Below are 142227 nucleotides of genomic sequence, written 5' to 3' on the forward strand. Positions count from 1 at the left end.
TCTAGAGGGGGGGTCCACCCTGGACAGGTCTCCAGTCTATCCCAGCTGTCATTGGTCTAGAGGGGGGGTCCACCCTGGACAGGTCTCCAGTCTATCCCAGCTGTCATTGGTCTAGAGGGGGGGTCCACCCTGGACAGGTCTCCAGTCTATCCCAGCTGTCATTGGTCTAGAGGGGGGGTCCACCCTGGACAGGTCTCCAGTCTATCCCAGCTGTCACTGGTCTAGAGGGGGGGTCCACCCTGGACAGGTCTCCAGTCTATCCCAGCTGTCACTGGTCTAGAGGGGGGGTCCACCCTGGACAGGTCTCCAGTCTATCCCAGCTGTCACTGGTCTAGAGGGGGGGTCCACCCTGGACAGGTCTCCAGTCTATCCCAGCTGTCATTGGTCTAGAGGGGGGGTCCACCCTGGACAGGTCTCCAGTCTATCCCAGCTGTCATTGGTCTAGAGGGGGGGTCCACCCTGGACAGGTCTCCAGTCTATCCCAGGGCTAACACAGAGAGACACTCACACCTACGGCCAATTTAGAATCACCAATGAACCTGATTTTTTATTTATTAAACCAAATCTTTTATCTTTTTATCGTATCTTTTAGTGTCTTCTACTTGTAGTTTGTTAATTGCTTTTGATGTCTGTTTTGTATTTTAAACCCTGTTTGACTTGTACGGTGACCTTGTGTGCTTTGAAAGGCGCCTAGAAATAAAATGTATTAAGAGCAAGTTTCTTTTCTCAGAGTTTCTCTCCTTTGTGTTTTCTCTACATCTCAGAAGATCCCAACAGATAACGTTACGTTCATCCTACATTGTTCTCCACACCGGCACATCGACCCAAAGGAGGAATGGTTTCATGATATGATTGGTCCAGCCCCGTGTCAGTCAAGAAAATAACCAATGGGCCACAGACCAGCGTGGGTGGTAATGCTGAATGTATGACACAGGCAGGACCAAAGAGAAAGGGCTTGGTGTTTAACAATGTCATTGGTCCAGACCAGTGTCAATGGGGCTGTGATCTACTGGTTTAATGGGCTGGTCAGACCAATATGGAAATTTAAAAAAAAGTGTTGGGACTGTCGGAAAATGCCCGGTATGAAAGATGAGCGGTCCGTCCCTGGGTCTCTGTAAAGTAAACGGCTCTAAACGTTGATGACAGCTGTAAAGTCTCCCTTAAAATTCACAACGAACTGATGAGACATTTTGAAGTCTCTCACACGTTTGACAGCTGTTTAGTCTCTGATGTGATGTTCTGCGTTCCTTCTGTACCTGAAATAGATGATGAGCTGAAGTCCTTCTCACGCTGCCGACAGCTGTAAAGTGTTTCTGATGAGCTTGAATGTTTCACAAAGTGATGACAGCTGTGCGGTCTCTTTCTAACTGATGACGACTCTTTGATGTCTTGTGCTGCATGTAGTCAAGGCAACAGAGACAGACATCACCACAGAACAAGCCCACAGCTCCACGACCTCACTGCTTCCACTCAGAGCGAGAGAGAGAGGACACCTTTGACCTTTGACCTTTGCTTTATTGGTTCAAGTTTTCATTCACAATAAAAACAAGAAGACAATCTTGATCAGTACAACACAAAACGCCTTCAACTCTAAATCAGAAACCGTTTTATAATAAGTAAGCAGCCACCAGACCTTTAAACATCAGTTCAACATTTCCTGAGCCTTTCATTTTATTCCTCCTAGTGAGTCAGATGCTCATCTCGGCCTGTCCTGACAAAAAAAAAACTGCAGAATATCTTGGACCATCAATAAAAAACAATGAACCAGTGCTGGAGTGAAGACAAGAGTGGTCCTATGATCTATATGAGCCACATATCAGCCCCATGCTTCTCTCTCCTCTGCAGGAGGATTTGTTCACACTGCATGTTGAAATAGGATAACTAACCATTCTGTGATGTTAGAGACGATGCTATTCAGCTGATTTATCTAGCTTGTTACTTGGTCTCATTTGAAACACATGACTGTCTCATTAACACATCCTGGCTGTCGTCATGTGGGAGGAGAAAGGCCTCTTTGTTCAGTGTCTGAAAGAAAGGCTCCTTTGTGAGATGCTGTGAACAGAATTAACCATTAATAATCTGACACAAAACGCTGAGCGCACACATGAATAGAAGAACACAAGATAAACCAGTTGATGTACAGCAGGTCAGCCAGCGTCGCTCCTAACGGACGCCAACGCACGAGGAAGTAGGGCTAGAGGTCTGGACGCCGTCACAAATCCAGCAGAGATCACTTACCCCGGGTCTTTATTCATGATGTTCAGGATGTCATTACGTACATTCAGACTTTTGTTGAGCTACTTAACCCTGGAACACTAACGTTAGAGTTAGTCCCACCATCAGTACTTCTCATCTGAATACAGTAAAGTGGTACACTGAAGTACTTTTACTTTCAAGGTCTCATAAAACACATAAAGGTATCGGAGGGGGGTAAAATGTTTAAAGAATAGCTCCTTAAACCAAATAAATAATGGAGCTAGGAACTTTAAACTGGGTCCACCTGGTCCTCGGACATGGGAGACGTGTCCAGTGTAGACACAGTGACAACCGTGGGAGACATAGTCAAAAACTGATGAGAGGACTATAAGGATGCTTCTGGGCCGTGATGACGACCGCTGAACGATATTTATTCAGGAGCATTAGCTTCATTAGCTTCATTAGCTTCATTAGCTTCAAGCCTGCGGCAGGATGATAGCTGAGCACGGGACGTTGCCATGGAAACCCGGTTTATCCAACTCACCACCATCAAATGGTTTAATACACAAACACTAAGGAACAACAGGGACTGGAACCAGAAACAGACTGAAGGTTGTTGAAGTCTGGAAGTCGTTTCTTTCCTTGCGAGCATACCGCGCTTCCTCACTGACTTCTGACCCTGTAGGGTCAACATCTGGTCAACTCCCGGCTCAGCAGATTCTTTTCATCCAGAACACCCACACCGAAAGAACCTATATAAACATATAGGTTCTAACATAGGTTTTGAATGTATGTGACATACATAAAAAATTGGCCGTTTTCATATATACGCATATGTGCCATATATATATATATGCAGCATATATGCACAGATAAACTGCATATAGGTTTCATATATGCGCATATATCCTCATATAGGTTCTTTCTGTGTGGGTAATCACATCCATTGTTCCTGGAGGGGTCCCAGCGCCGGATGTTGAAATGTGAAAGCCGCCTTGTTTCCTGTTAGCGGACAGATGAACTACAGTGTGTGAGTCTTCTGTACAGATCTGGATAGAAACTGGTCTGTGCACAACCCAACATGTTCTGTTTGACCTTTGGGGTTAGAGGGGTTAGGGGGGTTAGGGGGGTTAGAGGTGATCATCCACATTCAGACATTAACCCCTTCATTAGCGCTGCTGCACAAAGAGCTGAAGGTCTGACAGACTCCATGGATAGAAGACTTCTGGTGGCTACATTGGTCACTGATTTATTGAATCATCAGAATCTAAAAAGACTTCACTGACAAGTATGTTTGGACACACAAGGACTTTGAACAGGAACATCTAGAGTGGGATGGGGGTGGGGGTGATGTGATGTGGAACCACAGTGGTGACGAGAAGAAGACATTCAATAGTTAATCATACTCGTCTGTGCTATCAGCTGTCCTGGTCCAAACACAAGTCTTTTTTTTTTGTTGTTGTTAGAAAAGACATTTCAAATCTGTGTCTTGATGAAGAAAAGGAAACAGCAGAAACAGTTTGGTTTAATGAAAGTACGTTAGGTCATATTCAAAGCAGACAGGTTTAAAATGAGAGAAACAACATCTATTAATTAATGACCAAGTAAAACCAGTCAGACTTAAGGCTTGCTAAGATGTTCTCTCATTAGACTCTCCAAGGAGACATGAGACACTCTCATCTGTCTCATCAGGTCCTCGTGTCTCATCTGTCTCATCAGGTCCTCGTGTCTCATCTGTCTCATCAGGTCCTCGCGTCTCATCAGGTCCTCGTGTCTCATCTGTCTCATCAGGTCCTCGTGTTTCATCAGGTCCTCGTGTCTCATCTGTCTCATCAGGTCCTCGCGTCTCATCAGGTCCTCGTGTCTCATCTGTCTCATCAGGTCCTCGTGTCTCATGTGTCTCATCAGGTCCTTGTGTCTCATCAGGTCCTCGTGTCTCATCAGGTCATCGTGTCTTATCTGTCTCATCAGGTCCTCGTGTCTCATCAGGTCCTCGTGTCTCATGTGTCTCATCAGGTCCTCGTGTCTCATGTGTCTCATCAGGTCCTTGTGTCTCATCAGGTCCTCGTGTCTCATCTGTCTCATCAGGTCCTCGTGTCTCATCTGTCTCATCAGGTCCTCGCGTCTCATCAGGTCCTCGTGTCTCATCTGTCTCATCAGGTCCTCCTGTCTCATCTGTCTCATCAGGTCCTCGTGTCTCATCTGTCTCATCAGGTCCTCGCGTCTCATCAGGTCCTCGTGTCTCATCTGTCTCATCAGGTCCTCGTGTCTCATCAGGTCCTCGTGTCTCATCAGGTCCTCGTGTCTCATCTGTCTCATCAGGTCCTCGTGTCTCATCTGTCTCATCAGGTCCTCGTGTCTCATCAGGTCCTCGTGTCTCATGTGTCTCATCAGGTCCTCGTGTCTCATGTGTCTCATCAGGTCCTCGTGTTTCATCAGGTCCTCGTGTCTCATCTGTCTCATCAGGTCCTCGCGTCTCATCAGGTCCTCGTGTCTCATGTGTCTCATCAGGTCCTCGCGTTTCATCAGGTCCTCGTGTCTCATCTGTCTCATCAGGTCCTCGTGTCTCATCAGGTCCTCGTGTCTCATCTGTCTCATCAGGTCCTCGTGTCTCATCAGGTCCTCGTGTCTCATGTGTCTCATCAGGTCCTCGTGTCTCATGTGTCTCATCAGGTCCTTGTGTCTCATCAGGTCCTCGTGTCTCATCAGGTCCTCGTGTCTCATCTGTCTCATCAGGTCCTCGTGTCTCATCAGGTCCTCGTGTCTTATCTGTCTCATCAGGTCCTCGTGTCTCATCAGGTCCTCGTGTCTCATGTGTCTCATCAGGTCCTCGCGTTTCATCAGGTCCTCGTGTCTCATCTGTCTCATCAGGTCCTCGTGTCTCATCAGGTCCTCGTGTCTCATCTGTCTCATCAGGTCCTCGTGTCTCATCAGGTCCTCGTGTCTCATCTGTCTCATCAGGTCCTCGTGTCTCATCAGGTCCTCGTGTCTCATGTGTCTCATCAGGTCCTCGTGTCTCATCAGGTCCTCGTGTCTCATCTGTCTCATCAGGTCCTCGTGTCTCATCAGGTCCTCGTGTCTCATGTGTCTCATCAGGTCCTCGTGTCTCATGTGTCTCATCAGGTCCTTGTGTCTCATCAGGTCCTCGTGTCTCATCAGGTCCTCGTGTCTCATCTGTCTCATCAGGTCCTCGTGTCTCATCAGGTCCTCGTGTCTTATCTGTCTCATCAGGTCCTCGTGTCTCATCAGGTCCTCGTGTCTCATCTGTCTCATCAGGTCCTCGTGTCTCATCAGGTCCTCGTGTCTCATCTGTCTCATCAGGTCCTCGTGTCTCATCAGGTCCTCGTGTCTCATCTGTCTCATCAGGTCCTCGTGTCTCATCAGGTCCTCGTGTCTCATGTGTCTCATCAGGTCCTCGTGTCTCATGTGTCTCATCAGGTCCTTGTGTCTCATCAGGTCCTCGTGTCTCATCAGGTCCTCGTGTCTTATCTGTCTCATCAGGTTCTCGTGTCCCGGTGGACTTGCAGCCTCTGCCTCTTGTAGTGCTGCTCCCTGTGACGTCCTGAGGACATGGGCTGGACTGACTGGCTGTAACTACCTGTGCTCCTTCATTAACTTCTTCATGTCTCTGATGTTCCTACAGAACTCAACACTGAACAAGATCCATCGTAGAATCTGAAACGCATCGTTCCCCTGGCTGTGCTACGGTTGTAATCTTTATTTTTTTATAGTGTATTCCACTTTCTGTTGTCTACCGTATCCCTCCACTTTTGTTTTTTGGACGATTTATCTTTCTGGGTTCTATTAGTCAGTTCTGCCAGACTTTGCAGAGGTTCCCTCTCAGCTGCTTCAAGGTGTCGCCTCATTAAATCAGTTCAGGTAAAGCCAGTGAATCTCTGATGCACTAGAGGAACTGCTGGAAGCCTCTTCCTCCATGTCCTCTGTGCTGTCATCTGTCCCTCTCTCTGTCAGGAAAGCAGAGTGTGGTGAGTTTCTGTCTGAACCAACACATGCAGCTCCATCTTGTCTTTCTACTACGACTAGAACGTTGACAAGTATGAAGACTGGTCCGGTGATAACTGACCTGGAAGAAAAACTAGTGACTGTCAAACCAGTCGGCCTACACTGTGGTTCGACACTATGTCTGTAGTAAATGGAATATTTTAGACACGACATTCACCCAAAATACTGCAGATACCGGCAGACGTTCATTGTTCACTTCATCTATTAACTTCATGCAGAGACGTTACAGAGACACGTCCTCACGTTGTGTAATGTGATGATATGTAGTACGAATGCATTCTCTAGTCTGTTAATCATGTTTTAACATTCACATGTGCATCTCCACGAGCGCCACCATTGTTCTGTGACGTCAGGCTGCTGCATCTCGAGTCGGGGGAGATGGATCTGCCCCGGCTTCACTGGCAGGACGTCCGGTTTCAAGTTGCATTCCAGAGCCCCTTTCCTAGTAGGAGGTTCAAAGTTCAGACCTCCCAGTTTTCTGGGACGCAGCATTTGTCCTGCAGTCCTCGGTGAGCCGCATCAGTCCCACCAGAGTCCCGCAGAGATCGGAATGGAGGAGAACCAGGACCCGGAGCCAGACCAGCACAAGTCGAACCCCGTCGGCAGCAGAAGGGAGGAGACCGGCTCCCCTTCTGGTCCCACCGAGTCCGGGGACCATGCGGTCAGTGATTTTTTTCAGAAAGACTCAGACACGAGGAAATAACTTTTAATTATTCATTCATTCATCGTCTGTACACGCGTATAACTTTTAATTACATTTAGAAAATCGTTTTCCACATGAAGTTAGAGTGAGCGCTTTACCGCGGCCCCCAGGGGCCCATGAGTGGTTGATATTAGGCTGTGGGGCCCATGAGTGGGAGAGGGCCTGAGGAATGTTATCAGTGGGAGGTTGTGCTCCTGTCCAGCCTTCCTCCTGAGGACCAGCTTGAGTGTTACACCAGTGGAGTGAGGACATTTTGGGTCCTCTCTTCTTTCTCAGGCTGTTTGAGGGTTAAGCTAATAATCAGGTTATGGTTAGGGGATGCATCATGTCCTCACTAGGTAGTGTTAATTTTGTCACCTATTTTTAATTTAGTCTTAGTCTTGTGCCAAATGTCCTTGTTAGTTTTAGTCATATTTAGTCATTCACATATCTTTTTTTCTTAGTCAAGTTTTAGTCGACTAAAAGTCTCGTCATTTTTAGTCTAGTTTTAGTCAAAACATTTTAGTCTTTTTTTATATAACAAATTACTTCTGAGATTATTTCTGATAACCATTTCAGTCAAATATTGAGCCTCTTCCTTCTACCTAGCATGTCGACGTCTGCACCCACTCTGGCAGAAATCTGGTGTTTGCTACTGTCTATCTATGGGTGTTCTTGCTCCATGTAGTTTCATGTTGCAGCCACAGGTTGGCAGCAACAGCGCGAACTCATTCGGAATATTTTGAAGGCCTAACATATTCTATCTCACGATGAAAAAGTAGAGACAATTGTAGACGAAACTGAAGAGAGATTATATCTTAGTTTTTATTTTATGCAAAACATTTTAGTCTCGTCTTTTTTCGTCGACAATAATGGATGTTAATTTAGTCTTATTCAGCGTTTTTGGACAATGGTGCAGTCTCATCATCGTCTCGTCTTAGTCATGGAAAAAAAGGTCGTTGACGAACATATTTAGTCTCGTCTGCTCTGACGAAATTAACACTATCACTAGGATAGTTGTACAAACGTTTGTGTCTGTGTGTGTTGGACAAAGTGGTCTCAGGTTGCAGACATGTGGTCTGGACACTGTCCTGCATGTGTGAAGACAAAGAGCGTCTCAGATGAAGATGGCTCCAGGCTGTTCTAGTTCTCTGGTTCAGTTCCTCTGTGTTGCAGCTTCTGTTTAAAACTTTCAGAAGTAAACTTTAGAAGCTTAGTGTTCCAAAGAAAGGAAATGAAAAACAGCTGTGTGATTGACCCTTTGCAGTCAAAACACTGTCCCCTCACCAGCGTCTGCATTACTCTCCCCAGGCATCCTAAATCACTTCTCACTGAGCCAAGAAAGGAGGAGCAACCAGCAATAAACCAAATGATCAGTCCATAATGCATATGCTACAAGACCAACAGAATGAAACTATCAGAAACCAATTCATTTAAACGTCTGTTCAGTAAAGTTATAAATAAATGAATCATAGGACCAGGACGTTAACATAAAAAACCTGAGGACTGGGACTGACCTGGTCTCAGTCCACATGTGGAGGTGGTCCAGGACACATGTGACCTCCTTCCTCTGCTAGTGTGAACACACAATGATCTTACAGTTTTTCTCAGTTGCTAAAACACTAAAATCCATTGGCTGAAGAAAGTTCTCAGTTGCTTGAACTCATTAAGCTAACTGTTCAGTCTGTTGTCAATACCTTAAACCATTTCACATGGTTTAGCAAAACTCTAAACACATTCTCATTCTTAAAACACATTCTGCATTCTAATGCACATGTCATCCATACTGGTAAACACAAGTGGCAACAATTACATATAAAGAGAGCAGAAATGTCATTGATTGAACACAATCAGTCAAAATTGATTTCACTTGTTTCAAATGATGTGACAACCAATATAAGTCAGTTCAGAGAGCAAACAGGTTGTTGAAGGTGGGAATGAGAAAGTGTGAGAATGGACAGAAGAATTTATGTGAGAGGACGAGGACGAGTGCGTATGCGAGGTGGGGGACGAGGAGAAAGAGGAGGAGGGCAAGAAAGAGAAAGAGGAGGACGAAGAGGAAGAGGAAGAGGAAGACAAAGAGTGGAAATATCCGATGGAATTCGAGCAACAATCATAGACCATGTTGTTGGCTGTATATGGTACAATAAACAAATTGTATGGCCCTGAACATTGTGCTTTCCATTTGTTTTCAGTACTGACTGCTCAATAGATTTCGACTGGTTACAGGTTCATATCATCAAAGAACAAGAATTACAGTATCACAGAGATGAAGTTTTTGAGATGCAGGGTACAGCACTGTAAAAATAAGGGTACAAGAAGGAGGAAGAACAAATAAAAATATGCAAAGAGCAAAACACAGTAATTTCTGATCAATTTTGAGCTTTTTGTATAATGACAGAAACATATGAAATTTGTTTTGAGATTAAAAATGTACTTCTCCCTGAGAACTATATGTTTTGAACTATGTGTTTTCTATTTTTTGGTGTATTGTTTACTGACTGCTTGATAGTGTATGTCATTTTGAGCAATTTGTTTATTATATGAGAGCAGTGTTTCATTTTGGGCACACGTAAAACTGTTTTGAGGCCAAAGTTTCATTTTGCAAGAGGAGTCAGAGGATTTGTAAATCGTGTTTGAAGCTGAGGTTTTGTGTTTAAGGTTTTGAGAAAATGGAGCAAGGTTTCAGAAATTGTGTTTTAGCAATTGAGAAAAACTGTAACATGTGAGAGTCTTTCTGCGTGACCCCTATGGACCCCAGCAGAAGACCTCTGCCCCCCAATAGATTTCTGGTTATTTACACAAACAAGCAAGCTTCAGTAGGAGTTCCTATTTACAGTTTTTCTCAATTGCTAAAACACAATTTCTGAAAGTCCAGTGGCCTTTTTGAACATTTCTTTTGATATACCATGACCTGGATGACTGAGAACCTTCACAGACATATAGCTGAAACCAAACTTGGCTTCCCTAGCATCGTCGCTACCCGTGCACACGGAAGGAGGAGGAAGCTGTGTCTAGACCATTGGTCGAGCTAGTTACAAATCACAAATGAGTCAAATTTAAAATCTCACACCACGCATAACACACTGCATGACTTTTTTAGTCTTATTCTTATCAGCTTTTCTGAGCTGGCAGACATGCCACACGCCGTACTAAATGTCTAAATGTAGAAAAAGATTGATTTTCATCCTGTGTCCCCAGCAGATTCATCTGAGAGTTCACACTGGAGAGAAACCATACAGCTGTGACGAGTGCGGAGCAACGTTCAGCTCCAGCAACACACTGAAAGTCCACCAGGGCATTCATACCGGAGAGAGCCCGTACAGCTGTGATGTGTGTGGAGCGGTGTTCACCACTGGAATTTCTCTGAAAAAACACCAGTGTATTCCCAAGGAAGAGAAACCATACAAGTGTGAAGAATGTGGGAAAAGGTATAAAAATTTCAGTTACCTAAAACACCATCAACGCTTCCATACCGGGGAAAAACTGCACAGCTGTAATCAGTGTGGCCAAACTTTCTTGTTCTTACAAACGTTGAAACAACATTATCGTACTCACACTGGAGAAAAACCATACTGGTGTGAAACGTGCGGGAAAGTTTTTACTATTAAGGCTAGTCTGAAGGTACACCTGCGCAGTCACTCTGGTGAGAGACCGTACAGCTGTGATGACTGTGGGAAAACTTATACGTCGCACAGTGCCCTCAGAATCCATAAAAAATCTCACAGTGTGCCTACCTGTGACCGCTGTGGAGAGACGTTTGCCGTGCGCGCCGACTTGACTCTGCACAAACGTGGTCGCAAGTGGAAAGACGCCATGGGGCTGACGCAGTGTCCCAAACGTTCACCGGAGAAGCAGCGTCAAGAAGCAGCTTCCTGAATGTTGATTCATCAAGAGGTGGAAAATCTCCCGTTCTAACTTGGAGACACTTTTAAAATGCTAGCTGTTGTCTGGCTGAGCAGCCAGGTGTGTTCAGGTGTGATTATGTGGGTTAAGGTGAGTTCAGGTGTGATTAGGTGAGTTCAGGTGAGTTCAGGTGTGATTATGCGGGTTAAGGTGAGTTCAGGTGTGATAATGTGAGTTCAGGTGTGATTAGGTGAGTTCAGGTGAGTTCAGGTGTGATTATGTGGGTTAAGGTGAGTTCAGGTGTGATTATGTGAGTTCAGGTGTGATTAGGTGAGTTCAGGTGAGTTCAGGTGTGATTATGTGGGTTAAGGTGAGTTCAGGTGTGATAATGTGAGTTCAGGTGTGATTAGGTGAGTTCAGGTGAGTTCAGGTGTGATTATGTGGGTTAAGGTGTAATTATGTGAGTTCAGGTGAGTTCAAGTGGGTTCAGGTGTGATTATGTGAGTTCAGGTGAGTTAAGGTGAGTTCAGGTGAGTTTAGGTGAGTTAAGGTGAGTTCAGGTGAGTTAAGGTGAGTTCAGGTGTGATAATGTGAGTTCAGGTGAGTTCAGGTGAGTTCAGGTGAGTTCAGGTGTGATTAGGTGAGTTCAGGTGTGATTAGGTGAGTTCAGGTGAGTTCAGGTGAGTTCAGGTGTGATTAGGTGAGTTCAGGTGAGTACAGGTGAGTTTAGGTGTGATTAGGTGAGTTCAGGTGAGTTTAGGTGAGTTCAGGTGTCATTAGGTGAGTTCAGGTGAGTTCAGGTGAGTTCAGGTGTGATTAGGTGAGTTCAGGTGAGTTCAGGTGAGTTCAGGTGAGTTCAGGTGTGATTAGGTGAGTTCAGGTGTCATTAGGTGAGTTCAGGTGAGTTTAGGTGAGTTCAGGTGTGATTAGGTGAGTTCATGTGAGTTCAGGTGAGTTCAGGTGTGATTAGGTGAGTTCAGGTGTGATTAGGTGAGTTCAGGTGAGTTTAGGTGAGTTCAGGTGTGATTAGGTGAGTTCAGGTGAGTTTAGGTGAGTTCAGGTGTCATTAGGTGAGTTCAGGTGAGTTCAGGTGTGATTAGGTGAGTTCAGGTGTGATTAGGTGAGTTCAGGTGAGTTCAGGTGTGATTAGGTGAGTTCAGGTGAGTTCAGGTGAGTTCAGGTGTGATTAGGTGAGTTCAGGTGAGTTCAGGTGTGATTAGGTGAGTTCAGGTGTCATTAGGTGAGTTCAGGTGTGATTAGGTGAGTTCAGGTGAGTTCAGGTGAGTTCAGGTGAGTTCAGGTGTGATTAGGTGAGTTCATGTGACTTCAGGTGTGATTAGGTGAGTTAAGGTGGGTTTAGGTGAGTTAAGGTGAGTTCAGGTGAGTTCAGGTGAGTTCAGGTGTGATTCGGTGAGTTCAGGTGAGTTCAGGTGAGTTAAGGTGAGTTCAGGTGAGTTCAGGGTAGTTCAGGTGTGATCAGAGTGTCACCTGATGACCCCAGGTGATCACTTGATCTCTGTCCCGTCAGTCCGAGTCCAGGAGGAGCAGGAGAGTCCGTGGCCGGATGTCGGCCAACAGCAGCAGCAGCAGCAGCGACGAGTTGGAGGACGACCGCGTGCCTCAGAGAGCCAAGATGCATCGGCACAGTCACTCACTGAAGAAGCAGCGTCAGGAAGATTCCTCCGTATGCATCAGTCTGGAGAGCTGCACCACCGCTGGGACACAAAACACAAATAAATAGTCAGCCTTCAGCAGAACGAATACACCATGTTGCTTTGTGGAGTTTCTCTTCTGACTCAGCTCAGGGAATGAGAAGCTCAGACGCTTCACAGTGTCCCAACAGAAAGACTGACCTGTCACATTCATACCTCCTCTCAGTTGGAGCGCAGACACTGTAACCAGGGTCACTTATGTGCCTTTGGCTTCGATCGTTTGTGTGGTTAGTGTGTTATTTTCCATGTTTTGCTGAATTCTCTGTCTTTGTCTTTTTCCCGTGCTTGTGTGATTGTTCTCGTCCGTGTGTCATTAGTCCGAGATGATCCATCAGACCTGTCGGCCCAAGGGCTTGGGCCTTAACACTAAAGTACACTTCAAATATATATTTTTAGATAGTTAAACAGGATATAAGCAACATAAGCAATCACGTTGGAAAAAATAAGTCCAGTGTATAATCCAACATTTCTTTGTAACTGGTGGAGGTAGAGCAGAGCGTAGTATTAACCAATCACCAGGGAGTCTAGAAGGAGGATGGGCGGGGCATCAATAACGTGGCTCCACCCTCGGACCATTTACCTGATATATCCACCATGATAACCAAGATAAGCTGTGGTCATAATGTTATGGCTCTGAAGCCAAACACTTGGTCAACACACTGCTCTTGTTGTATTGAACTGTGACACACGTTGTATAACAGTAATAAAGAGATGTCACTTGTCTTTTTGTGTCTGAAACACTGAGGGCAGAGCAAGCGGCGCCGTCTGACAGCAGCTGAGTACAATATGACAACGATCGAGTCTCAGCGGCTTGGAGAGGTTTGGTAGCAGAGAGGAAGACGAGATGAAGCAGGTTAAACTCTTTAGGTCCAAATAAAGGGACAAAGACAAGTCAAGTCAAGTCACGTTTATTTATATAGCACACTTAAACGCAATGTAACTGACCCAAGGTGCTCACAGAAATAAAATATATACAGTAATAAAAACAAAAATATAAATGACAAAAATAAAATATATAAAACATAAAATCAATGAAAATAATAATAATAATAATAATAAACAGATTATGATTGTAGATAAAAGAACATATGGTTACTGAAACTACTACTACTAGAGAAAGATGTACAGTAAAGTTAAAGATGCCAGTTAATATAATACTGAAAAGAAATAGAAATAAGATAAATAAACAAACAAGGAGAGAAATTAATGGACATTATAGGCCAAAGAAAATAGATGGGTCTTTAAATTTGATTTAAAACTAGTGATGGTGGGACAGGACTTAATTTCTATAGGGACATTATTCCAGAGTCTAGGGGCAGCAACAGAAAAAGCCCTATCACCTTTAGTTTTTAGGATGAAAAACTAAAGGTGATAGTTAACGGCTTTAACAGGCAGCCAGGTACGGGACGCTGTGGCGACCAGAAGAAGAGATGAGCAAATGTTCCTTATTTAGTCCTGTAGTCTGGAGGAAGCTGCACATCAACACAACAACAGCTCATATTATTCAGGAGGTCATACTGTAGCCTATATTTCAGAAATGCAGCAGAGAACAACATTGACCATAAAATGTTTGTTTTAGGTTTTAGGTTTTATTCTTTGTGCCCTGTTTGTAAATGACAACATGCTGACTTGAACCCGATATAAGAATATAATAACGGGGAGATTCCCGCTTCAGGGCGCTGTCGTGTTTGTCGCACAGGAAGCTTTCTGGCAGAAGTAGCTTGAGAATTATTTCATTTTAGATTTTTTATTCAGTGTGGCGGTCACTCATGGGCAGTACTCGCTCTTTCTCGGTTCCACTGAACGTAGGAGCCGTTGACAATGAATTCGGCTTAAATGCGAGCACGTTAACAAACACATATGTCTTTTTAAATGCTCAGCGTCTTCTAAGACAGAAACAGCAGCTTCCGGGCTCGGTGGAATGAGACTACCCATGGTGCCCCGCGCGGCCCGTTGCCAGGATACGGTGCGTTTCCATGGTTGTCCTCCTGTTAGCGGCTCTCCGGACTCAGACAAAGCAGGTGAACAGCTGCCGTTAAAGCCGTTTATTCGACTCTGTTTAGATATAAACAGCGCGTGTTTACGGAATAAACCGTTTAAACTCTCCCGCGTGTGTCCGTTTGTCGGTGGCGGGGTTTTACCATGTGGCTAATGTTAGCTTAGCATCGTGTTTTTCCAGTAAATTCGCTTTAGCCGGACATTGCACGGGTCACGTTGACCGGAAGTTGGTTTAAAGGGGCTGGTTCGGTGGGGACCGGGTCAGATACATGTCCGGTGTCCTATGGAGCGGGCCGAGCGGGGGAAAGCCGCCCTGCTGCTGAGGAACCAGCCGTACGACGAGAGCCTGGAGGTGGCCGACGCCGAGGAGATAGCGAGCGTCTCCAGCCAGACCCCCCGCAACCAGCGTCAGGTAACTCCCACCTGTCCCCCACCTGTCCCCCACCTGTCCCCCACCTGTCCCCCACCTCACCTGGCACGAGCCACGGCCGTGTCCTAGATTATTTACGTCCTAATCTGTTTAAACGTGAACTGATTGGTGCTCGTTCTGGACTGGCTGAGCGGCCAGGTGGGTGTCACCTGATGACCCCAGGTGATCACTTGATCTCTGTCCCGTCAGTCCGAGTCCAGGAGGAGCAGGAGAGTCCGCGGCCGGATGTCGGCCAACAGCAGCAGCAGCAGCAGCGACGAGTTGGAGGACAGCCGCGTGCCTCAGAGAGCCAAGGAGCCGGCGGTGGTGATGGCGGGGGGACAGGATGGGGTCAGTCCCAATGAGGAGGAAGACGAAGAGGAGGAGGAGGAGGAGGAGGAGGAGGAGGACTCTGAGGAAGACGATACAGACGACGACGAAGACCCGGCAGAGGTCCTGGAGGGAGCGTACGACCCCGCCGACTACGCCAACCTACCGGTCAGCACCGAGGTCAGGGAGCTGTTCCAGTACATCACACGGTGAGAAGCCGCCTTAAAACACTATGTTTCCCAATGGGACTTTTGTATTGAATTGCTAGCATTAGCCACGCCTCCGCTAAGGGTCTGAGGACAGGAGGAAAGACGGCTACCTGAGGACAGACCTGAGGACGTAGAGCAGATGGAAGTGAAGCAGAAATAAGGTGATCGTCACAGAGAGGATACTGAAACACTGTCCCCTGTCTCCTCCTGTCCCCTGTCTCCTCCTGTCCCCCGTCCCCTCTGTCTCCCCCTGTCTCCTCCTGTCCCCCTGTCCGCTCTGTCTCCTCCTGTCCCCTGTCTCCTCCTGTCCCCCCGTCCCCTCTGTCTCCTCCTGTCTCCTCCTGTCCCCCGTCCCCCTGTCTCCTCCTGTCCCCCGTCCCCCTGTCTCCTCCTGTCTCCTCCTGTCCTCCTGTCCCCCCGTCCCCTCTGTCGCCTCCTGTCTCCTCCTGTCCCCCGTCCCCTCTGTCTCCTCCTGTCTCCTCCTGTCCTCCTGTCTCCTCCTGTCCTCTGTCTCCTCCTGTCTCCTCCTGTCTCCTCCTGTCCTCTGTCTCCTCCTGTCCCCCCGTCCCCTCTGTCGCCTCCTGTCTCCTCCTGTCCCCCGTCCCCTCTGTCTCCTCCTGTCTCCTCCTGTCCTCCTGTCTCCTCCTGTCCTCTGTCTCCTCCTGTCTCCTCCTGTCTCCTCCTGTCCTCTGTCTCCTCCTGTCCCCCCGTCCCCTCTGTCGCCTCCTGTCTCCTCCTGTCCCCCGTCCCCTCTGTCTCCTCCTGTCCCCCTGTCCGCTCTGTCTCCTCCTGTCCCCTGTCTCCTCCTGTCCCCCCGTCCCCTCTGTCTCCTCCTGTCTCCTCCTGTCCCCCGTCCCCTCTGTCTCCTCCTGTCTCCTCCTGTCCCCCCGTCCCCCTGTCTCCTCCTGTCCCCCGTCCCCTCTGTCTCCTCCTGTCCTCTGTCTCCTCCTGTCCCCCGTCCCCTCTGTCTCCTCCTGTCCTCCTGTCTCCTCCTGTCCCCCCGTCCCCTCTGTCTCCTCCTGTCCCCCGTCCCCTCTCTCTCCTCCTGTCCCCCGTCCCCTCTGTCTCCTCCTGTCCTCCTGTCTCCTCCTGTCCCCCCGTCCCCTCTGTCGCCTCCTGTCTCCTCCTGTCTCCTCCTGTCCTCTGTCTCCTCCTGTCCCCCCGTCCCCTCTGTCGCCTCCTGTCTCCTCCTGTCCCCCTGTCCGCTCTGTCTCCTCCTGTCCCCCCGTCCCCTCTGTCTCCTCCTGTCTCCTCCTGTCCCCCGTCCCCTCTGTCTCCTCCTGTCTCCTCCTGTCCCCCGTCCCCTCTGTCTCCTCCTGTCCTCTGTCTCCTCCTGTCCCCCGTCTCCTCTGTCTCCTCCTGTCCTCCTGTCTCCTCCTGTCCCCCGTCCCCCCTGTCTCATCCTGTCCCCTGTCTCCTCCTGTCTCCTCCTGTCCCCCGTCCCCCCTGTCTCATCCTGTCCCCTGTCTCCTCCTGTCTCCTCCTGTCCTCTGTCTCCTCCTGTCTCCCCCCGTCCCCTCTGTCGCCTCCTGTCTCCTCCTGTCCCCCCATCCCCCCTGTCTCCTCCTGTCCCCCCATCCCCTCTGTCGCCTCCTGTCTCCTCCTGTCCCCTGTCTCCTCCTGTCCCTCCGTCCCCTCTGTCTCCTCCTGTCCCCCTGTCTCCTCCTGTCCCTCCGTCCCCTCTGTCTCCTCCTGTCCCCCTGTCTCCTCCTGTCCCTCCGTCCCCCCTGTCTCCTCCTGTCCCTCCGTCCCCTCTGTCTCCTCCTGTCCCCCCGTCCCCCCTGTCTTCTCCTGTCCCCTGTCTCCTCCTGTCCCCCCGTCCCCTCTGTTTCCTCCTGTCCCCTGTCTCCTCCTGTCCCCCCGTCCCCTCTGTTTCCTCCTGTCCCCTGTCTCCTCCTGTCCCCCCGTCCCCTCTGTCTCCTCCTGTCTCCTCCTGTCCTCCTGTCTCCTCCTGTACCCCCGTCCCCTCTGTCTCCTCCTGTCTCCTCCTGTCCCCCCGTCCCCTCTGTCTCCTCCTGTCCCCCGTCCCCTCTGTCTCCTCCTGTCTCCTCCTGTCCTCCTGTCTCCTCCTGTACCCCCATCCCCCCTGTCTCCTCCTGTCCCCCGTCCCCTCTGTCTCCTCCTGTCTCCTCCCGTCCCCCGTCCCCTCTGTTTCCTCCTGTCCCCTGTCTCCTCCTGTCCCCCCATCCCCCCTGTCTCCTCCTGTCCCCCCGTCCCCCTGTCTCCTCCTGTCCCCCCATCCCCCTCTGTCTCCTCCTGTCCCGGGTCCCCTATGTCTCCTCCTGTCCCCCCGTCCCCTCTGTTTCCTCCTGTCCCCTGTCTCCTCCTGTCCCCCCGTCCCCCCTGTCTCCTCCTGTCCCCCCATCCCCCCTGTCTCCTCCTGTCCCCCCGTCCCCCTGTCTCCTCCTGTCCCCCCATCCCCCCTGTCTCCTCCTGTCTCCTCCTGTACCCCCGTCCCCTCTGTCTCCTCCTGTCCCCCCATCCCCCCTGTCTCCTCCTGTCCCCCGTCCCCTCTGTCTCCTCCTGTCCCCTGTCTCCTCCTGTCCCTCCGTCCCCTCTGTCTCCTCCTGTCCCCCTGTCTCCTCCTGTCCCTCCGTCCCCTCTGTCTCCTCCTGTCCCCCTGTCTCCTCCTGTCCCTCCGTCCCCCCTGTCTCCTCCTGTCCCTCCGTCCCCTCTGTCTCCTCCTGTCCCCCCGTCCCCCCTGTCTTCTCCTGTCCCCTGTCTCCTCCTGTCCCCCCGTCCCCTCTGTTTCCTCCTGTCCCCTGTCTCCTCCTGTCCCCCCGTCCCCTCTGTTTCCTCCTGTCCCCTGTCTCCTCCTGTCCCCCCGTCCCCTCTGTCTCCTCCTGTCTCCTCCTGTCCTCCTGTCTCCTCCTGTACCCCCGTCCCCTCTGTCTCCTCCTGTCCTCCTGTCTCCTCCTGTACCCCCGTCCCCTCTGTCTCCTCCTGTCTCCTCCTGTCCCCCCGTCCCCTCTGTCTCCTCCTGTCCCCCGTCCCCTCTGTCTCCTCCTGTCTCCTCCTGTCCTCCTGTCTCCTCCTGTACCCCCATCCCCCCTGTCTCCTCCTGTCCCCCGTCCCCTCTGTCTCCTCCTGTCTCCTCCCGTCCCCCGTCCCCTCTGTTTCCTCCTGTCCCCTGTCTCCTCCTGTCCCCCCATCCCCCCTGTCTCCTCCTGTCCCCCCGTCCCCCTGTCTCCTCCTGTCCCCCCATCCCCCTCTGTCTCCTCCTGTCCCCCGTCCCCTCTGTCTCCTCCTGTCCCCCCGTCCCCTCTGTCTCCTCCTGTCCCCCCATCCCCCCTGTCTCCTCCTGTCCCCCCGTCCCCCTGTCTCCTCCTGTCCCCCCATCCCCCCTGTCTCCTCCTGTCTCCTCCTGTACCCCCGTCCCCTCTGTCTCCTCCTGTCCCCCCATCCCCCCTGTCTCCTCCTGTCCCCCGTCCCCTCTGTCTCCTCCTGTCCCCTCTGTCCCCTTTCAGCTACAGTCCTCAGTCCATAGAGCTGGATCACAGCCTGAAGCCGTTCATCCCAGACTTCATCCCAGCCGTGGGGGACATTGACGCCTTCCTGAAGGTACAGTCAGTCAGACAATACACCTGGATCTGTACGACCTCTGACCTCACAGTGACCTCTCTGCACGTGGCGTTCAGGTGCCGAGGCCGGACGGTAAATCAGACTCTCTGGGACTGTTGGTTCTGGACGAGCCCAGCGTCAAACAGTCGGACCCCACAGTGCTGTCTCTGTGGCTGTCAGAGGAGACGAAGCAGCATGGAGCTACCGAGGTACACACACCTGAGATACACACACACCTGGTATACACACACACCTGAGATACACACACACCTGAGATATACACACACCTGGTATACACACACCTGGTATACACACACACCTGGTATACACACACACCTGAGATACACACACACCTGAGATACACACACACCTGGTATACACACACACCTGAGATACACACACACCTGAGATACACACACACCTGAGATATACACACACCTGAGATATACACACACCTGGTATACACACACACCTGAGATACACACACCTGGTATACACACACACCTGAGATATACACACACCTGAGATATACACACACCTGAGATACACACACACCTGAGATATACACACACCTGAGATATACACACACCTGAGATATACACACACCTGGTATACACACACACCTGAGATATACACACACCTGGTATACACACACACCTGGTATACACACACACCTGGTATACACACACCTGGTATACACACACCTGGTATACACACACACCTGAGATACACACACCTGGTATACACACACACCTGAGATATACACACACCTGGTATACACACACACCTGAGATACACACACACCTGAGATATACACACACCTGAGATATACACACACCTGGTATACACACACACCTGGTATACACACACCTGGTATACACACACACCTGAGATATACACACACCTGAGATATACACACACCTGGTATACACACACACCTGGTATACACACACACCTGAGATACACCTGAGATACACACACACCTGGTATACACACACACCTGGTATACACACACACCTGAGATATACACACACACCTGGTATACACACACACCTGAGATACACACACACCTGGTATACACACACCTGGTATACACACACCTGGTATATACACACCTGAGATACACACACACACCTGGTATACACACACCTGGTATATACACACCTGGTATACACACACCTGGTATATACACACCTGAGATACACACACACCTGATATTCCCTCTGTTCTGTCCGTCTGTCTTGTCCCTCTGTCCATCCTCTGTCCTGTCCCGACCTGTCCCTCTGTCCTGTCCTCTGTCCTGTCCCTCTGTCCGTCCTCTGTCCTGTCCCTCTGTCCTGTCCCTCTGTCCATCCTCTGTCCTGTCCCTCTGTCCATCCTCTGTCTGTCCTCTGTCCATCCTCTGTCCTGTCCCTCTGTCCTGTCCCTCTGTCCTCCAGCTGAAGAAGGTGACTAGCGTGGCCTGTCCTCAGTCCAACCCCCGGGCCGTGGACAGCTGGGTGGACAGCATCAGCGCTCTGCACCGCTCCAAACCTCCCGCCAGCGTCCAGTACAGCCGTCCCATGCCCGACATCGATGTCCTGATGCAGGAGTGGCCGTTGGAGCTGGAGGAGCTGCTGGGACGTCTCCAGCTGCCCCCTGCCCGCCTCCGCTGCAGCCTGTCCCAGTACGTGGACGTGGTCTGCAGCCTGCTGGACGTCCCCGTCTACAGCAGCAGGGTCCAGTCTCTGCACCTGCTCTTCAACCTCTACCTGGAGTTCAGAGACTCGCAGCACTTCACCCGTAGAGCGTAGGGACGGCCGAGGACAAACTCTTCATACCTCTGTCTCTGTCTCTGTCTCTCTGTCCTCTAATAAAGGCAGCAGTCTGAAAGCCTCAATGTGTCAAATGTCCCTTTAACAGGAAGCAGAGGACACCCTACCACTTCACCCTGAACAGCACACACGGCACGGTACTCTGCAGAAAGACCAGTGTCCCTCTGGACAAAATAAGACAAAACCAGAGAGGACAGAATGAGACAAGACGGGACAAAATCAGAGAGGACAGAATAAGACAAGACGGGACAAAATCAGAGAGGACAGAATAAGACAAGACGGGACAAAATCAGAGAGGACAGAATAAGACAAAATCAGATAGTACAAAGGGAGACAAGACAAGACAAAATCAGAGAGGACAAAACCAGATAAGACAGAATGAGACAAAATCAGAGAGGACAGAATGAGACAAGACAGGACAAAATCAGAGAGGACAGAATGAGACAAGACGAGACAAAATCAGAGCGGACAGAACCAAATGAGACAGGATGAGACAAAATCAGAGAGGACAGGATGAGACAAAATCAGATAGTACAAAGGGAGACAAGACAAGACAAAATCAGAGAGGACAAAACCAGATAAGACAGAATGAGACAAAATCAGAGAGGACAGAATGAGACAAGACAGGACAAAATCAGAGAGGACAGAATGAGACAAGACGAGACAAAATCAGAGAGGACAGAATGAGACAAGACGGGACAAAATCAGAGAGGACAGAATAAGACAAAATCAGAGCGGACAGAACCAAATGAGACAGGATGAGACAAAATCAGAGAGGACAGGATGAGACAAAATCAGATAGTACAAAGGGAGACAAGACAAGACAAAATCAGAGAGGACAAAACCAGATAAGACAGAATAAGACAAAATCAGATAGTACAAAGGGAGACAAGACAAGACAAAATCAGAGAGGACAAAACCAGATAAGACAGAATGAGACAAAATCAGAGAGGACAGAATGAGACAAGACAGGACAAAATCAGAGAGGACAGAATGAGACAAGACGGGACAAAATCAGAGAGGACAGAATAAGACAAAATCAGATAGTACAAAGGGAGACAAGACAAGATGGGACAAAACCAGAGAAGAGAATGAGACAAAAACAGAGGACAAACTGAGACAAGACAGGACAGATGAGACAGGACCAAACCAGAAAAGACAGGATGAGTCAAAATCAGAGAGGACAGAATGAGACAAGACGACAGAACGCAACAGGAGAAAGTGAGACAGGACAAGACGGGACCTGACTGATAAGGAGGGCCGTCTCCGTGGTGGGACAGAGACAGACTCTGGACAAACCTCAGTCCATCATGAACCACGTCCACCATCACACAGAGCTGATTATTCTAATACAGTTCCTAATGTCAGAGCTTGTGTAGTATACGGTTCTATATCTATAAGATAAGACGTTACACAGTTATACGTAGTATAAATACACAGTGAAAGTATTTTAGTACCTGCAGCCAGTAGTACTATATAAGTACTACAGTAAAACAAAAGTAATCGCACATAACACACAAGGTAAACAATATAAGTGTAAATGTAAACCGAGAAAAATTAAATAATATATACATATATATAAATAGTTGTACTGTAGTATTATATATATATTTATATATATATATATATATATATAAATATACACACACACACACACACACACACACACATATATATATATATATATAAATATACATATATATATAGTTGTACTGTAGGATTATCTTTACACATATAAACATGAATGAAAGTAAATATTGAATTCATTCTCCCACAATGCACCGCGCTGTTATTGTTTGGGCTCTCCCTGTCCAAGATGGCGGCTGCTGACTGCGTCCTCCACAGAACCCTGACCCGGTCCAGACCCGGTCCGAACAAGGTTTGATCAGTCCCGCAGTCTCTATCTATGTCTCTGTCTCTTTGTTTGTCTTCCTTCATCGGTCTTCTGTCCTGCAGGTGTCCTCTCCCGTCACCTGCAGGGACGTCCTGTATGTGTTGGACTTGCAGCGTTACAGCAGAGACCAGGGGTCCCCCGTCTACTTCCCCCAGGCCGTCCTCAACGGTGAGACACCGCAGACGGGACAACATTAAGATAGGACAGGAGACAAAACGAGACGAAACGGGACAATGAGACAGAACATGTCCCTTGACTCTGTCCATGTGATGTCTCCAGGAGACGACCTGTACGACATTACGCTGACCGATGGAGACTGCAGACTTCAGGTGACTCTGGATCCTGGTCTGAACCGGCTGGTGGACAGGAGCATCCTCCGACCCGGGGCGGCGGTACGTAACACCGCCTTCAGCCCCGCGATGACAGCCTCGGGACAGAGACACAGGTGAGCGAGGACAGGTGGGTTAGGACAGGTGTGAGAAGACAGGTGACCGAGGACAGACGGGTTAGGACAGGTGTGAGAAGACAGGTGGGCAGGGACAGATGAGTGAGGACAGGTCAGCGAGGACAGATGAGTGAGGACAGGTCAGCGAGGACAGGTGAGCGAGGACAGGTGGGTTAGGACAGGTGTGAGAAGACAGGTGACCGAGGACAGACGGGTTAGGACAGGTTTGTGAAGATAGGTGGGCAGGGACATTTGATTTAAGACAGATGGAAGAGGACAGGTGGGCAAGGACAGATGAGTGAGGACAGGTGAGCGAGGACCGCTGGGTTAGGACAGGTGTGTGAAGACAGATGGGCAGGGACATTTGATTTAAGACAGGTGGACGAGGACAGGTGGGCAAGGACAGATGAGTGAGGACAGGTGAGCGAGGACAGATGAGTGAGGACAGGTGAGCGAGGACCGCTGGGTTAGGACAGGTGAGCGAGGACCGCTGGGTTAGGACAGGTGTGTGAAGACACATGGGCAGGGACAATTGATTTAAGACAGGCGGACGAGGACAGGTGGGCAAGGACAGGTGAGTGAAGACAGGTGACCGAGGACAGGTGAGTGAGGACAGGTGGGCGAGGACATTTGATCTAAGACAGGTGGGCGAGGACAGGTGGGCGAGGACATTTGATCTAAGACAGGTGTGAGAAGACAGGTGGGCAGGGACATTGATTTAAGACAGGTGGACGAGGACAGGTGGGCAAGGACAGATGAGTGAGGACAGGTGAGCGAGGACCGATGGGTTAGGACAGGTGTGTGAAGACAGGTTACCGAGGACAGGTGAGTGAGGACAGGTGGGCGAGGACATTTGAGCTAAGACAGGTGGGCGAGGACATTTGAGCTAAGACAGGTGACCGAGGACAGGTGAGTGAGGACAGGTGGGCGAGGACATTTGATCTAAGACAGGTGGGCGAGGACATTTGATCTAAGACAGGTGGGCAAGGACAGATGAGTGAGGACAGGTGAGCGAGGACAGGTGGGCGAGGACATTTGAGCTAAGACAGGTGAGCGAGGACAGGTGAGCGAGGACAGATGGGTTAGGACAGGTGTGAGAAGACAGGTGACGAGGACAGGTGAGTGAGGACAGGTGGGCGAGGACATTTGAGCTAAGACAGGTGACCGAGGACAGGTGGGTTAGGACAGGGGTGAGAAGACAGATGGGCAGGGACATTTGATTTAAGACAGGCGGACGAGGACAGGTGGGCAAGGACACATGAGTGAGGACAGGTGAGTGAAGACAGGTGGGCGAGGACATTTGATCTAAGACAGGTGGGCGAGGACAGGTGAGTGAGGACAGGTGGGCGAGGACATTTGATCTAAGACAGGTGGGCGAGGACAGGTGAGTGAGGACAGGTGGGCGAGGACATTTGATCTAAGACAGGTGGGCGAGGACAGGTGGGTGAGGACATTTGATCTAAGACAGGTGGGCGAGGACATTTGATCTAAGACAGGTGAGACTGAACGTCTGCTTCTGCAGCTACCGGCTGGTGGGCATGGAGATTGTGGAGGACGTTCACGTGTGGACGTCTGATGTGGATGTGGACTCTTTGCCGTGGTTCGGATCGCCGTCCCCCGCAGGTGAGAGGACGTCCTCGTCTTCACATTTGTAGCTTTTGGTTGTGATGACGAGAGGAAGGTGTTTCCTTCGTCAGGTCGTCTGGTTCCTCTGAGAGCCAACAGGAGCGTCTTCCTTCCTCTGTGGAACAACGTGGACTACAGCGGGGAGCTGTGGAGGGAGGCTCCACCCACTGAAGCAGGAGTGGAGGACGAGGACGAGGAGGTGGAGGACGAGGACGAGGACGAGGAGGAAGGTAGACTTTCACTGTTCACATCTGACACATGGATGAATATTGACTTTTAAAATAAGCGCGTGTCGACAGGACGTCGTCCGGCCGTGACCGTGTCTGAGCTGCGGGACTCCTTCCTGTCTGGACGCCGGGGCGTTGCCACAGGCGTCGTCCAGCATCAGCTGATCGTACGCATCATCAACAAGTCGCACCTGATGTATTATGGGAGAACAGACCGCAACTGTGAGTGTCCATATAAGGTCAGTGAGGAGAGAGCTCACGTTAACTCTCTGGAACGTCCCAGCAGTGACGGTCCTCTGACACCCCTGGTGGGATCAGGTGTGTTCAGGGATATCCCAGATAGCCTATCCCTATTTAGTGGTGTTTCTCTGCAGAGTAGGTTGGTTTGTTGCTGTTGTTGGTGTTAGTTGCTTTGAGAGTTAGTAGTGTTGTATCAGATTGCATATTTTGTGGAGAATCATTGTAGATACAGAGAGAAATAGATCAATAGATAACACTAGACTGGTAGATAGACAATGGGTGCATCCGAATACCCATACTAACGTACTGTTCAGTAGGCGAGACGCAGTACGTCACAGTAGTAGTACGTCCGAATTCTTAGTAGACATCGACTAGTAGGTGAAAAATCCCCGGATGGCCTACTACCTCCACAGTGTACAACGGTAGCTCACTACGCTATCCCACAATTCAGCGGGAGCCCGCTAAGCGTAGAAGAAGATGAGACCGTTGTGACAGCTACAGCTACGACAACCCAAGTTTATAAATGTAAGTATATTAGGATAAATGTTGAGTTTAAAATGTTGGTTGTTTCAAAAATACTTCTCCGAGGTGGCTTTAAAATTTCGCGTCATATGTGTCGGCGTCACATGTAAACATCCGGGGTCAAAGGATAGGCAAGATGGCTGCCCAGTACGTCCCAATTGTAGCCTACTAATCGCTCGCATACATAAATAACGTACTGGATTGACGGTTGAGTAGAACGTTCTAACCGACGTTAGTTATATATTATTTTATCCACTTGAAACCACACAGTAGTCTAGAACTCTCACTCAGACTCTCATGTATAGTTTTGGTTCAGACGAATCACGTGTTTCACTGCTTCATCCAGAAACCCTGTCACTGGTTTGGTTGTCTCGGCTCTTCAGGAGAGATGAGATGAGTCTTAGAAGCAAATAATGACTGAGAGAGATTTGGTTTGACAGAGTTGTATTCAGTATCTCTAACACTACTAAACCATGATACCAAGAGCAAATGAAAATAGTTGATGTAAGAGCTGAAACATAAACATTAGTGTAAATTAGTGAAGGTTCATAGAGTGTATTAGTGACGTAAATCAATACGGTCCAATGACAGCAGAGCAATACAAAGAGGGTTAGTGGTACGTTGAGAAAACAACGGTCTTACGTTAGTGAAGCAAGGGTTCGATTCCCATTCATTGCTTTTTATGTATTTTATTTTTATATGTATATAATTTATTTATTATTAGCTTTAAACCACATGTCCATGTAATGTAGTCAAACAGGAATGTGCATGGCAAATCAAGTCCCATACAAGAACGAACCAGTAAGACACGTCTCCATTGTACTACATTGTATTGTCCACTAGATGTCCTACTAGAGCACTGTGTCACTGAAGCTTCCAGTGAAGAACCTTTTATTGAATCACGTGTCGAGGCTTTGATTGGCCATCACTACCTCCCACGATGAAGACCAGATAGTGAAAGGATCCGGTTTATGATTAGAAGAAGCACTGTAGCGTTCCCGCAGGTGGTGGTGAAACCAGACCACTGTGAAGATGATGCGTCTACTAGCGGCCTCTAGTATTAATATTTCTTTTTATGCAGATGACACACAACGCAGTCAAGTCATGACTTGATAACCTGGAACCTTTTACCTTTTAGATGGCGGTTGCAGGCGCTGTGTTAATGTTTAGATCTATGTCAGATTTCAGGCGTTTCGTGGACAGACAAGCTGTAAAATATGAGGCGGCACTTGAGAACGATCTGTCCTCGGTGGTTTATCTCCTGCTTCACGAGAGGACCCCTCAGTCTAAACGTATTGGTTGAACACATGAACGGAGCTCCAGTCTCTGCCATCTTAAAGTTATTGGTCATCCGTCAGGTTTCTCTGCTCTCAAAAATGTGAGAAATGTCCTTCAGGGTTGACTCTGATGAATTCAACTTGCACATTTGGTGGACACTGAAGCAGCGTATTTTAGTTTGTGCTTCAAACAGGTGGGTGTAAATGACGAGGACCTAAGACTGGCCCCTGAGGAACCCCAGACTTCACTGACTTCCTGTCTCTTCCTTCCTGTCCAGGCAGTGCTGGAGGTGTGCGACCGGACAGGAAGTGTGTGCGTGGTGTTGTGGAACAGCGTATGTCTCAGCTGGTACCGTTGTCTCAAACCTGGGGACGTCATCAGCCTAAGACGCTATCGAGTCAAACGGCGTTACCAGGCCGGGACACATGACGTAGGTACGATCGCGCTGATCAGAGTCTTTAGAGATGGAACCGTTTTAAAGTTTATTATATTTCAGTTTCTTGGGTTCTTAACCTAAAACGTTTGTGGTTACAGTTACTATTACTACTCTAGCTGCTCTAAATTATTTATGCTTCTGGTTTGATCCTTTACTACTTTCAGCTTTAGCTAACGCTTCTTCTAATGCTAGACATGGGGCGGGTTTCTCCGTCTCACCTGTAACACCTGTTTGTTTGTACACCAAAGATAGGTGTGTGACAGCAGAGGTATCACTCTGCTTCTGTTGCTGTGTCCAGAGATCAGTGTGAACAGCAGAAATCCAGCTGCACGGATGTCTGTTCTCCCAGAATCCTCTGTCTCACCTGAGTATGTCCCACCTGCTCCCACCTACAGGTTCCACAGCAGGTAGAAATGTTTGTCCTCACACAGATAGCAACACACACACACACACACACACACACACTCTAACTCTGTTTGTCAGTAAGGAGCTCGTGGACGGTCCTCGCGACGCCGTGTGCGACGTCATCGGCCTGCTGACGTTTTCAGGACGACCGGAGCGAATCAGGAGCAAGGGTGAGGGTTTCCATGGAGACGGCAGGACATGTTGCTAATAAACCTGTAACACCTTAGACTCTGCAGTGAAGCCATAGGTGGTAGAGCTCCACCTGGTGGCTGGAGGCTGCAGTATAGGTCATAAGCCCCGCCCCCTGCATTGTTCACGTCATATACATTTTAGGTAGTTAATACAATGCTGATGTGTGTTAAAAAAAAGAAAAAAAAAAGAATTACATAAATAAATAAGTGCAGTGTAAAAACCAGCATTTATTAGTTACTGGTGGAGGTAGAGCAGAGCGCTAACCAATCACCAGAGAGTCTAGACCAGGGGTGGGCAAACTTTTTGACTCGTGGGCCACAGTGGGTTCTAAAATTTAACAGAGGGGCCGTGCCAGGAGCAGATGGATGTAGTGTTTGTGTGAAGTAATATCAATGACATGTAAAGGCCATTGCATAAAAGGTTTTGGCCTTTAATAGGTAGTAAAGCATGGATATGCAAGGCTTTTTGAAAAAGAAATGCATTTATTAACAACAGTAAAAAAAAAAAAAAAAATCACAACAAAAAACTACTATCAAGCTTTGGCATCTGCCTACCTAACCATACACTTCTTCAACGCTTTGAGCTCTGAGTCTGTAAATTAGCCGTCAACCTCTCAGCAGTAGCCGCCCGTTCTTGCGTTGACAGCTTGCTAGCGTAGTTAGCATGCTTCGTAGCAAAGTGACGGCTGATATTGTATCTTTGAATACTGCGACCGTTTCTTGGCATATCAGACAAACAGCCGTTGATCGGACTTCAGTGAAAAAATATTTTGTTGTCCACTCCTTATTAAACACTCGGCACTCACTGTCCACCTTTCTTTTCTTCATTTACTCAGTAAATACACTCAGCAAAGACCAGTGCACATGGGGTGTGCCATCTACTGGGGAAACGCAGGCATTGCAGGGAAAATGCCAAATAAATAAGGTTTAATAATATTATTTAATATAATAAAGACAGGTTCGGCGGGCCAGATTAAAAAGCCCAACGGGCCGTAGTTTGCCCATGCCTGGTCTAGACGATCCAAACTCACAAGATGGCGCCGTCCGTATCCCCTGGAAACGTGCGTCAGTTTGACCAACGGGAGGAAGTCATGATTCATCTACATAAACGATCATGTGGTCTGGTCTACAGAGGGCAGAGGGGCGGGGCTTCTGCAGTACCGCTGGCTGCGTTTGGAGGACGGAGCGAGCGACCAGCCAGTCATGGTGAAGCTCTTCTCCACATCTCAACCTGAGACCCACCTGAAGCTCCACCCACGTGAGACACATTGACGTCCTCGTGAGTTTGTTGGTGTTGCCGTCGTGATGCTGAAGTTAATTTTCTCCCTCCAGTGTCTGTGGTGGTTTGTACCCGACTAAAGCTGATCAGATCTGCAGAGCAACGTCCCGCCTGCTTCTACCTGACCAACACCACGTACACACAGGTGTACTGCACAGGTAACTCTGAGACTGCATGTGGTCGACGCCCACGGCGCCTGGTCCTCAGACTGTTTCTGGTTGATTGACAGGACTGGGCCACCACTCACAGATGAGCTACCGTAAGCTCCCGCCAGTGCGACAGTTCCTCTGCTGGCTGAGGAACCAGGACGACGGAGCGGTGCTGAGCCGGGCTCTGATTGGAGGATTCTTCATCTTCCCGCCCCCTCCCGTCTCCTTGGAAACATACATGAAGGACAGGAGAGGTTAGTCATGCTGCGGCTGATTCATTGGTCTGCACACAGTAGGACAGAAATGTCCTCCTATGTTATTACGTCTAAGTGAAGCTAAGCTAACTGCTCCACCAACCAGAGGGCTCCTACCACGGTTACTTCCTGGTAGCTAACAGGACGATGGTTAACGGTGTGCGTTGGGACAAACTGGAAGTAAATCCTGAGAAATGTCTCCAGTGGACTCGTCTGTGAGCGACCAGTCCAACGCTGCCACTGTCACTAGAAATACCAACACATGACCCACCATGAAAGAAAACAACATCATACTGAATATGCTAAATGTTCCAGTAACGATGGCTACCTAGACTGAGTAGGAGCTTCTCTGTGGCTAAGCTAAGTAGCGCCAACAGGTTAGTGCTAGCCTACAAACCCAGATACACGTCAGGAACACATGTTAGCTTGTTTGTTGAGCTGATGATATCCTGATCCAGAAAGGGTAGCGCTAGCATGTAGCATGTATGCTGGCAAGCTAATCTTAGCTAACATGCTAACGAGCTTTAATGTTAGCTGAGGCTACAGCTGTTAAACGTCTTTCTATGGGAACGGAGCCTGAACCAATCATGACCATTGTCTGTGTAACCTAGCAACAGAAACATGGGGGGCGGGGCCTAATAAAGGCGTCGGGTTTCTTCTCTTTATTGGAGACAAACCTTTGAAGACGAGACATCATCGTCACCCGCCGCTCATTTTTCTTTACTTTGCGCTGATTCCACAGGCGAGCCGGGTTTCCTGCGAGGGGCGGAGCTTCAGAGGGAGCTGGAGAGCCTCTGTTACCGGGAGCGACGCACCTTCTGTATACAGGCAACCGTTACCATGGTTACATACAGCCGCAGAGGAGAGGTGTCTGCATCTTTATTATACTGTTGATTATGTGTTCGAAGAGGAACCAGTCATGTGACCAGTCCCGTCTCCTTCAGGAGGACCGCCCTCTGTTTTGGATGGACCGAGCATCATCTCTCTCCCCTTCCTCTTCCTCCTCCCCCCCTTGCCCCTTTCACTCAACCCCTCGCCCATCTCCCTCCTCCCCCTCTCTCTCCCCTCTCCCCTCCACCCCGTCATCGCTCAGACACTCCCCGTCCTCCTCCTTCTCGCCGTCCTCCTCTGTCAGGAAGTCGAGGAAGAGGAAGCGGCTGCAGACAGAAGCCTCCGAGAAAAGGTCAGTGTTGAGGCTGAAACAAGGAAATAAAAATATAAAACGTTGTCCCTTTAAACGAGACGCCTCCTCTGCCTCCAGACGTCCTTGGCTCACGCTGCAGCCAGAACACCACAACAGGACAGGTGAGATCTGCAACTACATCTCCCATCAGCCCCCGGGAGGAGTTTAATAGAGCTCTGTCTGCAGTGATTCTTTTCAACGCCTCCATGGAGTTTGTTGAGGACGCTGACGACGGCGACGATGATGATGATGATGATGAAGCCTCGTCCTTCATCACCGCCCCCCTCCTGCCCACTTTCCCGCCTGTTGCCATGGAGACTTTACCGATGCGCTACAGCCACGCCCACAGGGAGGAGCAGGCGGTCGCCGTGGCGATGGGAGGAAAGATGACACCCGGGAAGTTTGAGTTGGCCCTGGACGATTACTACACACTGAGACTGAGAGGTACACACACATGAACACACACACATTAACACACACACACACATTAACACACACTCTGCTTTCCTTTAGCTCTGTCAGACGGTGTGACGGTCAATGTCGTCTTCCTCCCCCACTCCTCCTCTGCTTCCCCCTCTCCTCTCCTCCTCCCCCACTCTAACACCTGGACCTCCATCCTATCACACGGAGCCTTCTCCTCACACACGCCTCCACCCTCACCAGGTCAGTACAACCACAGCTTTGTGGTCCTCATAATTCAGAATGTCCTTATACATAGAAATGTCCTCATAGTTTAGAATGTCCTTATACATAGAAATGTCCTCATAATTCAGAATGTCCTCATAATATAGGAATGTCCTCACAATTCAGAATGTCCTCATAATTCAGAATGTCCTCATAATTTAGAATGTCCTCATAATTCAGAATGTCCTTATACATAGAAATGTCCTCATAATTCAGAATGTCCTTATACATAGAAATGTCCTCATAATTCAGAATGTCCTCATAATATAGGAATGTCCTCACAATTCAGAATGTCCTCATAATGTACAAATGTCCTAATAATTCAGAATGTCCTTATACATAGAAATGTCCTCATAATTCAGAATGTCCTTATACATAGAAATGTCCTCATAATTCAGAATGTCCTCATAATATAGGAATGTCCTCACAATTCAGAATGTCCTCATAATTCAGAATGTCCTCATAATATACAAATGTCCTCACAATTCAGAATGTCCTCATAATATACAAATGTCCTCATAATTCATAATGTCCTCATAATATACAAATGTCCTCATAATTCATAATGTCCTCATAATTCATGTCCTCATAATTCAACAATTGTTGAAGAGAGCTCAGGAAGATCTACTGGAGAGAAGGATTCCAGATGTTGATAAGGTCTTCCAGAAGTTTCTAATGTCACTGTACTTACATGTTTGACAGCTGGAGGAAGGATGCCTTGAATGTTTTCTCTAATGCCAACAATTTAATTAGTAAAGAAGCTGATGAAGTCATTACTACTGAGGACTAAAGGAATAGATGGCTCAACAGAGCTGTGGCTCTTTGTCAGCCTGGCTACAGAGCTGGAAAGAAATCTGGGCTTGTTCTTGTTTTCTTCTATTAATGATGAATAATATGCTGTTCTAATACTACTGAGAGCTTTTTAGAAGTTGTTAAACTATCTTTCCAGGCTATGTGAGCTTCTGGTGTGTAACAGTACTGTCTACGTAGATGAGTACTAGCAGAGAAGATGTACAGCCCATAGTAAAAGTATTCAGGTACAGAATGATCCCTTTCAGAGTGTTCAGTTATTCCAAACAATGATTAGTTTGATCAAACGTCAGCTACTTTTTTTACTTGGTCCTGAAAACACAGCATGTTTGTTTCAGATCCACCAACACCTGGATATGTATTTTAGAGATTTTAATTTGACACTTGTGACTGTGACCTGTTTTCAGCTGTGACATAAAAGAACTTACACAATGTGTCAGGCTCAATATGCAAATCTAAAGAATGGAGCTTAAACATACTAATGACAGTATACAGCATGTACCTGAGGCGCCTCACCCTGCATCTGTGGTGGAATGTAACCTAACTACAACTTCTCTGGTTCAAGGCTTCATCACTCATGTGACTGTTGACATTTAAAGCATCTGCAGCTCTGATATAACTCTGTAAAAGCTGTAAATGAAAGGAGCATCTATGATCTCTAATCCATATCTATGATATTGTCCATATGAACAATGGGTTGAACGATGGAACGTGGAGGGTGCAGCTTTCACTGATGAACCTTTTTGATTTAGCTGTTTCCAACAGTGATGCAGATCTCTGAGTGTCTTTCAGACTGTTGTTGGCTTTAAATAATGTCTGCATGGGTTATAAACAAAGCTTTTTAAGTGTTATTGATACATTCAGGTCAGTGTCAGGGTTAGGGTTAGGCACTTTGTGTTGACATGGTCACACCTTTAACAGTAATATGTTATTACCTTGTACAACACATTAAAGAGGTCACGTGAAAAATGTAAAGATATTCAGACAAGCAAACAACCGATCCTTGATAAAGATATATCCCCACATATGGAAAATCTTTGACTATTGTAAAACATGAAGATAGTCAAACATCTCAAAGTGTAAAAGTGACTTGAAACTTGACAAAACATTCAACTTGGCTGCAGAGCAGCAGACTGGAGCACTGAGATATGGACAAAGCTAAAGGCACAGTATGTCCTCATGAAGAATGGATGAATCTGAGTATGTGAAGGTAGATATTAAAGAATGGATGAATCTGAGTATGTGAAGGTAGATATTAAAGAATGGATGAATCTGAATATGTGAAGGTAGATATTAAAGAATGGATGAATCTGAATATGTGAAGGTAGATATTAAAGAATGGATGAATCTGAATGTGTGAAGGTAGATATTAAAGAATGGATGAATCTGAATATGTGAAGGTAGATATTAAAGAATGGATGAATCTGAATGTGTGAAGGTAGATATTAAAGAATGGATGAATCTGAGTGTGTGAAGGTAGATATTAAAGAATGGATGAATCTGAGTGTGTGAAGGTAGATATTAAAGAATGGATGAATCTGAGTATGTGAAGGTAGATATTAAAGAATGCATGAATCTGAATGTGTGAAGGTAGATATTAAAGAATGGATGAATCTGAATGTGTGAAGGTAGATATTAAAGAATGGATGAATCTGAGTATGTGAAGGTAGATATTAAAGAATGGATGAATCTGAGTATGTGAAGGTAGATATTAAAGAATGGATGAATCTGAGTGTGTGAAGGTAGATATGAGTGTGACCCTGGATCAGAAACTGAGGTGGAAATCATGTATTCTAAACTAATAACCTCTGTGTGTTTGAAACGTCCCCACTTGTGTGTCATATCTACATTAAACTCTGCTTAAAGATTAATTTATAAGATGCAGCAACACTTCAGCTTTGTCAATTCTAACAATAATATCTGGTGGGTCACTTGGGGGCTGGAGTCTATCCCAGCTGTGATTGGGTGAGAGGCGGGGTCCACCCTGGACAGGTCTCCAGTCTATCCCAGGACTGATGTATAGATATGTGATGGATGATGATTGATGTATAGATATGTGATGGATGATTGACATCATGGATGGATGATGGATGATGACTGATGGACAGATGATGAATGGATGATGGATCCAGGAACAACAGATTTGTGAAGCTTGTCGTCATTTCCAAACATTTTCTTTTCCTAATTGCGTCTCATAGGTGTACAGCAACACCTTCGTTGTCTGGCTCTGCTCAGTTGATGGTTTAGATCACAGGTGTCAAACATACGGCCCACGGCCCAAAAGCGGCCCGCCAGAGGGTCTAATCTGGCCACCGAGATGAATTTTGTGAAGTGCAAAAATTTCACTGAAGTCATTAAGTGTAATTTTTCCAATAAAAGAAACCGCTATTCCTATTATTGAGAGTTGTGGACATAACACAACACTGAGGCCTAGGACTATACAGAAATTGCACTTCTCTTTTTTTAAGAAATGTCCAGTTGTTCATTACATGTTTCGTAGTAGAGCGGCTCATTAAGTATAAACACTTTCATAATGTACTTCTTCGCACTTAAACAAAGGGAAACATTTGTCGTTATTTATAGGTTAATACTATTGTGTAACTGATCCGGCCCCCTTGAGATCAAATTGAGGCTGTGTGTGGCCCCTGAACTAAAATGAGTTTGACACCCCTGGTTTAGATGCTGTAATTGTTGAAGAGAGCTCAGGAAGATCTACTGGAGAGAAGGATTCCAGATGTTGATTAGGTCTTCCAGAAGTTTCTAATGTTACATGTTTGACAGCTGGAGGAAGGATGCCTTGAATGTTTTCTCTAATGCCAACAATTTAATTAGTAAAGAAGCTGATGAAGTCATTACTACTGAGGGCTAAAGGAATAGATGGCTCAACAGAGCTGTGGCTCTTTGTCAGCCTGGCTACAGAGCTGAAAAGAAATCTGGGCTTGTTCTTGTTTTCTTCTATTAATGATGAATAATATGCTGTTCTAATACTACTGAGAGCTTTTTTATAAGTTGTTAAACTATCTTTCCAGGCTATGTGAGCTTCTGGTATGTAACAGTACTGTCTACGTAGATGAGTACTAGCAGAGAAGATGTACAGCCCATAGTAAAAGTATTCAGGTACAGAATGATCCCTTTCAGAGTGTTCAGTTATTCCAAACAATGATTAGTTTGATCAAACGTCAGCTACTTTTTCTACTTGGTCCTGAAAACACAGCATGTTTGTTTCAGATTCACCAACACCTGGATATGTATTTTAGAGATTTTAATTTGACACTTGTGACTGTGACCTGTTTTCAGCTGTGACATAAAAGAACTTACACAATGTGTCAGGCTCAATATGCAAATCTAAAGAATGGAGCTTAAACATACTAATGACAGTATACAGCATGTACCTGAGGCGCCTCACCCTGCATCTGTGGTGGAATGTAACCTAACTACAACTTCTCTGGTTCAAGGCTTCATCACTCATGTGACTGTTGACATTTAAAGCATCTGCAGCTCTGATATAACTCTGTAAAAGCTGTAAATGAAAGGAGCATCTATGATCTCTAATCCATATCTATGATATTGTCCATATGAACAATGGGTTGAACGATGGAACGTGGAGGGTGCAGCTTTCACTGATGAACCTTTTTGATTTAGCTGTTTCCAACAGTGATGCAGATCTCTGAGTGTCTTTCAGACTGTTGTTGGCTTTAAATAATGTCTGCATGGGTTATAAACAAAGCTTTTTAAGTGTTATTGATACATTCAGGTCAGTGTCAGGGTTAGGGTTAGGCACTTTGTGTTGACATGGTCACACCTTTAACAGTAATATGTTATTACCTTGTACAACACATTAAAGAGGTCACGTGAAAAATGTAAAGATATTCAGACAAGCAAACAACTGATCCTTGATAAAGATATATCCCCACATATGGAAAATCTTTGACTATTGTAAAACATGAAGATAGTCAAACATCTCAAAGTGTAAAAGTGACTTGAAACTTGACAAAACATTCAACTTGGCTGCAGAGCAGCAGACTGGAGCACTGAGATATGGACAAAGCTAAAGGCACAGTATGTCCTCATGAAGAATGGATGAATCTGAGTATGTGAAGGTAGATATTAAAGAATGGATGAATCTGAGTATGTGAAGGTAGATATTAAAGAATGGATGAATCTGAGTGTGTGAAGGTAGATATTAAAGAATGGATGAATCTGAGTATGTGAAGGTAGATATTAAAGAATGGATGAATCTGAATATGTGAAGGTAGATATTAAAGAATGGATGAATCTGAGTGTGTGAAGGTAGATATTAAAGAATGGATGAATCTGAGTGTGTGAAGGTAGATATTAAAGAATGGATGAATCTGAGTGTGTGAAGGTAGATATTAAAGAATGGATGAATCTGAATGTGTGAAGGTAGATATTAAAGAATGGATGAATCTGAGTGTGTGAAGGTAGATATTAAAGAATGGATGAATCTGAGTGTGTGAAGGTAGATATTAAAGAATGGATGAATCTGAGTGTGTGAAGGTAGATATTAAAGAATGGATGAATCTGAGTATGTGAAGGTAGATATTAAAGAATGGATGAATCTGAGTGTGTGAAGGTAGATATGAGTGTGACCCTGGATCAGAAACTGAGCTGGAAATCATGTATTCTAAACTAATAACCTCTGTGTGTTTGAAACGTCCCCACTTGTGTGTCATATCTACATTAAACTCTGCTTAAAGATTAATTTATAAGATGCAGCAACATTTCAGCTTTGTCAATTCTAACAATAATATCTGGTGGGTCACTTGGGGGCTGGAGTCTATCCCAGCTGTGATTGGGTGAGAGGCGGGGTCCACCCTGGACAGGTCTCCAGTCTATCCCAGGACTGATGTATAGATATGTGATGGATGATGATTGATGTATAGATATGTGATGGATGATTGACATCATGGATGGATAATGGATGATGACTGATGGACAGATGATGAATGGATGATGGATCCAGGAACAACAGATTTGGGAAGCTTGTCGTCATTGCCAAACATTTTCTTTTCCTAATTGCGTCTCATAGGTGTACAGCAACACCTTCGTTGTCTGGCTCTGCTCAGTTGATGGTTTAGATCACAGGTGTCAAACATACGGCCCACGGCCCAAACGCGGCCCGCCAAAGGGTCTAATCTGGCCACCCAGATGAATTTTGTGAAGTGCAAAAATTACACTGAAGACATTAAGTGTAATTTTTCCAATAAAAGAAACCGCTATTCCTGTTATTGAGAGTTGTGGACATAACACAACACTGAGGCCTAGGACTATACAGAAATTGCACTTCTCTTTTTTTAAGAGATTGATACTGCACTATAGACTGTGTATACAGATGGACAGGGGAACAGCTCCTCTACAGTGAAGCCAGAAATGTCCTCATAATTCAGAATGTCCTCACAATTCAGAATGTCCTCATAATATAGAAATGTCCTCACAATTCAGAATGTCCTCATAATATAGAAATGTCCTCACAATTCAGAATGTCCTCATAATATGCAAATGTCCTCACAATTCGGAATGTCCTCATAATATAGAAATGTCCTCATAATTTAGAATGTCCTTATAATATAGAAATGTCCTCATAATTCAGAATGTCCTTATAATATAGAAATGTCCTCATAATTCAGAACGTCCTCATAATATAGAAATGTCTTCATAATTCAGAAAGTCCTCATAATATAGAAATGTCCTCATAGTTTAGAATGTCCTTATAATATAGAAATGTCCTCATAATTCAGAATGTCCTTATAATATAGAAATGTCCTCATAATTCAGAATGTCCTCACAATTCAGAATGTCCTCATAATATAGAAATGTCCTCACAATTCAGAATGTCCTCACAATTCAGAATGTCCTCATAATATAGAAATGTCCTCACAATTCAGAATGTCCTCATAATATGCAAATGTCCTCACAATTCGGAATGTCCTCATAATATAGAAATGTCCTCATAATTCAGAATGTCCTCATAATATAGAAATGTCCTCATAATTTAGAATGTCCTTATAATATAGAAATGTCCTCATAATTCAGAATGTCCTTATAATATAGAAATGTCCTCATAATTCAGAACGTCCTCATAATATAGAAATGTCTTCATAATTCAGTAAGTCCTCATAATATAGAAATGTCCTCATAGTTTAGAATGTCCTTATAATATAGAAATGTCCTCATAATTCAGAATGTCCTTATAATATAGAAATGTCCTCATAATTCAGAATGTCCTCATAATATAGAAATGTCCTCACAATTCAGAATGTCCTCACAATTCAGAATGTCCTCATAATATAGAAATGTCCTCACAATTCAGAATGTCCTCATAATATACAAATGTCCTCATAATTCAGAATGTCCTTATAATGTAGAAATGTCCTCATAAAGCGGGAACATAACAGAAATGGAACTGGTCCCAATAAAAGTCCCCCCTCCCACGAAGAATGATGATGATGAAGGTTCATTTGTCTTCCTTCCTGTCTCCATCAGCTGACCTCATCGCCATGGCGGCTCAGCTGACCAACCAGAGGCTGGTGTGCATCCTGGAGGCGTGTCATATGGGCGGAGCCACAACAGAGCTGGTCCTCAGCCGAGCGTTCCAGCTGACTGTCGTCTGATAGATTCACGGAGTACTACTACAACTGGACAGTATTTATGAGTATCTGAACTTTATAGTATTTACTAAGTACTGTGATGTGGCAGGACTGACTGTGATGGACCAGTCAGAAGTGGACCAGGTCTTAGTTGGGAGCCATTTTGTTTCTTCCTGTTCACGTGAATGGCGCCCCCTCTGGTGGAGGTGGACGGTCAGTTTCTTAATGTTGTTTCCCCAGAGCCTCATGTTTTTATTAGAACTTGACATTTCCTCCATTAAGCTAGCTGCCTGTTAGTTTACTAACTGTATCATATAAGTGTTCCCTGTTCTTCACATCTTCACTAGGACTACAAGTTCAGGCTGAATCCTTTAGAACATTTCTGTTTTGAACCAAATGTCTTCTAACTTTTCTGACCTTTGAAGAGAAATGTTCAATAAATTCTGTTTAGTGTTTTGTCTATAGCAGCTGATAATGAACACATGAAATAACTCAACTGTGATTTAACCTGGAGCGATTTAAAGAAGGAACACGTCACGTCTCAAGTTTTTATTTGGAAGAAATTACAACGTAGAGCGCCTCCTGTCTTTAACTGGACATCACCACGGTGCCAGGAGGACAGCCGGAGACAGCTCCATGATCTGAGGACGTGGTGCGTTCGGGTGCGTTCAGGTGCGTTCAGGTGCGCTGGCTGTGTTTCTGGCAGATGAAGCGCAGCCTGGTGGAGCAGTGCAGGTCGTTGAGACGTCCATCACTGTGAATGTGAGCGCAGTCCTCGTCTCCAGCACCGAGACCGTGACCCGTCCAGCTGTCTGGTTGTCCTGGTTTCCAGCGCCTGGAGACAAACTCAAGGTTAGCGTTGATGTTCTCTGGAGAACGCTTTCATTTCATCTCGTCCCCAAGTCCAGGTTGTGTCTCGAAATGTTTGATTCTAAATAAAACTGAACTGAACATGAACATGAACAGGTAATGTCCTCACCGTCCAAAAATTTCCCAGAGTGACAACAAATCATTGTCTCTAAAAATGTCTCTAAAATGTCTCTGTGGTTCAAACCAGAGTTGTCCTCGTGGTACCAGCATAGACCAGTCACTGGTCTGTGGAGACAGAGACAGATGTCTCACCTCCGGTTCATGACGTATGGCGTCTGGTTGACCCACTCCCACTTCCCCGTCCTCTCGTCAGTCAGCCCCACCCAGAAGAAGGTCCCCGTGGCTCGTTGGATCACAAAGTTCTGGTCCACAGAGATGGAGACAGTTAAAGAGACGGACAGAGAGACAGACAGTTGAAGAGACAGACTGAGACAGAGACAGACAGAGAGACAGGCTGTCTCACCCACTCCTCGTCAGTGATGATGATGACCAGGTGAGACTCGTGTCCATTGCACCAGTCTCTGGCTTCGTACCAGGACGAAGACGTTGTGCTGAAGAAATAACAGCTGGAACGAAACATGTCCCAACCCAGAGGACAGCAGCCATCTACTGTGGTGTCTGAGATGGACAGACAGAGACAGACAGCTTCACAGTTATCAAACTTCTGTCTTCCACTAGTTCTGAGAGCTTTGGAAATTCTGTAATAAATGGGGACATTTTGAAAGTGGAGGACATGCCAGGGTATCCTGGACGGTGTTTCAGAGGTGAACAATCAGGGCATGTTAGAGGACTAATGTCAGACATGTTGACGTGTTAGAGGACAAGCTTCGGACATGTTGGACTGGTCGGTGTTTACCATTCTTTATGATCCGTTCCACTGAACATTTCAAAGCCTCCACCGTCCGACTGATGGAGTCCAGAGCTGAGAGCTGCTTCAGAGCCTCCGACACTGAGAGGACACAGAACGAGACATGTCCTCAGACCTGTCCTCACATCTGTCCTTAGACCTGTACTGAACAGGAAGTGGTTCTCACCTGAGGTCAGCTGGTCTTTGTTGCTCTCCACAGCAAACTTGAGCCGCTGAACTTCTTTAGCTGCATCTGGAGGAAGAGGACATGTTGTCATCCAGGTGACATCCAGGTGACACCCGGGTGACATCAAGATGACATCCAGGTGACATCCAGGTGTCATCCGGGTGACATCCGGGTGACATCCAGGTGTCATCCAGGTGTCATCCATGTGACATCCAGGTGACATCCGGGTGTCATCCGGGTGACATCCGGGTGTCATCCGGGTGTCATCCAGGTGACATCCAGGTGTCATCCAGGTGACATCAAGATGACATCCAGGTGTCATCAAGATGACATCCGGGTGACATCCAGGTGACATCCGGGTGACATCAAGATGACATCCAGGTGACATCCAGGTGACATCCAGGTGACATCAAGATGTCATCCAGGTGACATCCAGGTGACATCCAGGTGTCATCCAGGTGACATCCAGGTGTCATCCAGGTGACATCCAGGTGACATGAAGATGTCATCAAGGTGACATCCAGGTGTCATCCGGGTGTCATCCAGGTGACATCCAGGTGTCATCCAGGTGACATCAAGATGACATCCAGGTGTCATCAAGATGACATCCGGGTGACATCCAGGTGACATCCGGGTGACATCAAGATGACATCCAGGTGACATCCAGGTGACATCCAGGTGACATCCAGGTGTCATCCAGGTGACATCCAGGTGTCATCCAGGTGACATCCAGGTGACATCCAGGTGACATGAAGATGTCATCCAGGTGACATCCAGGTGACATCCAGGTGTCATCCAGGTGACATCCAGGTGACATCCAGGTGACACCCAGGTGTCATCCAGGTGACATCAAGATGTCATCCAGGTGTCATCCGGGTGACATCCAGGTGACATCAAGATGTCATTCGGGTGTCATCCAGGTGACATCCGGGTGTCATCCGGGTGTCATCCGGGTGTCATCCAGGTGACAGCCGGGTGTCATCCGGGTGACATCCGGGTGACATCCATGTGACATCAAGATGACATCCAGGTGACATCCAGGTGACATCAAGATGTCATCCAGGTGACATCAAGATGTCATCCAGGTGTCATCCGGGTGACATCCAGGTGACATCAAGATGTCATCCGGGTGACATCCAGGTGACATCAAGATGTCATCCGGGTGACATCCAGGTGACATGAAGATGTCATTCGGGTGTCATCCAGGTGACATCCGGGTGACATCCGGGTGTCATCCGGGTGTCATCCGGGTGTCATCCAGGTGACATCCAGGTGACATCCAGGTGACATGAAGATGTCATTCGGGTGTCATCCAGGTGACATCCGGGTGTCATCCAGGTGACAGCCAGGTGTCATCAAGGTGTCATCAAGGTGACATCCGGGTGACATCCATGTGACATCCAGGTGTCATCCATGTGACATCCATGTGACATCCAGGTGTTACCTTTAGTGTTCTTCTGGGTGGTGATGAGTGATTCTGTCATGTTGGACACTCTTGTCTCCAGGGACCAGAGCCGGTTCCATGTCTTGGTGTCTTGACGCAGAACAAACAAACACAAACGGTGACCGAGTGTTTTTAAGAATCATCAGAAACATTTAAAGTCTGTGTGAACTCACTGCTGGCTCCCAGAGCTATGATCAGAACCAGGACGACTGTAGCCGTCAGAGCAGGAAACAACCAGCGTCTGTACCTGGACACACCTGAGAAAGAGACAGGACGAGGCTCTGACAGACAGACAGGTGAGAGACAGAGAGAACGTTAGAGACAGGTTAGAGACAGACAGGTTAGAGACAGAACGTTAGAGACAGGTTAGAGACAGATGGGAGATAGACAGGTTAGAGACAGAACGTTAGAGACAGGTTAGAGACAGATGGGAGATAGACAGGTTAGAGACAGAACGTTAGAGACAGGTTAGAGACAGGTGGGAGATAGACAGGTTAGAGACAGAACGTTAGAGACAGGTTAGAGACAGGTGGGAGATAGACAGGTTAGAGACAGAACGTTAGAGACAGGTTAGAGACAGATGGGAGATAGACAGGTTAGAGACAGAACGTTAAAGACAGGTTAGAGACAGATGGGAGACAGACAGGTTAGAGACAGAAGATTAGAGACAGACACATTAGAGACAGAGATTAGAGACAGACACGTTAGAGACAGAATGTTAGAGACAGACACGTTAGAGACAGGTTAGAGACAGACACGTTAGAGACAGGTTAGAGATAGACAGGTGAGAGACAGAACGTTAGAGACAGGTTAGAGACAGATGGGAGATAGACAGGTTAGAGACAGAACGTTAGAGACAGAACGTTAGAGACAGGTTAGAGACAGATGGGAGATAGACAGGTTAGAGACAGAACGTTAGAGACAGGTGAGAGATAGACAGGTGAGAGACAGAACGTTAGAGACAGGTTAGAGACAGATGGGAGATAGACAGGTTAGAGACAGAACGTTAGAGACAGGTTAGAGACAGGTGAGAGATAGACAGGTGAGAGACAGAACGTTAGAGACAGATGGGAGATAGACAGGTGAGAGACAGAACGTTAGAGACAGGTTAGAGACAGGTGGGAGATAGAAAGGTGAGAGACAGAACGTTAGAGACAGGTGGGAGATAGACAGGTGAGAGACAGAACGTTAGAGACAGGTTAGAGACAGATGGGAGACAGACAGGTTAGAGACAGAATGTTAGAGACAGAGATTAGAGACAGGTTAGAGACAGACACATTAGAGACAGAGATTAGAGACGGACACGTTAGAGACAGAATGTTAGAGACAGATGCGTTAGAGGCAGGTGAGAGACAGACAGGTTAGAGACAGACACGTTAGAGGCAGGTTAGAGACAGACACGTTAGAGGCAGGTTAGAGACAGACAGGTTACAGACAGCTTAGAGACAGACAGGTTAGAGACAGAGATTAGAGACAAGTGAGAGACAGACAGGTTGGAGACAGACACGTTAGAAACAGAGGTTAGAGACAGACAGGTTAGAGAAAGGTGAGCGACAGACAGGTTAGAGACAGACACGTTAGAGACAGGTTAGAGACAGACATGTTAGAGACAGGTTAGAGACAGATGGGTTAGAGACAGACAGGTTAGAGACAGAGAGAACATTAGAGACAGACAGACAGGTGAGAGACAGACAGACAGTTGGACAGACAGGCGAGAGACAGACAGGTACCTTTGTTCCAGAAGGAGCTGCTGTCTTCCTCAACGTCGTCATGGTATTCAGTTGTCATGGCGATGTCTTCTTCTCTGTCTCTGTGCTCCTTCAACCAGAGCGTCTCCCTTCGTCTTCTTCTGGCTCACAATGAACGCAGAGACATTCAGGCTGTCCAAACAGAGGACGAGGTCAACGACCACGAGACGCACTTTGACCCGGACAACACAGTGTGTGTGTTTGTGTGTATCCACACTGATCAGCCACAACATTATGACCACTGACAGGAGACGGTTCAGTGTTCTGCTGGGAAACTTCTGGACCTGGCATTCATTGGTGTGGAGGCCCCTCCCCTCAAAGCCCCCCCCCCCCCACTACCAAGAGGACACCCTCAGGAGGCCCATGTCCATTCTGTGATGAGTCACCCATGTTGGTGCTGTGGCTGATGGCTGTATATTCAGTCAGAGTCGGACTAGATGAGGAGATCTGTTGAAGCTTCTGATGATTTCAAACTCCAATGTCTCCAATGTCAGGCTGGGCATGGTGGACCCAGACCTGCCTCCTCCAGGTCCTCCCACCATGAGGAGCTTCAAGGTGAGTGGGACACGTTCTAGGTGAACTCAAAGAGCTTCAGATATTGTCCCGTGGGCTCATCCTGTTGGTTGACGTTCAGGAGTTTCTGCTCAACACGGAGGACAGCGTCGACGAGACCGAGGCAGTGAAGCGCTACAACCAGTACAAGCTGGACTTCAGACGGCAGCAGCTGCAGGACTTCTTCCTCCAACACAAAGACCAGGAGTGGTTCCGCTCAAAGTACCACCCTGATGACATCACGGCGAGGAAGGCGGAGTCTCTGGCCGCCCTCAGAACCAGACTGGGCGTCTTCCTCTTCCTGCTGGACAGCAGCTGGTTGGATAACGTGTCGCTGGACGTGGACCACGCCCCCGCCATCATCAAACTTCTGGATGCAGGTCAGTGGATGGACACGGGCAGCAAACTGAAAAGTGTTTCTGGGTAATGAAGTCCTCAAGCTTTGCTGTGTGTTCCTCTGCAGCCGTGATAAAGATGGAAGGAGGTACAGACTTTGACCTCCAGGTCCTGGAGGCTCCTGCTGCTCCTGCTGGGGCGAGCAGCTGTGGCGGACTAGACAAGAGTCAGGGAGATCCCAGCGGAGGAAATGTGAGCGGTCAGACTGTCTCAGAGTCAACTGTGAGCCGGACGGAGGAGAGGAGCAGTGAGACGGGCCAGACGAAAGACTCTGAGAAGGTCAGAATAGCTGCTTCCTGATGACCCTGCTCTGTAGCTGGACAATAATCTGTGGGATTAATGTCCTGTCACCGTTTCATGTCAACCACTGGCGGTGTGTACGACACGTGACTGGACCGGAGCTGAGATTAACAACTCATGTTCCAGTTGAGAGATTCAGAAAGCTCCCAGGTGTGTGGTGGGCTCTCACCTGAAAGAACCCACAGAAACTGGAAGTTTTCTGACCGGCCTAAGGGAAACCCTTCTCCCAAAGAGAACCAGCTCTCCACAGAATAACTATGTCATATCCATCTTCAGGGTGAGCGTAGCCAAAACAACAAACAAACCAGCTGACCAACATAACCACTAACTGAACTACCAAACAAACATGAAGTAAAATACAAGACGAGCTTCTCAGCCCTACTTGGCAAACATTCAGATCATAGAGTGAACAATACAGTCAGAGTACGGAGTGGTTCAGCTCTTGATGGAGCACCTGGCTTCTCCAACAAAGGCCTCTTTAAACTCCACCCCCTCAGGTCTCCTCCAATCACAGGCCAGCCGACGGGAAGAAGCTGAAACGAAAAACAGCAACCCCTGCAGACAGGGAGGGCGTAGAGCACCAGACATGACTCAGTCATAACACTTTCTAAATCAGAATCACCTGAAGACGTAACACAGGTTGATAGTTTCTTGACCAGAGTTACAGAGGAGGTTTAAAGGACTCTCAACGTCTCTTTTACTCAAGTTGAAATTATGAAAGTCTTGAGTTGACTGCAGTCTAATAAATCTCCAGGAGAGGATGGCTTGCCTTCTGAATTCTATAAGGAGTTTAAAGATTTACTTGTTTCACTCATTATGGACGTAATCAACTTGGGTCTAAAACTCATTCTCTTCCTGAATCCTTCTCCACTGCCTTCGTTACTGTTACTCATAAGAAAAACAACCGACCAAGGACCGGTCCTAGTACAGCTGTGGCACTAGATGAAGAAAAAGCCTTTGATTGGTTCAAATGGTCATATTTATTTAAAGTCTTGGCTGTCACAAAAGGGGGTAGCAGGGGTTGGGGTGCGGACCCAGATGCAGGACTAGGCAAAAAGGGGTTTTAATTAATAAAAAAAAAAAAAAAAAAAAACTTACAAAAACTAAAGACGCTGCTGACAGGGCAGGAAATCCAAAAAGCAAAACTCTAATACACTAACAAATCTATGACGTAGCATGAAACTATGGCATGGAACATGAACAATGACATGAAACGTGGGAAACACGCAGTAACAAGTAGTATGATGCGACAGAGACAAAGGGGAAGGCAGGGCTATATATACACACACACACATGAGGAACAGGGGTGACGAGACACAGGTGAAGCAAATGAAGAATTAACACAAGGTGAAACCAATGATCTAATCAAAAGAAAACATGGAGTAACAAAACAGGAAATTCAGAACTTAACAAAATAAAACAGGAAACAGAAAACCTAAACACTAAACCATGACTATGAAAAACCAAGAACTTAACAAAATACAATAAACAGAAACACAAGAAACTAAACCATGATGGAAAGACATGACAGAAAACAACAAAACCATGAAAGACATGACGAAGGACATGACAGACAACATGACATGGAACACAAACAGAAAAACCAGACCTTAACAAAATAAAACAGGAAGCAGAACAGAAAAACTAAACGCTAAACATGACAGAAACTAAGACATGACAAAAGACATGACGAAGGACAAGACATGACAAAAGACGTGACAGAACCCCCTCCTTAAGGGACGGATCCCAGACGTCCCTAACAAAACAAAAACTTAAACAAAAGTCAGTACTGGACAGGGTGGGTGGAGGGGGCATGGCAGGAGGGATCCAGGGCAACCGAGAGGTTGAGCAGACGTGGCCGAGAGTTCAGGGGGCCGACCGGGAGGCCGGGCAGACGTGGCAGAGAGTTCAGGGGGCCGACCGGGAGGCCGGGCAGACCACTCAGGAGCAGAAGCGGGGACAGGAGCAGAGGCCAGACCCACCTCAGGAGCAGAAGCGGGGACAGGAGCAGAGGCCAGACCCACCTCGGGAACAGGGGCAGGAGCAGAAGCCGGGGTCCGAGCCACCTCGGGAACAGGGGCAGGAGCAGAAGCCGGGGTCCGAGCCACCTCGGGAACAGGGGCAGGAGCAGAAGCCGGGGTCCGAGCCACCTCGGGAACAGGGGCAGGAGCCGGTTCAGGATCCACCTCGAGAACAGGAGCGGGAACCAGGGAAGAGGCGACCCTCGGAGCCGGAACGGGAACCAGGGAAGAGGCGACCCTCGGAGCCGGAACGGGAACCAGGGAAGAGGCGACCCTCGGAGCCGGAACGGGAACCAGGGAAGAGGCGACCCTCGGAGCCGGAACGGGAACCAGGGAAGAGGCGACCCTCGGAGCCGGAACGGGAGCCAGAAGCGAGTGGATCCTCGGAGCCGGAACAGAGACAGGGAGCAGCGCTGGAGCAGGACGTGAGCGGGTCCTCGGAGCCGGTACAGGGACAGGAAGCAGCGCTGGAGCAGGACGTGAGCGGATCCTCGGAGCCGGTACAGGGACAGGGAGCAGCGCTGGAGCAGGACGTGAGCGGCTCCTCGGAGCCGGTACAGGGACAGGGAGCAGCGCTGGAGCAGGACGTGAGCGGATCCTCGGAGCCGGTACAGGGACAGGGAGCAGCGCTGGAGCAGGACGTGAGCCGATCCTCGGAGCCGGGACAGGGACAGGAGCTGAAGCGACCCTCGGAGCCGGGAGAGGAGCCGGAGCTGATGCGACCCTCGGAGCCGGGAGAGGAGCCGGAGCTGATGCGACCCTCGGAGCCGGGAGAGGAGCCGGAGCTGATGCGACCCTCGGAGCCGGGAGAGGAGCCGGAGCTGAAGCGAGGCATGAGCCGACCCTCGGGGCCGGTACGGGAGCAGGAGCGGGGCATGAGCCGACCCTCGAGGCCGGTACGGGAGCTGGAGCAGGAACGGAGGCAGAAGAGGCTCGCTGGGAGCTAGCTGGCCGGTGGCCAGCAGGCTGGGGAGCAACCACCATGTGGCCGACAGGACGGGATTCCAGAGGCCGCCGGCCAGCAGACCTCCCTCCATGGCGTCCACGTGGACCATGTTTCCTTTTCGGAGCCCCCATGGCCAAATGAGTGTCCACATACGGAAACAAAAACTCTGGCATGAGCCATGGCTTACACTCCAGCATTTGATCTTGATAATAAGCAATAACTCGCCTTTTGTCCTCCTCCTCATCAAAAATAAAGTCTGCTGGGTCCTTTGCTGGTCGCGTCATTCTGTCACAAAAGGGGGTAGCAGGGGTTGGGGTGCGGACCCAGATGCAGGACTCAAGGAGGCAGGAGTAGGCAAAAAGGGGTTTTAATTAATAAAAAAAACCAAAACTTACAAAAACTAAAGACGCTGCTGACAGGGCAGGAAATCCAAAAAGCAAAACTCTAATACACTAACAAATCTATGACGTAGCATGAAACTATGGCATGGAACATGAACAATGACATGAAACGTGGGAAACACGCAGTAACAAGTAGTATGATGCGACAGAGACAAAGGGGAAGGCAGGGCTATATATACACACACACACATGAGGAACAGGGGTGACGAGACACAGGTGAAGCAAATGAAGAATTAACACAAGGTGAAACCAATGATCTAATCAAAAGAAAACATGGAGTAACAAAACAGGAAATTCAGAACTTAACAAAATAAAACAGGAAACAGAAAACCTAAACACTAAACCATGACTATGAAAAACCAAGAACTTAACAAAATACAATAAACAGAAACACAAGAAACTAAACCATGATGGAAAGACATGACAGAAAATAACAAAACCATGACAGAAACTAAACCATGAAAGACATGACGAAGGACATGACAGACAACATGACATGGAACACAAACAGAAAAACCAGACCTTAACAAAATAAAACAGGAAGCAGAACAGAAAAACTAAACGCTAAACATGACAGAAACTAAGACATGACAAAAGACATGACGAAGGACAAGACATGACAAAAGACGTGACATTGGCTAAGTCTGGGTTTGGTCGGTCCTTTATTGGGTGGGTGATAACCTTGTATCATAAGCCAAGGCTAGGCTCACTACTGATGGGCACGTCTCATAGGCATTACCCCTTGTCTCCTGGACTTTTTGTTTTGGTTATTGAGCCACTGGTTGAAGCAGTAAGACAGGATCCAGATGTCTGGGGCTTCATGGTTGGTCAGACAGCTCATAAAATCAATCTACTGGCAGATGATGTAATCCTACGTCTCTTATGAGATTGCAGACTTACGGTACAGTTTCTGGGTACAAGGTGAATTGTGAGAAAAGTGGAATTCTTCCACTAACGAACCTTAATTATATCAAATGTCAGAGTACAACTCCATTTAAATGGTCCACAGATGGCATTAAATATCTTGGAATAACTGTAGACAGCAATATTAAGAACCTGTATAAACTCAATTATCGCCCATTACTTCTTAAAGTTGAGGATGATCTCTGTAAGGGGAGAAATCCGCCCATTACCTTGACTGGTAGAATCAGTTGTATGAAGATGAATGGTCTACCAAGATTACAGTACCCCCTTCAGTCACTACCCATCCCACTGAGCCAAGAACTTTATAAAACTCTACGTAAAACCATAAGACGGTTCATATGGACGGGTGGAGGAAAAACTTTGTTGGGACTGTCAGTTTTAAGAAGTACTGTTTGGCAGCTCAAATGTGATTAATGTTTTCCTTTTTGAGGGTGACAGTGCCCCCTTTTGGGTGAACATTGCACTGCATATAAATAGGGACCCTAGAGCCTTATCCAGTAGATCTGATGACCCTGTGCTGGCCCATTTCATTAAGACATGGTATGAGGTTCACAGGAGTCTTGGTCAGAGCTCTGGTCCGATCCGCTCCGCCCCCGCTGGAAAAAATAAGTGTAGAAGAAGATGATAGAAGATGGTAGAAAGGCAGCCTTTGGTCAGAAACAAAGTAAAGCCAATTCTGTGTCATGGAAACACTTGGGTTTCGAGGAGTCTGACTCGGAACAAACGAAGATATTGTGCAAGATATGCCACGCTACTAAGGCTGACAACTGTCCCTTGAAAAACGAAATCGTCCCGTATTTACAAACAAAAGTACGTGTCCCGTATTGAGCTGTCACGGGACGCACTTTGTCCCGTACTACCGTGAAAATAAAAAATACTGTGTAAAATGTCAATGGATTTAAGGAATAACCGCTTTATATGAACATTTACAGTAAATTTATTCCCAGGCCGTCTCCTGCTCTGTGACCAATGAGCTGACAGCGGAAACCTTGCGAATTTTGTATTAAAAATAAATTGAAAAAAAAATCTTCATGCCAAAGTCTGGGATAGTGTTTACTTTTTATTTTTACATATTATTTAATTAACTTTATTAATATATTTTTCTCTTAATTAATTTAATTTAAAAAAAAATTCTTATTAAAAGAAATACCCGAGTTAAAAGTTGAATAAATGCTTGTTCTCAAATCAATGAATAATCGTCTTTAATAATCGTGATTACAATATAAATCAAAATAATTGTGATTATGATTTTTGCCATAATCAAGCAGCCCTATTTTCTCATTTTTTGATTCTCCACCTAAATGAAAAATCAAAAGACTGTTTTTCATGTGAGTCAAGTATGTTAATATCTAGACTGTAGGACAACTGGCTTTGAAGCTATGTATCAGTTTGCTGCTAATGTAGCTAGCGCTAGGTCACCTAAATAAGAAAGACACCGATTCCCTGAAATGTCTGTGATTGGTGGGCAGGTGCAAATGTCCTGATGTTATAGCTATACTTTCCCCCCCCAGAAACAAGCAAATCTTGTTCTTGACTGGGTCTTCAAATCATGTCGTCAACAATTCTGATAACTTTCTGTCATTTGAGCTGTCAAGTCATCAGTCTGAGGTAAACTAGGTCGCCAAAAATGGACAAATGGCTAAAACGGATAGATTGCTCTTCCAGTGAGACCTCAACTGCTGCCACCAGTCAGGCTCTCAGACATTTCTTTTTCTAGCTGCTACAAGTGCATGAGAGTAGGGGGTACATGGCTGGAGGCAGCGCCGTCGTATAGGGGGGAAAGGTGATGACAATTCTAAGGGCCCACAGCCCATCAGGGCCACACACAGCCCCCAGTAGCCTCTACGTCTAAATTATTACGCATAGGCTTAACTAATATATATTCATAGTAATGAATCAACATTTTATAAGAATGGTGAGAGTAAAACTACCGAGGGCGCCTCTTGTTCATTCATTCATTCATTCATTGTCTGTAACGCGTAGCTGACGGGGCCAGGGGCTGTAGCTTCCGTTAGCTGTCAATCATCGGGTGAGAGGCGGGAAGTGGCCAGTTCATTGTAGAGCAGCGATTCCTAGTGTAGATAACTGAACGTTACTAATGTGGAGGCTATCTACAGCGGACTGTGTGTTTCACACATATTACTGTCGGACAGTGCTCCAGTCAGCACCAAGCACCCGCTCACTTACCAGGCTACACTGAATTGTATTATGACGCATTCAAGTTCTACTCAGTAATTATGAGCATTAGGCGAAGGTCAATAACGTTATCATGATGTGTTCAAGTGTGGTCTTGTAAAAATGTGTTAGCTATTGGTGGGACATTTGAAAATACAAAGAAGTTAAATGTTCCAACAAGATTTGTTGTTGTTTTCACAGCGATATAAAATAAAATACACCATAATGGCTGACAATAACAAAAAGACAATTTAGAATTTTGGACAGTTTACACTGACTTCTGGATGCTTTAAAAATATTTTTTGTCTGACAAGGGTGACACTGACATTACTCAAAAGAGCTTTCCCTCCACATACAATGGCAAAGTGAAGCTGTCTGCCTAGAGCTATGGTAGCCTACTGAGTAAGCCCATTTAGATTTTGTGTCTTCTTAGAATTCTTAGAATCTTCTGCACTTTACCTGTGACTGTTGCAGGTGGAGAAAGGGCATTTAGCAAACTGAAACTAGTCTCAGATCCACAACAACCCAAGAGAGGCTAAATAGCCTTGCTAGACTTTCAACTGAAAGTCAGCTAAGCCGACAGTTGGACTTCAAAGACCTCATCAGCGAATTTGCCAACAACAAGGCTCGGCGTTGGGCTTTCTGATCAGACTGACAGAGATGTTGCACCATGCAAGACAGTTAAGCTGTGAACAAACAAGCCAGTTCAAACCTAAACTGAGATTAGATGAGGTTTGATTTTTTTTGTTGTTTTTGATATTTATTTTATAACAAAGTATTTCATGTGCTGTTGGTGTTACCTGCACATTCAAGTTAAATGCTACATTTCTACCTTGAGCTCCACCTTGTGGACTATCTTGAGCCAGGACACTTTGAGTTTTTTTTAATTATTATTATTTTTGGATATCAGTGCTTGATCGTTAATAAATACAATAACATACCCAATATCTGTTGAGTGGTTAATTGAAGATATATGCAATCAGAGGTGTAATAACGTGTTGCAAATCAGAGAAATGGGAATAATTTACATAATAATACTCTAACTCATTGTTGAGTGATTATACACCAGGCATCAACAGAAAAACAAATAAAAACATCATAATACACAGTTGTAAAAAAAGTGGCAATGAATGGGGTAGAGGGGCCCACTCCGATATTCTTTCAGGGGGCCCAGAATTCCTAGCAACGGCCCTGGCTGGAGGACAAATGTCTGAAGGGGTACGTACTGTGAAAAAGGTTGGGAACCACTGGCCTAGGAGACCGCTATGAGGACGGACTCTTCATGTCTTTTAAAGAGCTAAAGACGATCAAGATCCTTTCTTCGATGTAACCTGGACGCCACAATGAGCTTACCAACACCAGCGAAGGTGGAGGAGCTGCAACGAGAAGGAAGCACAAATAAACGTATATCCAGAATGTATTCCATGTCGCTGAAAGAGTGTCCTGAAGCAGGTTAGCATGGATCCAGAGTGAGACGGGAATCGGACTTAAACAAAACAACTGAAGAACAACTTTGGATGGATTTGTGTCAAGACAGTCAACCTGAACCTGAACTGTCTGAAATGTGCTTCAGGTGTGGTGTTGAGGTGTTCTCCCTCCTGCCCTGTGATAAGGTGAGAATACTCAGTCACCATGGTGACACCTTATCCAGGATTATGTGTGTTGTATTCCCTTTAGATCCAGAGATGTGTTTACTCTTCTAATAATCTCTGGATCCTTGGTGAAATCCCAAACCAAACTGACAGACGTTGCTTTATGTGCTGCCAGAAAATGTATTTTTGTTTTGACATGGAACCTGATTCTCCCGTCCTTATTCCTTGATGGTGCTTGGAGATGAACGGCTGAATAGCTCTTTAAAAAGCTCTTATAAAGAAAGGATATGAAACCCTTCTGGAAACTTGGCAGCCACATCTAGACCTCATAGGCGCATCGTTGACAACCTGTGAACTCTTATAAAATGGTACACTATGTTAAATGTCTGTATGGAGAAATGAACGTGCACCTTTTTTTTTCCCTGTCAGCTTGTGTTATGTATGTTTTGTATGTTTTGTGTTTGTGTAAAGCTGAACGTTGCTGACTTTTGCCACAAATTCCCTCTCAGTGGATCGTTGTCTTTTCTTTCTTCCTCACCTTCAAGTGTAAAAGTTTCTTCCCATCAGACAACAGATTACTCTCCCAAATTAAATCTTGTGACCAGAGCCGGCTCTAGGCGTAGGCGACGTAACAGGCGGTCACGTAGAAAGGAAGCCCTCAAACAGCCCGTTGTTTCTGACTGACCTGGCCCTGAACCAGGGGCCGAGCTGTAGCAGGCACCTCCGGTAGCACCGCGGTTCTTATTGCCGTCATGAAAAGGCCTCTACATGTTTCGCTTGTCCTGGACAGTAACAGGTCAATCTACTCTACATCTGTCCACAGACGGGTTTGGAGCAAGGAGGTCCAGATGTGTACAGTTTGAAATGAAAAACAAAAAACAGGAAAACAATATTTGCTGTCACTGGGACTGACCACAAACCCACACTGCCACTTTTATATATTGTTAGAAGAGAGCACATATTTATTTTTCATATTGTGGTAGCTATCTGGACTTTCTAAATATTTAACCCTCAGACATCCGTTTAATTTACTACCCTCTTGAGTCATTGAGGACAAAACTGCTGTTCTGCTTTTTTCTGCATAAATCTCTTAAACCACTTCAGCATTTTACAGAACCACCACAAAGTCAATCATTTTGAGGCTTTTAACCCTTTAAATGACAATTAGATCATTAAATTCACGAGGTTCATTTCCATAAAACTAATGTTGGGAGGTCCTGGATGTGACCACAATGATCTAAAATACTGACTTGGTTGCATTATCAGTTTTTGCGCAGCATCAGATTTTAAACGTCCCATTGACTCCCATTATAACCACATTTTTAATCTCTCAGCCGTGACACAAAATAAACATTCATTCTGTAATATCAGGGTTTAATTCATGAGAAACATTTGAGGTTAAATTTGTCATTTTTAGTGTCCAACACTAAAATCAGCCTTTCCTCATTATAGGGCCTATGCAGAAAATGTTAGTTTCATTAGTTTCTGTGTTATTGAGCTTAGCCTGTTACGTGTGTGTGTGTGTGTGTGTGTGTGTGTACAGACATATATGCACGGTTTCAAGAAAATAAAAACACGGGCCCCTTCTCTATCGTCTCTATTAGTTTGTTTTTATTGTTGTCGTCTGACAGCAGCTCCGGCCTACGGCGGGAGGAGACACGTGGTGGTGCGTTCAGGTGCATTCAGGTGCGCTGGCTGTGCTTCTGGCAGATGTAGTGCAGCCTGGTGGAGCAGTGCACGTCGTTGAGACGTCCGTCACTGTAAATGTGAGCGCAGTCCTCGTCTTCGGGACCGAGACCGTGACCCGTCCAGCTGTCTGGTTGTCCTGGTCTCCAGCGCCTGGACACAAGCTCATGTTTCTGTCTCTGTCATAACACATCCTCTGACCCTGACCTTTACCCTGACCTTTAACCTGACCCTGACCTTTACCCTGACCTTTAACCTGACCCTGACCTTTACCCTGACCTTTACCCTGACCTTTACCCTGACCTTTAACCTGACCCTGACCTTTACCCTGACCTTTAACCTGACCTTTAACCTGACCCTGACCTTTAACCTGACCCTGACCTTTACCCTGACCTTTACCCTGACCTTTACCCTGACCTTTAACCTGACCCTGACCTTTACCCTGACCTTTAACCTGACCTTTACCCTGACCTTTACCCTGACCTTTAACCTGACCCTGACCTTTACCCTGACCTTTAACCTGACCCTGACCTGAACATGTTTTAACTGTGAGAGCTTCATAGAAACATGAACACAGTCTCAGGGCTGCGTTAATGTGTAAACATCAGATTTTATTTCTGTTTCTAAAACTCATACTCCGTTCCCCAGGGATCAGTGCTCACTCCTCACTGGTTTCACTAATGGTCTAAAGTTTCAAAGCGACTTATCAAACAGTTCATTTTAAGATTTTAAGTCTTAACAAGAATGCTTCGTAACAACTACGTATAAAAGCAGACAGTCGGTCATAAACAGACCTGCGCTCCATTCGGTACGGTGTCTGGTTGACCCACTCCCACCGGCCGGTTCTCCAGTCAGACAAACCCACCCAGAACCACTCTTGAGCCGCATGACTGGTCACAAAGTCCTGGACATACAGAGGACAGTCAGACAGGAAGGGTTTACCGTCCACAGTGAAAACAAAGAGACAAACGTCAAATACACTTTCTGACACCTCCATTAAAACGCTGAGCTACTTCCTCACAGGACCGTGTTGTAATTCACTGTTTGACCTGATGGTGTCACCGTTAAATGCTACGCTACACATGTCTCTAACACGCTTGTGATTTAAGACTAATCCTACGAGTCCATTAACATCAGCAGATTATTGTCAGGACGTCTCGTACTGATGTGTCCATACTTAACAAGCATGTGACAGGCCGTCTCACCCAGTCCTTGTCCTGGTGGAGAATCACCAGGTGAGCTTGTTGTTTCTCACACCAGAGTCTGGACTCGTTCCAGGACAGAGACAAGCGACTGAAGAAATAACAGTTGTTGCCAAACGGAGTCCAGTCCATAGGACAACAACCGTCTGCTGCTGAACCTGGAGGACGGACAAAACAAGAGTGAGATTCCTGTAGGCGTTTACTTCACTGACATGACTGAACGTGGCTGAAATTACTGTTGTTGATGATCTGCTCCAGGGAACATTTGAGGGAAGTGATGCTCCTGCTGAGAGAGTCCACGACAGACAGCTGCTTCAACGCATCCGACACTGAACACACATCAGACAGAACGTCAGACAGAACGTCAGACAGAACGTCATGTGACGCTACGCACGCGTCTCAGATCGGACACGAGCTAGCGTCAAGTGACGCTACGCACGCGTCTCAGATCGGACACGAGCTAGCGTCAAGTGACGCTACGCACGCGTCTCAGATCAGACGCGAGCTAGCATCAAGTGACGCTACGCACGCGTCTCAGATCAGACGTGAGCTAGCATCAAGTGACGCTACGCACGCGTCTCAGATCAGACGTGAGCTAGCATCAAGTGACGCTACGCACACGTCTCAGATCAGACGTGAGCTAGCATCAAGTGACGCTACGCACGCGTCTCAGATCGGACACGAGCTAGCATCAAGTGACGCTACGCACGCGTCTCAGATCAGACGTGAGCTAGCATCAAGTGACGCTACGCACGCGTCTCAGATCAGACGTGAGCTAGCATCAAGTGACGCTACGCACGCGTCTCAGATCAGACGTGAGCTAGCATCAAGTGACGCTACGCACGCGTCTCAGATCAGACGTGAGCTAGCATCAAGTGACGCTACGCACGCGTCTCAGATCGGACACGAGCTAGCGTCAAGTGACGCTACGCACGCGTCTCAGATCGGACACGAGCTAGCGTCAAGTGACGCTACGCACGCGTCTCAGATCGGACACGAGCTAGCGTCAAGTGACGCTACGCACGCGTCTCAGATCGGACACGAGCTAGCGTCAAGTGACGCTACGCACGCGTCTCAGATCAGACGCGAGCTAGCGTCAAGTGACGCTACGCACGCGTCTCAGATCGGACACGAGCTAGCGTCAAGTGACGCTACGCACACGTCTCAGATCAGACACGAGCTAGCATCAAGTGACGCTACGCACACGTCTCAGATCAGACACGAGCTAGCATCAAGTGACGCTACGCACGCGTCTCAGATCAGACGTGAGCTAGCATCAAGTGACGCTACGCACACGTCTCAGATCAGACGTGAGCTAGCATCAAGTGACGCTACGCACGCGTCTCAGATCAGACATGAGCTAGCATCAAGTGACGCTACGCATACGTCTCAGTTCAGACATGAGCTAGCATCCAGTGACGCTACACACACGTCTCAGTTCAGACATGAGCTAGCATCAACGGACGCTACGCTATGCACACGTCTCAGTTCAGACATGAGCTAGCATCAAGTGACGCTACGCACACGTCTCAGTTCAGACATGAGCTAGCATCAACGGACGCTACGCTACGCACACGTCTCAGATCAGATACGAGCTAGGATCAACACACTTGAGGTCAGCTGGTCCTTGTTGTTCTCAACAGCAAAACGCAGCTGCTGAACTTCTCTGACTGCATCTGGAACAGACAACAGAAACCATTCAGCGAGTTAGCATCTTTAGCAGAAGGAGGTGGTTTACGATCATGTTTGCAGCCTCTGTCATGCTAGCATTAGCATGCTAACATGCCGTCTGTTCTGGAAGACGACCGTGAATACTGAAAGAAACATTACTATACGTGGTATATTAGTACACATTACACTGCTAATGCTAGCTCCAGTTATAATTCTACTGTGTACATTTTTGATAAAATATATTTGACTTGACTTTTTGAAATCTGTTTGTTCGATCTGTCCAACTTTGTTTAAACAGTGCCACGGTTTAAATCATATAAGAATTTAGAAGTTAAATAAATGTTTCATTCACAAACCTTTTTATTAGCTACAGGGAGTCATGGCTAAATTCTCATCGGTAAAACTAACAGCTCGGGTGGAATGCTTTTATTTTGAAAATACCTGCTGCAGCAGCAGATGTGTGTGGCGTTCATGTGTTACCGTGAGCGTTCTGCAGCGAGGTGTTCAGGGACTGGATGACGTCGCTCATGTTAGAAACCTTCTGCTCCACTGACCACAGACGATTCGATGTCTTGACGTCTGATCACAGGAACAGGAAGCAGTGACTACATGCTGTACATACTAAAAGTCTGCTGGTCTTTTTCAAGACTATTATTCCACAAAAGTAAAACTACATTACCGTCAAATAGCATCCGATCATGTAATCTGGGTTTCCGACAATGTAAAGGCCGCTGAAGTTAAGCTGGTTATGTTACTGTCAACTACAGGAAACGCGTCTGAAAACATCTATTAACTTTAGCTAATCTCGCTGTTACAGCACAGAAGCTAACTTCAACTACCTGAGGTAGCTTTAACTTTAACTTTAACAAGTGGAGTTAAGCTAACTTTAACTAGCCGAAGTGAAGCTAACTTTAAGTAGCTGGAGTGAAGCTAACTTTTACTAGTTGAGTGAAGCTAAGTTTAACTAGCCAGAGTGAAGCTAACTGTAACTAGCCGGAGTGAAGCTAACTTTAACTAGCCGGAGTGAAACTAAGTTTAATTAGCCGGAGTTAGGCTAACTTTAACTAGTGGAGTGAAGCTAACTTTAACTAGCCGGAGTGAAGCTAACTTTAACTAGTGAAGTTAAGATAACTTTAACTAGCCAGAGTGAAGCTAACTTCAACTAGCCAGAGTAAAGCTAACTTCAACTAGCCAGAGTAAAGCTAACTTCAACTAGCCAGAGCGAAGCTAACTTCAACTAGCCAGAGTAAAGCTAACTTCAACTAGCCGGAGTTAAGCTAACTTTAACTAGTGGAGTGAAGCTAACTCTAACTAGTAGAGTTAAGCTAAATTTAACTAGCCGGAGTTAAGCTAACTTTAACTAGTGAAGTTAAGATGACTTTAACTAGCCAGAGTGAAGCTAACTTTAACTAGCCAGAGTTAAGCTAACTTCAACTAGCCAGAGTGAAGCTAAGTTTAACTAGCCAGAGTTAGGCTAACTTTAACTAGTGGAGTTAAGCTAAGTTTAACTAGCCGGAGTTAAGCTAACTTTAACTAGTGGAGTTAAGCTGACTTTAACTAGTGAAGTTAAGATAACTTTAACTAGCTGGAGTGAAGCTAACTTCAACTAGTGGAGTTACGCTGACTTTAACTAGTGGAGTTAAGATAACTTTAACTAGCTGGAGTGAAGCTAACTTCAACTAGTTGAGTGAAGCTAACTTCAACTAGCCAGAGTAAAGCTAACTTCAACTAGCCGGAGTTAAGCTAACTTTAACTAGTGGAGTGAAGCTAACTCTAACTAGTAGAGTTAAGCTAAATTTAACTAGCCGGAGTTAAGCTAACTTTAACTAGTGAAGTTAAGATGACTTTAACTAGCCAGAGTGAAGCTAACTTTAACTAGCCAGAGTTAAGCTAACTTCAACTAGCCAGAGTGAAGCTAAGTTTAACTAGCCAGAGTTAGGCTAACTTTAACTAGTGGAGTTAAGCTAAGTTTAACTAGCCGGAGTTAAGCTAACTTTAACTAGTGGAGTTAAGCTGACTTTAACTAGTGAAGTTAAGATAACTTTAACTAGCTGGAGTGAAGCTAAATTCAACTAGTGGAGTTACGCTGACTTTAACTAGTGGAGTTAAGATAACTTTAACTAGCTGGAGTGAAGCTAACTTTAACTAGCCAGAGTTAAGCTAACTTCAACTAGCCAGAGGGAAGCTAACTTCAACTAGCCAGAGTGAAGCTAACTTCAACTAGCCAGAGGGAAGCTAACTTCAACTAGCCAGAGTTAAGCTAACTTCAACTAGCCAGAGTGAAGCTAACTTCAACTAGCCAGAGTGAAGCTAACTTCAGTCCCCACATTGGACATGAAAAAGAATCTGTGTGAACTCACTGCTGGCTACCAGAGCTATGATCAGAACCAGGACAACTGCAGCCATCAGAGCAGGAAACAACCAACGTCTGTACCTGGACACACCTGAGAAAGCACGAGGCCCTGACACACAGACAGGTGAGAGACAGAGAGAACGTTAGAGACAGACAGGTGAGAGACAGCTGGTTACAGATGAGACAAACTCTGGTGTTGAAGAAGCCAGTGACGGATACCTTTGATCCAGAGGGGGTTGGTGTCCTGTTCCTTTTCATATTGGTAGTCGATCATCATGGAGGGTAAATCTGTTATTTACCTTAAACATGGAGATAAAGAATAAATCAACTGGAAACGCTGCGTGAGCGTCAAGCAGCAGAGAAGAGCGACTATTCATTGAATCTGTCTGTACGCTGAACTGTTGAAATGTTGGAATGAGATAACGAGGATAAATATCTTATTAAAATCTCTTCATGGAAAATAAACTGCATTTAAATTTTAGTTTGAGATCGAGTTAAAGAAAAGGCGTCCTCACCGTGTCTCTGTGGAACCAGCAGCTTGATTTCTGTCAAACTGAACTCTCTGAAAATGTTCAGTCATCACTTTGAGAACAATTCTGGATCCAGTCCAAACATTTCAAAACATTTTCTCACAACAGTCACACCAGTCACTTTCAGAACTTCCCTTTTATTTAGAAACTGTTGCTCTGAGGAAGGAACCGATCCTCCGTCCACTTCCCCAAATTAGTTCACAGAGGTCCAAACAATGTCTCAGCTACTCAGCTAAGCCCGACCCTCAGGAGGCCAAATAGAAACTTTACATCAATGAGTCAGAAGGAGGGAAACCAGTGTGATGGACACGTCTCTGGCACCAGGACAAGCTGTCAAAAAGACACAAAACCAACAGAAACAGACACAAAAAGACACAAAACCAACAAACAGACACAAAACCAACAAAAAGTGACATAAAAACCAACAGAAACAGACACAAAAAGACACAAAACCAACAAACAGACACAAAACCAACATAAAAAGACACAAAACCAACACAAAGAGACACAAAACCAACACAAAGAGACACAAAACCAACACCAATGGACACAAAACCAACACAAAACCAACACAGACACAAAACCAACACAAAAAGACACAAAACCAACACAAAGAGCCACAAAACCAACACAAAAAGACAAAAAACCAACAGAAACAGACACAAAACCAACACAAAAAGACACAAAACCAACACAAAAAGACACAAAACCAACAGAAATAGACACAAAACCAACATAAACAGACACAAAACCAACACAAAGAGACAGAAAAACAACAAAACCAACACAAAAAGACACAAAACCAACAGAAACAGACACAAAACCAACACAAAGACACAAAACCAACACAAAACCAACACAAACAGACACAAAACCAACACAAAAAGACACAAAACCAACAGAAATAGACACAAAACCAACATAAACAGACACAAAACCAACACAAAGAGACAGAAAAACAACAAAACCAACACAAAAAGACACAAAACCAACAGAAACAGACACAAAACCAACACAAAGACACAAAACCAACACAAAACCAACACAAACAGACACAAAACCAACACAAAAAGACACAAACCCAACACAAAGAGACACACAACCAACAAAGTCAACATAAACAGACACAAAACCAACATAAACAGACATAAAACCAACAGAAACAGACACAAAACCAACACAGACACAAAACCAACAGAAACAGACACAAAACCAACACAAAGACACAAAACCAACACAAACAGACACAAAACCAACACAAAAAGACACAAAACCAACACAAAGTAACACAAAACCAACACAAAGAGACACAAAACCAACAAAGTCAACATAAACAGACACAAAACCAACAGAAAGAGACACAAAATGACCAAAAACACACATGACGCATAAATAATAATAAATAATAAACCAAACTGTATGAATGTGAATTCAAATCAAAGAGTCAATCAAAGCTTGTGGAGAACATTTAATTGCTGGTTACGATGCAGGTGTGCAGGTTGTTGTCATCCCTCGGTCAGGTCGTCGTTGAAGTGCAGCAGGATGGCGGGGGTGAACGCGTCTCGGTCCAGTCGCAGCTGCTCCAACTGGTGGTCGTCGTCAGGGACGTGGTTCTCGCTGAGGGTCCTGCTCATGTCCAGATTCAGCCCGTTGTATTTCCAGGTGTAGCTTCGGGCATGAGAGTTGTAGCGCAGGTAACGGTGGAGGATCTCCTCTAGAGTCTCCTCTGAACACACCTGAGAAATATTATCAGTCTGCTGATCCTGGACTCAGTTACCCAGAGTGCACCAGGCGTGAGGCGCTCACCTGTAGCCGCTGCTCCTGTGACGTCAGCGTGTTGACGACTCGTATCCACCGGGTCTTGGTGGACAGCCGTCCCACCTCGTAGCGACCGTCCCGCCACCAGGGCTCCCCGAAGTCGCTGTCCCAGTCGGAGCGGGGCCCGGTGGGGGGGACGTGAACGAAGCGCCCCCTGGGGGTGTAGTACCTCACACAGCTGGTCAGAGGATCCACGTACTTCAGGACCTGAGGACAGGTGTACACCAGGCTTACTGTGATGCTACATTTACTGGTCAAGTTGAAGACATCAGGAGCTCCGCGGTGTCAGCCGTCCTCGGCCCTGCTCAGCGTCTGTACTCTACATCGCTACCATCTGATAGAGATTGATGTCTGTCTGCTTTTATTTACTAGTTATCTGTATTATAAGTTAAAGAAATAAAAACACTGGAATAACTGGAAACTGACAAAAGTAATAATAAATAAAAATAAGTTACTCATGATTAAATCAGACATTACTTTTGAATTGTGGTTCAATAGAATAATTTCAAAACTCAAACTAATGAAACTGGTCCCCTAGAAAAGACATGAATGAAGGTAGCGTGACCATAGGGACGTGTGTCCTGTAGCTAACGTGACAGGTGTGTCCTGTAGCTAACGTGACAGGTGTGTCCTGTAATTAACGTGACAGGTGTGTCCTGTAGCTAACGTGACAGGTGTGTCCTGTAATTAACGTGACAGGTGTGTCCTGTAGCTAACGTGACAGGTGTGTCCTGTAATTAACGTGACAGGTGTGTCCTGTAGCTAACGTGACAGGTGTGTCCTGTAATTAACGTGACAGGTGTGTCCTGTAATTAACGTGACAGGTGTGTCCTGTGGCTAACGTGACAGGTGTGTCCTGTAGCTAACATGACAGGTGTGTCCTGTAATTAACGTGACAGGTGTGTCCTGTAGCTAACGTGACAGGTGTGTCCTGTAGCTAACGTGACAGGTGTGTCCTGTAATTAACGTGACAGGTGTGTCCTGTGGCTAACGTGACAGGTGTGTCCTGTAGCTAACATGACAGGTGTGTCCTGTAATTAACGTGACAGGTGTGTCCTGTAGCTAACGTGACAGGTGTGTCCTGTAGCTAACGTGACAGGTGTGTCCTGTAATTAACGTGACAGGTGTGTCCTGTGGCTAACGTGACAGGTGTGTCCTGTAGCTAACATGACAGGTGTGTCCTGTAATTAACGTGACAGGTGTGTCCTGTAGCTAACGTGACAGGTGTGTCCTGTAGCTAACGTGACAGGTGTGTCCTGTAATTAACGTGACAGGTGTGTCCTGTAGCTAACGTGACAGGTGTGTCCTGTAGCTAACGTTTAAGGTCCACAGGACGGTAGTCAGCCTCCCTGGACGGGACTGCAGGTGGAAGACTGATGACGAGATGAAGAGAAGGATAAAACGAACCAAAGAGCCCAGAACAACTTCCATAGAGATTAGAGATGAACTCTGGAGATCGCACCATGTGGAGACTTAATGGAGGACGGCCGAGGACAAATTATCCTAATGTATATTGACAAGTCACAAAATGTCTGGGACAATGTCCTTCAACAGGTGCACAAGTCTCACTGAGAGACAGACATCACCTGACTGCAGCGATGGCCTCAAAAGCTTGTGAAACAGAACATTCAGTTAAGGCTGCCATCATTCTTGATTATTAAAATGATTCTACTGAATAACAATTCAAAAGTCTGATTGTCACGAGTTCATTATTAGTACGTTTTAATTTATTCTTACTTTTGTCAGGTTCAAGTTATTTTAGTGACCACTGTGGGTTTTTATTTCTTTAATGGAACACCAACAACTCTGAGGACCAGCATGCACCTGGGGGTTTATGGATCTGGGCTGGATCTGGATCTGATCTGGATCTGATCTGGATCGGATCTGGATATAATCTGGATCTGGACTGGATCTGATCTGATCTGGATCTGATCTGGATCGGATCTGGATATAATCTGGATCTGGACTGGATCTGATCTGATCTGGATCTGATCTGGATCTAATCTGAATCAATCTAAAGTTAGTTACCCCCTGCCCCCCCCCCCCCCAGGACTCTGAGAGTCTGAACGTTAAACTGGAACTAAAGTAGCCACTACTGAGTCCGTGTCCAAACATACGTGGACCTAACTGTCCTCAACGTATCTGAGTACTTCCTCCTGATTGAACTGTTCAGAGCTCACGTCTTTGGTTTTGGGGTCAAACCAGCAGCTGATGTCCTTTCCTGCACACTCCATGATGGGCAGCAGCAGAGCGTCACCTGCAGGCGACACAAGAGTTAGCTTCACCGTCTCTATCCATCACTGTCCACTGTTAACCTTCATTAACCACGTTTACATTTGTCATTATTATTCATTTACTCTGCAACCAAAGAGTCCTCTTCCACTTAGAGACGGTGGAGGTTCAAACTGACTCTTTCTTTCTCATAATTACTTTCAGTATAGATTAATCTGGTAAATCCTTTCCTGATCATGGACATGGAACCAATCATCACCTTTGAAGCGGCTCATCAGGGAGCTCAGGTCACACACTTTGCCCAGAAACGACACCCACAGGTCGGCAGCCGTGTTGTGAGCGGACACCTCTGAGGGAGTGAAGTACTTCGGCCGGTCCATCACCTGCACACAGGTAGCATTCAGCTAGCACACAGCTAGCATTCAGCTAGGACACAGCGAGCATACGGCTAGCACACATGTAACACACAGCTAGCATACAGCTAGCACACATGTAACACACAGCTAGCATTCAGCTAGCACACAGCGAGCATTCAGCTAGGACACAGCGAGCATACGGCTAGCACACATGTAACACACAGCTAGCATACAGCTAGCACACATGTAACACACAGCTAGCATTCAGCTAGCACACAGCGAGCATTCAGCTAGGACACAGCTAGCAAACACACAGCTAGCATTCAGCTAGCACACAGCTAGCACACATGTAACACACAGCGAGCATTCAGCTAGGACACAGCTAGCAAACACACAGCTAGCATTCAGCTAGCACACAGCTAGCACACATGTAACACACAGCTAGCATTCAGCTAGCACACAGCTAGCATTCAGCTAGGACACAGCTAGCACACATGTAACACACAGCTAGCATTCAGCTAGCACACAGGTAGCAAACACACAGCTAGCATTCAGCTAGGACACAGCTAGCACACATGTAACACACAGCTGGCATACGGCTAGCACACATGTAACACACAGCTAGCATACAGCTAGCACACATGTAACACAGCTAGCATTCAGCTAGCACACAGGTAGCAAACACACAGCTAGCATTCAGCTAGCACACAGCTAGCATTCAGCTAGGACACAGCTAGCACACATGTAACACACAGCTAGCATACGGCTAGCACACATGTAACACATAGCTAGCATTCAGCTAGCACACAGGTAGCAAACACACAGCTAGCATTCAGCTAGCACACAGCTAGCACACATGTAACACACAGCTAGCATTCAGCGACACATGTAACACACAGCTAGCATACGGTTAGCACACATGTAACACACAGCTAGCATACAGTTAGCACATATGTAACAAACAGCTAGCATACGGTTAGCACACATGTAACACACAGCTAGCATACAGCTAGCATACGTGTAACACACAGCTAGCATTCAGCTAGCACACAGCTAGCACACATGTAACACACAGCTAGCACACATGTAACACACAGCTAGCATACAGCTAGCATACGTGTAACACACAGCTAGCATTCAGCTAGCACACAGCTAGCATACAGCTAGCACGCATGTAACACACAGCTAACATACGGCTAGCACACATGTAACACACAGCTAGCATACAGCGACACATGTAACACACAGCTAGCATACAGCTAACACACATGTAACATACAGCTAGCACACATGTAACACACAGCTAGCATTCAGCGACACATGTGACACACAGCTAGCATACAGCTAGCACACATGTAACACTCCAGCTAGCATACAGCTAGCACACATGTAACACACAGCTAGCACACATGTAACACACAGCTAGCATTCAGCGACACATGTAACACACAGCTAGCATACAGCTAACACACATGTAACATACAGCTAGCACACATGTGACACACAGCTAGCATACAGCTAGCACACATGTAACACTCCAGCTAGCATACAGCTAGCACACATGTAACACACAGCTAGCATTCAGCGACACATGTAACACACAGCTAGCATACGGTTAGCACACATGTAACACACAGCTAGCATACGGTTAGCACACATGTAACACACAGCGAGCATACAGCTAGCATATGTGTAACACATAGCTTGCATACAGCTAACACGCAGCTAATACCTAGGTAGCACACAGCTAACGCGCAGATAATAGCATACAGCTAACACGCAGCTAACACACAGGTAGCACACAGAGACAGCTAACACGCAGCTAACACACAGGTAGCACACAGAGACAGCTAACACACAGCTAACACACAGGTAACGCACAGGTAACGCACAGGTAGCGGTGATAAGGCAGGTTTTCACGGTATCCCACTGACCACACTTTGACGTCCTGTTGTCGCGTTACTATGGCAACAAGCTCCAAGCAGCGAGGGGCGGGGCTTCCACCATAAAGTTTAAATTTTAACTGAATAAATAATTTATTTAGTTATTTTCTGAACTAAAATAAACAGTATGAGTCTGAATGTGATCAATATTATTATTATTATTATTATTAATAATAATGCGTAGATATATTGTTTTTATGCTCGCTGCTGCCTCTCTCCCTCTCCCTCCCTCTCTCTCTCTCCCTCTCTTTCCCCCTCTCCCCCTCTCTCTCTCCCTCTCTCTATCTCTCTCCCCCCCTCTCTCTCTATCCCTCTCTCCCTCCCTCTCTCTCCCCCTCTCTCCCCCTCTCTCTCTCCCTGGAATCCTCAGACGTGGCACAGATTCACTTTCTCCACTTTCACGAACTTTCTGGTAAAAAAAAAAAAATCTCAGCTTCCGTGTTTCCATTTGTCGGCCTCTGATTGGCTCTCGTGAAGTCACTCCGTCCCTGTGATTAGTCTCCAGCCCTGTCAATCAGTCCCTCCTCGCTCCTCATTGGCTGACAGGGCCGTGTTTTTAGACGTCTGCGTCGACGCCTGTTTACTTCTCGCGAGAATCTGAAGGCGGACTCTGATGGAGTGAAGACGATAGTTAACGGAGAAGCGAGATAGAGTGACTGTTGGCGGCGTGAACAGAGCTGGGGACCGGTTTAAAATGTCTTCCTATTGTCTTCTCTGCCTGCTGGCTCTCGCTTTCCTCCAGAGCTCCGTGTCGGCCGAACAGCGGAGACTCTCTCCAGGTAAGGCCGCCCTGCAGGGCACTCAGACCGGCCAGGCGGACCACCATGACCCGCTGGAGCTGGGGGCTCCGGGGGCTCCGGGGGCTGGCTGATGCTAGCTGATGCTAGCTGATGCTAATTACCGTCCGGTTAACGTCTAATTAACGGCTTCAGTGGCAGCACACGGCGGGACAGTGTGTATGTGTGTGACTTGATGAAGAGTTTAAACTTTTTAACTTTGCCCGGAGACTAGTTAGCATGAAGTTTAGCTTGTAACTGATTTATCACAGCAAAACTAAGTCCAAGGCGGCTATTGACTGCCATCACTATTATCAAACATCCAGCTGCTGGTTGAGCTGCACAGAGTTAAAGACAGAGTTAAAGGTTTATTGACAGGGAGACGAGGATGTCATCTGTACAGATGTTTGATTGAGCAAAGATTCACGATCTGATCCGATCCGGTCCGGTCCGATCCGGTCCGATCCGATCCGATCCGATTCTATCCGGTTCGGTCTGGTCTGATCTGATGTGGTCTGGTCTGATCCGATCCGATCCGATCCGGTCCGGTCCGATCCGATCCGATCCGATTCTATCCGGTTCGGTCTGATCTGGTCTGGTCTGGTCTGATCCGATCCGATCCGATCCGATCCGGTCCGGTTCGGTTCGATCCGATCCGATTCTATCCGGTTCGGTCTGGTCTGATCTGATCTGGTCTGGTCTGGTCTGGTCTGATCCGATCCGATCCGATCCGAGCCTCACACTCAGACGGAGGACAGCTGTGTTTGAACAACAGCTGAGTTTGTCTTGTCGGGGGTTTGTTGTCCAACAGCAGAGCTCTGAATAGCTTTCAGTAATGAGACCAGAGCTGGAGTCGGGTGGAGTCGGGTGGAGTCAGGCTCGTCAGGTGGAGTCAGGCTCGTCAGGTGGAGTCAGGCGGAGTCGGGTGGAGTCAGGCGGAGGCTCGTCAGGTGGAGTCGGGTGGAGTCAGGCTCGTCAGGTGGAGTCAGGTGGAGTCAGGTGGAGTCAGGCTTGTCGGGTGGAGTCAGGCTCGTCGGGTGGAGTCGGGTGGAGTCGGGTGGAGTCAGGTGGAGTCTGGTGGAGTCAGGCTCGTCAGGCGGAGTCGGGTGGAGTCAGGTGGAGTCGGGTGGAGTCAGGCTCGTCAGGTGGAGTCAGGTGGAGTCAGGCTTGTCAGGTGGAGTCAGGTGGAGTCAGGTGGAGTCAGGTGGAGTCTGTGTTCCAGGTGGTGGTTGGCTCCAGTCCTTGTGTGGTGCAGCGTTCTAGTCCAGGATCAGTCAGGCTCGTCAGGTGGAGTCGGGTGGAGTCGGGTGGAGTCAGGCTCGTCTGGTGGAGTCAGGCTCGTCAGGCGGAGTCGGGTGGAGTCAGGTGGAGTCGGGTGGAGTCAGGCTCGTCAGGTGGAGTCAGGTGGAGTCAGGCTTGTCAGGTGGAGTCAGGTGGAGTCAGGTGGAGTCGGGTGGAGTCAGGCTCGTCAGGTGGAGTCAGGCTCGTCGGGTGGAGTCAGGCTCGTCGGGTGGAGTCGGGTGGAGTCAGGTGGAGTCAGGTGGAGTCTGGTGGAGTCTGTGTTCCAGGTGGTGGTTGGCTCCAGTCCTTGTGTGGTGCAGCGTTCTAGTCCAGGATCAGTCAGGTGGAGTCAGGTGGAGTCAGGTGGAGTCTGTGCTCCAGTCCTTGTGTGGTGCAGCGTTCTAGTCCAGGATCAGTCAGGTGGAGTCAGGTGGAGTCTGTGCTCCAGTCCTTGTGTGGTGCAGCGTTCTAGTCCAGGATCAGTCAGGTGGAGTCAGGTGGAGTCAGGTGGAGTCTGTGCTCCAGTCCTTGTGTGGTGCAGCGTTCTAGTCCAGGATCAGTCAGGTGGAGTCAGGTGGAGTCTGTGCTCCAGTCCTTGTGTGGTGCAGCGTTCTAGTCCAGGATCAGTCAGGTGGAGTCAGGTGGAGTCTGTGCTCCAGTCCTTGTGTGGTGCAGCGTTCTAGTCCAGGATCAGTCAGGTGGAGTCAGGTGGAGTCTGTGCTCCAGTCCTTGTGTGGTGCAGCGTTCTAGTCCAGGATCAGTCAGGTGGAGTCAGGTGGAGTCTGTGCTCCAGTCCTTGTGTGGTGCAGCGTTCTAGTCCAGGATCAGTCAGGCTCGTCAGGTGGAGTCGGGTGGAGTCGGGTGGAGTCAGGCTCGTCTGGTGGAGTCAGGCTCGTCAGGCGGAGTCGGGTGGAGTCGGGTGGAGTCAGGCTCGTCAGGTGGAGTCAGGTGGAGTCAGGCTTGTCAGGTGGAGTCAGGTGGAGTCAGGTGGAGTCGGGTGGAGTCAGGTGGAGTCAGGCTTGTCAGGTGGAGTCAGGCTCGTCGGGTGGAGTCGGGTGGAGTCAGGTGGAGTCTGTGTTCCAGGTGGTGGTTGGCTCCAGTCCTTGTGTGGTGCAGCGTTCTAGTCCAGGATCAGTCAGGTGGAGTCAGGTGGAGTCAGGTGGAGTCTGTGCTCCAGTCCTTGTGTGGTGCAGCGTTCTAGTCCAGGATCAGTCAGGTGGAGTCAGGTGGAGTCAGGTGGAGTCTGTGCTCCAGTCCTTGTGTGGTGCAGCGTTCTAGTCCAGGATCAGTCAGGTGGAGTCAGGTGGAGTCTGTGCTCCAGTCCTTGTGTGGTGCAGCGTTCTAGTCCAGGATCAGTCAGGTGGAGTCAGGTGGAGTCTGTGCTCCAGTCCTTGTGTGGTGCAGCGTTCTAGTCCAGGATCAGTCAGGTGGAGTCAGGTGGAGTCTGTGCTCCAGTCCTTGTGTGGTGCAGCGTTCTAGTCCAGGATCAGTCAGGTGGAGTCAGGTGGAGTCAGGTGGAGTCAGGTGGAGTCTGTGCTCCAGTCCTTGTGTGGTGCAGCGTTCTAGTCCAGGATCAGTCAGGTGGAGTCAGGTGGAGTCTGTGCTCCAGTCCTTGTGTGGTGCAGCGTTCTAGTCCAGGATCAGTCAGGTGGAGTCAGGTGGAGTCTGTGCTCCAGTCCTTGTGTGGTGCAGCGTTCTAGTCCAGGATCAGTCAGGTGGAGTCAGGTGGAGTCAGGTGGAGTCTGTGCTCCAGTCCTTGTGTGGTGCAGCGTTCTAGTCCAGGATCAGTCAGGTGGAGTCAGGTGGAGTCTGTGCTCCAGTCCTTGTGTGGTGCAGCGTTCTAGTCCAGGATCAGTCAGGTGGAGTCAGGTGGAGTCTGTGCTCCAGTCCTTGTGTGGTGCAGCGTTCTAGTCCAGGATCAGTCAGGTGGAGTCAGGTGGAGTCAGGTGGAGTCTGTGCTCCAGTCCTTGTGTGGTGCAGCGTTCTAGTCCAGGATCAGTCAGGTGGAGTCAGGTGGAGTCAGGTGGAGTCTGTGCTCCAGTCCTTGTGTGGTGCAGCGTTCTAGTCCAGGATCAGTCAGGTGGAGTCAGGTGGAGTCTGTGCTCCAGTCCTTGTGTGGTGCAGCGTTCTAGTCCAGGATCAGTCAGGTGGAGTCAGGTGGAGTCAGGTGGAGTCTGTGCTCCAGTCCTTGTGTGGTGCAGCGTTCTAGTCCAGGATCAGTCAGGTGGAGTCAGGTGGAGTCTGTGCTCCAGTCCTTGTGTGGTGCAGCGTTCTAGTCCAGGATCAGTCAGGTGGAGTCAGGTGGAGTCTGTGCTCCAGTCCTTGTGTGGTGCAGCGTTCTAGTCCAGGATCAGTCAGGTGGAGTCAGGTGGAGTCTGTGCTCCAGTCCTTGTGTGGTGCAGCGTTCTAGTCCAGGATCAGTCAGCCCTCAGTGGTTGGTTGATGTCCTCAGGTGTTGACGCTCTCAGAAAGATGAAGGTGGCGTTTCAAAGCGTCAGACGTGGAGTCGTGCCGTCACAGTGACGGGCTGAAGCCATAGACGGTACAGAGGTGAAGCCGTAGCAAGCAGAGCGCCCCCTGGTGTCAAACACTAGAATACACGTCACAGACATTTATGTCAGGGATGGTTTCTGTCTTTTAGGTCGTAGAGATGATGAATGTTCACGTGTCAGATCATTGGATAAGTTTCGTTTTAGCTATTTGACGCTGTAGAAACAGGATGTGACATAATGACGACTACCGGTTGCCGTGACAACCGCTCCGTGAAGCGGTCCCGTGGGAGCGTGAGAGTCCAGAGTATAGTCCATCGTCTCCTGGTACCAGGGGGAGGTAGAGCAGAGCGTAGTATTAATGAAACTACAACATGAGTGAGTCTGGAGGAAGTGTGGGCGGGGCATCAATATCACGGCTCCACGTGGCTCCGCCCCCAGACCGTACTGATCAGACTCTGGATCCAAGATGGCGCCGCCCGTATCCCCGGGAACATAGAGTCAGTTTGACCAATGAGAGGAAGAGGAGGCGTGGTGTCCATGTTTATATACAGACTATGCTCTGGACCAATGAGAGGAAGAGGAGACGTGGTGTCCATGTTTATATACAGACTATGCTCTGGACCAATGAGAGGAAGAGGAGACGTGGTCTCCATGTTTACATACAGACTATGCTCTGGACCAATGAGAGGAAGAGGAGACGTGGTGTCCATGTTTATATACAGACTATGCTCTGGACCAATGAGAGGAAGAGGAGACGTGGTGTCCATGTTTATATACAGACTATGCTCTGGACCAATGAGAGGAAGAGGAGACGTGGTGTCCATGTTTATATACAGACTATGCTCTGGACCAATGAGAGGAAGAGGAGACGTGGTGTCCATGTTTATATACAGACTATGCTCTGGACCAATGAGAGGAAGAGGAGACGTGGTGTCCATGTTTATATACAGACTATGCTCTGGACCAATGAGAGGAAGAGGAGACGTGGTGTCCATGTTTATATACAGACTATGCTCTGGACCAATGAGAGGACGAGGAGACGTGGTGTCCATGTTTACATACAGACTATGCTCTGGACCAATGAGAGGAAGAGGAGACGTGGTGTCCATGTTTATATACAGACTATGCTCTGGACCAATGAGAGGAAGAGGAGACGTGGTGTCCATGTTTATATACAGACTATGCTCTGGACCAATGAGAGGAAGAGGAGACGTGGTGTCCATGTTTATATACAGACTATGCTCTGGACCAATGAGAGGAAGAGGAGACGTGGTGTCCATGTTTATATACAGACTATGCTCTGGACCAATGAGAGGAAGAGGAGACGTGGTGTCCATGTTTATATACAGACTATGCTCTGGACCAATGAGAGGAAGAGGAGACGAGGTGTCCATGTTTATATACAGACTATGCTCTGGACCAATGAGAGGAAGAGGAGACGTGGTGTCCATGTTTATATACAGACTATGCTCTGGACCAATGAGAGGAAGAGGAGACGTGGTCTCCATGTTTACATACAGACTATGCTCTGGACCAATGAGAGGAAGAGGAGACGAGGTGTCCATGTTTATATACAGACTATGCTCTGGACCAATGAGAGGAAGAGGAGACGTGGTGTCCATGTTTATATACAGACTATGCTCTGGACCAATGAGAGGAAGAGGAGACGTGGTCTCCATGTTTACATACAGACTATGCTCTGGACCAATGAGAGGAAGAGGAGACGTGGTGTCCATGTTTATATACAGACTATGCTCTGGACCAATGAGAGGAAGAGGAGACGTGGTCTCCATGTTTACATACAGACTATGCTCTGGACCAATGAGAGGAAGAGGAGACGTGGTGTCCATGTTTACATACAGACTATGCTCTGGACCAATGAGAGGAAGAGGAGACGTGGTGTCCATGTTTATATACAGACTATGCTCTGGACCAATGAGAGGAAGAGGAGACGTGGTGTCCATGTTTATATACAGACTATGCTCTGGACCAATGAGAGGAAGAGGAGACGTGGTGTCCATGTTTATATACAGACTATGCTCTGGACCAATGAGAGGAAGAGGAGACGTGGTGTCCATGTTTATATACAGACTATGCTCTGGACCAATGAGAGGAAGAGGAGACGTGGTGTCCATGTTTATATACAGACTATGCTCTGGACCAATGAGAGGAAGAGGAGACGTGGTGTCCATGTTTATATACAGACTATGCTCTGGACCAATGAGAGGAAGAGGACACGTGGTGTCCATGTTTATATACAGACTATGCTCTGGACCAATGAGAGGAAGAGGAGACGTGGTGTCCATGTTTATATACAGACTATGCTTTAGACACATCTGAAAATGAAGCAGATATTGTTTAATAGAAGTTTAATATACAAGTGTTTGTTGTTTATGTCCTTGTTCTAATACTCGTTAACTGGTTAATTAAGTAGAATGTAGTCGTCTGTGAATAATGAACCAGCGTTACGGAAAAGAATCCATTCAGAACATTTTAGATTCAGTTTTAGAAGCTTTGCTTCATAAAACGTCTCCATAACAGAGGTTAGCCGTATTATTGAGCCAAACAATGAATGAGTGGATGAGTCCACGGTGAAGACAAACAATGAATGAGTGGATGAGTCCACGGTGAAGACAAACAGTGAGTGAGTGGATGAGTCCACGGTGAAGACAAACAGTGAATGAATGGATGAGTCCACGGTGAAGACAAACAGTGAATGAGTGGATGAGTCCACGGCGAAGACAAACAGTGAGTGAGTGGATGAGTCCACGGCGAAGACAAACAGTGAGTGAGTGGATGAGTCCACGGCGAAGACAAACAGTGAGTGAGTGGATGAGTCCACGGCGAAGACAAACAGTGAATGAGTGGATGAGTCCACGGCGAAGACAAACAGTGAATGAGTGGATGAGTCCACGGCGAAGACAAACAGTGAATGAGTGGATGAGTCCACGGTGAAGACAAACAGTGAATGAGTGGATGAGTCCACGGTGAAGACAAACAGTGAATGAGTGGATGAGTCCACGGTGAAGACAAAGACAAACAGTGAATGAGTGGATGAGTCCACGGTGAAGACAAACGATGAATGAGTGGATGAGTCCACGGTGAAGACAAACGATGAATGAGTGGATGAGTCCACGGTGAAGACAAACGATGAATGAGTGGATGAGTCCACGGTGAAGACAAACGATGAATGAGTGGATGAGTCCACGGTGAAGACAAACAATGAATGAGTGGATGAGTCCACGGTGAAGACAAACAGTGAATGAGTGGATGAGTCCACGGTGAAGACAAACAGTGAATGAGTGGATGAGTCCACGGTGAAGACAAACAGTGAATGAGTGGATGAGTCCACGGTGAAGACAAACAGTGAATGAGTGGATGAGTCCACGGTGAAGACAAACAATGAATGAGTGGATGAGTCCACGGTGAAGACAAACTGTGAATGAGTGGATGAGTCCACGGTGAAGACAAACAGTGAATGAGTGGATGAGTCCACGGTGAAGACAAACAGTGAATGAGTGGATGAGTCCACGGTGAAGACAAACAGTGAATGAGTGGATGAGTCCACGGTGAAGACAAACAGTGAATGAGTGGATGAGTCCACGGTGAAGACAAACAATGAATGAGTGGATGAGTCCACGGTGAAGACAAACGATGAATGAGTGGATGAGTCCACGGTGAAGACAAACAGTGAATGAGTGGATGAGTCCACGGTGAAGACAAACAATGAATGAGTGGATGAGTCCACGGTGAAGACAAACGATGAATGAGTGGATGAGTCCACGGTGAAGACAAACAGTGAATGAGTGGATGAGTCCACGGTGAAGACAAACAGTGAATGAGTGGATGAGTCCACGGTGAAGACAAACAATGAATGAATGGATGAGTCCACGGTGAAGACAAACTGTGAATGAGTGGATGAGTCCACGGTGAAGACAAACAGTGAATGAGTGGATGAGTCCACGGTGAAGACAAACAGTGAATGAGTGGATGAGTCCACGGTGAAGACAAACAGTGAATGAGTGGATGAGTCCACGGTGAAGACAAACAGTGAATGAGTGGATGAGTCCACGGTGAAGACAAACAGTGAATGAGTGGATGAGTCCACGGTGAAGACAAACAGTGAATGAGTGGATGAGTCCACGGTGAAGACAAACAATGAATGAGTGGATGAGTCCACGGTGAAGACAAACAGTGAATGAGTGGATGAGTCCACGGTGAAGACAAACAGTGAATGAGTGGATGAGTCCACGGTGAAGACAAACAATGAATGAGTGGATGAGTCCACGGTGAAGACAAACAGTGAATGAGTGGATGAGTCCACGGTGAAGACAAACGATGAATGAGTGGATGAGTCCACGGTGAAGACAAACAATGAATGAGTGGATGAGTCCACGGTGAAGACAAACAATGAATGAGTGGATGAGTCCACGGTGAAGACAAACGATGAATGAGTGGATGAGTCCACGGTGAAGACAAACAGTGAATGAGTGGATGAGTCCACGGTGAAGACAAACAGTGAATGAGTGGATGAGTCCACGGTGAAGACAAACAGTGAATGAGTGGATGAGTCCACGGTGAAGACAAACAGTGAATGAGTGGATGAGTCCACGGTGAAGACAAACAATGAATGAGTGGATGAGTCCACGGTGAAGACAAACAATGAATGAGTGGATGAGTCCACGGTGAAGACAAACAATGAATGAGTGGATGAGTCCACGGTGAAGACAAACAATGAATGAGTGGATGAGTCCACGGTGAAGACAAACAGTGAATGACTGGATGAGTCCACGGTGAAGACAAACGATGAATGAGTGGATGAGTCCACGGTGAAGACAAACAGTGAATGAGTGGATGAGTCCACGGTGAAGACAAACAGTGAATGAGTGGATGAGTCCACGGTGAAGACAAACAGTGAATGAGTGGATGAGTCCACGGTGAAGACAAACAGTGAATGAGTGGATGAGTCCACGGTGAAGACAAACAATGAATGAGTGGATGAGTCCACGGTGAAGACAAACAATGAATGAGTGGATGAGTCCACGGTGAAGACAAACAATGAATGAGTGGATGAGTCCACGGTGAAGACAAACAATGAATGAGTGGATGAGTCCACGGTGAAGACAAACAGTGAATGAGTGGATGAGTCCACGGTGAAGACAAACGATGAATGAGTGGATGAGTCCACGGCGAAGACAAACAGTGAATGAGTGGATGAGTCCACGGTGAAGACAAACAATGAATGAGTGGATGAGTCCACGGTGAAGACAAACGATGAATGAGTGGATGAGTCCACGGTGAAGACAAACAGTGAATGAGTGGATGAGTCCACGGTGAAGACAAACAATGAATGAGTGGATGAGTCCACGGTGAAGACAAACGATGAATGAGTGGATGAGTCCACGGTGAAGACAAACAATGAATGAGTGGATGAGTCCACGGTGAAGACAAACAATGAATGAGTGGATGAGTCCACGGTGAAGACAAACAATGAATGAGTGGATGAGTCCACGGTGAAGACAAACAATGAATGAGTGGATGAGTCCACGGTGAAGACAAACGATGAATGAGTGGATGAGTCCACGGTGAAGACAAACAGTGAATGAGTGGATGAGTCCACGGTGAAGACAAACAATGAATGAGTGGATGAGTCCACGGTGAAGACAAACGATGAATGAGTGGATGAGTCCACGGTGAAGACAAACAGTGAATGAGTGGATGAGTCCACGGTGAAGACAAACAATGAATGAGTGGATGAGTCCACGGTGAAGACTGAAGCCTCTGCGTTGTGGTGCTTTGCTTCATAAAGTCATAGAACAGTTGTTTGTTTTGGTGGTGATCAGGCGTCCCCTCCCCCATGTCCTCGGCCTCACACTGGACCTTCAGTGAAAGAGTCTGTTGTTAGTCAGGTCAGAAGACACGTTGGGGGAGGACAGGGAGGCTTTTCTCCTCCTCCCCCATCCTGCTCCTCACCTCTTTAACCTTTCAGAGGAATGTTCTGAGGAATTTCACTCTCGCCAAATTCCTTGAAAGGGAGGGAGCAGGGAAAAGTGAGGACGAGCAGACGGGACGCCAAGTCAGGCTGAGACATGAAGACAGGGAGCTTACGCTAACGCTAACGCTAAGGTAGACCTCCACGCTAAATCAGCATGTTCACATCCTGCTACTGAACCGCACGGGGCTTAGCGCTAAAGGGGGCGTGGCTACGTTGGGTTGCTCGCCGTCTACTTCCTGATAAACACCCTGCAGAGGTTTTCATTCGCTGTCCTGTGACGACGAAGATGATGATGATGGGACTGATCAGCTGATGGATGTGTGTTGGTAGAAAATCTGATGGTGATCACCGCGGCAACGGAGGAGACAGATGGCTTCCACCGTTTCATGAGGACGGCCAGAGAGTTCAACTACACTGTGAAGGTAACACAATCACACACACACACACACACAGATGATGAAGATGATGAAGATGATGAAGATGATGATGATGATGATGAAGATGATGATGGTGGTGGTGGTGGTGACCTGCAGGTCCTGGGTCTGGGGGAGGAGTGGAAGGGAGGAGACGTGGCTCGGACGGTGGGCGGAGGTCAGAAGGTCAGGTGGTTGAAGAAGGAGCTCCTGAAGGTGTCAGACAACGAGGACATGGTGGTCATGTTCGTGGACAGGTAACACCATCACGTCTCCTCCCAGCCCCTGTCTTTGTCTTTTGTCTCTCTTCATCTCATCGCCTCCTTTTTCATTCTTTTGTTTTCTTGTGTTTCTTTGTTCATTGGGAACCTGTCTCACCCGTCTCAAATGTCTCACCTGTCTCACCTGTCTCACCCGTCTCAAATGTCTCACCTGTCTCACCTGTCTCACCTGTCTCACCCGTCTCAAATGTCTCACCTGTCTCACCCGTCTCAAATGTCTCACCTGTCTCACCTGTCTCAAATGTCTCACCTGTCCCACTTAGGACAAAGCTTCACGTCAAAAACACTAACCAGAGACATTTAAGCTGGTCAGGTGACTTGTAGGACTACTGTTACTGTTCTGTCCACCGCACTAAGCCCCGCCCTCAAAGCATCTGATTGGCCCAGGGATGACGGCCTCTAACATGCCGCCTCTCTCTGTAGCTACGATGTCATCTTTGCGTCGGGTCCCGATGAGCTGCTGTCCAAGTTTTCCCGTCTGGGTCACAGAGTAGTTTTCTCGGCCGAGGGTTTCTGCTGGCCCGACCAGCGGCTGGCCTCCAAATATCCTGAGGTGCATTCTGGGAAACGCTATCTCAACTCAGGAGGTGAGAAACCTGTCAGCCATCAGTTAGTTCACTGCGGATCTGCAGATATAAACTCTGACCGAGTGTTTGTGTGTTCAGGGTTCATCGGCTTCGCTCCAGATCTCAGCGCTATCGTCCAGCAGTGGAAATACAAGGACAACGACGATGACCAGCTTTTCTACACCAAGATCTACCTGGACAAGACTCAGAGGGTAAACAAGTTCCTCCAAAACAGAGCTGCAGCCCCTACGTTAACACACAGTCATAAAACACTCCTCCTCTCTGAAGCTTAAAGACTTAAAAGAAGTGAATGCCAGACATCTCTGAGAAGAAGAGCAGGGACCTAGGGCGTATAGAAGGGTACTAGAACGGAGAACTTGATTTGATGTTGATTTGTCTCTTCAGACGAAGTTCAACATGACTCTGGATCATCGTTCAAGAATCTTCCAGAACCTGAACGGAGCTGTTGGTGAGACATCCAGACAAGATGAGCCCAGACTCTGATGTTCGAGCTGTCAGCCATGTTGGGAAGTAAAGTCTAACCATCTGAATTAAATCTCTCTGGCAGATGAAGTCGTGCTGAAGTTTGAGAGGGCAAAGGTCAGAGCGAGAAACGTCGCCTACGACACGCTTCCTGTTGTTATCCATGGCAACGGACCTACCAAGGTAACGGACCAATCACAGGGAACAAGAGGGGAACCGTGAGGGTTGGGAGGAAGGAGGGAACTAGGACGGATAGGAGGGAACTAGGACGGATAGGAGGGAACTAGGACGAATAGGAGGGAACTAGGACGGATAGGAGGGAACTAGGACGGATAGGAGGGATAGGAGGGAACTAGGATGGATAGGAGGGAACTAGGATGGATAGGAGGGAACTAGGTGGGAACCAGGACAGATAGGAGGGCAGAGCTCGGTTGTAAAACACACTTGTATTGATCTGTCTCTGCAGCTGCAGCTGAACTACCTGGGGAACTACGTCCCCACAGCATGGACCTTTGAGGGCGGCTGTGGGATCTGTGATGACGACCTGCTGTTCCTCAGCGACGTATCTGTATGGACACTCACCTGATGAACATCACCATGAACCATCACCATGAACCGTCTCATCAGTCTGAACTCTGTGTGTTTAGGACAAGGAGATGCCGCTGGTGTACGTTGCCGTTTTCATCGAACATGCCACTCCCTTCATGGAGGAGTTTCTGGAACGACTTACGACACTCAACTACCCGACAACGAGGATCCGCCTCTTCATCCACAACAACGTACGACTCTGAGGCCTAAAGAACAAAGTGAATCCCAGACAGAGATCAGAGGGAAGTAGGATTGAACTAGGATGGATAGGAGGGAACTAGGATGGATAAGAGGGAACTGGGATTGAACTAGGATGGATAAGAGGGAACTGGGATTGAACTAGGATGGATAGGAGGGAACTAGGCTTGAACTAGGATGGATAGGAGGGAACTAGGCTTGAACTAGGATGGATAGGAGGGAACTGGGAGTGAACTAGGATGGATAGGAGGGAACTGGGAGTGAACTAGGATGGATAGGAGGGAACTAGGATGGATAAGAGGGAACTGGGATTGAACTAGGATGGATAGGAGGAAACTAGGATTGAACTAGGATGGATAGGAGGAAATTAGGAGTGAACTAGGACTGAACTAGGAAGGATAGAAGGGAACTGGGATTGAACTAGGATGGATAGGAGGGAACTGGGAGTGAACTAGGATGGATAGGAGGGAACTAGGATGGATAGGAGGGAACTGGGATTGAACTAGGATGGATAGGAGGGAACTAGGATGGATAAGAGGGAACTGGGATTGAACTAGGATGGATAGGAGGGAACTAGGATGGATAAGAGGGAACTGGGATTGAACTAGGATGGATAGGAGGGAACTAGGATTGAACTAGGATGGATAGGAGGGAACTAGGATGGATAAGAGGGAACTGGGATTGAACTAGGATGGATAGGAGGGAACTAGGATTGAACTAGGATGGATAGGAGGGAACTAGGATTGAACTAGGATGGATAGGAGGGAACTAGGACTGAACTTGGATGGGTAGAAGGGAACTCGGACTGAACTAGGATGGATAGGAGGGAACTGGGATGGATAAAAGGGAACTAGTATTGAACTAGGACTGAACCAGGATGGTTAGGAGGGAACTAGTATTGAACTAGGACTGAACTAGGATGGTTAGGAGGGAACTAGTATTGAACTAGGATGGAACTAGAATTGAACTAGGACTGAACTAGGATGGTTAGGAGGGAACTAGGATGGAACTAGAATGGATAGGAGGGAACTGGGAGTGAACTAGGATGGATAGGAGGGAACTGGGAGTGAACTAGGATGGATAGGAGGGAACTGGGAGTGAACTAGGATGGATAGGAGGGAACTAGGATTGAACTAGGATGGATAGGAGGGAACTAGGGTTGAACTAGGACGGATAGGAGGGAACTAGGATTGAACTAGGATGGATAGAAGGGAACAAGGATTGAACTAGGATGGATAGGAGGGAACTGGGATGGATAGGAGGGAACTGGGAGTGAACTAGGATGGATAGGAGGGAACTAGGATGGATAAGAGGGAACTGGGATTGAACTAGGATGGATAGGAGGGAACTAGGATGGATAAGAGGGAACTGGGATTGAACTAGGCTGGATAGGAGGGAACTGGGATGGATAAGAGGGAACTGGGATTGAACTAGGATGGATAGGAGGGAACTAGGATGGATAAGAGGGAACTGGGATTGAACTAGGATGGATAGGAGGGAACTAGGACTGAACTAGGATGGATAGGAGGGAACTAGGACTGAACTAGGATGGATAGAAGGGAACTCGGACTGAACTAGGATGGTTAGGAGGGAACTAGGACTGAACTAGGATGGATAGGAGGGAACTGGGATGGATAAAAGGGAACTAGTATTGAACTAGGACTGAACTAGGATGGTTAGGAGGGAACTAGTATTGAACTAGGATGGTTAGGAGAGAACTAGGATGGAACTAGAATTGAACTAGGACTGAACTAGGATGGTTAGGAGGGAACTAGTATTGAACTAGGATGGTTAGGAGGGAACTAGGATGGAACTAGAATGGATAGGAGGGAACTGGGAGTGAACTGGGATGGATAGGAGGGAACTGGGAGTGAACTAGGATGGATAGGAGGGAACTAGGATTGAACTAGGATGGATAGGAGGGAACTAGGACTGAACTAGGATGGATACGAGGGAACTAGGACTGAACTAGGATGGATACGAGGGAACTAGGACTGAACTAGGATGGATAGGAGGGAACTAGGATGGATAGGAGGGAACTAGGATTGAACTAGGATGGATAGGAGGGAACTAGGAGGGAACTAGGATGGATAGGAGGGAACTAGGATGGATAGGAGGGAACTAGAATTGAACTAGGATGGATAGGAGGGAACTAGGATGGATAGGAGGGAACGAGAATTGAACTAGGATGGATAGGAGGGAACTAGAATTGAACTAGGATGGATAGAAGGGAACTAGAATTGAACTGGGATGGATAGGATGGAACTAGGATTGAACTGGGATGGATAGGATGGAACTAGGATTGAACTGGGATGGATAGGAGGGAACTAGAATTGAACTAGGATGGATAGTAGGGAACTAGGATGTATAGGAGGGAACAAGGAGGGAACTAGAATTGAACTAGGATGGATAGAAGGGAACTAGGATGGATAGGAGGGAACTAGGATGGATAGGAGGGAACTAGGACTGAACTAGGATGGATAGGAGGGAACTAGAATTGAACTAGGATGGATAGTAGGGAACTAGGATGGATAGGAGGGAACTAGGACTGAACTAGGATTTCAGCTCATATTTCCTGTCATCATCTTGGTTAATAAAATTAACACTGGATCTAGGAGGGATACAATTCTGATCTGATATTTTGTTTGACCTTCCCTGAAGCTGACTAATGACTCTTTGCTCCACTCGTTGGTTCAGGTCGTCTATCACGAGAGGCACATCCAGAGCTTCTGGGAGCGCCACCGGTCTCTGTTCCCCGACGCCCGGCTGGTTGGACCTGAAGAGAACCTGCAGGAGGACAAGGCCAGAAGCATGGCAGTGTGAGTGGGATCACGTGGTCAACCACTAAACATTTAGTTCTGATTGGACGGTGATGAGAAGAAATGGACGTTCACGTGTTTACGGTTGATTTAAGTGAACTGGTTTCACAGACTGAGGTTTAAAGGTGACATAGAATGATTGAACGGGGTATTTATCCTTGATCTGTGATGTGACATGTAGACAACTAAATTTTGGTTGGGTCTGTAATGCCTTAGAAGCTTCCTAAAAACCTCTCTCAGAAAGCTATATTAGGGTGGGGGATTTTAAACGCGTGGTTTTGCACCTATTTGGCGCCCCTTCGGGCTTAACTGGCAACCTCATTATGAAATGCAAGCACTTGACGCTGATTGGCTGCATTTGCTGCCACTTGTTACCCTAGCAGGGGAGGTCAACCAGAGGCTAGTTGAGAGCAATAGACAAAACTCTTAATGTTGAACACAATAAACGGAGTAGATAAGGACATTAAAAGGCTACTATTCCGCTGTCCCGATGGTAACGCTAACGTTACAAATCAAGCCTGGTGTGTTAGTCACCTGTGCTAAGTTATGGTTGATGCTAACGTTACTCTAAAGTGCCAACAGTAGTCTTACACAAACCAAAACGAATATTCTATTTTAACGTTTTAAAAACAATCTAACAACAACTTGATACTTACAGTTTGTACTGGTTGTTGAGGATGATTTGGTAGCAAAGTTGGAACTGCTCCGCTACATAGCATCAAGCGCTGAGAGAAGCCGGCTTGAAATTGTCCCAGGTTTGTAAAACTGTCAGAGGTGAAATGGGCTGAGCAAAGTAGCAGTCTGTGGTTGAATGTAGTTGGAATCCGATTATAAATGAACAGCAGCCACGCATCTCGTGCATTTCTTTCGGTGGGAATGTAATGGAAAGTTTGCACACCGCTTGCACAGCCTGGAAGAGCACACCTCGGAACGCGACTCGCCATTTCGCCTTGAACTCCGCAAGCACTGCTGCAATGTACTTCCCGTTGGAGGCGAGAGGGCGGATGTATGCAAATTATTTTGAAGGGGAGGGAATTGAATGAGAGTGGGGGGGCATTGAGATGCATTGTACGTAATATGTATCCGTTGTTCAGATTGGGCCATTTTCTGGCTGACATTTCTAAAAGAGGAATTTCTATGAAACGGAGATGTTCAGAATGTCTAGCACTTTTCGTATGTTCGTGAATGCGGGCAGACTACCGTTATTCAACTAAGACAAGGTAAAAACGTTTTTTCATTCTCTGTCACCTTTAATAAACACCAGAGTCTGTCATGTGTGTTTGCAGCGAGGCTTGTAAGAAGAATCCAGAGTGTGATTATTACTTCAGCATCGACTCCGACGTGGCCCTGACGAACCCTGACACGCTGCGAATACTCATAGAGGAGAACAAGTAGGTCCTCTCCTCTGCTAGGACACCACCTCCGTGGAGCGTTGAGTGTTTTTTCACCTCACGTCATCGTTTGTTTCCAACCTCAGGTCAGTCATTGCTCCCATGCTGTCCAAGCACGGGAAGCTGTGGAGTAACTTCTGGGGTGCTCTGAGTCCTGAAGGGTTCTACTCCAGATCTGAGGACTACATCGAGATCGTCCAGGCCAAGAGGATGTGAGTGGAGTAGCAAATAAAACCCATCAGATCTGATTCACTTCTGATTGTCCTGGTGGTCAAAGCCTGGGAGTCGTCACTGTTCAGACAAGAACTCAGCAGAGACTGGTGTAGCTCAAGGCTAGCATGGCAGCAGTTAATCTCTGTACAGCTCAGCCAGGCAGGTTCCCTGTAGACAATGTGTGTTGATATGTGTGGATGTGGGGGGGGGCTGTTAGCCTGGTTTAAGACCTGAAGCTGGGGGGAAGCAGCTGTTATCAGATGAATAATGACAGGATGCAGTAATCAGGTGTGTGTGTGTGTGTGTGTGTGGGTCTGTGTGTGTGTGTGTGTGTGTGTGGGTCTGTGTGTGTGTGTGTGTGTGTGTGTGTGTGTGTGTGTGTGTGTGTGTGTGTGTGTGTGTGTGTGTTTGTGTGTGTGTGTGGGTCTGTGTGGGTCTGTGTGTGTCTGTGTGTCTGTGTGTGTGTGTGTGTGTGTGTGTGTGTGTGTGTGTGTGTGTGTGTCTGCAGTGGGGTGTGGAACGTGCCCTACATCACTCAGGCCTACCTGATTAAAGGCAGCGTGCTGCGCTCCAAGCTGTCCCAGGTGAGCCTGTACGTGGACAACGGCGTGGACCCCGACATGGTGTTCTGCAGGAGCATCAGAGACCAGGTAACGGTCCGAGGGTCACGCTGCTGCTACGCTCCCTTCACCTCAAACCGTCCCGCTCACGTTTGACTCCGCCCACAGGGGGTCTTCATGTTCGTGTCAAACCGCGATGAGTTCGGCCGTTTGGTGGCGTCCAACAACTTCAACACGTCGAGGCTGCATCCAGACATGTGGCAGATCTTTGACAACCCTGTGGTCAGACACACACACACACACACACACACAACAATACACACACACAACAATACACGCAACAGTACGCAACAATACCCAACAACACGCAACAAAACACACACACACGCAACAATACACACACACGCAACAATACACAACAACACGCAACAACACACACACACACAACAATACACGCAACAACACGCAACAATACACAATAATACGCAACAATACCCAACAACACGCAACAATATGCAACAAAACAACACGTATCAACACGCATCAACACACAACAACACACAACAGTACACAACAACACATCCCAACACACAACACCACAACACAAAGCCACACATATGAACACCTGGACACACACATGAAGGGAGCTCTGGCTGAAGGTGTGTGTGTTTCAGGACTGGAAGGAGAAGTACATCCATGAGAACTACTCCAAGATCTTTGAGGATGAGAAGAGCTTCGTGGAGCAGGTAACAACACATCCCTCAGATCACCTGGACGCGTCAGCTATCTGCCGTTAATCATGCGATCTGTCCCTCAGCCCTGTCCAGACGTTTACTGGTTTCCAGCTTTCTCCGACAAGATGTGTGATCACCTGGTGGAGACCATGGAGGACTACGGTCAGTGGTCTGGAGGATCCCACAAGGTAACCTCACATCCTGTCTGATCTGTGCCGGTCCTGACCTTCACCTCCACAGACGTCATCGTGTCCAGCTTCCTTCTGTCTGCTATGTCCCATCCACTCAGAGGAAACTGTTAGCCTAGCTTAGCACAAAGACAGGAAGACGGGGGAAACCATTATCCTAGCTTAGCACAAAGACTAGAAGACGGGGTAAACCATTAGCCTAGCTTAGCATAAAGACTAGAAGCAGGGGAAACCATTAGCCTAGCTTAGCACAAAGACGAGAAGACGGGGAAACCATTAGCCTAGCTTAGCACAAAGACGAGAAGACGGGGAAACCATTAGCCTAGCTTAGCACAAAGACTAGAAGACGGGGGAAACCATTAGCCTAGCTTAGCACAAAGACTAGAAGACGGGGGAAACCATTAGCCTAGCTTAGCACAAAGACTAGAAGCAGGGAAACCATTAGCCTAGCTTAGCACAAAGACTAGAAGCAGGGAAAACCATTAGCCTAGCTTAGCACACAGACAAAAGCTGGGGGCGGGGTGGTATCATTAGCCTAGCTTAGCTTTAAAACAGGAAACGGAGAAATCCGCTAGCTCTGTCTGAAATCATTTCCTTGTCCACGTGTCTCCCTCCTCCTTCCTCCTACGCTCCGTCCGTGTCGTCCTGTGTGAAGGACGAGCGCCTGACCGGTGGCTACGAGAGCGTCCCGACGGTGGACATCCACATGAACCAGATCGGCTTTGAGAAGGAGTGGCTCAAGTTCCTCAAGGAATACATCGCCCCCGTAACAGAAAAACTGTATCCTGGCTACTACCCCAAGGTGAGTCCAGAGCCGTCTGTCGTGACCGTCTCCACGGAGACATGTCCTCACGCCCTAACGCTCCTGTCCCCGCAGGCTCAGGCCATCATGAACTTCGTGGTGCGGTACCGTCCCGACGAGCAGCCGTCTCTGCGCCCCCACCACGACTCGTCCACGTTCACCATCAACATCGCCCTCAACAGGAAGGGCGTCGACTACGAGGTAGGCACTGCTCCGAAGCCGCGGACGCTCGGGAGGACACTCCCCGTCTCTCACGCCGTCTGTCTCTGTGTGTCAGGGTGGAGGCTGCCGCTTCCTGCGCTACGACTGTAAGGTGGAGGCTCCCAGGAAGGGCTGGTCCTTCATGCACCCGGGACGCCTGACGCACTACCACGAGGGCCTGCACGTCACCAGAGGGACCAGATACATCATGGTGTCCTTCGTCGACCCCTGAACGCCCCCCAGTGTGTGTGTCTGTGTGTGTGTGTGTGTGTGTGTGTGTGTGTGTGTGTGTGTGTGTGTGTGTGTGTGTGTGTGTGTCTCCTCATCAGAGACACAGGGCGGAGGGGTTGACGTGATGACCCTGAAGGCATCGTCTTATCTCACATCAGACCTCCAGAAGGGATCTGATGAGCTGTGATGATGGAGGAGCCTGAACGCACCGCGGTTGACCTTTCAGAATAAGAGTCACTTTATAAACAAACCTGATACATGCTGGATGTGGTTTTGAAGCCCTTTCAGAATAAGAGTCACTGCTGCCTTAACTGGAGACGCTTCCTGAATCTATGCAAGCAGGTGTGTGAGACCATTACACTCCATTCAACGCTAGAAATGGCCTCATTGGACTGTGCGTGGCGGGGGTCACCGCGGCAACCAGCAGTCATCAGCTGGATGGGAGCGTCTGTAGACGGAGTCTGAACTCCACTTTGAGATATTTTTGACTGTTACTGGGAAAACACTAAAGGTCTGTTTGGTTCCTGTGGTTTCAGAGACACCAGGGAGTCTGAATCAGTCCACTCTGGCTTTGTACAAACTGCATTAAGTTATTTTTTAATGACTGAATAAAGTTTTGAGATTTTAATAATAAACTGGACTGTGTTTCCCTCTTCTACTCACTCCCACGTGTCTGTCAAATATAAATGCTTTATCAGCTGCGTTTCATTCTTTATTCTTAGACGTCTTGTCTCAGAGATCTTCCATCAGATCAGATCAGCCTGAAAATAAACCTTCTAACCTTTATTTGGTGCATCTGAACGTCTCTGAAAGGTTTCTCTGTAGTCTCGTGGAGAGAGAAATAAAACTCTTGCTCAAACTGTTGAGAATCTTTGAAAACAAACTCCGGTTTAAAGGAGAGATATTCCGTCCGTTCATAGCCTCCACCACCAGGGGGCGACGGAGGGAAGGGAAACGCGTTTTGATAAACGTCGCCTTTGGCTTGCCGTACTAGTCCTCCGCGGCTTCCGTACGGACGGAGAGAGACAACATGGTGCTGGAGAAGAAAGGTTCCGGTGAGTTCAGCTTCGTTTGGGTCAAAGTCTTCGTTCAGAGTCTCTAACTACACACTCTAACACACACACACACACACACACACACGTACACTCAAACCGCCGTCCGGTGTAACGGCTACCTCCCCTCTATAGTCTGCTGGAGCGGATGAGACGGACTGTCCACGATGGACAGACTGGTAGATGGACAGACTGGTAGAAAGTGTCCACGATGGACAGACTGGTAGATGGACAGACTGGTAGAAAGTGTCCACGATGGACAGGCTGGTAGAAAGTGTCCACGATGGACAGACTGGTAGATGGACAGACTGGTAGAAAGTGTCCACGATGGACAGACTGGTAGATGGACAGACTGGTAGAAAGTGTCCACGATGGACAGACTGGTAGAAAGTGTCCACGATGGACAGGCTGGTAGAAAGTGTCCACGATGGACAGACTGGTAGATGGACAGACTGGTAGATGGACAGACTGGTAGAAAGTGTCCACGATGGACAGACTGGTAGATGGACAGACTGGTAGAAAGTGTCCACGATGGACAGGCTGGTAGAAAGTGTCCACGATGGACAGACTGGTAGATGGACAGACTGGTAGATGGACAGACTGGTAGAAAGTGTCCACGATGGACAGACTGGTAGATGGACAGACTGGTAGAAAGTGTCCACGATGGACAGACTGGTAGAAAGTGTCCACGATGGACAGACTGGTAGATGGACAGACTGGTAGAAAGTGTCCACGATGGACAGACTGGTAGAAAGTGTCCACCATGGACAGACTGGTCCACGATGGACAGACTGGTAGAAAGTGTCCACGATGGACAGACTGGTAGAAAGTGTCCATGATGGACAGACTGGTAGAAAGTGTCCACGATGGACAGACTGGTAGATGGACAGACTGGTAGAAAGTGTCCACGATGGACAGACTGGTAGAAAGTGTCCACCATGGACAGACTGGTAGAAAGTGTCCACGATGGACAGACTGGTAGAAAGTGTCCACGATGGACAGACTGGTAGAAAGTGTCCACCATGGACAGACTGGTAGAAAGTGTCCACGATGGACAGGCTGGTAGAAAGTGTCCACGATGGACAGACTGGTAGATGGACAGACTGGTAGAAAGTGTCCACGATGGACAGACTGGTAGATGGACAGACTGGTAGAAAGTGTCCACGATGGACAGACTGGTAGAAAGTGTCCACGATGGACAGGCTGGTAGAAAGTGTCCACGATGGACAGACTGGTAGATGGACAGACTGGTAGATGGACAGACTGGTAGAAAGTGTCCACGATGGACAGACTGGTAGATGGACAGACTGGTAGAAAGTGTCCACGATGGACAGACTGGTAGAAAGTGTCCACCATGGACAGACTGGTCCACGATGGACAGACTGGTAGAAAGTGTCCACGATGGACAGACTGGTAGAAAGTGTCCATGATGGACAGACTGGTAGAAAGTGTCCACGATGGACAGACTGGTAGATGGACAGACTGGTAGAAAGTGTCCACGATGGACAGACTGGTAGAAAGTGTCCACCATGGACAGACTGGTAGAAAGTGTCCACGATGGACAGGCTGGTAGAAAGTGTCCACGATGGACAGACTGGTAGAAAGTGTCCACGATGGACAGACTGGTAGAAAGTGTCCACGATGGACAGACTGGTAGAAAGTGTCCACGATGGACAGACTGGTAGAAAGTGTCCACCATGGACAGACTGGTAGAAAGTGTCCACGATGGACAGGCTGGTAGAAAGTGTCCACGATGGACAGACTGGTAGATGGACAGACTGGTAGAAAGTGTCCACGATGGACAGACTGGTAGAAAGTGTCCACGATGGACAGGCTGGTAGAAAGTGTCCACGATGGACAGACTGGTAGATGGACAGACTGGTAGATGGACAGACTGGTAGAAAGTGTCCACGATGGACAGACTGGTAGATGGACAGACTGGTAGAAAGTGTCCACGATGGACAGACTGGTAGAAAGTGTCCACCATGGACAGACTGGTCCACGATGGACAGACTGGTAGAAAGTGTCCACGATGGACAGACTGGTAGAAAGTGTCCATGATGGACAGACTGGTAGAAAGTGTCCACGATGGACAGACTGGTAGATGGACAGACTGGTAGAAAGTGTCCACGATGGACAGACTGGTAGATGGACAGACTGGTAGAAAGTGTCCACGATGGACAGACTGGTAGAAAGTGTCCACGATGGACAGGCTGGTAGAAAGTGTCCACGATGGACAGACTGGTAGATGGACAGACTGGTAGATGGACAGACTGGTAGAAAGTGTCCACGATGGACAGACTGGTAGATGGACAGACTGGTAGAAAGTGTCCACGATGGACAGACTGGTAGAAAGTGTCCACCATGGACAGACTGGTCCACGATGGACAGACTGGTAGAAAGTGTCCACGATGGACAGACTGGTAGAAAGTGTCCATGATGGACAGACTGGTAGAAAGTGTCCACGATGGACAGACTGGTAGATGGACAGACTGGTAGAAAGTGTCCACGATGGACAGACTGGTAGAAAGTGTCCACCATGGACAGACTGGTAGAAAGTGTCCACGATGGACAGGCTGGTAGAAAGTGTCCACGATGGACAGACTGGTAGAAAGTGTCCACGATGGACAGACTGGTAGAAAGTGTCCACCATGGACAGACTGGTAGAAAGTGTCCACGATGGACAGGCTGGTAGAAAGTGTCCACGATGGACAGACTGGTAGATGGACAGACTGGTAGATGGACAGACTGGTAGAAAGTGTCCATGATGGACAGACTGGTAGAAAGTGTCCATGATGGACAGACTGGTAGATGGGGGGGGGGTGATGGTCTGCAGGTCTTTCCAGACTGTAGAGGACACGTTACAGCTCAGATCTTCACTTCAACCTTTGACCATGAAGTTTGGTTTAAAGTACTAGACTGTCTCTGACCTGTCCCTCTAACCTGTCCCTCTGACCTGTCTGTCTCTGACCTGTCCCTCTGACCTGTCCCTCTGACCTGTCTGTCTCTGACCTGTCCCTCTGACCTGTCCCTCTGACCTGTCTGTCTCTGACCTGTCCCTCTAACCTGTCCCTCTGACCTGTCTGTCTCTGACCTGTCCCTCTAACCTGTCCCTCTGACCTGTCTGTCTCTGATCTGTCCCTCTAACCTGTCCCTCTGACCTGTCTGTCTCTGACCTGTCCCTCTAACCTGTCCCTCTGACCTGTCTGTCTCTGACCTGTCCCTCTGTCCTGTCCCTCTGTCCTGTCTGTCTCTGACCTGTCCCTCTGTCCTGTCCCTCTGTCCTGTCTGTCTCTGACCTGTCCCTCTGTCCTGTCCCTCTGTCCTGTCTGTCTCTGACCTGTCCCTCTAACCTATCTGTCTCTGACCTGTCTGTTTCTAACCTGTCTGTCTCTAACCTGTCCCTCTATCCTGTCTGTCTCTGACCTGTCCATCTAACCTTTCCCTCTGTTCTGTCTGTCTCTAACCTGTCTGTCTCTAACCTGTCCCTCTGTCCTGTCTGTCTCTGACCTGTCCCTCTAACCTGTCCCTCTAACCTATCTGTCTCTGACCTGTCTGTCTCTAACCTGTCTGTCTCTAACCTGTCCCTCTATCCTGTCTGTCTCTAACCTGTCTGTCTCTAACCTGTCCCTATATCCTGTCCCTCTATCCTGTCTGTCTCTAACCTGTCTCTAACCTGTCCCTCTAACCTGTCTGTCTCTAACCTGTCCCTATATCCTGTCCCTCTATCCTGTCTATCTCTATCCTGTCTGTCTCTGACCTGTCCCTCTATCCTGTCTGTCTCTAACCTGTCTGTCTCTAACCTGTCCCTATATCCTGTCCCTCTATCCTGTCTGTCTCTAACCTGTCCCTCTATCCTGTCTGTCTCTGACCTGTCCCTCTAACCTTTCCCTCTGTTCTGTCTGTCTCTAACCTGTCTGTCTCTAACCTGTCCCTCTGTCCTGTCTGTCTCTGACCTGTCCCTCTAACCTGTCCCTCTAACCTATCTGTCTCTGACCTGTCTGTCTCTAACCTGTCTGTCTCTAACCTGTCCCTCTATCCTGTCTGTCTCTAACCTGTCTGTCTCTAACCTGTCCCTATATCCTGTCCCTCTATCCTGTCTGTCTCTAACCTGTCCCTCTAACCTGTCCCTATATCCTGTCCCTCTAACCTATCTGTCTCTGACCTGTCTGTTTCTAACCTGTCTGTCTCTAACCTGTCCCTCTATCCTGTCTGTCTCTGACCTGTCCCTCTAACCTTTCCCTCTGTTCTGTCTGTCTCTAACCTGTCCCTCTGTCCTGTCTGTCTCTGACCTGTCCCTCTAACCTGTCCCTCTAACCTATCTGTCTCTGACCTGTCTGTCTCTAACCTGTCTGTCTCTAACCTGTCCCTCTATCCTGTCTGTCTCTAACCTGTCTGTCTCTAACCTGTCCCTATATCCTGTCCCTCTATCCTGTCTGTCTCTAACCTGTCTGTCTCTAACCTGTCCCTCTAACCTGTCTGTCTCTAACCTGTCCCTATATCCTGTCCCTCTATCCTGTCTGTCTCTATCCTGTCTGTCTCTGACCTGTCCCTCTATCCTGTCTGTCTCTAACCTGTCCCTATATCCTGTCCCTCTATCCTGTCTGTCTCTAACCTGTCCCTCTATCCTGTCTGTCTCTGACCTGTCCCTCTAACCTTTCCCTCTGTTCTGTCTGTCTCTAACCTGTCTGTCTCTAACCTGTCCCTCTGTCCTGTCTGTCTCTGACCTGTCCCTCTAACCTGTCCCTCTAACCTATCTGTCTCTGACCTGTCTGTCTCCAACCTGTCTGTCTCTAACCTGTCCCTCTATCCTGTCTGTCTCTAACCTGTCTGTCTCTAACCTGTCCCTATATCCTGTCCCTCTATCCTGTTTGTCTCTAACCTGTCTGTCTCTAACCTGTCCCTCTAACCTGTCCGTCTCTAACCTGTCCCTATATCCTGTCCCTCTATCCTGTCTGTCTCTGACCTGTCCCTCGATCCTGTCTGTCTCTAACCTGTCTGTCTCTAACCTGTCCCTATATCCTGTCCCTCTATCCTGTCTGTCTCTAACCTGTCCCTCTATCCTGTCTGTCTCTGACCTGTCCCTCTAACCTTTCCCTCTGTTCTGTCTGTCTCTAACCTGTCTGTCTCTAACCTGTCCCTCTGTCCTGTCTGTCTCTGACCTGTCCCTCTAACCTGTCCCTCTAACCTATCTGTCTCTGACCTGTCTGTCTCTAACCTGTCTGTCTCTAACCTGTCCCTCTATCCTGTCTGTCTCTAACCTGTCTGTCTCTAACCTGTCCCTCTATCCTGTCCCTCTATCCTGTCTGTCTCTAACCTGTCTGTCTCTAACCTGTCCCTCTAACCTGTCCCTATATCCTGTCCCTCTAACCTATCTGTCTCTGACCTGTCTGTTTCTAACCTGTCTGTCTCTAACCTGTCCCTCTATCCTGTCTGTCTCTGACCTGTCCCTCTAACCTTTCCCTCTGTTCTGTCTGTCTCTAACCTGTCTGTCTCTAACCTGTCCCTCTGTCCTGTCTGTCTCTGACCTGTCCCTCTAACCTGTCCCTCTAACCTATCTGTCTCTGACCTGTCTGTCTCTAACCTGTCTGTCTCTAACCTGTCCCTCTATCCTGTCTGTCTCTAACCTGTCTGTCTCTAACCTGTCCCTATATCCTGTCCCTCTATCCTGTCTGTCTCTAACCTGTCTGTCTCTAACCTGTCCCTCTAACCTGTCTGTCTCTAACCTGTCCCTATATCCTGTCCCTCTATCCTGTCTGTCTCTATCCTGTCTGTCTCTGACCTGTCCCTCTATCCTGTCTGTCTCTAACCTGTCTGTCTCTAACCTGTCCCTATATCCTGTCCCTCTATCCTGTCTGTCTCTAACCTGTCCCTCTATCCTGTCTGTCTCTGACCTGTCCCTCTGACCTTTCCCTCTGTTCTGTCTGTCTCTAACCTGTCTGTCTCTAACCTGTCCCTCTGTCCTGTCTGTCTCTGACCTGTCCCTCTAACCTGTCTGTCTCTAACCTGTCCCTATATCCTGTCCCTCTATCCTGTCTGTCTCTAACCTGTCTGTCTCTAACCTGTCTGTCCCTATATCCTGTCCCTCTATCCTGTCTGTCTCTAACCTGTCTGTCTCTAACCTGTCCCTATATCCTGTCCCTCTATCCTGTCTGTCTCTAACCTGTCTGTCTCTAACCTGTCCCTATATCCTGTCCCTCTATCCTGTCTGTCTCTAACCTGTCTGTCTCTAACCTGTCCCTATATCCTGTCCCTCTATCCTGTCTGTCTCTAACCTGTCCCTCTATCCTGTCTGTCTCTAACCTGTCCCTCTGTCCTGTCTGTCTCTGACCTGTCCCTCTAACCTGTCCCTCTGTCCTGTCTGTCTCTGACCTGTCCCTCTGACCTGTCTGTCTCTAACCTGTCCCTCTGTCCTGTCTCCCTGTCCTGTCTCCCTCTAACCTGTCTGTCTCTAACCTGTCCCTCTGTCCTGTCCCTCTGTCCTGCCTGTCTCTGACCTGTCTGTCTCTAACCTGTCCCTCTGACCTGTCTGTCTCTGTCCAGTCTGCCTCTGAACTGTCTCTAACCTGTCCCTCTAATCTGTCTGTCTCTGACCTGTCTGTCTCTGACCTGTCCCTCTGTCCTGTTTGTCTCTAACCTCTCTGTCTCTGACCTGTCTCTCCCTTTGTCCTGTCTGTCCCTCTGTCCAGTCTGTCTCTGACCTGTCCCTCTGTCCTGTTCCTCTGTCCTGCCTGTCTCTGACATGTCTGTCTCTAACCTGTCCCTCTGTCCTGTCTGTCTCTGACCTGTCCCTCTGTCCTGTCTGTCCCTCAGCCCGGGTGGAGGCCGGTCAGCGCAGGGTTTTGGACGAAGCCACCCGTCAGAGACGTTTGACTCGTCAGCTGGAGGCTCTGGAGAAAGACAACTTCCAGGTGCGTCTGTCCCGTCTGTTCCGTCTGTTCCGTCTGTCCCGTCTGTCCTCCAGCTCTTTGTCAATAAAGTTTCCAGGAAACACAAACAGCTGATGATGTCATTTTGGTTTCCAGGACGACCCTCTGTCCTCGCTGCCTCCCCCAGGTCCTACTGCCCGCCTGCCCGCCTTCAGTGAGTCAGAGGAACCAGGTGAGACAGACGGACTGTGTCTCATGTCCTCGTTGGTCTTGGATTCCCTTTCACTTCCTGTCTGTGTCTTTGTGTCCAGAGAAGAAGAAGAGGAAGACGCGGGGCGATCACTTCAAGCAGCGCTTCAGGAAGAACTTCACCACGCTGCTGGAGGAGGAGGTGAGTCCTCTCCACCAGCTGGTGGTCAGCTGACGGTCAGCTGACCACCAGCTGACCATCAGCTGACCGCCAGCTGACCACCAGCTGACCGCCAGCTGACCATCAGCTGACCCCTCCTCTCCCCTCTGATTGGCAGAACCTGTCTGAGAAGCCGGAGCCCAACTACCTGTCGGCGGCGGCGCCTCCGTCCTCGCTGCCCCCCCGTCACTTCTGCTGCGTCTGCGGCTTCCCGTCTCACTACACCTGCACCACCTGCGGGGGGCGCTACTGCAGCAGCAAGTGTCTGTGCACACACCGAGAAACCAGGTACACATGGGACGAGCGTCACTGAGCATGCTCAGATGTGGACTGTCGATAACCACCTGGGTTTGTCCTCTGTGTCTCTGCAGGTGTTTGAAGTGGACGCTCTAACGGGGGACACGGCAGGACGCCAGCTTAGCTTAGCTTAGCTTAGCATAACGGAGACGGGTCCAGGTCCATGTGGTCTCAGCTGTTTTTATTAAAGACTGGTCATGATGGTTCTTAGCGTTCAGACGTCGGGTTCCTCTGAGGATGAACCCTTCAGTGCTGAATGCTAACGCTCACATCACGCCGTGATGATGGACAACCACATATTCTGTCTGAGGTCCAGTCGTCCATGTCTTCTGTGGTCTCGTCTGGACTGCTGGGACGTCCCCGTCCTGAACTCTCTTCACCGTGTCCCGGTACTTTTCAGAGTAGATCTCCGATCTCATTCAGGCCTCTCAGGTCTGAGGACCACTGTCTTCTGGTCGTCTCTAGGACGAGGCTGCAGCTCAGAGGACCCCGGGCTGTCCCAGACACTGCCTGCTCTGTCTGTTGGCTCTTCATTCTCTCTTCGTTGTCTTTCATGTCTTCATGTCCCGTGAGCTTCTGAAATAAAGGACATTGTCTCAGCTCTGATCACATGTTTGCTGCTGAAGGATCACTGTCAGTGTTTCTTCTCTCATTGGTCAGAAAGTCTGGCTCCAACACTGACTGGACATCAATCAAACACTGCAGCTACTGCACCAGACTCCATTAACAATCCACTCCATTCAACAGCTACTGCACCAGACTCCATTCACAATCCACTCCATTCAACAGCTACTGCACCAGACTCCATTCACAATCCACTCCATTCAACAGCTACTGCACCAGACTCCATTCACAATCCACTCCATTCAACAGCTACTGCACCAGACTCCATTCACAATCCACTCCATTCAACAGCTACTGCACCAGACTCCATTAACAGTCCACTCCATTCAACAGCTACTGCACCAGACTCCATTCACAATCCACTCCATTCAACAGCTACTGCACCAGACTCCATTCACAATCCACTCCATTCAACAGCTACTGCACCAGACTCCATTAACAGTCCACTCCATTCAACAGCTACTGCACCAGACTCCATTCACAATCCACTCCATTCAACAGCTACTGCACCAGACTCCATTAACAGTCCACTCCATTCAACAGCTACTGCACCAGACTCCATTCACAATCCACTCCATTCAACAGCTACTGCACCAGACTCCATTCACAATCCACTCCATTCAACAGCTACTGCACCAGACTCCATTCACAATCCACTCCATTCAACAGCTACTGCACCAGACTCCATTCACAATCCACTCCATTCAACAGCTACTGCACCAGACTCCATTAACAGTCCACTCCATTCAACAGCTACTGCACCAGACTCCATTCACAATCCACTCCATTCAACAGCTACTGCACCAGACTCCATTCACAATCCACTCCATTCAACAGCTACTGCACCAGACTCCATTAACAATCCACTCCATTCAACAGCTACTGCACCAGACTCCATTCACAATCCACTCCATTCAACAGCTACTGCACCAGACTCCATTCACAGTCCACTCCATTCAACAGCTACTGCACCAGACTCCATTCACAGTCCACTCCATTCAACAGCTACTGCACCAGACTCCATTCACAATCCACTCCATTCAACAGCTACTGCACCAGACTCCATTAACAGTCCACTCCATTCAACAGCTACTGCACCAGACTCCATTCACAATCCACTCCATTCAACAGCTACTGCACCAGACTCCATTCACAATCCACTCCATTCAACAGCTACTGCACCAGACTCCATTAACAGTCCACTCCATTCAACAGCTACTGCACCAGACTCCATTCACAATCCACTCCATTCAACAGCTACTGCACCAGACTCCATTAACAATCCACTCCATTCAACAGCTACTGCACCAGACTCCATTAACAATCCACTCCATTCAACAGCTACTGCACCAGACTCCATTCACAGTCCACTCCATTCAACAGCTACTGCACCAGACTCCATTCACAGTCCACTCCATTCAACAGCTACTGCACCAGACTCCATTCACAATCCACTCCATTCAACAGCTACTGCACCAGACTCCATTCACAATCCACTCCATTCAACAGCTACTGCACCAGACTCCATTCACAGTCCACTCCATTCAACAGCTACTGCACCAGACTCCATTCACAATCCACTCCATTCAACAGCTACTGCACCAGACTCCATTCACAGTCCACTCCATTCAACAGCTACTGTCCTTCCCTCCGTCCTTCGTCCTTCCCTCCATCCAGCCCTCCGTCCTTCGTCCATCCCTCCATCCTTCCCTCCGTCCTTCGTCCATCCCTCCGTCCTTCGTCCATCCCTCCATCCATCCCTCCATCCTTCGTCCATCCCTCCATCCTTCCCTCCGTCCTTCATCCTTCCCTCCGTCCTTCATCCATCCCTCCATCCTTCCCTCCGTCCTTCATCCATCCCTCCATCCTTCCCTCCATCCTTCGTCCATCCCTCCATCCTTCCCTCCGTCCTTCGTCCATCCCTCCGTCCTTCGTCCATCCCTCCATCCTTCCCTCCGTCCTTCGTCCATCCCTCCATCCTTCCCTCCGTCCTTCGTCCATCCTTCCATCCTTCGTCCATCCCTCCGTCCTTCGTCCATCCCTCCATCCTTCGTCCATCCCTCCATCCTTCCCTCCGTCCTTCGTCCTTCGTCCATCCCTCCATCCTTCGTCCTTCCCTCATCCTTCGTCCTTCCCTCCATCCTTCCCTCCGTCCTTCGTCCATCCCTCCATCCTTCGTCCTTCCCTCCGTCCTTCGTCCATCCCTCCATCCTTCGTCCTTCCCTCATCCTTCGTCCTTCCCTCCATCCTTCGTCCATCCCTCCATCCTTCCCTCCGTCCTTCGTCCATCCCTCCATCCTTCGTCCTTCCCTCCGTCCTTCGTCCATCCCTCCATCCTTCGTCCTTCCCTCCGTCCTTCGTCCTTCCCTCCGTCCTTCGTCCATCCCTCCATCCCCTTCAGCTTTACTTCAACCTTCCACTGAATGTGATCTAGTCAGGTTGGTGACTTCTCTCCCTCTCGTACTGTGAATTTAAACCAGTAGCACATGTGATGAACTGGTGAAGTCTTGTTGAGAACATCTACTGAATGAAGGTTTGAGTGTGCTGAATGTCAGGCTGCTGCTGGTCCTGGACCAACAGGTGATCAGGTGTCCAGGAAGGAAACCATGACGCCCAGCTGGACCAAAACAGGAAAGTCTGACAAACTAAAATGCTGGAGAAGATCGTTGGTTGGATCCTTGGCTGCAGACTAAGAGCTCAGGTCATCTGACGTGTTTGACACTGACAACAAACATTCATGACGGCAGTGAGCCCACAAACACTTCTGCACTTCAGCTGCACAAGTAACACACGTTTTAAAGATTTGTGTCAGGAAGTTGACGCAATGTGAGTCTAACTGACAAGTTGCATGTACGTCACATGGCATCAAGAACAAGGCATTAAATATCAAGTCTCCAATAGAAAAGTCGGCAAAATAAAATGTTAGAAGACCATGTCAGAAACTACTAATAAAATGCATTATTATTACTACTGTAATTATTCTTATTTAATATGTAGGAGTGCTCAGACCCTCTGAAAGGCTCAGCAATAGAGACGTCCTCTGGTCAGTGAGTCCTGGCTGGAGTTTAACATCAGCTGCTCTAGTCCAGATCCAAGAAAAGAGTAGAAGCTGATTAGACCTGATCAGAAATCTATAATATCTCAATAAGTAGCTTGTGTCCAATGAATTGTTCTAGAGGAGACAGTGAGTTTAGTTTTAGTAGACGCCTAGAAACTGTTTGCAGTACTCAGTCTGTTTCCTGTAACACAGTAACCAGAGTTACAGGTTACTGTGTTTCACATCCAAATACAAATCTCAGCTCATATGAACCCAATCATTGTTTCATCTGGTTTTATTTACGTTTGACTAAACAGGGTTTGGGCTCTGTGCTACAGGGGGAGGGAGGTCACTTCTCCATATAGGATATAGACATCTGCTGTAAACTGAGTCTGCAGTTGATGTGTCCCTGATTTATTTTTATTGGTTTATCGGTCACTTGGCTGCAGACGGGGAATCTGAAAATGAATTTCTGAATGTGTTCTGTGTTTTACTTCCTGCAGTACATAGAGGGTTAAAGAGTTCATCTCTTAAGTCCTGGGGTGCTGGGAGGTTAAGCTTGACTAAAGAAATAAATCAGGAAGAGCTTCAAAACTCTCAGGTCCACATGAATGACCCATGAATCAAACTGGGTTTCTACCTCTTGAAAGGGAATCTGGCTACAAACTACTACTGACTCCACTACAGGAGATAATGTACACACATTTTATTTAGCCTGGACAGCATCACATTCTACCACTGTGCTCATTATACAATCCAGAAGAAGACTGATATTTCCTCCCTATGGCTAAAGCTAACTGTCACTACTATATGACTGTAGTGTTTGTCATGTGTAGTACCACCATTAGCCCACTAGATGGAGGCAAAGGTATGATGTATGAAAATGAAGCACATGGATCATTCTGCCAGGAAGTCACAATTATTTGACTAAATATTAAGACATGAGAGGAAATGACATGCTGACTGTCAAATTCAAAGTGTGTCTGTGTGTTTTCTCTGTTAGCTGAGGCTAGCTGGTTAGCTCCTGCTCTGTGATGCTTCATATGAATGGAAAGATTAGCTTCTGTAGTTTTAAATGATACCCAGCATGACAGAGTGTGTATCTCTGATAGTTACAGGCTCTTTAAACTAAAATCACTGAGATATTCTAATTAGTAACAAAGTAAATGTCCTGGATGGCTGTCAGCTCAGACCTGCTGATGCGCTGGGCTGATTACCATCTGTCTGAAGTGTCTGACTCTCTCCACTGCTGCTCCCTCAGTGAATTAATTCATGTGAGTTCAGGACAAAGGACCTTGTGGACCTACCCTATCAGTTAACAACTTGACCAAACGTCCTGTGGTAACAGAGAGAAGGAGGCTGCACATCAACTATCTGATAAAGTTATTAGACCTTTAGCTGCTACACTATCCCATCTGTAGCAGGATGAGATGCCCCATCCTGGCTCTCATGTAGGCGAATGTGCTGCTTGGCTCCTCTCTCTCCATTAACCAATTAGCGCATGGGGTTACCCTATATAGGGGGGCAGTGTTATCTTTTCGGCCTCTTGCTCTTTGGCTCTGAGGTCCGCCCACTTCCGGTTTGCCTCACTTCCTCCGACTCGCCGTCGCCTGTGCAGGCATAGACATATATAGATAGACGCCTCATTGAGCGCTGCCGTCTACTAGAGCGGCGTGCCTACAGGGCGGCCATCTTGGAACAGGGCCACTCGCTCCTACAGTGCATTACATCTATGGAGGAATGGGGTTTCTACACAATAAAAGTGATCATAAATCGCTCAGTTGAAGTCCGGCATCTTTTCTTTACAATCCTCTGTCAGAAGCTAGTCTGCTGATAACATTAAGTAAAAATTGTATTTGGGTAGTAAAACCATATTTTTATCATAGCTACATGTGTGACGTTTTTAACAGTTCAATACGTTTTGAAATCGGTCCAAAATTCAGCGAATAATTCTACTTTGAGATTGAGGAGTACCTCTTTCCTTCGTATGTTCATGCACCGCTGTGATATGTGGGTTTGCATTTATCAATGACGGACGGAGGCTCGTCTGCTTAGCATCAACTCCGAACTTTATTTTTATATCGAAGAAGAACTGCATGAGTAACAGTAAACATTCTCGTAGCGCCCTCTACTGGCTACTCTGGGAGCCAGCTCATATAAACACGAGGCTGACTTACGCCACATCTCCCCCTTTTAAATTCAAAGGAACATTCTGCATCATATTATGAATTTTGAACTTTAACGATTACTTCTGAAACATATTCTGAATAGTAACTTTAAATTTCAAGTCACTCAAATTAACACTTCCCTCATGTCTGGTAATAAACAAATTATTTTATCAACCCTTCTCATTCATCCATCCCATTTTTCAATCATACATAACATAATGAAACACATTTCTAGGCTACAGGGTAGTGGGTGGACTTCTACTCCCTGGTGGAACGGAAAAGGGGATTATTCTGCCCCATTTGGCTTCCCGTCCAACTAACTAAAGAGTCAGCTTGACAACAGGTTTCACTACACGTCCAGAGCGAGTCACTTTGACTCCTGGTGTGTGTGTCTCAACAGCGGCCTCTGGTTCAAGACCAGCAGGGTCTGGGACATTGCGAGTGATAACACTGCGGTCTGGTGAAGTTGAGCTTGTCACTGGTTGAGTCTCATCAAGTTCTTTGTTGACAATTTGCAATTGCCTGCGGTTCCGTCTGATGGTTTCTCCTCCAGGCATTTTCACAACGAATGAACGTGGTGTTGAACTTCTAGCCTGGACAACCCCAGACTGGCTCCATTCCTTTTCAGTGTCAGTTTTGAGACGTACTCTGTCACCCACGTCAACAGCAGGAAGTGGCTTTGCTGAGTACCTCCTGTTGTATGTTCTTTCATAGGTTCTTTTAGCTTTTGCATCGTTCAGCTTCACAGTCGACAAATCAGGCCAAGCTGGCCTCAACTGGTGATTGAGCTTGGGGACTGTGGTCCGTAGTCGCCTTCCCATAAGGAGTCTGGCTGGACTCTCTTTCGTCGGTTCTGTAGCAGTGTCCCGGTAACTCAGAAGAGCAAGCTGAGGGTCTGGTTGTCTCAAGATGCTTTTGGCTGTTCGTACCGCACGCTCGGCCAACCCATTGTCCTGGGGGTAGTACGGGCTTGAAGTTATATGCTGTATGTCATATTTGGACATAAAATCCTTAAACTGCTGGGAGGCGAACTGAGGGCCGTTATCAGTAATCAGTTCTTCCGGAAGTCCAAATCATGTGAAAATGCTCATGAGCTTGCTCATGACTGCTTCACTTGTGATCTTTGTAAGGCTCAGTATCTCCAGCCATCTCGAGTAGTAGTCCATAACTACAAGGAAGTTTTTGCCTTTAACCTCACACAAGTCTGCTGCAAGTTTCTGCCAAGAGAGTTCAGGCAGCGGTGTGGTAATGAGTGGTTTACGGTGCTGGCTTGGTTTGTGTTTGTTACAATGAGAACATGACAGCACCTTATCTGTCACTGCTTGGCTGATCTTTGGCCACCAGACGGCATCTCTGTATCTCTGGCGACATTTGGTCATGCCCTGGTGCCCGTGGTGGATCCTTTCCAGCATCTCAGATCTCAATGTTTGTGGAATCACAATCTGGTTTCCTCTCTTTAACAGTCCGTTTTGTTCACTTAGACTGCCTCTCTCTCTGAAATAGTCCACAGCACACACTGAGACATTTCTTTCATGTTGTGGCCACCCCCTCCTGATGTAGCTTTTAACAAGCTGCAGGGAGTCGTCTTTTTCCGTCTCCTCTCTTATGCGTTCTAACACTGGTTTGTTTCTCTCCTGCTCTTCCACAGCATCCACATATGCTTGGACATCCTCCTCAAGTCCGGTGTCATCCTCATTGGGCTGTGGGTGCCTTGAGAGGGTGTCAGGGATGATCAGGTTCTTGCCTGGAACAAACTCAGCAACAGGGTTAAACTTCATGAGGCGGATAAGAAGTCTTTGACATCTCAGGGGAGCTCTATCTAGGTCTCTGTGGTTGATGAGCGTCACCAGAGGTTTATGATCAGTTAACAGTCTGTACTTTTCCAATCCGCACAAATAAAGGTAGAATTTCTCTGAAGCCCACACCCCAGCGAGACATTCCTTCTCTATCTGTGCATATTTTTTCTCTGCTTCAGTGAGCGTTCGAGAACAGTAAGCTACAGGCTTAAGCGTACCTCCATGATCCTGCAGCAGTACGCCACCGAGTCCATAGCTTGATGCGTCGGCGCCTACTACTGTGGGCCGCTTTGGGTCGAAGTACTGGAGTACAGGTGCGGAGGATATCAACGTTTTAACTTTCCTGAAAGCTTCCTCCTGCTGAGGGCCCCACATCCATGTCACATTTGTTTTTAACAGTTCATTAAGAGGATGCAGGATGTCTGACAAATGAGGTATGTACCTGCCGACATAGTTTACCATACCCAGTACCCGTTTCAGTTCAGACACATTGTTCGGTGTTTCCAGGGCGGTGATGGCTGTGACTCTCTGTGGGCATGGAGCAATGCCATCCCGGCCAATCACGTGACCCAAGAAGTGGAGTGAGCTCTGTCTCATTTTGCATTTCTGTCGGTTAAGCTTTAAGCCTGACCTGTGGATGGTGTCCATGACTTTTCTCAGGTTACGGTCGTGTTCTTCCATTGAGGCTCCGAACACCAGGATATCGTCCATGTAGACCACTGTTCCATCATGGTCCTGCAAAAGCTCTTGCATTTTTCTTTGGAATATCTCTGGCGCGGAAGTTATTCCAAAGGGGAGCCGCTTAAAACAATAGCGACCTTTTGGAGTTATAAACGTGGTCAGTTTTGAGCTTTCTTCATCCAAGGCAATTTGCCAAAATCCACTGGCTGCATCCAGCGTAGTGTAGACTGAGCTTCCAGCTAACTTGTGCAGAATACCGTCGACCGTTGGAAGGACAAACCTTTCTCTTTTTACGTTTTCATTCAGCTTAGTGAGTCCTACACAAATCCTTACTTTTCCATTCGGCTTGAGCACTGGCACCATCGGCGAAACCCATTCTGTTGGCTCTGTCACTCGCTCGATAATGCCATTCTGTTCCATCCGCTTTAACTCCTCCTCGACTTTTGATAGGAGTGGTATGGGTATACGGCGGGGTGCTGCGACACTGTATGGTTTTGCGTTTTCTTTAAGGACTATCTTCACAGGATCACCTTTAAGCAGTCCCAACTCTCCATACACACCCACTTCTCCAATGTGCTGTATCAAGCCTAGGTAAGCTGCCACTGACCTACTAAGCAAGTTGTCGCATGTTGACTTTGCCACTATCACTCTGAAATGACAGTCTTTTGTTCTACCTCCTTTTGTTACCTTTATTCTAGCCAAAAACTGTCCTTTATTGTCCACTTTTCCGCCTGGACTGACAATTTTCGATGTGACTGGTCTCAGCTTCGGCTCTCCACGGAGTCCGTTATATGTTGCTTCAGTTATTATTGTGGTGTCTGCACCGGAATCAATCTTAAAGTTGACTGCAGTCTTACACATCACTACCGTGGTACGCCATGGTGGCTCTGTGTCGGTGATGACTTCATTTACTGTACTCCGATTAACAGTCTCATTTACAGAGCCCAAGAACAAGCTGTCGATCTCCTCAGTCACTTCATGAATTTGTTTTGTTCTACATTTGACCGCAAAATGGCCAATTTTGTGGCATTTGTTACATTCTTTATCTCTTGCTGGGCACTGGTCTCTGTTATGAGTGCGTCCGCATCTGACGCATTTTCTTCTGTCATTTGTGTTATGCCCGCCAGTAGCCCCTTTATTTTTCCACTTACTTTTAAATGGCTTTGTCTTCACTTCATCGATGTGTCCTGTCGCACCAGTCTCACTGTTCTGGAGCTTTACTAACTCAGAATGTATGGCTATGTCCGCAGCTTTTTTCAATGTGAGATCACTGGTCATTTGCAGTTTGAGTGAAAGATCTTTGTCTCTGATTCCTATGACGAGCCTGTCACGTATCTCCTCTTCTTTCTCATGAAAGTCACAGTGAGCAGCGAGATCGTACAGGTGCCGTATGTATTGTTCAACTGACTCGTCTGCCGCTTGGGTCCGCGAGTGGAAACGCGCTCTCTCAAAAATCACGTTTCGCTTCGGCACGAAGTGCTCCTCAAAAAGGCACAATACATAGTCAAAATCTTCATCACCTTCATCCTCCGTCAGGTTAAACGACTTGTACACTTGTTCTGCTTCTGGGCCCATGGAGTATATCAGCGCACTCACTTGGATGTCGGCCGACTCATTAGCTAGCTTAGTGGCTACTCGATACCTCAGAAACCGTTGTTTCCAGTTCGGCCATTTCTCCGGCTTGGCAAAATCAAACTGCTCCGGCGCCGGGAATTTCGCCATCACCAGCTGCTAATCCCCAACAAAGTGCTCCAGAGAAAACTTCATCCCACTTCTGACACCGCTGTGATATGTGGGTTTGCATTTATCAATGACGGACGGAGGCTCGTCTGCTTAGCATCAACTCCGAACTTTATTTTTATATCGAAGAAGAACTGCATGAGTAACAGTAAACATTCTCGTAGCGCCCTCTACTGGCTACTCTGGGAGCCAGCTCATATAAACACGAGGCTGACTTACGCCACAACCGCTGCCTCTGCGAGCCCTGTACCAAGATGGCGGTGCTTTAGGCACGTCCCTCTACAGTCAATGTCGCGTCTATGTATATCTATGTGTGCAGGTAATGTGGCGGTAGCCATAGACACACAGACGCCGCATTGAGCGGGTTGGCCCGCTGCTGCGATATGTCAACGTCGCCGCCATATTGGTGGAGGCGGCTCTGCCCCGCGAACCAATACGAGTCAATGGAGTGAACTTTATTAAGCGTCTGTTACTACGTGCTATAAGTTAATTCCTCTCATTTACACATTCACACATGGACGTATATATTCAGAAAACCGTTAGGAACCTAAAACAACGTCTGTAATGGTCTCTGATGATTATAAACGTGAACTATTCTTGATATGTTCAGTGTACAGATCGGCATCAAACCACTCGATGTATTTTATAATGTTTTCACGAGTGTTTAGCTGTTACTGTGATGATACATGACAGTCAAAATACTGAATCTGTGTCTATAATAACCACCTGACATGGAAATGAGACATCTGTATTAATAAACAGCACCAGCATTTACATGGTACTGATTTGATTAATCGTTTTTATATTTTAACGACTAATATTGACAATCATTGGGACAAAAAAATTAAAAACAAAATTAACAAAGTCTGCAAATCATAATAAAGTAAAATGAAATAATAATAATGGCATAAAATACTGCGATTGCCTGGTCTAAACCATACTCTTTGATTTATTTATTTTTTAGAAGGAAACAGATTAAAGAACATATATACATACTTATATTTATACACCTGTGTGCAAGAAAACAGATTAAAAAACATATATATCAATACAGCTTCATTCATTTTCTATACCCGGTTATTCCTGTTAAGGGTCGCGGGGGTCTGCTGGAGCCTATCCCAGCTGTCATCGGGCAAGAGGCAGGGGTACACCCTGGACAGGTCGCCAGTCCATCGCAGGGCCACACACAGAGACAGACAACCATTCACACTCACACTCACACCTACGGCCAATTTAGAATCACCAATGAACCTAACCAGCATGTCTTTGGACGGTGGGAGGAAGCTGGAGAACCTGGAGAGAACCCACACAGACACAGGGAGAACATGCAGACTACACACAGAAAGGCCAGCCGGCCCATGGATTCGAACCGGTGACCTTCTTGCTGTGAGGCATCAGTGCTAACCACCTCTCCACTGTGCCGCCCCCACTACATATTTATGTGCAAGGAAACACATTAAAAACATGTATACATACAGCAAAACAAAAATACAAATTGAGTGTGTGTGTTAGCTAAAACCCTTGGAATAGTACTGTTTTGCACAGCTTTTTTCTTGTGCTGCCACTCTGTAACTGAAGAGTGTTCAGTTTGGCAATGTGGTGCAGCCTCAGTTTGTGGAACACAGACACAACCAATGACATCAGCACAAAATGGTGATTGTCAATGCCAAACTGTGTTTCTTGAATGTGGCCCCCAAGGCAAAACACATCCAGCGAACCAATCTCAGCCCGGACAAACTGATGGATCAAAGTTGCTTTGACAGCTTGCTCTGATGTTGACTGTCGAAGGAAACGTTCGGCTGATCTGACCACCTTCACTGTGCCCTCAGAAGGAATCATCAGGCCTCCTCTGTTTTTCAGTGTGAACAAATGGTAGCTCTGATCAAATGATGTTGGTACAGCCTCAATCACCAAACTACCACGGCACACAACACAAGACAGCTTCTGCAGAACTTGGCGAACGACAAACCCTGAGATGTACACAAGGGCATTGTCCACAAGGCCACCATAGCGGGTTGGTAAGTAGCTATGATCACACAGAATGGCATGAATGTTGGCAAAGGGGGATGGTAGCTCTTCCGTTTCTTCTGCGGCTGGGGAAGAGGACATCTCAAGAGCAGATAGGGACACAGTCTCATCCTGTGCTGCCACATTTCCTGATGTGCTTGTACACACACCACACCGCACCATCAGCCGGCAGAAAATGACCTGGAACTGGCCTGCTGTAGGGTTGTTATTCCAGCCCCCTAAAACACACACACACACATGTCATGTCTAGTTTTAGGACTTCTGTAAAAATCAAATCATGTTTTAGGTCATATTTTAGCAGAAATAGTAAAAACAACTTCACAAACTTTAAAGCAACACTGTATATGCCCTTTTCAGACTGACTTTGTAAAAGAAAAAAATGGTGTGGCTTACAGAACTGTAAAAGAAAGTGTTAATCTTCATGTGACAGGATTTGTCTGCATATATGTATGTCCACAAAGTGGACACAGCTGTCAATCAAATGTCATAATGACAACACAGTTACCATGGTTACATGCATAGAGACATGCAAATACACACACACACATATACACTCACCGGCCACTTTATTAGGTGCACCTGTCCAACTGCTCGTTAACTTAAATTTCTAATCAGCCAATCACATGGCAGCAACTCAATGCATTTAGGCATGTAGACATGGTCAAGATGATCTGCTGCAGTTCAAACCGAGCATCAGAATGGGGAAGAAAGGTGATTTAAGTGACTTTGAACGTGGCATGGTTGTTGGTGCCAGACGGGCTGGTCTGAGTATTTCAGAAACTGCTGATCTACTGGGATTTTCACGCACAACCATCTCTAGGGTTTACAGAGAATGGTCCAAAAAAGAGAAAATATCCAGTGAGCGGCAGTTCTGTGGGCGCAAATTCCTTGTTGATGCCAGAGGTCAGAGGAGAATGGCCAGACTGGTTCGAGCTGATAGAAAGGCAACAGTAACTCAAATAACCACTCGTTACAACCGAGGTATGCAGAAGAGCATCTCTGAACGCACAACACGTCGAACCTTGAGGCGGATGGGCTACAGCAGCAGAAGACCACACCGGGCGCCACTCCTGTCAGCTAAGAACAGGAAACCGAGGCTACAATTCGCACAGGCTCACCAAAATTGGACAATAGAAGATTGGAGAAACGTTGCCTGGTCTGATGAGTCTCGATTTCTGCTGCGACATTCGGATGGTAGGGTCAGAATTTGGCGTCAACAACATGAAAGCATGGATCCATCCTGCCTTGTATCAACGGTTCAGGCTGGTGGTGGTGGTGTAATGGTGTGGGGGATATTTTCTTGGCACACTTTGGGCCCATTAGTACCAATTGAGCATCGTGTCAACGCCACAGCCTACCTGAGTATTGTTGCTGACCATGTCCATCCCTTTATGACCACAGTGTACCCATCTTCTGATGGCTACTTCCAGCAGGATAACGCGCCATGTCATAAAGCGCGAATCATCTCAGACTGGTTTCTTGAACATGACAATGAGTTCACTGTACTCAAATGGCCTCCACAGTCACCAGATCTCAATCCAATAGAGCACCTTTGGGATGTGGTGGAACGGGAGATTCGCATCATGGATGTGCAGCTGACAAATCTGCAGCAACTGCGTGATCCTATCATGTCAATATGGACCAAACTCTCTGAGGAATGTTTCCAGTACCTTGTTGAATCTATGCCACGAAGGATTAAAGCAGTTCTGAAGGCAAAAGGGGGTCCAACCCGGTACTAGCAAGGTGTACCTAATAAAGTGGCCGGTGAGTGTATATTTATATGTGTGTGTGTGTGTGTGTGTGTGTGTGTGTATGAAATCCCAACCTGATGCCCTGATTGAATTGAAGAGCAGCTCCAAGTGATCCTGGCTAAAACGGTAGGTGCAGATGTACTGCTGACGCTGAAGCTGCTCTGGAATCATCAACATCAGGGTGTCGATGTTGATGATGAACCCCATGACAGATAGGTACCTTCACAAGAAAATGTTCTGTCAGTATTATCCTGGCAAACCAAGATACCTCAAGAGAGCAGTAAGTGAATTTGTTCATTTGTAAATGTTAAAGCAACAAGAAACAACACAATAACACAAATGGTAAAGCTTGAAAACAACAAACAACACTGCCATACATACCATTATGATACCTCTAGAAATGAAAAATACTGAAGATAGAAGTCCAGCAGAAATAAAACAGCAGACTGCAAAAACACTGGAACCAGAGAACAAAGCATCATATGAACTTATGATGCAGCATACGGAACAAGACAACTTAATAGGACTGGGCAATATATCCATAATATATCAATACTGAGTAAAAGCACCAATAGTCATCTCTACAGTATCCTCTCTATATCAAGAGGTATTTGATCAAAATAAATGGTTTTTATCCATATTGCCCAGCCTAAAACATCATATGAACCTGATGTCATAAACTTAAGAACCCTTCATGCAAACAAAAGCTTCACTATTTCCTAAAACCTCTTTGATCGGTGAAGGGGTGTGCCATCTTTCATCACCAAACTCATCAAGTAGTCCCTGCCTCTCAACAAGAAGTCTACACTCTCTGCCCAATTCAAAGAACCCAGAGGAGCTTTGAACCCTTTGGCATGGGGATTGCGACTGTTCAAGATGTCGAAGAGCCTGTCAATTATCTAAAAGCAAATATCTGCATTAACAGAAAGCATCCAAATCATCACCATAAACAATAATATGTTCCCATGGGCCATTAGCCTAATTTCTAAACTATAATCTTTTAGCCCTGGTCCAATTACTATTAGTATTATGTTAGCATTACCTCAATGAATTCAGCTGTTGCGTCACAGTGTTGAAACTGTGAATAGCCAAGGTCCCTCAGTGTCCGCAGAGCCACTGTCACAGACCGACTCAGTGTCTGTGCAGCCAGGGACACCTTCATCTTCTGTGAGTCAAAATTCACATGCTTGTTTGACAACTTGTTGGCAGCATACAATCCATCTTTTGTTTGGACAGTATTCAGATGAACAATGTATCTCCAGTTGATTTGGCCTGCGGTACTGGTTATTGGACTGTATGCCTGCAGCATATTCCGTGCCAACTTCAACATGTGGCAAGCATCCATCATTACAAACACCCTGTCACCAGTCACCGGATGTGGGAAGAATGTTTTTAATGGCTTAACAGGATTTCCCTTAAGCTGGCACCCTAGTTGGTTGCACATGCGCACATTGGAGGCATGCCCATCCATTGTGACACATACCACTCTTATGCCGCACTCATGCAGTTCCTCCAACGCATGAACAAGCAGAACCTCCTGTGTCCCTGGCGACAGGCACTTGGTCAGGTAGTAGGCAATTGGAGCCTTCCAATGGCCTTGTAGGCCAACCACCATAAAAACAAGAGCTTCAGTGGCAACATCCGTCTCATTTATACCATCCCCCATATCCACAAATCCAGACATTTTCTGGGTATGAGGATTATACTGGATATGTTGCTTAATAGCCATGGCATCCAACATAAGACACACACATCCATATTTAGCTGGGTCTTCCTCTTGTCTTCTTTTCAACATGCCCAACATCATCATGTTGAGGCCAGACTTGGCATCCACAGAACTCATATCTTTTTTTTCTCCTTTTTCTGTTAATTGTTTTGTCGTCTGTTCTATGTTTGATTGCTTTTCTTTAATTAAAATTTAAATGTTCTTTTGGGGAACCCTCCTATACAAGCCTCTTGAGGGTTTTTGGGGTTTCCCTGGCATGCCTTTATGCTCTTACCTTCTTCAATTACGTATTGTTAATGTATTTTGTATTGTTGTTGTATTTTTATTGTATTTTTATGTGCCAAATAAATGAAATGAAATGAAATGAAATGAACTCATCCACCTTGTTAAGAAGAAAGTTATTTCAGGATGTTTAATGTTAATAAAGATAAGTGTAGCTATGTCCACCTTTCACTCTCTTCTGTCATAACAGGATAAAAAAAGAGAAAAAAGGATTCATATAACGTGACAATACCTTTGCAATGTATGTGGATGTGGGAGACTAATATGGAGAGACTCTCTGAGATAGTTGTAGGCCTTCGGACCATGTAAGTGGAGAGTGACAGCAAACTCCCTCTGGTCCTTGGTGTATTCATGGCTCTGTTTTGACGGGAGGTTTAGTGGAAGATCTGAAATTCAGTTATAACAGGCTAATTAGTGCGTACCCTTTAAACATCTAGAAACTTTTAACAAAGATAGGAAACTATGATTTATAATTTAAAATTTTCTCCAAATTTATATTTTCATTTTACCTGAGTATAAATCGAGCTGCTCTTTCAACTCTTCGTTTATCATGTTCTTCGCCCTGAGATCCTCCAGAAGTCCACACGCAGTGTTCTTTGCCCTCCTTTCTCTGTCCTTAGCATTCCTCTTCTCTCGTTCCAGACTCTCCACCCTAGTTAAGGCTTCACTGAGTCTGGCCCTCAGATCATCAGGTGATGAAGGCAGTACATAGGAGTGGTCCTAGCAGAAAAACAAGGATGAAAATATCATAAACGTTTATATGTTTATATTACATCACTCAGTCTCAGTCCATTACATCTCTACTAGTACAATGTGCTGTCAGCTGTCCCACATTCCTAATCTCTTCACTCCTCAGTTGTACGGCCAGCACTGTATGTGTGTGTGTGTGCGTGTGTGTGCGCGTGTCAAGGACATGTATGTACGTGTGCACATGAGTCTGTCTGAAAGAGCGACAGAGTGGGACCAGTTACAAGTTTGAATATAACCAGGATCATGATCCTCAAAGCTGTTTGAGGTATAGCTAGTACTTAGTACTCACAACACTGGGCGCAAGCAGGGGTTTGGTCTCTTGGACGAGCTGAAAACAGTCCACTGAGAGGCTCTCCTCAGCCTTCTTCGAGGTCTGAGATGTCCTGGTAGCCACATGCTAAATAAAAGGATAAAATATTGTAATGATCTCAGAGTGTAATACAAAATACATCAGAATCCTTTTATTGTCACTGAACAAGTGTACATCAAAATTCTAGCACAGCATCCAAGTATTACACACAACATAAATAGAGTAAAAAGTACAACAGTGCAAATATAAGTATAAGGACAATTATTGCACATTGTCCTTGGGTGGTGTTGGGGGGGGGGGGGGGGATGCATGTCAATGATTCCTTCACATTCATACAGGACTAAAACATTTTCAGTCAGTGTGGCATTGATTTATCTAATCCTTACAGCCTAGTGATACACCCACCCTTTGGAGATGAGCTGGGAAACAGAACACAGAAGGAACAGCTCCATCTCTGATCCTGATGGCCTCCGGACTAAAATGCTCACTGCAGAGCCTGGATGACGGGCTAGCAGAAAACCCTTCCCTTCTCAAAGCAATTTCCCACCGCTTTCTTAGCCCTTCATCTTTGGGAAACCTACATAGTACGAGAAAAGTTAGCTAAGCAACTTTGAACACTCCGAGTAGTTAGTTCGGGGCAATTTAGTTAAATACGATTGACTTCTTGGTTGTTTGAAGGCTGGTTTTAACGCGGGACTTCATAGTATTATGCGCGGGACAAAAGTATGCATATTCTGATCTCAGAATGATGTTGTAATGATCAAATACAATCAAAAGTAATTGTTCTGTCTTACTTGTGAAAAGTAATCCCGTGGAATCGGGTTTTGCTTGTCATTCGATTGAAACATTTCCAAGCAGCACACGAATGAGGCATCTTCTGACCGGTGATAGCTCCAGTTTGCCACCCCCAATATGGCGGCGACGTTGACGTACGGTACAGCGCTCAATGAGGCGTCTATGTATATATGTCTATGGCGGTAGCTACCTCGCTTACTGTCTGTGTATGTAATTTTAGATTTGTGCATGTCACCCAATTACTGCTTGTCTGCGTGTAGACGTCCGACACGGTCCGTACCTGACTGGCTCACGGCAAATAACCGATCAAATGCGCTTGGCCCGTGGTCGGTGGCAGGTTCTTACGACGGTTAATAGAGCTTGAAGCCTTCTGCTTCTCTCCTGTGTGTGCGATCTGATGCCGCCTGATCGGTATGTAAGGTTAATCTTTCAGCCTCTGCATTAAGTGTTTTTTTGTATTAACTTAGTGCATTTTATTTTTATAGGATAAACTGACTGGTGAGCAGTGGGATACTGCTACAACAACCACTGCTGCTTTGCTGCTGTTTTATTTCGGGTTTGTTTAGCTGTGCAGGAACTACCCTCAGTCGCGCGGCTTCGCACCGCTCGGCTTCTGGTTACTCCGCTGTGATTCGGCCTCTGGCCATCCTGCCGAATTGCTCGCTTCGGTTGGGTTAACTCCTTTATTTTTGTTTATTTGACTTGATTTCGTTTCAGTTTTGTTAATTTTGATTTACCAAGTTGAAGTTTGGTTTTTTCTTTAGTTGGCAATAGTTTAGGTATTGTTTGTCCAGCTGCCTGCGGGTACATAAATTTACTGCAGCTGGTTTCTATAATTTTCAACTGTTGTGTATTGTCCATTTGTTTCCTTTTTGAATTATATATTTTTTTCTTATTATTGGCAGCTAAGTTTTTGTTTGTGAATTTGATTGCTGCCACCCCTAAGTTGTTTATGATTGATTATTTTGTTTATTGGTTTATTCTTTTGGGATTTTTGGTTGATTTGAGTTTACCCCTTTTTAACATTTACCCCTCTCTTACAGGTGCTGGTAGTTTACGTCGGCGGCCCTGGTGTCCTGGTGGTGGTGTCCCTTTATTGTGTGCTGTGTGACCCTTGAGTTTTCATTTTTGTCTTTTCCTGGGATCCTTCACTCCTCGTTACCCTAGCCTCCCCACTGGTAAACTCCAGCCCTGCCGTTGCACACCCTTCCCTTAACTCTGTGTTTTAAAATAGATATTGTTTTAGTAAAATTTGTAATAAAGTGTATTTTAACTGGAACCACGTCTCCTGCTCGTTAAGAGAAACGAACCTGAATGCCTTCTTTTTGATTGGTACAAACACTACAAACTATTTCCTTGGGCGAAACTCCCAAGGTGGCGTTGTCTGGTATGTTTTGATATTTACATCTACCCACCGTACCCCTCCCACTCGAACGTGTGTCGCCACACATCTAACAACACGCTGTTTTAGTACAATTAAATGCTACTGATGGTGCTGAGGTGCTGCCTGTTTTCATACAGACTATACATATCTGTAGATCACAGTATTGATGAGCTCATGTGTTTATGTTCAGTTCTGTTGTGTTCTATTAGTTGACTTTGTTGCTGTGGCTGTAGAACATGTTATTTGTTTTGTTTTGTTGGGTGACAGTCTCATATTATTAGTGTCAGACTGACGGTGTTTATGGTGTTGACGTGGTCTACAGCTGACAGTAGCTCATGTTCAAGCTTCAGTAAACTCCCAGAAAATCCTCTGTAGCTTCTTTTTACAATATGTGTTCAGGTCAAGAATCTAGACTTCATTACTGTCTACTGATTTATGAGTGACGTCATCAGAGACTAGTTGACGTCGACTCGACTTTCACCACATATTAGTCAACTTTAAAAAACTGGAATTTTCATTTTCATTCAACCCCTACTACTCACATAGAGACGCTCATACGTCCGTCCATAATATGTGACGGGACATGAGCTGATGTCCAACTCTGTATTATCCTGAAACGACTCAGCAGCAGCACCTGAAGACATGGAGACACATGAGAGGTGTGAGCTGGTTGGACAACAGAGACAGCTTCATGTCCAACTGTTGACTTCATGAAGGAACAAGACAGCGTTTGTTCACCAGTCAAGACTTTTGACATCAGTTCTTCTCAGAAACAAAGACGACAGGAAAGTCTCTCCGTGTCTGACAGATTATCACCACTTAAAGCTTCCTCCATCTTTGGAGACATCTTCAACATGGCCGCCGTGTGTGGCGTGCTTACCTGCCAGCAGGCCGAGAGCACACAGGTAGAACAGGAGGCGGGCCATGTTGGAGGGGGCCAATCAGCCGACAGAGAGCTGGAAGACACACAGAGGGACGTCTTTGATTAGCGTTTACTAGTTTTTAGATTCTAACACAGAGTCTAGAGGTACCTGTGAAAACCTCAGTCCAGCTCTAACACGTGGACTAATTAATACCACAGCTTATTTCTTTTTGAGCAGCATGCAGCGTCTCAGCCACGAGCTTGATGAGCTCTGAGTGTCTGCGTCAAACAAACCTGTTGTTGGTGAATAGGTCACGTCTGGTTTCAGCTGAAAACAAGAGCACAAACCTCAGTTATTGTTGTTTCCTCTACAAAGTCACAGTCTTTCAGAGGAAAGTTTCCTCTTCTTGTTGCCGTCCCTCGAAAACAAAAGACACAGTTTAGTCTCACTCTTTATCCATCTACAGTGATGACAACATATTCTAGTCAGACTCTTTAGGAGGTAATATGTGATCTGCACTAGCGTTGTTATAACTGAAGATGATTTCTGATCTGACAAAGAGTCTCTAACGAACAAAGCATCATTCTACACTTTTCTTATTGTCAGATCCAGTGAAGCGCCTGAAACAGCAGTGTGTTGTTGTGTCTCTCTGTACTGTGTAACTTCTCCACTCTGTCTGGGCCTCTCAGCACCAACCTCATTGATTTCTGGACATCTGACTCTTCTGTTGCCTTATGTCTTGGGGGCATGTGCTCACGCTTCCTACTTTTCCATCTCTAGATACATTTTTTCATTATGATTAAATAATTTGAAATGTGAACAGTGTGATTCTCAGAGCTGATGGTGGAGGCAGGTTGTTAAATGAGTGATCCTCCTTTTAGCCTCAAGGAGTTTCTGTTGTTTTCTGACAGCATGCTAAGAATGTTAATTATTACCTACAGGTGGCCCATCACACAGGGAGAGTGAGCAGAAACATGCAGCACTGCCTCAGGGTTGTTAAGCAGGAATGCCGTCCATCAGGTAATCAACACAGGGTCAAATAGTTTAGTTTTTAGTTTAGTTTAGTATAGTTTTTTGATTCAGTCAGTGGGGTGGCTCAGTGGTGTGGTGGTTAGCACTGATGCCTCACAGACAGAAGGTTCTAGGTTCTAATCCAGGCCGACTGGTTCCTTCCTGTGTGTAGTCTGCATGTTCTCCCTGTGTCTGCGTGGGTTCTCTCCAGGTTCTCCAGCTTCCTCCCACCGTCCAAAGACATGCTGGTTAGGTTCATTGGTGATTCTAAATTGGCCGTAGGTGTGAGTGTCTCTCTGTGTTAGCCCTGTGATAGACTGGAGACCTGTCCAGGGTGGACCCCCCCTCTAGACCAATGACAGCTGGGATAGACTGGAGACCTGTCCAGGGTGGACCCCCCCCCCCCTCTAGACCAATGACAGCTGGGTTAGACTGGAGACCTGTCCGGGGTGGACCCCCCCCCCCCCTCTAGACCAATGACAGCTGGGATAGACTGGAGACCTGTCCAGGGTGGACCCCCCCTCTAGACCAATAACTGCTGGGATAGACTGGAGACCTGTCCAGGGTGGACCCCCCCCCCCCCAGACCAATGACAGCTGGGATAGACTGGAGACCTGTCCAGGGTGGACCCCCCCTCTAGACCAATGACAGCTGGGATAGACTGGAGACCTTTCCAGGGTGGACCCCCCCCCCTCTAGACCAATGACAGCTGGGATAGACTGGAAACCTGTCCAGGGTGGACCCCCCCTCTAGACCAATGACAGCTGGGATAGACTGGAGACCTGTCCAGGGTGGACCCCCCCTCTAGACCAATGACAGCTGGGATAGACTGGAGACCTGTCCAGGGTGGACCCCCCCCCCTAGACCAATGACAGCTGTGATAGACTGGAGACCTGTCCAGGGTGGACCCCCCCTCTAGACCAATGACAGCTGTGATAGACTGGAGACCTGTCCAGGGTGGACCCCCCCTCTAGACCAATGACAGCTGTGATAGACTGGAGACCTGTCCAGGGTGGATATATGTTAATACAGCTCAAGAATATCTAGTGAATGCAAATCAATTTCATTACAAAACTAAGTATCTGAACAAATGTAATTATTTCTTACTAAATATGCAGGGGAAAGTGATTCATATTTACTAAATATCTGTGAAGTTACATTTACTAAAATGCTGGGGGAAATTCATGTAACCTTGCTAAATATGTGGATAAACATCATTTTGATCCTCTGAATAAAATAACAATAATAAGAACTCATATGACAGGACATTTTACACACAATTTACTCAGTAACATTGAATGTCACTTGGTTGCCACAATTCATTTTTTTTTGTGTCTGATCTTCCAAAATAACCAACAAATAACATGTAACAGATTACTATACATAGAAAGAATGACAGTTTAAACATTTGAACATTTATTTCAGTGTAAACATCTTTAACAACATGTTTGACTTAAAATTTCCAAACCTCAACAATAAAAGGGCGAGTACTTGCTGAATTCAAACTTAGTTAAACATTTAACATTATCCTTGAACAAGACAGCTCCAGGAAAAGTTTTTAGAAGACTTCAAATGTGTACTTGATGTTTCCATGTGTTTATTGAACATTAACCTTTCGACAAGAAATGTAATGACCTTATTCAAAAAACATCCTTAGGCTTCAAATTGTTCCTTTACGGCAATAAATAAATAAAATGTTGGGCATGTCCGTCCCAAAGTTTTTTGGTTGTAAACTTCTTGAGTCTAAGTGAAGGTTTGTGCCAAATTAAAAATAAAAAAATAATAAACTCCTTCAAGGTGTTCCTCAGATATCACGTCCACAAGAATGGTTGACAAGACATTCAATGTATGACAGCTTTTTAATGTGTTTTTTAAAGCTAAGTGTTGGGTCTAACTGGGAGAAATATATTGTTATGACTGTACTTTCTGATATGGCCTTCCCAAGACATACCACATGGGATGAGGAGAGATGACAGGGATCACCTTTTTCCTCTTTCAACATGTGCTTCAATTTACATCCTGCTCTTTCAAGAGTTGATTTGTGGATTCCCCCAGGTAAACCATCAAGCACCGAATGACACCTCTCTGGTTGATGCTGGGATTACTAGGAGCCTAAAATGACAAAAATAATCATTGTTCTGCAGTATCATATTTCACTAAAATAAAATAAAAAATATGAAGGAAAATACCCACAACAAGAGCTTACGTTCAGTATGGCCCTATAAAGTTAACCCTTTATGGGGCACTCAATGAAATACTTGGAAATTCTAAATTTCAACACCAGAGTGTTATTGTAAGGCATCAGAAGAGTTTTTTACTCCTGCAACATTTTTCTAAATTTTTTTAATTTCATGTAGAAATCAAGGTCAGTGAAGTTACCATATATTGTTCCTTGCCGTTAAGTGGTAAACAAATGTAAACATGTATTTAAAGCATTAGAACATCATCACAGTCGACAACATTAGGACACTTCTTCTTCATGGTTCCTAATAAAGCAGCTATGCTCAGCGTTCAAGCAGAGGTGGACCTTGTAGACCACATTAGACCCTGAGAATGTTTCCTTGATCTTCTTTGATTGGCTGAGTGAAAACCGCATGCTTCTAAACCTCACTGAGAGGCCCCGGGATTTAAAATGTGTGCTGAAGTTACCAAATATGGTTCCCGCTTCCTGAAAAGGGTTAAGTGAAAATTTACAACACTGAGCATCAACTTTTGCAATTTGTTATTAATTCAAATCAAACTATTGCAACTATGTCATACTCTTTGTGTTGAGAGAACGACAATGTAATAATAACTGCAGTGCATTAAAGTAATAAGGAACATGATTCCCGTAGTTTTGTTGAAAAAGTCAATTAAAAAAAATATTAGCAAACAGAGAACTCATTAAAGAATGCCTTTAGTAGAACAGCCTGAAAGCTCAACCTCAACCTCATCAGTGCCAGAAGCCTGGGAGTGTATTCATCCAGCTTTGACATAAATTTCAATTCACGGTGCACTATTTTCATTCTGTGAAACTCATTTTGGAGCTGAAGACAAATAAAGAAAATAGCATTAAAGCCTGAAATGGTGTAAGTATACAAACTGTTCTTACACTTTTAAAAGCAAAATAATCCCAGTTAGGATTTATAGTCTTTTGATGACCTTTGTGTTTGTCCAGTTTGTATTTCTTAACATGCAAGTGTTAACCAAAAACTCTTAATGATTCTTAAAATAATATCATTTAGAAAAAGAATTAACAGTGCATTTTTTAATGGAAAAGTTAAATATGCACAGTCACCAGTGTAGTCCTTCACAGTGGAGTAGTAATAAATATTATTAGCATGCTGTAACTCACCTGAGATGCACCCTTAGCAGTGTGGCATATAGTTATAGTTATACATTACAGATATGGCCTTTGGATATGATGAGCATGACATGTTGACATGCTATGCTCAATACTAAACTGTATCACCTTAACGTCCTGCTGTAGCTTCATTGTACCGTGAACAGAGCCAGTAAACCACTGCAGTCAAACCAGCCCCCATCTCTTAAAACACGCTCCATCTGGCCCCAGTGATATTTTGCACTATGCATACATACCAGCCACTTGTATATTGACTTGTATATTATTATGTGTTTGACTTGTATATTATTATGTGTGCAACCTGTTCTGTAGTTCTCTGTTAAATGTGCAATAGTCCATCAGTGCAATATTCCCAATAGTCTCTCTCTCTCTCCCCTCACCCCCACCCCACATTCCTAGAACCAGTCTAACCAGTTTATCTATCTACTATTGTCTGTGAAGGTTCCCCCCTCCACAGTCCCCCCCTCCACTACAGGTAAGTACCCAGTCGTTAAGGGAAATTAGCTGCACCAGTTTCTGGTTATTAGCATAACAAGCAAGTTTCTCCAGGAGGAGTTCCTATTTAAACCTCAGATTTCCCACCAGTCCACCAGAACTGAAGAAGCTACTCGGATGAGTGGTGAAACGTCTTCTGAACAAACTCTACAAGTCCAGTTGCCTTTTTTTAAACCTTTTTTGGATCTATCTACTATTATTTATTACTCTGTCCCCAACATTGCCCTCTCACCTTCATACTTGTTTATTGTAATATTACAGTTGCATATTGCTTCTATATTTTGTATTTATATTTTTGTTGTATAGTGAGTTCTATATTACTTTTTTTTTTTAACTAAACTGTTGACTCTATGAGAGCCCTGCACAAGAATTCCAATACGCCTGGACTGTTGGTTTATGCACAAATGGCCTAATAAAGAACCTTGAACCTTGATTACGGTAAAAGTGTGTAACAACAGACTGGAAAAAAAAAATCTAAATGTCATTTTCGCTATGTTCACTGAAATTCAGATGGCAGTTATATGGAAACAGATTATTTCCACGTCAAATCAACAGTACACATAAAACCCCAGCCCATTTTGGTGTTGAATCTCAAAATGACCACTTTACAGTAATGGCTGGAATACACACACAGCGCGAACTGTCATGGAGGCTAGCTTGACCGTGTGGCTGGGTTGACTGCAGTAGAAAACAGCCACTGACAGAAAGCCTCGGTGACTTTACACTAACACACGGGTGCAACAAACTTAACAAATTGAGAGTGATGTTCAACCATGAAAGCCTTTTAGTCAGTGCAACACAATCACAACGTAGTTTTGTTCAGACCAATAGTCAACTATTACAGAACTTGTTCAGAAATTATTTACTCCACAGCAATAACTGCAGCTCTTCTTAAGTCCGCTTCATCTCAACCACGCAAAAAAACACAAAAGTGAAAAGTGATTAAAACCGAATACCTCCAAATGAGTCGCATCTTTGGCATTCCTGATAAAATCTAATTAAACTTTATTCGTTGTTTCAGAGCTCATTTTGTTCAACAGAAATGTGTGTACGGTTCAATCAATGAATCACTCAAATGTGTTGAATTCAGCTTAGTTTGACTTCAAACTGCACCTAGTCTTTTTGATTACGTAGAAGTTACTAATAGTTATTTATTAAATGTTACTCAACCCCAGTCCCCCTTTTTACAGTGTCCACATGGATTCATCGTGGTCTCACACAGCTCCACTCTGCTCCCATTATCAGCCAGTGCTCTCAACTCATCACACACTCTGCTCTCACTCTTTATCCAGGTACAGTGATGACAACATATTCTAGTCAGACTCTTTAGGAGGCAATATGTGATCTGCACGAGCGTTGTTATAACTGAAGATGATTTCTGATCTGACAAAGAGTCTCTAAAGAACAAAGCATCATTCTACACTTTTCTTATTGTCAGATCCAGTGAAGCGCCTGAAACAGCAGTGTGTTGTTGTGTCTCTCTGTACTGTGTAACTTCTCCACTCTGTCTGGGCCTCTCAGCACCAACCTCATTGATTTCTGGACATTTGACTCTTCTGTTGCCTTATGTATTGTGGGCATGTGCTCATGGTTCCTACTTTTCCATCTCCTCAGAGCTGATGGTGGAGGCAGGTTGTGAAATGAGTGATCCTCCTTTTAGCCTCAAGGAGTTTCTGTTGTTTTCTGACAGCATGCTAAGAATGTTAATTATTACCTACAGGTGGCCCATCACACAGGGAGAGTGAGCAGAAACATGCAGCACTGCCTCAGGGTTGTTAAGCAGGAATGCCGTCCATCAGGTAATCAACACAGGGTCAAATAGTTTAGTTTTTAGTTTAGTTTAGTATAGTTTTTTGATTCAGTCAGTGGGGTGGCTCAGTGGTGTGGTGGTTAGCACTGATGCCTCACAGACAGAAGGTTCTAGGTTCTAATCCAGGACGACTGGTTCCTTCCTGTGTGTAGTCTGCATGTTCTCCCTGTGTCTGCGTGGGTTCTCTCCAGGTTCTCCAGCTTCCTCCCACCGTCCAAAGACATGCTGGTTAGGTTCATTGGTGATTCTAAATTGGCCGTAGGTGTGAGTGTCTCTCTGTGTTAGCCCTGTGATAGACTGGAGACCTGTCCAGGGTGGACCCCCCCTCTAGACCAATGACAGCTGTGATAGACTGGAGACCTGTCCAGGGTGGATATATGTTAATACAGCTCAAGAATATCTAGTGAATGCAAATCAATTTCATTACAAAACTAAGTATCTGAACAAATGTAATTATTTCTTACTAAATATGCAGGGGAAAGTGATTCATATTTACTAAATATCTGTGAAGTTACATTTACTAAAATGCTGGGGGAAATTCATGTAACCTTGCTAAATATGTGGATAAACATCATTTTGATCCTCTGAATAAAATAACAATAATAAGAACTCATATGACAGGACATTTTACACACAATTTACTCAGTAACATTGAATGTCACTTGGTTGCCACAATTCATTTTTTTTTGTGTCTGATCTTCCAAAATAACCAACAAATAACATGTAACAGATTACTATACATAGAAAGAATGACAGTTTAAACATTTGAACATTTATTTCAGTGTAAACATCTTTAACAACATGTTTGACTTAAAATTTCCAAACCTCAACAATAAAAGGGCGAGTACTTGCTGAATTCAAACTTAGTTAAACATTTAACATTATCCTTGAACAAGACAGCTCCAGGAAAAGTTTTTAGAAGACTTCAAATGTGTACTTGATGTTTCCATGTGTTTATTGAACATTAACCTTTCGACAAGAAATGTAATGACCTTATTCAAAAAACATCCTTAGGCTTCAAATTGTTCCTTTACGGCAATAAATAAATAAAATGTTGGGCATGTCCGTCCCAAAGTTTTTTGGTTGTAAACTTCTTGAGTCTAAGTGAAGGTTTGTGCCAAATTAAAAATAAAAAAATAATAAACTCCTTCAAGGTGTTCCTCAGATATCACGTCCACAAGAATGGTTGACAAGACATTCAATGTATGACAGCTTTTTAATGTGTTTTTTAAAGCTAAGTGTTGGGTCTAACTGGGAGAAATATATTGTTATGACTGTACTTTCTGATATGGCCTTCCCAAGACATACCACATGGGATGAGGAGAGATGACAGGGATCACCTTTTTCCTCTTTCAACATGTGCTTCAATTTACATCCTGCTCTTTCAAGAGTTGATTTGTGGATTCCCCCAGGTAAACCATCAAGCACCGAATGACACCTCTCTGGTTGATGCTGGGATTACTAGGAGCCTAAAATGACAAAAATAATCATTGTTCTGCAGTATCATATTTCACTAAAATAAAATAAAAAATATGAAGGAAAATACCCACAACAAGAGCTTACGTTCAGTATGGCCCTATAAAGTTAACCCTTTATGGGGCACTCAATGAAATACTTGGAAATTCTAAATTTCAACACCAGAGTGTTATTGTAAGGCATCAGAAGAGTTTTTTACTCCTGCAACATTTTTCTAATTTTTTTTAATTTCATGTAGAAATCAAGGTCAGTGAAGTTACCATATATTGTTCCTTGCCGTTAAGTGGTAAACAAATGTAAACATGTATTTAAAGCATTAGAACATCATCACAGTCGACAACATTAGGACACTTCTTCTTCATGGTTCCTAATAAAGCAGCTATGCTCAGCGTTCAAGCAGAGGTGGACCTTGTAGACCACATTAGACCCTGAGAATGTTTCCTTGATCTTCTTTGATTGGCTGAGTGAAAACCGCATGCTTCTAAACCTCACTGAGAGGCCCCGGGATTTAAAATGTGTGCTGAAGTTACCAAATATGGTTCCCGCTTCCTGAAAAGGGTTAAGTGAAAATTTACAACACTGAGCATCAACTTTTGCAATTTGTTATTAATTCAAATCAAACTATTGCAACTATGTCATACTCTTTGTGTTGAGAGAACGACAATGTAATAATAACTGCAGTGCATTAAAGTAATAAGGAACATGATTCCCGTAGTTTTGTTGAAAAAGTCAATTAAAAAAAATATTAGCAAACAGAGAACTCATTAAAGAATGCCTTTAGTAGAACAGCCTGAAAGCTCAACCTCAACCTCATCAGTGCCAGAAGCCTGGGAGTGTATTCATCCAGCTTTGACATAAATTTCAATTCACGGTGCACTATTTTCATTCTGTGAAACTCATTTTGGAGCTGAAGACAAATAAAGAAAATAGCATTAAAGCCTGAAATGGTGTAAGTATACAAACTGTTCTTACACTTTTAAAAGCAAAATAATCCCAGTTAGGATTTATAGTCTTTTGATGACCTTTGTGTTTGTCCAGTTTGTATTTCTTAACATGCAAGTGTTAACCAAAAACTCTTAATGATTCTTAAAATAATATCATTTAGAAAAAGAATTAACAGTGCATTTTTTAATGGAAAAGTTAAATATGCACAGTCACCAGTGTAGTCCTTCACAGTGGAGTAGTAATAAATATTATTAGCATGCTGTAACTCACCTGAGATGCACCCTTAGCAGTGTGGCATATAGTTATAGTTATACATTACAGATATGGCCTTTGGATATGATGAGCATGACATGTTGACATGCTATGCTCAATACTAAACTGTATCACCTTAACGTCCTGCTGTAGCTTCATTGTACCGTGAACAGAGCCAGTAAACCACTGCAGTCAAACCAGCCCCCATCTCTTAAAACACGCTCCATCTGGCCCCAGTGATATTTTGCACTATGCATACATACCAGCCACTTGTATATTGACTTGTATATTATTATGTGTTTGACTTGTATATTATTATGTGTGCAACCTGTTCTGTAGTTCTCTGTTAAATGTGCAATAGTCCATCAGTGCAATATTCCCAATAGTCTCTCTCTCTCTCCCCTCACCCCCACCCCACATTCCTAGAACCAGTCTAACCAGTTTATCTATCTACTATTGTCTGTGAAGGTTCCCCCCTCCACAGTCCCCCCCTCCACTACAGGTAAGTACCCAGTCGTTAAGGGAAATTAGCTGCACCAGTTTCTGGTTATTAGCATAACAAGCAAGTTTCTCCAGGAGGAGTTCCTATTTAAACCTCAGATTTCCCACCAGTCCACCAGAACTGAAGAAGCTACTCGGATGAGTGGTGAAACGTCTTCTGAACAAACTCTACAAGTCCAGTTGCCTTTTTTTAAACCTTTTTTGGATCTATCTACTATTATTTATTACTCTGTCCCCAACATTGCCCTCTCACCTTCATACTTGTTTATTGTAATATTACAGTTGCATATTGCTTCTATATTTTGTATTTATATTTTTGTTGTATAGTGAGTTCTATATTACTTTTTTTTTTAACTAAACTGTTGACTCTATGAGAGCCCTGCACAAGAATTCCAATACGCCTGGACTGTTGGTTTATGCACAAATGGCCTAATAAAGAACCTTGAACCTTGATTACGGTAAAAGTGTGTAACAACAGACTGGAAAAAAAAAATCTAAATGTCATTTTCGCTATGTTCACTGAAATTCAGATGGCAGTTATATGGAAACAGATTATTTCCACGTCAAATCAACAGTACACATAAAACCCCAGCCCATTTTGGTGTTGAATCTCAAAATGACCACTTTACAGTAATGGCTGGAATACACACACAGCGCGAACTGTCATGGAGGCTAGCTTGACCGTGTGGCTGGGTTGACTGCAGTAGAAAACAGCCACTGACAGAAAGCCTCGGTGACTTTACACTAACACACGGGTGCAACAAACTTAACAAATTGAGAGTGATGTTCAACCATGAAAGCCTTTTAGTCAGTGCAACACAATCACAACGTAGTTTTGTTCAGACCAATAGTCAACTATTACAGAACTTGTTCAGAAATTATTTACTCCACAGCAATAACTGCAGCTCTTCTTAAGTCCGCTTCATCTCAACCACGCAAAAAAACACAAAAGTGAAAAGTGATTAAAACCGAATACCTCCAAATGAGTCGCATCTTTGGCATTCCTGATAAAATCTAATTAAACTTTATTCGTTGTTTCAGAGCTCATTTTGTTCAACAGAAATGTGTGTACGGTTCAATCAATGAATCACTCAAATGTGTTGAATTCAGCTTAGTTTGACTTCAAACTGCACCTAGTCTTTTTGATTACGTAGAAGTTACTAATAGTTATTTATTAAATGTTACTCAACCCCAGTCCCCCTTTTTACAGTGTCCACATGGATTCATCGTGGTCTCACACAGCTCCACTCTGCTCCCATTATCAGCCAGTGCTCTCAACTCATCACACACTCTGCTCTCACTCTTTATCCAGGTACAGTGATGACAACATATTCTAGTCAGACTCTTTAGGAGGCAATATGTGATCTGCACGAGCGTTGTTATAACTGAAGATGATTTCTGATCTGACAAAGAGTCTCTAAAGAACAAAGCATCATTCTACACTTTTCTTATTGTCAGATCCAGTGAAGCGCCTGAAACAGCAGTGTGTTGTTGTGTCTCTCTGTACTGTGTAACTTCTCCACTCTGTCTGGGCCTCTCAGCACCAACCTCATTGATTTCTGGACATTTGACTCTTCTGTTGCCTTATGTATTGTGGGCATGTGCTCATGGTTCCTACTTTTCCATCTCCTCAGAGCTGATGGTGGAGGCAGGTTGTGAAATGAGTGATCCTCCTTTTAGCCTCAAGGAGTTTCTGTTGTTTTCTGACAGCATGCTAAGAATGTTAATTATTACCTACAGGTGGCCCATCACACAGGGAGAGTGAGCAGAAACATGCAGCACTGCCTCAGGGTTGTTAAGCAGGAATGCCGTCCATCAGGTAATCAACACAGGGTCAAATAGTTTAGTTTTGTGTTCTGAGTTTCTGCCTCTGAGGGAGAACTCTAGTAGAGGCATTTTCATCGTGCTGGATAAGAAAAGTAGAAAAACACAAAAATTAGGAAGAAAAAAGAAGACATGGGTGAAAACATTAATAGTAAGATTTGAGATTTCATTCAATGATGACCAGAATTATTATCCTGTTGACATGTTGAATGGTCTTTTTGCACAGAGATCACAACAACAGTCATTCTTTTTATATGTTTTTTAATTTATTATTTTTTTATTTAACTATTATTTAACCAGGAAGATCCCGTTGAGATTAAGAACCTCTTTTTCGAGGGAGTCATGGCCAAGGTAGGCAGCAACAAATACAAAACACAGTTACAAAATGACATAGTTAAAACACAGACTAAAGACGAATAAAAGAAAAAAGATAAAAATTTATGAGCAGATGATAAAAAAACAAGTGCACATTGTGGTGACAGCCTCGAGTACTCTCAGTTTGGATTTAAAAAAGCTCAGAGAAATTAACTCAAAGGGTGCAGAGTGGACAAAAGCCCTTTTTGCTAATTCAGTACAGGCATATGGATCAGAAAGCAACCATTGATTTTGTAATCAGAGAGAATAAGGAGAAGCTCTTCTCGGTGCAATTAAGGTACAACTGTATGTCTAGTGTAAGGCACTAGTTCAACTATTGCTTTATATATAAAAGTGTACCAATGAATGATCCTTCGGGTGGCCAGAGTAGGACATCCCACCCCAGAGTATAACTCGCAGTGGTGTGTCAACACTTTACAATTAAGAATAAGAATAAGAAGTTTTTATTGTCGTTGTCTGGTGAATAAACAACAAAATACTATAATATTGCTAATAAATTTGGCAGCGCTTTGGTTCGGGAACAATAAAAATTGAAATTATAGCAGCATAGAGATAAAAAAAACTATAGCAGCTATACACAATAAAATGCAATATATACAATAAAAGCACACAGTAGCACAAAATGAATGTAACTGCAGTGAGGGGAAAATAGCAGCATTTTAAAACAGTAGTTAAATAGTCATGCAAATGGTGTCCATGTTAGTGCAAATATGCCAAATGAGTGTAGGTGGACTGGGGAATAAATATGGAGGTTATTGCACAGTAGTCTACGAAGGAGAGGTTGAAGGTGTGAGGCATTTGATGTCTTGAGGGTAGAAACTATTTTTTAGTCTATTAGTCCTGGTTTTCATATCTGGGTAACTCTTCCCAGAAGGAAGTTTGTAAAGAACTCAGAGACGCATGGTAAACACTGAAGATACTGAGCAGAAGCATTCATATACAAAAGATCTCCATAATCTAACACAGACTGAAAGGTCACAGAACAAGTGGCTTTCTTGCATTAAAAGAAAAACCCAATTTGTTTCGGAAATGGGCGGCACAGTGGCGAGGTGGTTAGCACTGATGCCTCACCAGTAACGTGCAGTGAGGTCCATGGCTGGGTAGGCAGGATCAGCCAGAGCTTAAAGTGGAAATGAAGCAGTCAAATAAAACAATGTCTGTAGCACTAGTTAAATATTTAAATATACCATAAATACAAATAAAGTCGGAAATATGACCCGTTATTCAGAAAAAAGCACAAACAAGTTGCATTAATTCTAATGTTTTCAGCCTGTGCGCCGCCATCTTTGTTTTCCGAAAATGATGACGTCACGAGAATGGTTGGTGCCACACTCTATGTTGTTTACATAGCGGCTGTCGTAGCCTCACAGTTAGCTTACTGCCTCAAATGGAAAACAAAATGGATATGGACGAATGGGATAGACCCACCAATGAGGGCAGGATCCAATTGCCTATGCTTTTGAGCCTGTTAGAGCAGTGGGAGTTTTAGTGCCCCCCCACAGATCCTCTCGTTCCTCTGCCGAGCAAGCTCGTTTCTGCGCTCTGTCTCTGCGCATAGCAGCGCCTGACGGGTCCGATTTGACAGGTCTGTCCGTGTCTCCAGCACTATAGCCACTAAAATTAAAAATTGTTGGCACAGCATCTGGCTTCAGGCGATTGGTGGGACGGCGAACAAATCTCCCATTTTCATCAAAAGCTCCCTCTTCGACGTAATCAGACTCTATAAAGTGGTCGCTACATTACTCTCTGTCCTTTTATGTTTTATTTATTTTATTTTTTGTCATTTATATTTTTGTTTTTATTACTGTATATATTTTATTTCTGTGAGCACCTTGGGTCAATTACATTGCGTTTAAGTGTGCTATATAAATAAACGTGACGGAGGCGTTTCAGTGTCAGTGCAGCTAACCATCTTTGGAGCAGTTAAGGCTTTTTGACTGGAATAACGTGAAAATGAACTAATTTACCGCTCTCTTTTACCCGATAGAATTCGTTTGAACAGCCAGGGGCAATACAAAATGACCCCCCTGTTTTTTTCCCAAGATCTGCCATGTTTATTTGACAGTTAGCGACAAAGCTAGTAGGAAGCTAATGGCTAAAACAAACGCTAACCATTCTGATGACGTATGTTTTTAAAACATGGCCGCGCCCTAGTGGCGGAAGTCGTTATCTACATGTCATTTTCCAGTGAAACTACTTGAATTTCAGCTTTAATGAAATCCATGTATTTCCAAAAATGAAAAAGCAACCAAAAAATGATCACAGTTCTCATTGCTTCATTTCCACTTTAAATCGCATGCAAAAATATATATTATGTAGAAGTCAATATTAAAACCACTGCAAAGTCAGTCAAATGCCGCTGTCAGAAATGTAGCTAATTACTGACACCAGCGGATTATAGCGCGCAAACAATTACTGCCAATTAATTTTCAGAGACGTACATTCACCTGTATTTCTACAGGATTTACAGCTGAACAGCACCCAGTTAAAATTAAGTTTTTTCCCCTCAAAACTCAAGGTTGAAAGTTTTCTCAGCTTAGAAATCTCCATCTTCGCTAGCCGAAAACAATGCACAGAAGTGACAACAGCATCGCGAGACCTTGGGGGGGTTCAGGACATGTCGGGATTCCCGCCGAGATTCCGACTCGAACTGTGGAGGCAGAGAAGCGTTGTGCCTCAATGAAGCCCATTGAAGACAGCGTGAGAACAGACTACGCATGCGCGAACCTCCTAAACTGTCTGCGTTCATTTCACACAGGGCAGAGAGGCAGAGGTTGAGCCTGCCTCAGCCTCCTGTATTCACATAGGCCAGCTTTGAAAACAAGCTCTCCTGAGTAGTGGCATTCCTTATACCGTTAAAACACATTTCACGTTTTCATTTTTTAATTTTAAAACAATAAATCAACAATCAAAACAAAATTATAAATATATAAAAAAATATATTATTTTTATTTCTTTTTCTTTTTTCTCATTAGCCTAGGTGAGGCACTGCCTACCCTGCCTCACCTGACTGCACACCACTGTGCCTTACAGCCAGAAGGTTCTGGGTTCTAATCCAGGCCAATTGGTTCCTTTCTGTGTGTAGTCTGCATGTTCTCCCTGTGTCTGCGTGGGTTCTCTCCAGGTTCTCCAGCTTCCTCCCACCGTCCAAAGACATGCTGGTTAGGTTCATTGGTGATTCTAAATTGGCCGTAGGTGTGAGTGTCTCTCTGTGTTAGCCCTGTGATAGACTGGAGACCTGTCCAGGGTGGACCCCCCCTCTAGATCAATGACAGCTGGGATAGACTGGAGACCTGTCCAGGGTGGACCCCCCCTCTAGACCAATGACAGCTGGGATAGACTGGAGACCTGTCCAGGGTGGACCCCCCCTCTAGACCAATGACAGCTGGGATAGACTTGAGACCTGTCCAGGGTGGACCCCCCCCCTCACCCGATGACAGCTAGGATAGGCTCCAGCAGACCCCCGTGACCCTTAACAGGAATAAGCGGGTATAGAAAATGGATGGATGGATGGATGGATGTTTCGGAAATAAAAACCCAGTGTTAGCCTCAGCTTCTTTACAAGTTTCGATATTTTAAAATATCATGGCCAACAGTGTGATCCGCTTTTGACAAATCAATAAAAAGTGATGCACAATGTTGTTCTTGTCCAGTGCAACAATAATATCGTTTATGACCTTCATCATGGCGGCGGGTGGTGCAGCAGCACGGCGTGCTGTGGGAGAGTGTGCACAAGAGTTTTCGCGAATTAAACCCGAGATTTACCATACTGAAGATGGTAAAGTCATAGTTGAGGATGAACGATTGAACTTTATTGTGATCAAAATGCGAACACTAAGTCATGATGATATTATATCAATAGTAACGAGCAGCTTCAGCTCCGAGCGGATTGAGTCCTCAAAGTCAGTTTTGGCTGAGCTCTTTCCGCATAACAAACGCTGGATCTCCCACAGGGGACAAAAGAAAGAGATTAACAATGTCAAAATGTGTATGCAAGTGCTTAATGAGTGCGGTGAAGAGATTCCAAGATTTGTATCGCACTTCCTGGATGAATTACCCCCCGTTTCATTTAAGCACATTGATGTGTCTGCGCTCCTCGGGAAAATGCAGCAAATCAATGCTGACATTGACTACCTAAAAAAAACCTTTGGAACGCAGGTAAATGCCTGCGAAACATTGCGGGAGGTTTCCACTAAACTTGATAGCCGTCTGACTGCTGTGGAGGGGCATGCTGGGCCGGACTTTCCGGGTGCCTGTCTCTCTACTGAGTTAGGCCTACAACCGGGCCCTGCGCCCATTGCAACAGGCCTGTCCTCGGCTGTGGTGGAGAAGCCGTCGGGCCCTGATCCTGCCCCCTGCATTCCCTTTGGAGTTAATGGATGGTTAACAGTAACGCCTGGTGGGACCGACGGCGGTCAACCAGCCCAGCCTGCTGATCCAGGCCTGGGATATGCAGAGCCCTCCATGGAGCAAGGTGGTAAAGGATGGGCGTAAGAAGCAGCTACGACTGAAGCAAGCATCTGAGAACTCTGCCCATCGACGCCCTACAACTCGCACGGGAAAAACTTCAGCGGGGCATGTGAGAAAGAAAACCGGCATAATCAGGACTGGTGTGGTTAGCAATATACTGGCTGTCAAAACAAAGATTGTAAAGGTATTTGCTACAAAGTTTGATCTCAGTGTGGACGCCAACGCTCTCAGTAATTATTTAAAAGCGAAGCTGGGTCGGGAGGTGACATGTAGAAAAATCGAGACGACACAGAATAGATTCAGTTCTTTCTGTGTCACCGCTGAATGTAACGATGTGGCGGAGCTGTACGATCCGCAACTCTGGCCCGCTGGGGCTTTTGTCCGACGCTACTATGAGCCTCGTCGCCCTAGAGGAGCAGACGGAGGCCCGTCTGCAGCTCCAGAGGATGCACCTAGTTCTCAAGATGTGGGGCTGCTTCACGGTAACAATGCTGGGGTGCCGGTCACATCTGTGAGCAAGGACGGGATGAAGGCCAGCGGCTCTGCAGGGAGTGACACATATTGCTAAATGCGTGTTGCTTCATACAACACTCGCGGGTTGCGAGTAGGGCATACTGCTACTGATAGATCGAGACGTTGTGGACATAATGCTGGACAAATGTGACATTCTGTGCCTGCAAGAAACCTGGCTGGCGAAACAGGATCTGGATAAGCTGAACACTCTACACATGAACTTCCATGGGGCTGGGGAGTCCACTACCGACCTCAGTACAAGGCTGGTTTGAGGTAGGATAGCTGGTGGTGTAGCCATACTATGGAACATCAAATATGACTCATTGGTGAAGGTGGTGTGCCTAAATGTGGACTGGGCCATAGGGCTAGAGTGTAATCTTAATGGAAAGAAAATTACTATTTTAAATGTCTATACACCATATGAATCATATGAGCATGAGGATGAATTTCTGAACAGGTTAGCTTTCATTCAGTCCTTCATAGAGGACAACAGCTCATCTTGTGTTTATGTTATGGGTGATTTTAATGCTGACATATCAGATAACAAATCCTTATTTGCAGCACACCTGCAGAAGTTTTGTAATGAGTCTAAATTAATTCTGTCAAGTAAAGTTTTGATGCCTGACACAAGTTTTACCTATGTGAGTGAAGCGTGGCACACAACATCTTGGCTAGACCATATTGTGACCACAACTTATGCTCATGCCTCTCTGGTAAATGTGGAGATATGTTATGAACTTGCCACCTCTGATCACATACCTATTGCTGCACTGTTAAACGTTGAGAATGTTCCTCAAGTAAACTGGACTGGTCTAAACTGAGCAGTGATGATGTGGCTGGATACTCACTGCGAACGGACAATTTTTTAAATAATATTGCACTGCCTCAAGTGGCCCTTATGTGCTCAGACATGAATTGTAAGGACATGCAACATGCTGAAAACCTCTGTGCCATGTGGCGACTGTGGCTCAGTAGGTAGAGCGGGTTGTCCATGAACCAGAGGGTTAGCGGTTCGATCCCCGGAATGTGCCACATGTCGAAGTGTCCTTGAGCAAGACACTGAACCCCCAGTTGCTCCCAGTGCGTGGCACTGGTGTGTGATTGTGTGCGTGCTTGTGTGAGCGAATGGGTAGATGTGTCTATGACTGTGAAGCGCTTTGAGTACCAATAGGTAGAAAAGCGCTATATAAAAGCAAGGCCATTTACCATTTACCATGTATGATGATATTGTGGAATGTCTAAATGCTTCTAGCGAACCTGTTTGTAAAAGTAAGTGTAAGGTACCGAGCATTAGGCCTGGGTGGAATGAGTTTGTGGCTGAGCAGTACGCTGAGGCAAGAGAGGCCCAGATATGGGGTATTGCTGGATATGAAAAAACGCACAAATGCTAAATTTAAGTACGCACTTCGTTTTATTAAGATAAATGAAAACACAATGAGAGCAGACTCGCTTGCCAGAAAGCTACAGAACAATAACCCTACTGACTTCTGGAAAGAGGTTAAAGTAATGAATAACAATAAAACACCCCTACCATCTGACATTGAAGGTGTTAGCAGCCCAGAAACAATAGCTGATCTTTGGCGTGAGCACTATCGTAACTTTTTTAATTGTGTCAAAAGTAACCCAGTTACAATGTCTCATGGACATAGTAACGTCTCAGCAGATATGTTAATTAGGGCAGCAGATATCTATGCCATTAATGTGTTGGATAACAATAAAGCCTATGGAATGGACTGCATTACTGCAGAGCATTTAAAATATGCAAGCCTTAAGCTCTGTCCTTTGCTTTCCATGTGTTTTAATGGTTGCCTGGTTCATGGTATCCTGCCTAATGCTATTATGTCTGTATTGCTAGTGCCTGTGCTGAAAGACAAGGCCGGTAAGCTTAACAGTATTGACAATTATCGACCTATTGCATTAGCCAGTATCTTGTCTAAAGTACTGGAGAGAATACTTTTAACAAAACTAGAAATGTACGTTCTCACTAATGAAAATCAGTTTGGGTTCAAAAGAAAGCATGGAACTGATATGTGTATCTATGCTCTTAAAGAGGTTGTGTCCAGGTACACTAGCCTGAATTCATCTGTATTTCTATGTTTTATTGATGCGTCAAAAGCATTTGACCGAATTAATCATGAAAAATAGTTTGTAAAACTGTTGGAAAGAGGTGCACCCAATTTTTTGGTGAGAATTTTAGTGTTTTGGTACGCTCATCAGACATTCCAGGTTAAATGGGACAATGTTGTATCTGCTCCATTCTGTGTCAGTAACGGAGTGCGACAAGGAGGAATTTTGTCACCTATTCTATTTAATGTTTACATGGATGACTTATCAAATCAGTTAAATAGGCTAAATACAGGCTGTCTTGTGGGCAACACTATTGTTAATCATCTTATGTATGCAGATGACCTGGTCTTGCTCTGTCCATATGGTGCTGGGCTGCAGCAGATGCTGAAGGCGTGCTCCCAGTATGGCCTTGATCATGACATAAAATATAATGCTAAGAAAAGCCATTTAATGATAGTTAGAAGTGTTGAGGACAGGAAATCAATTTTCCCGACCTTTTATTTGTCAGACAGCCCTCTTGATGTGTGTGAAGAGGTTAAATACCTAGGTCATGTGATATCTGATGACTGGACAGATGACAAAGACCTCTACCGACAGCGCTGTAAAATTTATTCTCAAGCTAACATGCTTATAAGGAAGTTTTCTATGTGCTCTGACTCTGTGAAGTGCTCCCTGTTTAGAACCTACATAACACCACTATATACTGCTCAACTGTGGTCTAACTATAAGAAAAAGAGCATGCAGAGGCTTAAGGTAGCATACAATGATGCAATGAGGTTGCTGCTTCAGGTCCCTAGGTGGCATAGTGCTAGCCAATTATTTGTGTCCACTAGAGTGCCTACCTGTGAGGCACTCTTAAGACAATTGATGTTTAGCTTTATGTGCCGCCTGGACAAGTCAGAGAACCAAATAATTGAAGCCCTAGTCAGCCCTCTAAAAAGCTGTTACAGATTCACTTCTAGGTTAAGAAGGCATTGGTGCAATTGCCTGTATGTCATATAGGCTAATATGTGATTTCCTATGTATTTTGTATCTCCTTTTTATACTATTTATTATGTATGATATGTATGATATGGACCTGTGTCTGCAATAAAGCTTTATTATTGCAGGTATGATGGTACACAGCAAAAATCCTGGTGTTAACTTTTCAGTGTTACTTGAAAACAACACATTTCCAAGTGACTTTAACACTTCAGCTATCAAGACTAACACCTCAAGTGTTACCTTCTTCAAAGTGTTAGTGTTCATTTGGTTGTTACACACAGTTCCACTGTCGGAGCATTAAAGTGACCACACCTTACTTTCCCGTGAAGAAGCGCCCATTTTCTGCCATCTTCTCTTGCTGCTGCTGTAAGTTTTATTTGACCAAATTTAATATTTTACCTTTGTATTACTAAAAGTATTGTCTTTAAGTAAGTATTAAGTAGGATGCACTTTTATTGAAATGTGTTATCTGTAACTGTCACTGTCTTGTTTAAAACCATGTTTTGTCGAACTGGCCAATAGGTAGCGTAAACTTATCAAAGCAGATAGCTAATTTACCACACTCAGTTCATGTTAGATGACAATTAATACTGCAAACTTAAACTGCCCACTGTTTTAATACATATTTGTCAAAACCTAAATACCTACTGTAAGAATCAATCTGAAGGCACAGGAGCTAACACAGCAGACACAGCGCAGGAGAGAACGGTAAAGGGAATGTTAAGTTTGAACTTTTATTTATTTGATAAAGAATGAGCTTCTTTTTGACTGCCTACAAACACTAGCGGCAGAGGTGGGTAGATTTATACGGAACTGCCATTATATGACCTCCCATGAATTTAGATGCATTTGTCTTGCTCTCCGCATGCTCTTCAAATAAGGCTAGCACCTATGAATCAGACAAACATCGACAGCCACTGTGCAGCAAGCTCCGGTTGTCTGTGAAAGTTCTCAGTCATCCAGGTCATGATATATCCAAAAAGGTTAAAAAAGGCAACTGGACTTGTAGAGTTTTTTTGAGAAGATGTTTCATCCGAGTAGCTTCTTCAGTTCTAGAGGACTGGTGGGAAGTTTGAGGTTTAAATAGGAACTCCTCCTGAAACTTGCTTGTTGTGTTAACAACCAGAAACCGGTGCAGCTAATTTTCATTAACGACTGGGTACTTACCTGTTGTTGAGGGGGGACTGTTTTGTCCCTGTCCTTTTCCCTATGAATGGTTCTCTAGCGACTCTTGTCCGTCAGAGGCTCCAGTGTCAAGGTGTGAATGAGGTTGAAACTTCTTGGGGACAGAAGTTAAAACTGTATTGTAAATAGATGGCAGATTAAATCTCAGTCCACCTTCTCTGTTTAGTGAAGGTTTTTCCAGTCTGACATAGATGGCTTCCTTGACTCCTCTCTAACGCCATAAACCTCCTCCTCCACAAGACCCTCTCCCACGTGGACACTGGTAAGGGAAACTATGTGAGAGTGCTGTTTGTTGACTACAGCTCAGCATTCAATACCATAGTCCCCTCCAGACTGGCTGCTAAGCTGCATGACCTGGGCCTGGACTCCTCCTTGTGCAGGTGGATCTACAGCTTCCTGACCGGCAGACCACAGGTGGTCCGAGTGGGTCACCACACTTCAGCCCCCCTGACTCTCAACACTGGATCCCCCCAGGACTGTGTGCTCAGCCCTCTTCTGTTCTCGCTGTACACACACGACTGCGAGGCCACTTCAGACTCCAACATCATCATTAAGTTTGCTGACGACACCGCTGTTGTAGGACTAATCTCCCACCTAGTGTCCCACCTGGAGGACTGGTGCCGGGAGAACCACCTCCTGCTGAACGTCAGCAAAACAAAGGAACTGATTGTGGACTTCAGCTGGAAACAGCAGAGGGACTTCCATCCACTTATCATCTGTGGCTCTGAGGTGGAAAGAGTGGACACTTTCAGATACCTGTTAGTGACCATCTCACAGGACCTGTCATGGACTCACCATCTGAACATCATGGTGAAGAAGGCCAGACAGCGTCTCTACCTCCTCAGACGCCTCAGAGACTTTAAGCTCCCTCTCAAGGTGCTCAGGAACTTTTACACCTGCACCATAGAGAGCATCTTGTGTGGGAGCATCACCACCTGGATGGGAAACAGTACCAGGCAGGACTTCCTGGCCCTCAAGAGGGTGGTCCGTTTAGCGGAGCGGACCATCAGAACCCCCCTCCCAACCTGCAGGACATTTACACCAAACGTTGCAGGGGGCCACAAAGATCCTGAAACAGCCCAGTCACCCCGGGCACTCTCTCTTCTCTCTACTGCCATCAGGACGGCGTTTCCTCTGCCTGAGGACAAAGACTGAGAGGCTGAAGAAGAGTTTTTGGTAACGCGTTATAATACCATGTGCTTATTAACTCGGAACAGTGCATAATAAGCCGTTAACAGTGCATAACTAACAGCTTATAATTAGTGCCGAGTGCCTATGACACGAGGCCACTCCTCCCATAGCAAGCTATGGGAGGAGTGGCCTCGTGCCATAGGCACGAGGCCACTATTGATCTTCTGCGTGTTTCTTTGCAGTTTTATTTTTTTTTTTACTTATTATTCATTTTCCGCCCTTTTTCGCCGATTAATGCGGCCCGAACCGGCGAGAGGACCCCAACACATGATATATCAAAACGTGTGTTTTGATCCCGAATCCCGTGCTATTACTTTTATAAGGGATTGACGAGTTTTTCGCGAATTTATTCGCGAAAAACCGCGAGAAATTTCCCATTGAAATGAATGGAGAAGCCCGAAAAAAAAAAAAAATCAACAGACATTTTCAACAATGAACTGCTCTGGCATACTTTCACCGAGAGACTCCATTTAAATTTTAAAACGTAGGTACTCTTGCCTTCTCTTCAGCGATTCACTTCACTTATCGACAACTTTTACCGTTTTTAAACTATGAAGCCTCAGAGTTGTGTAGGTTTTTACTCAAATTTCAGGGTTTATAATGGGTGTGTATTGCGCGGAATGTTGGTGCTAGAGTGGCAGGTAGAGTGAGGAGGAGAGAAGAAAATAGGCAAAAAATAAAACAGAAACTGCTCCCGTGGCCACAAATTTCACACCTCAGACATAATTTATACATAGAAACGTAGGAAAATTTGTCTTCTCGCTCAAATTCGTCTGCTAAAGCTGTAAAGTCTTATAGTTTTGGCGTGAGACGCAAAGATGCGCCAGCAACACCCATCCACAGCTTCATAGACTGCCATGTTAAATTTCTGGAGCAAAGCAGAAGCAATCCTTTCTTTGAATCGCTCTTTATAGCTCACATTTCTTCATTTTGCCCAAAAACTGCATATCTAGACGTTCAGGAAAGACTCAAGATGCCCAAAGTGAAGTCGGTTCAATGATTGGAAACACGGTTTGGCCACAAGGCCTTCCTGTTCGAGCAGGTTTGTTTCAGCATTTTCTCTCCCTCTAGCCATCTTCTAACTGAAATTCAAACTGGTAACCGTGACAACAAGGCCCCAACGGGCATACACACGCTCACACGCAGCAGAAGAGGAGGGTCTCCACAGAAAGAGGCGGGAAACTTCCAACTGACATAAGTAACTGGTATGTGGGGCAGCCATTTTGGCTTTTGGCACCTAAGTTGAACAATGACAGGTGTCTGTCTGTCATTGGCTAGCGCGTCATGTTAATTGCTAACATTAGCGGCTAATGCTACTTTTTAGTGGCAAGAAATTGGTGGTAGCATTAGTGGCAGCATTAGCATGTTAGCGAATAGCATATTAGCAATTAGCATGTTAGCAATTAGCATGTATTTAATTTTTAGTGGCTTAAAAGACATGCTAACACTAAACCAATGTTAAAATTAGTGGCTAGCGCGTCATGTTAATTGTTACCATTAGCGGCTAATGCTACTTTTTAGTGGCAAGAAATTGGTGGTAGCATTAGTGGCAGCATTAGCATGTTAGCGAATAGCATATTAGCAATTAGCATGTTAGCAATTAGCATGTATTTAATTTTTAGTGGCTTAAAAGACATGCTAACACTAAACCAATGTTAAAATTAGTGGCTAGCGCGTCATGTTAATTGTTACCATTAGCGGCTAATGCTAATTTTTAGTGGTAGAAATTGGTGGTAGCATTAGTGGCACCATTAGCATGTTAGCGAATAGCTAGCCACTAATTTCTTGCCACTAAAAATTAAAGACATGCATTAACCTAATGCTAACATTAGGCAGCCATTTTAGTAGTTCTTAGCACTTAATTTGAATCTGCGTGTGTAAAATGACAGACAGAGAAAGCAGAGCAGCTAGCGCGTCAGCGCTAGCCACTATTTAAGCTCCCAGTGGAAAACAGGATCTGCCAAAACATTAAAACCCCCCAAACCATCCCTGTCTCCCTTGGTGCTTTCACACAGCTGCTGGGCCTCTTAGCTATTGCTCTTCTCATTGACTGAATGACAACTTCTCAGTCATGTTTGACCTTTTTTCTTTATTTTAAACACAAATTATATCTGGCTGCTTTGCTGAAACTCCTGACACAACATCCCTGACCCGTTTCCTTCATCTTATTAGGTCAGTGAATAGCTAAACTGCTAACAGACGCTAACGACTAGCCGTCCACCATAGCTCATGTATGTTAGCGAGCTAGCGGAGCTAACGGAGCTAGCTAGCCGCTACCTTAACGCCGCGGACTCAACCGCGGAGTTAGCCTCGAGCTAACCGCTAGCTAACCGCTAGCTAACCGGGATTTAACCGCAGACCCGCGGGAGTTAAACACGAATTAGCCGCGGCGGTTAGCCGTGAGCTAATGCGGAGGCTAGTGGGGTTAGCCGCCGGCTAATTCGCCGCGTTGCTCGCGGGTGCTTATCACAGTAATAATGTTGACGTTTTACAATTTAAAGGGAAGATATTTTTAAATTAAACTGTGTCAAACTGAAAAATATATTATTCCACCACATAAAGTAGGAAACATTTATGGCTTGCAACAACATTAATGACAGTATATATATATAATTGGAGTAATTTAATATATGATGTTTTTAATTAAATAAATAATGAGCTGTTGGACACTCATAAGAGTTATATTAAGTATGTTACATAACATTATTTGACAGGTCTATTTGTCTGCCTATAGTATTCCTCCAGCTGATCCAGACAGACTGCAGTGACGTCCAACATGAGACGAAGAGCTGGACTCACAGGACAATTTGAAGGTCTTCACTTCATCGCTGATTCCTTGTTACAGCCTGGATGTGTTAAGTTTAATATTGATGTTTTTCTAACTGTAAGACTGTGCCGTGAACTGTTAAACTATTGCTCAGGTAGGAGTAATGAGTTTTATTGTTAAAATTATTATGATTAACGATCAATTATCACGATTTGCTGTTCTTTGTCTGGGGATCCTAGTGAGGACACCCCTCTTAAAGGTGGGGGTGTGACGATCCGTCTCGCTCTCTTCCTTATTTGATGCTGGCTTTCAGGTGGAGCTGGGAGGGGTCTGCTGCCTGTACCTGCCCTTCAGTTTGTAGAAGGCGAAGCATAAAGGACGACCCTTCTCAGTGTCTCTCTCTCTCAGCCAGGCCTACTGCATCCTCCTCATCCTGTTTGGTTTGTTGTACCCTGCATGACATCAAACTCACACCCATCCTGTCAGTAGGAACCAGGCCTTAAATGACTATTTGAGTTGTGCTTTTTGTTATAGCTGCTGCTCATGGTAGTAAAGACATGCTACTTAGTAAAGACATGCTAATTGCTAACATTAGTGGCTAATGCTTTACTACCAAGAGCATCCAGCGTGCCAGCTGCTCATGGTAGTAAAGACATGCTAATTGCTAACATTAGCGGCTAATGCTTGACTGCATGTAAAGACATGCTAATTGCTAACATTTGTGGCTATTTGAGGTGTGCTTTTTCAATACAGAACCCCGGCAACAGCCCACTCGGCACTTCAAAAATTTCCGCGGGAATTTTCTAGTTAACAGTTATTCTCCGTCACTAACTGTTAACAAGCAGCTTATATATTTTTTTTTAAGAGTCTACAAGCAGCTTGTTAACTGTTAAATAGCAGCTTGTAAGCGCTCATAAGTTGATTTTAAGTTACTTACAAGCATATTATAAAGAGTTAACAAGCAGCTTGTGTAGCTGAGTAAATATTTTATTTAAAAATAAATTGTTTTACATTATATTATTTTGGTGAACCTTCTCAA

The 142227-nt window shown here is 46.2% G+C and overlaps 9 protein-coding genes and 1 pseudogene across 12 annotated transcripts; 6 read left to right on the forward strand and 4 right to left on the reverse strand.

The window, feature by feature from the left end:
* The first annotated feature begins 14136 nt into the window (after positions 1–14136).
* Positions 14137–20839, forward strand: ift46 (intraflagellar transport 46 homolog (Chlamydomonas)). Its single transcript, XM_084552813.1, has 5 exons — positions 14137–14869; positions 15077–15405; positions 18873–18966; positions 19044–19175; positions 20406–20839. Exons 1-5 carry the CDS (start codon positions 14741–14743, stop codon positions 20757–20759), a joined length of 1038 nt encoding a protein of 345 aa, XP_084408939.1. The 5' UTR covers positions 14137–14740; the 3' UTR covers positions 20760–20839.
* A 1747-nt stretch (positions 20840–22586) lies between these two features.
* On the forward strand, positions 22587–39645 carry LOC311490373 (RPA-related protein RADX). The gene is made up of 18 exons (XM_084547819.1): positions 22587–22659; positions 22737–22842; positions 22954–23119; positions 24642–24742; positions 24817–24975; positions 25045–25211; positions 27290–27446; positions 27747–27855; positions 27932–28023; positions 29177–29302; positions 29377–29481; positions 29553–29726; positions 30469–30593; positions 30671–30909; positions 30988–31031; positions 31096–31353; positions 31423–31572; positions 38908–39645. The coding sequence occupies exons 1-18, from the start codon at positions 22597–22599 to the stop codon at positions 39033–39035; spliced, it is 2469 nt and encodes an 822-aa protein (XP_084403945.1). The 5' UTR covers positions 22587–22596; the 3' UTR covers positions 39036–39645.
* Positions 39646–39689: 44 nt separating this feature from the next.
* Positions 39690–44147, reverse strand: LOC311492995 (C-type lectin domain family 10 member A-like; the record flags this gene model as incomplete). Its single annotated transcript, XM_084551470.1, has 8 exons — positions 39690–39846; positions 40134–40243; positions 40345–40653; positions 40715–40830; positions 40916–40981; positions 42360–42449; positions 42533–42640; positions 44090–44147. The coding sequence occupies 8 exons, from the start codon at positions 44145–44147 to the stop codon at positions 39690–39692; spliced, it is 1014 nt and encodes a 337-aa protein (XP_084407596.1).
* Positions 44148–44149: 2 nt separating this feature from the next.
* Positions 44150–46401, forward strand: LOC311490405 (serrate RNA effector molecule homolog). The gene is made up of 3 exons (XM_084547863.1): positions 44150–44662; positions 44742–45039; positions 45123–46401. The coding sequence occupies exons 1-3, from the start codon at positions 44570–44572 to the stop codon at positions 45353–45355; spliced, it is 624 nt and encodes a 207-aa protein (XP_084403989.1). The 5' UTR covers positions 44150–44569; the 3' UTR covers positions 45356–46401.
* Positions 46402–54858: 8457 nt separating this feature from the next.
* Positions 54859–61378, reverse strand: asgr1a (asialoglycoprotein receptor 1a). Of its 2 annotated transcripts, none has more exons than XM_084547831.1 (9): positions 60842–61378; positions 60546–60614; positions 60334–60435; positions 58454–58552; positions 57913–57978; positions 56539–56631; positions 56306–56460; positions 55895–56004; positions 54859–55253 (listed from the first exon to the last, which is right to left on the reverse strand). In XM_084547831.1, exons 2-9 carry the CDS (start codon positions 60601–60603, stop codon positions 55097–55099), a joined length of 840 nt encoding a protein of 279 aa, XP_084403957.1. In that variant the 5' UTR covers positions 60604–60614; positions 60842–61378; the 3' UTR covers positions 54859–55096. The 2 variants fall into 2 exon arrangements, with proteins under 2 accessions (XP_084403957.1, XP_084403956.1); XM_084547830.1 differs by having other exon boundaries at positions 60546–60625.
* Positions 61275–62217, forward strand: LOC311493002 (annotated as a pseudogene). Its single transcript has 2 exons — positions 61275–61574; positions 62069–62217. The product of its transcript is annotated as an uncharacterized misc_RNA (transcript).
* A 19-nt stretch (positions 62218–62236) lies between these two features.
* Positions 62237–65286, reverse strand: cyb5d1 (cytochrome b5 domain containing 1; the record flags this gene model as incomplete). The annotated part of the gene is made up of 4 exons (XM_084547849.1): positions 62237–62592; positions 62663–62881; positions 64855–64931; positions 65166–65286. The coding sequence occupies 4 exons, from the start codon at positions 65284–65286 to the stop codon at positions 62362–62364; spliced, it is 648 nt and encodes a 215-aa protein (XP_084403975.1). The 3' UTR covers positions 62237–62361.
* Positions 65287–67802: 2516 nt separating this feature from the next.
* plod3 (procollagen-lysine, 2-oxoglutarate 5-dioxygenase 3) lies at positions 67803–88090 on the forward strand. 2 transcript variants are annotated; one of them, XM_084546163.1, is made up of 19 exons: positions 67803–67984; positions 78080–78171; positions 78283–78419; positions 78867–79030; positions 79109–79221; positions 79415–79478; positions 79578–79675; positions 79959–80060; positions 80140–80271; positions 82976–83097; positions 84384–84488; positions 84575–84700; positions 85210–85351; positions 85430–85543; positions 85936–86007; positions 86079–86183; positions 86839–86985; positions 87061–87186; positions 87263–88089. In XM_084546163.1, the coding sequence occupies exons 1-19, from the start codon at positions 67900–67902 to the stop codon at positions 87416–87418; spliced, it is 2202 nt and encodes a 733-aa protein (XP_084402289.1). In that variant the 5' UTR covers positions 67803–67899; the 3' UTR covers positions 87419–88089. The 2 variants fall into 2 exon arrangements, with proteins under 2 accessions (XP_084402289.1, XP_084402288.1); XM_084546162.1 differs by having other exon boundaries at positions 86839–87186; positions 87263–88090.
* A 118-nt stretch (positions 88091–88208) lies between these two features.
* Positions 88209–96831, forward strand: znhit1 (zinc finger, HIT-type containing 1). Its single transcript, XM_084552710.1, has 6 exons — positions 88209–88472; positions 95283–95380; positions 95495–95570; positions 95650–95729; positions 95866–96035; positions 96119–96831. Exons 1-6 carry the CDS (start codon positions 88448–88450, stop codon positions 96138–96140), a joined length of 471 nt encoding a protein of 156 aa, XP_084408836.1. The 5' UTR covers positions 88209–88447; the 3' UTR covers positions 96141–96831.
* A 13681-nt stretch (positions 96832–110512) lies between these two features.
* LOC311493009 (THAP domain-containing protein 6-like) lies at positions 110513–116042 on the reverse strand (the record flags this gene model as incomplete). The annotated part of the gene is made up of 6 exons (XM_084551494.1): positions 110513–112263; positions 112387–112597; positions 112917–113024; positions 113343–113514; positions 115675–115750; positions 115997–116042. The coding sequence occupies 6 exons, from the start codon at positions 116040–116042 to the stop codon at positions 112091–112093; spliced, it is 786 nt and encodes a 261-aa protein (XP_084407620.1). The 3' UTR covers positions 110513–112090.
* Positions 116043–142227: the final 26185 nt, after the last annotated feature.

Source organism: Chelon labrosus (genome assembly GCF_963514085.1).
Source record: "Chelon labrosus genome assembly, chromosome: 1".
Lineage (NCBI taxonomy): Eukaryota > Metazoa > Chordata > Actinopteri > Mugiliformes > Mugilidae > Chelon > Chelon labrosus.

Bases quoted from the DNA above. Each gene is read 5' to 3' on its own strand.
- ift46 (XM_084552813.1), top strand. From the start codon at position 14,741: ATGGAGCGGGCCGAGCGGGGGAAAGCCGCCCTGCTGCTGAGGAACCAG. The intron at 14,870-15,076 runs GTAACTCCCACC...CTGTCCCGTCAG, and splicing joins CCCCCCGCAACCAGCGTCAG to TCCGAGTCCAGGAGGAGCAG. The intron at 19,176-20,405 runs GTACACACACCT...TCTGTCCTCCAG, and splicing joins AGCAGCATGGAGCTACCGAG to CTGAAGAAGGTGACTAGCGT.
- LOC311490373 (XM_084547819.1), top strand. From the start codon at position 22,597: ATGGCGGCTGCTGACTGCGTCCTCCACAGAACCCTGACCCGGTCCAGA. The intron at 29,727-30,468 runs GTTAGTCATGCT...CTGATTCCACAG, and splicing joins ATACATGAAGGACAGGAGAG to GCGAGCCGGGTTTCCTGCGA. The intron at 31,354-31,422 runs GTACACACACAT...GCTTTCCTTTAG, and splicing joins CTACACACTGAGACTGAGAG to CTCTGTCAGACGGTGTGACG.
- LOC311490405 (XM_084547863.1), top strand. From the start codon at position 44,570: ATGATTTCAAACTCCAATGTCTCCAATGTCAGGCTGGGCATGGTGGAC. The intron at 44,663-44,741 runs GTGAGTGGGACA...GTTGACGTTCAG, and splicing joins CCACCATGAGGAGCTTCAAG to GAGTTTCTGCTCAACACGGA. The intron at 45,040-45,122 runs GTCAGTGGATGG...GTTCCTCTGCAG, and splicing joins CATCAAACTTCTGGATGCAG to CCGTGATAAAGATGGAAGGA.
- asgr1a (XM_084547831.1), bottom strand. From the start codon at position 60,603: ATGATGATCGACTACCAATATGAAAAGGAACAGGACACCAACCCCCTC. The intron at 58,553-60,333 runs GTGAGTTCACAC...TCCTGTGATCAG, and splicing joins CATAGCTCTGGTAGCCAGCA to ACGTCAAGACATCGAATCGT. The intron at 56,005-56,305 runs GTGAGACGGCCT...CTGTATGTCCAG, and splicing joins TCCACCAGGACAAGGACTGG to GACTTTGTGACCAGTCATGC.
- plod3 (XM_084546162.1), top strand. From the start codon at position 67,900: ATGTCTTCCTATTGTCTTCTCTGCCTGCTGGCTCTCGCTTTCCTCCAG. The intron at 79,222-79,414 runs GTAAACAAGTTC...TTGTCTCTTCAG, and splicing joins ACCTGGACAAGACTCAGAGG to ACGAAGTTCAACATGACTCT. The intron at 87,187-87,262 runs GTAGGCACTGCT...TCTGTGTGTCAG, and splicing joins GGAAGGGCGTCGACTACGAG to GGTGGAGGCTGCCGCTTCCT.
- znhit1 (XM_084552710.1), top strand. From the start codon at position 88,448: ATGGTGCTGGAGAAGAAAGGTTCCG. The intron at 88,473-95,282 runs GTGAGTTCAGCT...TCTGTCCCTCAG, and splicing joins GCTGGAGAAGAAAGGTTCCG to CCCGGGTGGAGGCCGGTCAG. The intron at 95,730-95,865 runs GTGAGTCCTCTC...TCTGATTGGCAG, and splicing joins CCACGCTGCTGGAGGAGGAG to AACCTGTCTGAGAAGCCGGA.